At 40.8% G+C, this 144,179-nt stretch overlaps 1 protein-coding gene and 1 pseudogene across 4 annotated transcripts; both read right to left on the reverse strand.

Moving 5' to 3' along the window:
• Positions 1-2,563: 2,563 nt before the first annotated feature.
• Positions 2,564-113,317, reverse strand: LOC148032744 (ran-binding protein M homolog). Of its 4 annotated transcripts, none has more exons than XM_087683408.1 (11): positions 112,867-113,316; positions 70,272-70,418; positions 68,499-68,588; positions 66,687-66,732; positions 66,502-66,578; positions 64,680-64,842; positions 64,512-64,580; positions 36,236-36,295; positions 15,848-15,934; positions 3,078-3,393; positions 2,564-2,900 (listed from the first exon to the last, which is right to left on the reverse strand). In XM_087683408.1, exons 1-10 carry the CDS (start codon positions 113,202-113,204, stop codon positions 3,118-3,120), a joined length of 1,353 nt encoding a protein of 450 aa, XP_087539534.1. In that variant the 5' UTR covers positions 113,205-113,316; the 3' UTR covers positions 2,564-2,900; positions 3,078-3,117. The 4 variants fall into 4 exon arrangements, with proteins under 4 accessions (XP_087539534.1, XP_087539533.1, XP_087539536.1 ...); XM_087683407.1 differs by having other exon boundaries at positions 2,564-2,923; XM_087683410.1 differs by lacking the exon at positions 70,272-70,418 and having other exon boundaries at positions 2,564-2,923; positions 112,867-113,317.
• LOC148032745 (uncharacterized) lies at positions 78,300-79,992 on the reverse strand (annotated as a pseudogene).
• Positions 113,318-144,179: the final 30,862 nt, after the last annotated feature.

Raw genomic sequence — 144,179 nt, forward strand, 5'->3', positions numbered from 1 at the left:
CAAAAAAGACATCCTAAAGGCTACTATGTCACTTACTCAAGAAAATCTTCCCTCTTTCCCATACTTGGGAAGAAATTCATTATGTGAAATGATATTGAGGAATCTTGAAGGCTTAGGAAGGACTACTACAAGCATATTATTGCACAATCTTGTGAAAAGGACATTGTGGATTACTTGAAGAAAAATGTCTCCTTCCAAAGCATAATTTCTTAGATTTTCTAAATTCTTGTAAAATACTAGAATTTTTATTTGTCTAAGAGGTACTACTTTATAAGGATGATCATTTCCATAAGGGCTAAGATTGAGGTGGATTCTACAATTTTCCCATTCCTTATCAAGAATTCATCTAAATATTTTGAATGTTTATTATGCCAAGACTCAAGTGACATCACCTTGCCGTAATATGTGTGAAGAACTTTATCTTGATTATTAAGCTTTCCAAGTACCCTCAAATAGAGACAAGGTTATAGCTTTCAACACATATACTTCAATTAGGATTCTTTGCTATGGGATTTTCAAAAAAGGCAACTTATTCAAGGCCCTCCCCCCAAGGTAAGCTTTATTAACATCTTTTTTTCTTTTCAAATTTATAATTATTATTATTATTTATTTCTTAATTAAGTACTAACCTAGTTAGATATAAGCTAACTTAAATATATAAATTAATAAACTTACATGACTTACTCTTTTTTAGGAAGTTAATTATTATTAATTAGTACTAACTTATCTAGCCTATATTACCAACTAATTTAACTAAAATAATTACCTTAATTAGTTACTAACCAAACTTGATGAATCTACTTATTTCATTGAATTACTAATTCCATATGACATTTGTGTGACAATTGAGTAGAAATTGTGGTGTACATGAGCATATTGGGGATGTACGCAAAAGAGTCTTTTTATCAAGGACGAGTATGTTACTACACATCAATGGCATGTAATCTCTCCTTCCACTTCTATCAATTTTCAATCTACATCCTTTAATGTTTCAATAGGACTTTGGCTTGGATTATTCGTATTATTACCATTTTGGTGTGTATGATTATCAAGATTGGATGCTCACTTGTGTTGCAATACATGAAGTTTTTTCTTGCGTATGTGTAAAGTTCATGCTGAATGTTTTGTAAGATTACCTCTTGTGTGTATTGTTCTTGTGTGTAATAACAAGAAGTGATAAGTAAATATACTTAATGACCATCATATTACATTACTCACTCCAACAAGCCTTATTGGCTACAAATTACATTATTCTTATACAACTATAGCACTATCATGGTGTCCAAAGATACACAAGTACTTTTCTTGAAAGCAGTGGAATGTAATCTAGCAATGCATTTTTTATGTATGATGCAATAGTACTTGAATGAATTACAAAGATTTGCCATAGTAGGAAACGAGGATGTCTATGTTACTTGCAAGCCGAATAGGATATATATTAGTGAAAAGCAATATGATAATCTTGTGTTCTAGGTGTTGTATGCACTTCCTATTTGCTATCCACGACTCGTATTACTCGTTTGCATTATTGGATTCATGTGTATCAATAAACATGAAATTGGTTGTGCAAAATCCTTTGCTTATGAGCTTATTGGTGACATAAAGCTCAAAATACATGTTTATACATTATTGGATTCATGTGTATCAATAAACATAAAACTAGTCCTGCAAAATCCTTCGCTTATGAGCTTATTGGTGACATAAAGCTCAAAATACACGTTTATACATAACAAAAATGAGATTAAAGATTATGATTATTTCTACAAGCTTAACTACTAGGACAAAAACTTGAAGGTCAAATGCGGCTTAGGAATTAGCTTGTCCCACACGCTACTTGATGTAGGATGCATGACATGGCTGAATTGGCATGAGTTATGGTAGCCACTTTTATATATAGTGTACATGTACACACATACATTTGTGTAAATGACACCCCTCACTATCAAGTGGAAATGCCCTTTAGTTTACATTATTAGAGTTTGCTCATGAGGCCAACTATGTCATGAAGGTCGAGTTATATGACTTCCATTGGGCCAAATGTGAGATGTATTCTTATATCTATCAAGCTTATGGATTAAAGATGAACAAATGAAAATGTGCAACATGTGGTTACATGTGATATTTGCCTCTTTTAAACTAATGCATATCACCTACATTGTTTGGAACAAATGCACCCAAAAAAAAAAACCACGTGCAATATAAGGGCCATCAAGCTCAGCTCTTATTTAATATAGGTGTACTCCAAGCAAGATACCCAAAACAATGCGCCTGAAAAGCATACGAAAGAATGCTGACGTTCTGAACTCTGTTCCATACGAAAGGATGAATTGCAAGGAGCCATTAGCCTCCTGAGGATTAAGCAGAACCACGACATTATCTATAAGGTGGTCTTTTGGGATAATACAAGGCGTTTAGACAATGTCGATAATGCTGATGTCAAAATGACTCAACTGTCTGCCCAGTGCATGGTTAGCAATTTTAAGCGCTCAAAACAGTAGTCTTATACTGCAACAAACTTTATGATTCCAACCAACAATCAAACTTTTAGATTCCAGACAATAAATTTGAAGCTTCGACACTGCAACAAACTTTATGCTAGTAGCTTAATGCACCTTTACATGCATTTACATCCAGAAGGTCATGTCCAGCAAAGGGGAACTCCAGAAACTTCACATATAAAATACAACAAGATGAAGAAAGAGCTGAAAAATCCAGACTGCTTTTGTTCTTAAAGCCACACTATCCCTTTACTTGCGTTACCAGCTATTCAGCCCACACATCTGTGATATTCTAATCTGAAATGATCATCTCCATCAGTACATGATCAGATACTCAGCAGTTGTGTTGTCAGAAGGTTAGAAGCAGATACTGCTCCGAATAAAGTTTTATGGAGGCCCAACCTTCATGACCAGAAAACAATGGACTGCATTGAGAACAAATCCACATGTTGGACCTTCACGCTTATGTCCCTGAATATATATTTAGTGCCATCTCACCTAATCTATTTCATAAGGAACAGAAGATGATAGAGACCAATGTTTCAACTCCTAGCTATCCAAACAGAAGTAGAGACATACCTCAAGAAACTTGTGATGAGCTACAGAAGAACGTGTGCCTTCAGTAAGGACCGTCTTTTCCTCTCAAAGCACGCTGCAGGCTGAACACTTCGCCCTGCCCACTATTCAGAGTCCACTTTTCTGTTTGACAGGCAGTAAGCTGTCGAAGCAATTTTTCTAAAGTTGATTGAGAACTCCTTGGAGACACACATGATGGATCAGTCATCAAAACTGCTGCATTGACTGCATCAGCAACCGTTTCCCTTTGCCCTAGTTTCAGCAAATACCCTACTGGAGATTCAGCAGGATGCTCATAGGCCAATAAAGCAATACAGTCCTGCATCCATGAGAATATGTTAATTTATACACATTTCCTCAAAGAAGGATAAGCCCGCAAAGTTGATGAGTCTAGGGGACTGACATTATTCTAGCATCAACAAAGGCTAGGCAATTGAAACACACTTCAAATTTTGTGATATAACATGTAACATAACATAACATGATATGTTATGTTACTTCTTATGTTACAAAATATAACATGCTATGTTAGGTTGTTATACTTATCATAACATGTTCTTCACAACAGAGAGAAAACACTCACTTTTTCTTTTCAAAACCCCTGAAGTTTTGAAACAGTCTTGACGAAAAACTTGAGTCACTATTAAGGCAAATGGAATATATCTGGAGTCTCTATGAGCAACAACTACAACTCAGGAAGCCTGTGGCCTAGTCCATAATGACAAAGCAAGGGTCAGTCAACCAGGTTACCAAGAGACACATGCCTATACTCAGGCAGAAATCATTGACAGAACCATGTGCAGATTACTGGGCCAGACTCACGGCCGGAGTTAGACAAACATCCACCTAAAAACTGTCAAAGCCCCTTACAAACCTGGAGACATTTCTTCATTTGCAAGGGACAGAGATATGTTCACTCGTAATGGAACATTTACATCATGCCCATCTAGCTAGCCAAAACTCAATATTTAGTTAAAAAGAGTGGTGCTACATTTAATCTAGTTCCTTAGGCTAAAGAAATACTTATTGCCTGCAAATCGTATTAGAAACAATTAGTACCTGCACATGATGCAAACTTAGCACATCATGACTACATCACAAGAGCTAGGGTGCCATACCACCAGCTCAAACCATCCGAGTGTACAGACACGTCAGCTTATGTGTGAAGAGTCCAAGAGTGCTGATGACACAATGATGTGCACAATAGGGCTGAGTTCTATAAATCAGGCTTATCCCCTAACTCTAAAGTGTCCCTGTGTATTCACACTAGGTCACTTCAATGACAACTGCGACCAATGCTACCAGCACCCATCCAAATGTCCAAGGATGTAACAGATTGGCTGGTTGTTTTGACCACAGAGTGTTCATGCTTGCTAACTCATACATCTCTTGGCAAAGCAAGATGCAGTCTACAATGGCCACCTCCCAATGTGAGGCTGAATACAAGGCAGCATTTACAGCTCCATTGGAATGTGTATGGCTCAAATGCTTTTAGCGAATCTCAGTGTGGGACAGCGATCACCCACTCTGCTATACTAAAAATTAGATTCCCATGGCAATGCCAAAGAACTCTGTTTTCATACTCGCTCCTAAGCACAGCAAGGTGCATTACCATTATGTCAAAGACAAGCTCCATGCAAAGGAGATTGACTTGCTATGTCCCTTTGCAAGGCTTTAGGCTCCATGCAAGGGAAATCACCTAAAGCTCTCTCGAGAAAAATTTAAAGTGATTCATTTGCCATTTCCTATAAATGTTCACATCATTCACTCTAGGGGGTTTGTTCCACTTATCATGTTCCTCCGATCATTCTGGTATGAATGCCCCCTATGTAACGGCACTTTTTCCTTTCATAATGTAGAAGGGTTTTATTTCTATGTGAACACCCATTAGGGTGTGGTATCCATTCTTACATATTGGATGTACCTTAGGGCTGTACTTTTGTCCTATCATTCTCACATATTGGATGTGATATTCTTCCACCAATCTCTCTCTCTCTCTCTCTCTCTCTCTCTCTCTCTCTCTCTCTCTCTCTCTCTCAAAATGGGTAATTTATTTTGTATCAAATCACAGAAGGTGTACAAGAGTCAAATAACATTAAAGATACAAAGAGTCACAGCAAAGAAGTAGAAGATATTGTTGTATGCGAAGGAGCTAAATCCTCCCGAGGGTGAAGATCAGTATGTTACACAAGATCTTACTACCAATGTAGAAGACCCTTGCGTTTGGCTGTGTCCCTGGACGCCCACAGTAGAGTCAAAGACCAAAGCATTCCACGTAATCCAATTATGCCAACAGCTCCAAAATCTGAAAAAATGAAACGAGTCCTTCATATGTGGCTGTACTAGGGTAGAATATTTGGCCTTGGCAAAAACCCAATCAAAAGGGCGCAACCATAGACCAAGTACTGGCCAAATACCTACAAGAAGAGCCCAAATTTTCCTAGCCAAAGGGCAAGAAATAAATCTATAATGCAAATACTTCATGCTGGTTGTGCAAAAAAAGCAATTGCAATTTGAGATTTGGTGCTTAGAAAGGGCCGCGAACCAAGGGGAGTCCAATGATCACTCTCAAAAGAAAGGCCTTGCATTTGATCAAGGTCTTGTTCAACTATCCTTGCATTACTATCGTTTTCCACCAAACCTTGGATTTATGCATGCCCCCAATCGCATTCGCTTCACTAACCAGACAATACTTGTCCTTAATCAAGAGATGATACACCTGATTAGCTGAAGCCTTTGAAGACAGATGTCTAGCAAGATCCCAATCTTGCCAAGGACAATCCGAGTCAATTGCAAGAAAAGGCTACATACATAGGCTGTAATAACCTTTCAATCCAGCCCCATAGGTCATGGTATCCGAGAGGAATCCAGAAAAGCCTCCTGGCTGTACAGCAAGACATCAGTCGCCCCACAACTCATTAAAGTGGCATCCACAACAGAAAACAAACCCAAACGTACCGCATGATTGAACTTGGGCATGTCCTCTTGTTTCCTGTCCCAGGAGAGGAACTACGACACTACCAACAATTCCAACTAAAAGGAATCTACCTTCAGATGATCCTCTCCAACATGCCAATAGGCCTTCTAAAAAACGAGCCTCCAAGGAGAAACCAAATGATTCACCAAATGGAGGATCTAGAAAAATGAGCAATAGAATTAAGAACCTACCACCATGATGCTTGTATGTTGGCGCTACCATGTACAATACCTCGATCTTCCAAAAAAAGATGGACTATAAAGATCCAAAGATGACGATCAGTCTTAAGAGTGGCCAACAAAGGGCCACCATATGGTGCTATACATCCAAAATCACCCCACCACCCATGCTTTTTGGGGTGCAGACATGGCTCTAAGAAATCCTTGCAAGAAATACCTACATGCAAGGAGTCCTTTCTCCACAACATAAAACAAATATGTTTGGTAAAACCATTCAAAGAAGTAGTGTTCTAAGGTATTAGTATCAAATGGTAGATAATCCTAAGTAGGATGATGGGTTGGGCTATATTGGCGTGTGCATGAAAGGGCCACACCTACATTTTCCAATAGATAAATTTTGCCTTCATCTTTGGGGAGATCCATTTGATTAAGTATTTTGAGTGAACATCAAACACCCAAAGGATATCCCAAGTGTCTAACAACATTGCCATAACGCTCCACCACCCCTTGCCATCCCAAGGATTGGATGTTAGATTCAATGCAACTAATGACAGATTTTGCAGCATTAACATGGAGGCCAGAAGCATGCCCAAACAATGTCCAAACATCCAATGCTTTACAAAGATTGTCCTTCTCTACATGCAAGATCATGAAGGTGTTGTCTACTAGCAACTATACAACAAAATGCTGTCCAAAAGGAAGAGACAAACCTGCCAACTGCCCAATGCTCATCATATGGGATAACATAATAAGCATCGGATGTGTTGCCAAGGTCAAAAACAAAGGGGGGCTCAATGGACAATCCTATCGAATGAAGCATGTAAGGGGAAAGGGGTTAGTAACACCACCATTTAACATAATCCTCTAAGAAGTATCAGCACTGATGGTAAAGATCGATTGAAACATACGTGGCCCAAAACCCATGGTATGCATCACTTCTACAAGGAATGACCGGTCAAAATAATCAAAAGCTCTCTCCAAATCCAACCGCACTAATACCACGTCCTGGTTAGAGTGCTTGGTATAGTCCATTCCCATCTGCACATTCAGCATATTATGCAAAATGTTTCTACCTTTAATGAAGCCATACTGATTGGAGTGCACAATGACAGGGAGATGCCTACGGAAGCGGTTCGCCAGCACTTTAGAGACAATATTATACATCGAGCCCATTAAGGAGATGGGTCTTTCGAGATCAATTTAATAACTCCCTCCTTCCATGATGCTTGCATAGCTCCCATTTTCCAAACCTACTGATACATCGCAGACAAAGCTTTCGCTAGATGAGTGGCATAGGGCCCAAAAAATTTATTAGTGAGGCCATACCAGCCGGAGCTTTAATCCACGGGTAAGTGCAATAAGACATTCATGACACCATCCTCACGAATGTCACTTTCCAATGGAACCTGTATGTCAGATGAAAGGTGGTAGGAGCATAAAAAAGCCAAACGAGCCATAGAAATATGCTCAAAGGGGTGTTGGGTCGAGCCAAGAAGCTCCAGAAAATAGTCACGACACATGCCACAATGACTGTAGATCTATAACCATGTGCCCACCTGGATGCTATAGTCTAACCATATTCTCACGAGCATGGGAAGGATGCAGATCCCAAAGGAATTTATGACACTAGCAGGAGGCATCTTGCAAATTGTCAATCAAAGATTCAGTTTAGCATGCTGATAAGATCTCAATTGGAACTATTGGATAAGATTAACCAATCACATAGCCAATGAGGATAAGAATGTATCATCTAGGGACTCAAGAAGCAATGAACGCAGCAAGGCTAATAGTTCCTCTACCGCCTGTCTCAACATTGTCTACAAACGGATGCATGATGGATGCCACATTGTCGAGTGACCCGTTGTACATTACCAATCACTTGCTAAAAGAGTGAGCTCCTCTTGATAGGAAATCAGACACAAATCAGTCAAGCTATTGTCCCATATAACCATTGAAAATGAGGTGCTTCAAATAAGACAAATTGAAGCGCAACAAAAACTTTCCCAAAAACTATGCAAAAGGAAACAACTGTGCAAAAATGGTTTGATAAGGCGTAGCATTGCAAGACTAGCATGTCCAAGATCTCTTGCCTAAGGGCATCATCATACATGATGTAGATACGATCCAATCTAGACCATGTAGTGATATGCTGCGCCGAGTAAAAAGTGAATCCCGGATCCAATAGGCAAAGCCAAAACCAAAGATCTTGTGCCATCATCAAATGCTCAAAGGTGGACTATGATGCATCAGTACACATTGAAATCTCCCATCAACAAACATAGTCTATCAAGTATCAAACAAGCCACCAGTCTATCCCACAAACCACATCTAAACAACGGATCATTCGGAGCATATAGGCCCACCAACCATAGGATCTCCCCTTTGAACATGATTTCAACCACTAGAAAACGATCGTACATATCATTCTCGATCAGGACCAACTGAAATCTCTCATGAATGACCATCAGCACACCATAGTAATGTTGTGCAAAGCTCCCACCCAGGATTGTCTCTGTATGTAGTACAGACTGATCCGTATGGTATGGTACCATATGTATTCGTACCATTTAGTACAAAAAAATAGGCATTTTTAGCCACTCTCCTTCAAGCCTACAACTTTCTTTTTTTCTTTCTCCTTTCTTTTCATTTTTTTCTTTCTTTCTTATTTCTCTCTTCCCCAACTCTCTTTTTTTTCGTAAATCTTCCCCAACTCTCTCTCTCTCTCTCTCTCTCTCTCTCTCTCTCTCTCTCTCATTTGTATGATCATTCATATATGTATCCAATCCCATCCATGTAGCTGTAAGTTGTAGGTAGCAATAGCGCACGTTGCACATGCAACACCGAGTTTTGACATGTTACCCTCAAGTATTTATCTTATATACTCTAATAGCATTGCTATTTAGACTTGAAATATCTATTCTATTATCTTTAGTCCAAAGTAATCAAGTTATTCTTTTTTTCGTACTAGTACTGTACCGTACATTATAAAATCTTAAGGTACCATTTAGTATTGCATTTTATCGTACCATACCCTATCGTACCTGGCAACTATGCCCCTAGCATAAAACAAGTGAAGCCTATGGCAATCCTCAATCTTGCCTGCATCATCGCGACTCTTATACTGAAAAACACACAAAACATCCCACTAATTATCATGTAGAATGTGCCACATGTCATGCTGCTTACTGCAAGAGCAAATGCCACACACGTTCCAAGTGGCAACTTTCATATGTATTCAAAGAAAGAAGACGTGAGACTCGGTTTGCCTCGATTTAACTTTTGCAACTAATAATTCAAGAGCTCCCTCCACAAGAAAATCAGTCAGCACTACAAATGAGTTCATCCTCTGACTTGCCAATTTTAAGGTAGGGGGATCCTTTGCCTTTTCTGGGATGAACCTTCGATGATGGCGATTCCATAGCGTAATCACCTTACCCCATGTGCCAAAGGCAACTCTTCCCTTTGAATCTTTAAAATGGTCCCCGCAAAATTCCCTTCTACACAGTCGTCCAACAAAAGGAAATTCAATCAATGGTGAATCCAAGAAAGCACCAAGATTCATCCTCTAAAGGAAATAAAAACCCCTATTTTAAAAAATGTCCAAAAATGACCGCAACAATGTCTTTGTATCCACAGTAGCTTCCAAAACATCATCATGATCCTAGACATGGAAGGTCTCACAGTTGTGCTGGACATAATCTCCCAGTAACGTAATAGCAAACTCCAACAAGTGTTCCTAATCTAAATCTTGTGATTCCTCAGTAGTAGATGTAACCTATGCATAACAACGCTGCTAAAGATCATTTGGTGGAGGTGTAACCGGTCTATGACTCACATAAAGCGGTCGTTCCTTCAATTAACACCTGGTCTTTTCACACACACACACAAACAGAGACCTCACTCCCTCGCTCAACACCAGATTGGGCCCGAAGACCGGCGCCCCTCTCAGTGTTTCTTTATCAATAAAAACATGGAAAATTACACAAATGAAATATTCCAAAATACATAACCTATGAACAGTTGGTTTTCATCTTTTCTGAGTAAGTTCCAGCTGCATAAGAACAGTATAGCATGATCAAATCAACATCCCTTTTAGGAAAGCATTTTCTGTGACCAAAACTCAATGATTCATGTGCAAAATTGCAGTCTGCAGATCTCTAAATTCATTGTTCTTACTGTCCAGCTTATTTAGAACAACGTCCCTTGTAGGAAAGCATTTTCTGTTACCAAAACTCAATAATTCATGTGCAGAATTGCAGTCTGCAGATCTCTGAATTCAATATTCTTACTATCCAGCATGTTCAGAACAACATCCATTTTAGGAAAGCATTTTCTGTGACCAGAACAGCACTAAATCAGAGCTGGAAAAACCCTGTTCCTGTGTGGCATGGTCATTACTTCCTTTAGTTCCTGCATTGGAGAAGCCAACAGCTGCTCCTGAGCCTGGACAGTGATGCTCTTGCCTCAGCAGAAGTGCAAAGAAAACACAAGATTGTACCTTCGATGGAATCAGCCGATCATGCAAAGCATTTTCTCTAAGAGTAGAGACACAATTGACCAAAGGGAGCAACCTCTACCTCCGTGCATGAGTCAGAGATACAGAAGTACTCTCCATAGCTGATGAAACTGCAGCAATTTGCCCTCAGCTCCTCAAAACTTCATTCTCATATCTACCCCTCATACCTATTACGTTTTTTTTTTAATGCTCGCTCTCTCTCTCTCTCTCTCTCTCTCTCTCTCTCTCTCTCTTTTGGGAATTTGTGCCACATGGCATACATGTAACAATTTTCCCATTTAAACCTTCCGATCTAAAATTTTCCATGATTAGTGCAAAATTTCACCTCGGCATAGACTAGAGAATTAATCCTCATGCAAAAACGAACCTAATGACGTGAACAAATTCTCGGATCCAAAAATAGTAACTCCCTAAATCTTAGGGATAGTAATCCCTGCATTCCTCAAGTTGTTCTGAGCAACTTTTATCATTGCAACCACATCAAAAAGTGTAATGTGGCTCAGTTACAATGACTTTTATTCCATGAAAATTCTCACATATGCATCTTCTGTCTAGCCCAGGCTCATTGTCTTGCGCCATCTCTAGTGGCTAAGCACACAATACCAAACGACTAGCATTTTATTTTTCAATGTCCATTCAATATGAAACTGGTCGTCCTAAGACTCAAACAAACCATTTGTTGGGAATAAAGGCCTCGTGCCTTTAAATGTGCTCGGGTGAGAACACACCCTTAGCACTTGTACTTACACATATATATCTATCTAAAATCCTAAAGGTACACACGTCATTGTACCTACAAACGTGCTCACTCTCTCCTCTGCTCTCTCTCACACTCTCTGTCTCTCCGCACCTAAGTAATATCTACTGTCTCAATCTTCATGCCTAACCCATCTCTACACCATTAGTCCAATTTGTCCCAATGGTTGTCTCTTCCGGCCATGCAAAGATCCCGGCTTATTCCAAGAGAACTCTGGGGGTAAAAAGCAACAACAACTAAAGAAAAGAAAAATAAAATATTTATATAAGCAAATAAAAAAAGCAACTGCAAAAAAGTATCACCACCAGGTGACATACCCCTCCTCTTGAAAGAAGCAAGAGACCTCGATTGCATGCCACACATGCTAACGGATGACACAAGACGATAATAAGATTCTCCATGTTATTAGTGTCATCACATGTATTGCTTGCTAACAAATGACACGGGGCGATGATAGCAGTTTTCCCACTACAATTCGTGTTATTGCAAGTTTAAGTCTCACATAGGCAGAGGATCACATCTTGTATCCAACTATGATTACTGGGAGCCTTTCTAATATACATGTTTCCGGATGCAACACAAGGCAATAGCACGTATCCCCTAACTATTAGTGTCACAACATGTATTCAACCGAAGTGTAACAAATACAACTTCAAAACACTGAGATTTCATTCAATGATACACATGTTAATGCTAGGTTATACACTAAGCATTATTCAATGAGATGCAGTGTTCAACTATACAATAGAGGATGTACATTGCTTCAAAAAGCATTCTAAATCACTGTAGTTTCCAGCAAAAAAGTTTCTCGGTAAAGTTACAATAATTGAGGCGAATGTGCCAATTCAACCTCTTCCATCCATTTGGCATCCATTGATGAATAGTTCTTGAACTTCACCAAAAATCTTCTTATAACTCTACCTTTTTCCCTCCTAAAGAATCTTCCATCTTTCCCTAGCTAAGTGAGTAATCTTTGTCCAAATGGAGGAGAGGTGTGGCCCTATTCTATCATCTTCTTGCATCTTACCATTCAAATGTAACACAAAATGATGCTATCAATGACCTCCCATCTCTCACAATAGTATATTGTCCACTTTGTTCAAGAAAAAATTTGGAGTGGCACTAATGCTCTTTTGTCGTGCTAATATCTAAGAAGATATGCTCTTTTGAAATTGCCAAATATGAAGTTAAAATTGTCAAATCTGTCAAGAAATTGCCAAATAAGAAGTTAAATTTTTTTATTGGAGGGTGTGTTATACTACAATCCAAGTAAGAGGCTACGCGAATGAAGCAATCTTGTATAACACGTCAAAATTTCTTGAACACATGTTTCAGGACCATTGGACCTACTAAACAACTCTATTTCCCAAGGCCAATGGTAAGCTATGTATGGCACCTTCATCTATGCAATGCAAACATTGCACATCTTCATGTCACTACATCCATTGTGGCATACAAAAAAATTTAGACCTCAAATCTCAAGGAAATGAGCATGACATTGTAGCCAAGCACTGCCATCTAAAAGTAGTTTGAGATCATTCCCTACAGCGTTGTTGTTTGATAAGGGTCATGCGTAAGATTAATGGTTAGGGATAGCTCATCAACTGCTCCAACACAAAACCAATGATTGCACATATTAAGCAAACCTCAAATAATCCTTTACTCCATACTAATGCATATGAAAAAAAGGAGCTGAAACTTGGAAAGTGACTCTTGGGTATTTCACTCATGCCTCACTTATGCCTACGCTCACATAGGAGTGTCAATGATCAATAGGACACTGGGGTACTTTTTACTCTCGCTAGGAGAGGTTTTTTCCCCCATACTTATGGTATTATTTTGTATGTGCTTATGACACACACTTACGGACACTTACTGTGTTCGGGTGTGAACACCCCCTACAACCCTAAGGTTTAAGAATTGTACTTTGTACTTGCATTCTACACTCTTTCAACTATTGTATTGGGTGTCGTGTTTCACTCTCATACTGTCTATTGTTTTCTGTGCTTAGCTTCGATCCTGCCTTCCTCTCTCATAGTGACTATAGAAAGATGAGAAGAGGGCACAAAAAATGGCACTTAGGAGCAAGAAGAGTTTTAGAAGAGAGCAAGGAGACTTGCGAATGGGAAACATAACAGTAATAGACAACAGCCACACACGCCTAGTATAGAGAAATTTGTGGTGACGAGAGAGGAGGAAATGACACACAAAAAGAGGAGCAAGAGCAATAAAATAATACGATGAAGCTAAGCTTGGTAGAACTAGCACTGTATGGTGAATGTTATGAGAACATATATTTTTGAAACCTCACTTAACATATGGATTAATTTTTAATCACATAGTTAAGTAAATGTTACACATGTGAGGTGTAACTAGGGTTAGAGTAAATTTACGAGTCCACAACCCGAGGAAATCACACAATGTCAAAGGTAAAAGTTGCTATAAGTTATGTTGCACATGTACTTGGTAGTATCTAGTGTCAGTTGTTAGTCTAGGTCATTTATTTGGCCATAAGTATTAGTTGGTGACACTACGGAAGTGACGTTTAATGGTATCTAACACCAATCTAATAGTCAAACATAGCACACAGACACTTAAGAATGGAAGTTGCCTAGTCAATTTAATTATTGGTCAGTCAAATTATTTTTCTGGACATCGAAATAATTATTAGATTACTTTTTAGTATTAAAAAACGATAATTAATATTTAATTATGGATAATGTTGAGAAATGTAATTAACAGACTGCCACTTGGCAAAACTTGCCCATGTAAGTGGAAAAAACGTTTGTAGGGGCTGGTGGAGTTTACTCCAACCATTGTGAGAGAGAGGAGGTTGTTAGTGAGCAAGGAGAGGTTGCTAATGTGATTTGCAGTAAAAAGGGATAAGTCCTACACCATGTGACAACATTTTGAAGCAGTTCAAGAGTAAGTGATAGCAGCCCAAAGTCCTTTTGATGCAAATAACACCATATAGAAGGGGACAACAATCCATCTAGTGGTCCTAAGCCATAGGTGATAACTTCCATGGCTATTTGATAGGGCGACAATAGTAAATGACTGATTTCTTTAGTTTTTCACGAAACAAGTCTGAACTTTCTCTCTCCTCAGCATCCTCTCTCATCTCCTAGCCTTTCTATAGTCTTGCACCGAAGATTATAACATTGAAATCACCAAAGGCTAAGAAATTTTAGAATTCTCTACTATAAACCCTAATCTGTAGAGCAAAAATTAGGGTTAAGCAACCGCCTTGGAAAGCGTGCAAGAAATTGAAAGCTCCAATAACTTGGATTGAATAGGGCTCAAGCTGTTTTCAGTCAAATTCAGGTGGAGCGACTAGAAAATCAATGAATTTGGGGCATTTTTCATCTCCATCAAAGCAAGGGGAGTTGGAATACTGAAGACTTGCTGGTCATTTTGAACAGCAAGGGGAATTGGAATACCGAAAGAGATTGGAAATGTATATCAACTTTTTTTTAATTCTCTAGCTCCCTTATCTGTGAACCATGATGCTCTGTGCCTTCGGCTTGTCTTGTACATAGTCCCCCTCTATGAATATGAGCTTTGTCCTCAAGATGGGCCATTCTACAAACTTTGGTGCCATGTTGTACTAAGGTGTATGTGTTGAGTTGGGAAGCCGTGCTATGGCACAACGTATCATGCTCTCACGGGATGCCTCCAAGGAACCAAAGTCGTCGTACCCCGCGGGGGATTTGAAGAGCCGGACCGTCACACTTGATATCAAAGTTAAAGAGATACCAAAAGGGGACACCAGTTTTGGGGCCAACAAGGTGTTCATTGTCCAAGATTGTGAGTTAATTTGCATTTCTCAGATTTGTAATAAATGTTGCTGTTGTAACTAAATTGTAATCAAGGAATTACCACCCCTTTCCAAGAAGGAAGACTGGTTTTAGTGAATGGCAGCAGCAGCACGCACAGTAGGAAAATTTCATATTGCAAAATGTGAATGCACATAAATGTGATATATTTATGGCATTGTTACATTATAAGTGCATAAGCAATTGACCATAGAATGAGAAAGCGAGGTTCAATAGAAGCAAATCTGTGATTGATACTAATGGACAAACAACTATTAACCTCATTTTAAAAAAGCAGCTAATAATGCAGCAGTACACACTTATTATATGAAAGTATGCCTCATTGATGATGACTGTCAATTCAAGCTGACAAACAAGACCATCTATACCAAGCACCAATACTCATGCCATATAAATTTGTGCCTTATTGGTGATAACTGCCAATTGAAGCTGAGAACAAGAGCACCTATACAAAAGAACAACATGCATGCCATTGTACCACTGTATCTGTTAGTTTCGTGAAGGATACCTGGAGGAGGTTCTCATAAAGACCTGCTTCGTAAAACCGTGCAAGCTCTGTTTGAGCATAGGTAACTGCTGCTTCTATTGGTCCAGCCTGCAAGGTCGAAGTGTGATCATCACATGAAACTTGCATCATAGTCTGAATTTTCCTACTTCACGACATGCAATTTACTCCCTAGCCTGCAATTGAAGTACTCATGGGATACTAAAACAGCATTTAGCCCAACAAAGAAAAGACAAGAATGTATATGCAGCTTCTTTATCTGGAATGCAAAATACTAATTCATGATAGCCTTTGAACCATCTGAAAAGTAGTTGCCGTATTTGCCTGTTGAAATATGTCTTAAAAAACTGGTTTCAATATGTAATTCATTACTTATTTAGGGCAGTATGGTAGTTACTAGCTTATCAGTGTCCCACATAAGCTTTGTTTTCTAACTGGTATCATGTTATGACTGACTTGTCTCACTTGTTGCATGTGAGACACATGCCTATAGACCATACACAGCTAGCAATTCTTTCTGATAGCAAGATGCTATAATATTAACTCTGCTCAAACCTAGGGGGCAAAAGATAGGCATACCCCTCCAGGTCTTCTGGGATGCAAGAGAGCAAAGCAAGAGCACAAGTAATAATGGAGGAAAAAAATGGAGTAAGACAAATCTCACAGCTCTTCTATCGACGATAATGAAAACGAAGTGATAAGTACACAACCCTAAAAGGACAAGAGAAGAGTGTGTACAAGCCTAAGGAAAAAACCTTTTAAGGAGGGAAATGCCCTAGGCAATCCTAAGTCTGTTCGTGCATCACTACCCACGGTATGCACTGCATAGCAACGCACATTGATGAGACATAGTATCACTATACTTTGAGCATCCAGGGCAAACAGCATCTAAGAATAACTCTATGTTCCAATGGGAGTGGGTGTGTGCCCAGTTGTGACATGCCTACTTGGCAGAACCTGGCTCTAAAATCCTTGCATGGGATTAGGCCAAAGCTTTGTGAAACATCAGTGGTTCCAGCAAAGCTTGGATCTGATAAATGCTCCCAAATCTGAGGGAGTTGGCTAACATGAAAATCAGTTGTAACTCTAGTAGTAGCAAAATGGAACTTCCTACCTTCCATAACCTCACTTCTAAATATGAAAAATTTTCCATCTTCCAAAAGCATGTCTCTAAATACTAGTAGAGAAAACTGCCATTCTACCTGTCCTGGCTGCTCCAATCCAAAAATGTAGACAGCAAGGTTACAGTTCTTACAAAAGTAAAACAAATCCCAGGAATGTTGGGTTAATGCTCAGCATAAGACAGAGAAATTTCGGAAACAGCAAGGTAGGAAATGAGTTTCAAACAAATTTCCTACAGTATTAAATTTTAGGAGACTTCCAAAAAAGGTTTCTTACTTATATATTAAAAAGTATGGTTCATGGAGCTTGTATGCACGAAATATTCAGAGGAGTAAACATATTTATTCATTATGTACATGACCAATAATCAAGTTCTACACTATAATCCTCCAAACAGTGTCACTTCTCAAGAATAAAGGCATTGGTCGTCATTCTCACCCACGTTGTTATTTATAATATGGTTAAAAGGAAAGTAACCACATTATTATTTATAATGATCAAGGAAACTACATTTAAAAGGTAAGTCATGTGAGAGCAGAGGATCGAGGTACAGCCAGATTCAGTAGACAGTGTGAGAGTGAGAGAGACAGAGTTGAAGCACGACACCCAAGAGAATAGACTAAATGAGTGTAATCTGAAAGTACAAAGTACAACCCTTAAACCTTAGGGTTGTAGGGGGGTGTTCACACCCGACACACACTAAGTGCCCAAATGTGTGTAACATAAGCACATAAGTACATACGATAATAAGACCATAAGTCTGGGGGAAAAAACCTCTCCTACCGAGAGTAAAAAGTGCCCCAATGTCCTACTGATCACCGACACTCCCATATGAGCGTAGGCGTAAGTAAGGCGCGAGTAAAACACCCAACAATAGTGCACGATCGAATGTGGAATGAATTCCCTCTTGCACAATACTACAATCAATGCATGTGCTTGGGCATCTCCCTCATCCCATTTTGACATATCGGCTGCTGGAGGAGCAAGAAAATGACATGTTGATGATCCACTAGTCATTGAAGATGAGCTAGATGCACTTGCATCATTCTATCCATCAGGGCTTGCAAGCCTTCTCTCTATGTCAGATGCATATCCCCAAAGTTGTTTCACAACCAAAACGTGCCTCATCATATATGCCCACATGGGATATTTGGTCCCATCCAGTTTATCATCATTTTCAAACATATTAAGCAAGTTGTTCTCAGCAGTCATTGCTTGCTACAAATTGCTATTATTCTTGAGCAGCTGCTGTCCAAAATACAAATGCAGGTGCAACACAAAAGAAAGCAAGAGGAAACTCAAAAACTTACAATTTACGGCATGAATGTGAATGCAGGAACCTGAATATCAAAAAAGCAGAGCAAAATTTGTCTCAATGTCCCTGGATGTCATGCAAAAGGATGGATTAGGCTTCAATGTTCATGAATTGAGGTAAATTTCACAAAATCCCCAAATTTTTATGATGAAATTGGGTTGAATTGTGGCTCAAAAGTAAAAAGCCCCAAATTTCGATCAATAAATTTTGAGAAATTTTGCACAGAAATAACACGTCCCCAAAATTTTCAGTCAAATTTAGAGGTCCTGGTCAAAACCCCCAATATTGTAGAAGAAATTGAGTGAAAATTGATATCTGCCATGGAAATTCCCGAAATTTGTGCATGTGAAGAGGCTGCATGCGAACAGGATTTTATTTCGTGGGCATAACACTAATTAAGGTTGAGAAAATAATAATAATTTATTGTTGTAAACTGTCTGGGCTGAATTAACATGGCGCAGGGTGTCAGGTCTTCACATGCAGATCAGGAGCTATCGCAAGCACAGCGTTGGCTGTCATGAAAGACTGGCAGCAATCAAACAGGTCTGCACAATCAGTCAGATAGAGGCAGTAAATGCCCCGATCAGTCAAATGCAGGCAGTAAATGCCACGACCAGTCAGATGCAAATAATTTCAGCCATGCAAGCAGGGATGGCACGAGCAGGTGCACGTGACATGACTAATTCCACGCAGTCAAGCAGGACTGAAGGTGCCACACAATCTGAGGGACAGCAGAACTGAAGCAGACAAGCAGCCCAAGAAATCCAGAGCAGCAGTCAGTGAGGAAGAAAGTAGCCAAGCTTGAGGCTCAACAGCGGTTGTGGTGCCAGCGGCTCATGAGCTGAGTGACATCAAAGAAGGTATGGCTCTCATACCATTATTGTCACATCCACAAATCTAAAAATAGAATGAGAGTGCAATCACTAAGGTACTAAAGCACCACAACAGAAGTGGGTGTTCACACAGGTAAAAAGCCTTCTCCAGCTAGAAGGTAAAAAGTGCCCATGGATAAGGGAGCCTTCACACAAGAACGATGGAGGAACGCGATAAGTGTAACAAAATGCATAGTTGAGTTATCCTCTTTCAAAAGCATGTCTTTAAATACATTACAATTCTTACAAAGATAAAACAAACCCAACCAAATGCACAATTGAGTTATTAGATGGAGATACAAACAGAATTTTTACAAGATGGACAACCATACTAAGTCAAAATCATAGTTGCACTCGTACGTAGTACGAACTGGTTCGTACTATACGGTTTGTACCATACCGTACCGTACGAATTCGTACCAAAAAACAAGCACTTTTTTTTTCTTTTATTCTTTTTTCTTTTTGCGTGGTTGTTGTTGGTGGTGGTGGTTTGGGTTGTTGACTGTTGTTGTTGTTGTGGTGGTGGTGGTTTTGTAGCCTTGATCGATCAACCAAGAAAGGGGGTGGAAGCTTGATTAGACTCCTCATACATGTTTTGTTATGATTTATCCTAGAGCCAAAGGCCATACATAAGGTATTCAAGCAGTTCCAAACGTTTCTAATTGATGTCCCATCATTTTTCACAATATGTTAGTGTCATCAATAAATAAATTCAGCACCATTTGAGAATCATCAAGTAGCTTAATCCTATTGATTTTACCTTTGTTCACAGCTCATTTTGCACCACCCAACCCAAAGCATTAGTACACATTGCTAATAAAACTAGGCCAAAGGATAGCTTGGCCTAATGTACCTTCTGAGAGTACACAAATTAGTGAATGTACCATCGGTACCTACTTTAGCCTTAGCAATGCCAAACAAAACCATAACAAAATTCATAAATCTTTTACCAAAACCTTTGGTGGTTTGTTTGGTAACTATTGGTCTCACAGGTCATTTTGGCCTCTTATAGACATTAATAAAGCATCTCATGTCATTTCATCTCTCTCTCTCTCTCTCTCTCTCTCTCTCTCTCTCTCTCTCTCTCTCTCTGTGAAGCATACATGCCTCTTATTTGTATGATCATTCATGTATGATGTATCCACTCCTATGTATGTACTTGTAAGTTGTAGCGCATGTTACGCATGCGGCATATGCCATAGAGGTTTTGGTGTGTTACCCTCAAGTATTCATCTTATATACTCCAATAGCATTGCTATTTAGACTCTTTAACATCTATTCTATCATCTATGGTTCAAAATAATGAAGTTAATTTTTTTTTCGTGCTAATATCGTACCGTACCTTATAAAATCTTAAGATACCATTTAGTACCGTATTTTATCGTACCGTACCGTACTTTTCGTACTTGACAACTATGGCCAAAATTACCACCACATAAGCTTACAACCTAGCATACTGAACAGAAAGCTAGTAGGTGGAAGCTACAAATTCATGTTAACTCATTTTTCACCAATTCTCACTAGATAACACCTGATTCACATGGGCTGCCCTAGCAAGTGACTCATCAAACTGTATGGGCTTTTTGCAAACATCTCCAGTAAAGTGACTTGGCACTAGAAGCACTCAAGACATCTTTTTTGCTGATGAGCTCATATTCATGAAGTGTAATCACAATAAACAATACTGCCAAAGGTATGTTGCTGCATTCCTACTTCCATTTTCTTGTTGCCTCCAAAAACTCACCCAACATATTCCTATGATTAAAGCTCTTTTCTATATTAGCTTTCATACAATCCCAAAACACTTATTTAAATATGAAGCTCCAAGGTTTTTGGTAGAATGAATGGCTCAAAAAGTCTTATAAAAGGAATTCTATAAGAGGGATCCAATGTCTGACCACTCTTCTCATCCTAAATCATATCCTATACCCTTTGAGTTTGTCATCAGAATCCATTGCCCCTACCATTTTACAGCTAGAACTAATTTCATCCTTCAACAATGCCTTCCTGTCTCTCATCACCGACATCACTCAACTGGTGACCTGATTGCTGCTGCTGACATGACCTCCTGCTAGTGGCTATATCATATCAATTTGAAGAGGTCAACATCATTATCCACTGTGTTTCACTTGGCATTTTGCTTGGGACTTGCCCAAAGGTGAAACGTTTCACAGTGAAATGCAATGTTTCATGGTTAAAACGTTTTGGATGTGAAACGTTTTGCAGTCATCTTGTCCCAAAGAGGAGATTGAATGAACGCAAAAGAGAGGAAACAAACTAATTACAATGGCTAAAAGACATAAAGCAACAATATTCAACCCCACACAAAACAAAAAGTGTCAATGTGGGCGTCGGATGGTAGCCGTGCATATCCTTTTTTTTTAAAAGCTTGTGATGAACTAGAGATAGATGAAGGCTCCAATGTAGATCCACTCTTCAAAAATGAGGATACTTTTTTCAACACTTGTCCTCAAGGTGCACATGAGCATAGAGGGTACTTCATCCCATCCAACTTCTCAAATGTGGGTAGAAAAGGCAGAACAAGCACCTGCTCTAGGGGTGCCAAACTTGCCAATCAAGGACTTGTTGCCTCGGAAGAATATGAAGGGAGAGAATGATAGGATGGTGACCACTCTTCACAATCTTGATCCACACGATCCCCCCAAGTATACATGAGAGTCATAGATGTACTTCAAATATGCCTATAAGAAAACAAGAACAAAATGTTGCACTATGTATTCTCCACCTATCAGAGATTCCTCAATTTGCTCCACAATAAAAGGGATGATTTCAATAGGATAGACGAGTGAGAAGATGTTAGGCAAGGAGGGTAGATAGAAAACACAAGTGGACAAAATGCTGGAGACACGCACATAAAATGCCTAAAGCACATAAAATGACAAACAATGACAATGTTAGAGCTCCTAATGTCCTCCTCTGACTCAAACTCAAACTCACTACAAGACACATGTCTACTAATTTTCAAACCTCTAGCCAAACTCAAAAAAGGCATATCAACAACTGAATGGGCTGGATTTCTCAAAATGCATGAGCATTTTTGGTGTCAAAAGAAGTTATTGCCTGCAATTCCAAGGCATCAAGATATTGATGCTGCTAAGAAAGCAACTAAAACTTTGTTTGGTCAACTTTTAGACAAGAAATTGATGCTTTTGTAAGGAATTTGCATTGCTTAAAAGAAACTATTGGGCTGTTGCACCCTTTTGTCTACGTAGATAGTGAGCTTCGAGACTTCTATGATTATTGTGGTAGACATGAGTTTCTATAGCTTCGCTTGGTTTTTCACTACTACTGTGAGTACTACTTTGATAGCTATGGATATCTACAATTATGATTGGTTGTTTTATTAGTCAAGTGACTACTATCTTGTACAACTATACAATGGTAATACATGGAATATTAGCAAAGTATTTGGTTACTTGGAAAACATGTATATACATCTGTATATTTGTTAATACATGGAGTAATAGTAGCATGCTCAATTTGCTATCTCAATTTGCTACCGAAATTGCAATTGTGAGTCATGGAATATGAAAGTAAAGACAACAGCCAATCTTCTCCTCCGGGCAAGAGCAATCCATTGGACAACTCTCTAACTTCATTTACAACAAGATATGCTACTCTTTTTAATGAAATTTTCATGAAAAAAAGTTCTTACAGCACAAGGAGTGGAGATCCTCTCTTCTCTTTTTTGGCCAACTTTATTGCAAAGAAAGTTATTTTCTCACAATTGTATCACGAGAAATCCCTTCATTTGTGAAAGAAATAGTGTAAGATTGCATGGTGACCACGACAATTTTTCAAGTAAATGCTCTATGAAATTGGGCTCAAATGTTGCCTATCATGTTTAGGGTTTAGTAGCTTGAAGTGCTCTTTTACATTTTTGAGCACTCTAAATTGATTTGAGACCAACATCGAAGGTACCAAGGTCATTGAGCACCTATGGAACAATTGTGTTGAGTGAAATCAATGAAATACAACCGTACTAATCTAGAGAATGCAAAGTGAGATTGTAACTCTTCTATCATGGAAAATACATAGAAACTTAGCAAAATGCAAGGCATGACTCATAGAATGCATATAGCAAGGGTCAAAGCAATTGAATCAAATGGTGATTTATTGTGGCAGTGGATTAGTTTGAAACTAAGATTTGCATGTATCACACATTAATTGCAAGGTACAGCAATGCGGGATCAGGTTTGCACCTCCAATGTCACTTTTGCATGACAATTGGACTAAAGACAGCATGTGTTTATATGTCACTATGCTTATTAGATATTGAATGGACAAATTTGTAATGCATTTAGTCAAGGTTGGTGAGAGCAACTAAGGACACCTCGCTAGGAGACAAGCTTGGGGGATTAAAGAGCAAGGCACATAAAAACTACTAACATTAAGAGTGCCATTTTGTGACAATAGGTCACTTGTAATTTTTACAAGCTTCAAATAAATATAAACAAATATTGTAAGGGGCGCCAATCTTTGGGGCCCTATCATGTGGCATTCTAGCTCTCTTGCTCAATGAATCTTTCGGTTTATTTGTTGATTTATGTCATGTGTGCAAGTTACTTTATGTTCACTACCCTTTAGATCGTTTCCAAACACCAATTTCAAAACAAAAGAAAGTTTATTCTCTATTCAAAATGAGCATGATTTTGGTGTCTTTCTATTCTCAATTCCTGCCAGTCCCACACTTATCTAGTTTTTGCATTTAGGATTTATTTAATTTTCTCTTATATGCTTATGTTTTTCAACATAGTTTGTATACATCTCCTTCCATAGATTCTTTTTCTTTTCCTCAAGTTTAGCTTAGATTTTTTTCTAGGTTTTAGCTCAGCTTACACTTAGGTAAGTATGACTTTGCCTTAGGGCCTAGGAGCTCAACTACAAGGATTTCTATTACATCCATGGGCCTCATGGATTGGCATCCACAGCATTGGCCATTGACCACTAGCACGATGGTAAGTGAGGGTTTTATAGTATAAACATGCTCAAGGCACCTTACACTTAGGTAAAGGGTTCTATGGCATGAATGTGCTTGCGTCAAGTTAGGATTCAAACAGCCAAGTTCTATTTTATCCAAAAAGAAAAAAGAAGAAAAGGATTCCTTTGCACACATTATCATGTGATGCACTCTTGGACATGAGACCCTAGGTGGCTCTACATGCACATTTGTAATCATATGGCCTCGTTTTAGGTCCTGGCGTGCTGCTGTGAACCATCACTACCTGCTCCAGAAACTGCCACCAGTAAGTCTATGGCCCACCTCCGACTGATGTAAGCCCAATCATAGTTTCTATTGTGTGTTTTTGCTGCCAACGCTTCATCTACTACTACCCTTGCCTTTTTGTGGTGCATCCAGCCTTGATGTAGCTGCATGACATTATCTATAACTACATTTACACTCCAGATCAGCAAGCCATCTATTTGTTATCCAGCAAGGTGACAAGTTTTCTACCTGCATTAAGACTGGATCAGCTGCATTTTACATCATCTTCATCGACCTGATTTGACGTTTTGCTGCTACGCAAGGTCATGATCAGATACACCACTTTCTGCATCAGTTTTTCAAATCACCTAAATCTTTGACTAGCACTCACCTACTGCCTCACATTACCCTCAGCTACTGTATTTGCATGTTCCTCAGATTTGGTGATATTGCTGTAAACATGATCCGTACATAGAGGACAACACTCTCAAGCACTCTCCCTTAGTCCACTCCCAAGAGAGTCGGTGGTTGTCGGACCTCTCCGCTTCTTGAGCTTCACATATCTATCAGCTACTTCACTCATTTGCATTCAACATTCATTCATTCATCAAATTCTACTCCTCTCTCCTTTTTGCAATTTTCTTGGAGTTATTGTGCTTTAGTCATGTTCCTCCATTTTGTGTTCCCTCAATGCAAACCTAGCATATGTTCACATCATGCAAGGTCATTTACCTGAATTTTTCTCTCAATTACAGCATTTGCATTTGATTGTTGAACTCATCTCATCAACAACCTATGCAACTCAAGATCGCATTAGGCACATTAATCTTTGTCACAACACAACAAGAAAAAAACTTGTATCCTTCTGATTTTATTTGCATAGTTAATTAGTTATTGAATTTGTTTCCTTCACAATTCATAGATGTCTAGAAACACGCATTAGAGCTGGTCATTCATTAGTGGTCACAAGTCATGGTGACTCAAGCAATGGGTTAGAAGAAACACAATTCACACTTTTGTAACATTTCACTTTCAAAACATTGCATTTAGCTAGCCCGCAATGTTTAACCCTTGGGCACATCCTAAGTGAAACACCACATTGTAATGAAAGAAGCCGACAGGAGAGAAGAGAAGAGCTGAAGAGAGAGGGAGAGCAAGAAGAAAAAGGAAGAATACTAGAAGAGGAGAGAGAAAGAGAGAAAAGGGGAGAGAAGGAAGGAGGAAGCCATGGAAGCAGGAGATGAAGGTGAAGAGTATGATCTTGATAATAACCAGTTGCCCTAGTCTGAGGCTCTTACACCTTATATACCCGGTTAATGTGACTGGGTGTCTAAACCCTAGTCAGTGTATATCTCACTTGTTACAATCCATCCCCACTAAAGGTTTTTGTTCTCAAAACAAGGAGTAGAGGGGAGTGATGGGTGGGCTAAGGGAGGGTTGCAGAGTACTACTCTGAGCCCTTTGACAATGAAAATTGGGTGGGTAGAGTCTAGGGACAGCATGTTGTCCAGGACCGGCCTGCTGAAGTAAACAGGTCATAACTTTTGATAGAAGGCTGCTCCAAATAGGGCGTACCACATGTCGAAACGGAGCTTATGACGAGTACTTTCAGCCTATGTAGGATACACATGCCTGAGATTTGAATAAGTACAAAACTGTTCTAAAACAGTGTGCAGTCTGCAGGCAGAGGGTGGTCAATTGGGGCATGACCGGCTAGTCTTCCAGCCGTTGAGCCTCATGGAGGTAGGGGAATTCATTGACAATGGTTGTTGGGCACCAAGAGGCTTGTTCCAGGGGTAGGCCTTGCCATTTGGTGAGGTATTCTTTAATGGATCAGGACCCTAAGTCTTATCTTGCTACCCAATGATTGCTTCAAGGATATACTGAGTGATGCCTTCTTCATCTATGGGGGGGAAGTTCTTCCACCTAGTCCATTGAGGAGCCTACAAAGGGTTTCACCTGGTTGACATGAAACACATTATGGATTTTAGTGGTAGGGGGGAGTTCTAAGCGGTAGGCCAAGTCACCAACTCTCTTCAAGATCCGGTATGGGCCATAGAAGCAGTGGGCTAGCTTGTTACTATTGTCCTCTTTGAGAGTCAAACAGCGCAACTTAGGCACTTTCAAAAGGACCAATTTTCCTTCTTGAAATTCCAAATGCCTTCGTTTGGAACACATTTGGTCACAAAGTCCCTGGCATCCCTCCATAAGCCTTTCCAATGAAAGCTCTTAGCAATCCTGTCATATGCTTTGAAAACACCCAAGTGACCAGCAATGGGGCAAGAATGCATCTCTTCCATGATCTTCAGCGTGAAGGGCGAAGCATGGGGGATGACAATCTTGCCATGGGACCAAATAAGGCCATGTTTGAGCTGATATTGGGAGTTTTCAGCCATGACCCCATGCTGTAATTCTTGAAATATGTGGCTGAAGTGATCATCTAACAAGTAAACCTCTTGAAGCTCTTCAACCCAATCACTATGTAATTCAGAGATAGAGGATACTTTGCATACCCACATTCGAGAAAGTGAATCAACCACAATATTATCCTTGCTCCGAGTGTGCGAAATGTCAAAGTCATAGTTTTGTAATATTACCACCCATCGCCTTTGCTTAGGAGTCAAAGTGGACTAAGTCAAGAAGTATTGGAGAACTCGGTGGTTTCACCTAGAAGCGGCTGCCATACAAATAGTGGTGCCATTTCTTAATGGTATGGAGAATGGCCAACATCTCCTGGTCATATACATTCATTTGCATCTCCTTCTCATTAAGTTTGCGGCTCTCAAATGCAATCACACCATGCTCTTGCAATAATACTACACCAATACCCCGGCCACTGGCATCACAATGAATGGTAAACAGCTTAGAGAAGTCAAGGCAAACAAGGATGGGGGACTGAAGTGAGTGCGTCCTTTAACTGTTTGAAGCTATGATCCATAGTGGCATCCCAAAAGAATGACTCCTTTTTTAAGCAATCAATCAAAGGTGCTGCAATGGTGGCATAGTGCTTAATGAAGCGTCTGTAGAATGAAGAGAGAGCAAGGAAGCCACGCAAGGAAGTGGTGGTGGAAGGAGTGGGCCAGTCTCTAACACATTGCACCTTCTTCGAGTCAACCTATATGCCATTTTTTCTCACAATGTGTCCCAAGTACTCCACAGATGTCTACATGAAGGTGCATTTGCTTTCCTTAACAAATAGTCAATGCTCTCTCAATATGTCAAACACCCTTCTAACATGTATCAAGTGCTCCTTGGATGACTTGCTGTAAATGAGGATGTCATCAAAGAAAGCAAGTACAAACTTGAACAGAAAGGGTTGTAGGACTTTATTCATGAGGCTTTGAAATGTGACAGAGGCATTAGTCAACCCAAAAGGCATCACTAGAAAATGATAAAATCCACGATCAGTCCTGAAGGCCATTTTGATCTCATCTCCCTCCCTCGTACGAATCTGATGGTAGCCAGAGCGCAAGTCAATCTTAGTGAAAAAGCATGCCCCTTTCAACTCATCCAGCAAGTCGTCAATCCGTGGGATGGGGTAGCGGTTCTTCACCGTGATTTTGTTCAAGTCTCTGTAGTCAATGCACATGAGAAAGGAGTCATCTTTCTTCTTGACTAACAGAACAAGGGATGCATAGGGGGGAAAACTCGATCCAATGAAACCCATCTCTAACAACTCCTTGACTTGCTTTGCAACCTCTTCACGCTCACACTTGGAGAGTCTGTAAGAAGGCTTGTTTATTGGCTTGGAATGGGGCTCTAAGTCAAGTGGGTGGTCCACTTGTATCTTAGGAGGGAGGGCTGTAGGCATCTGAAATAGATCATCGTATTCCTCAAGTAAGGCCTGCAAGGCTAAATCATTAGATACTGAAGAGGGCTGATCGGAGTTGTCCTTATTCAATTGCAAGACAAAGATTTGTGAGCATTTCTTAAACTCCCTTTTGAGTTGCTTTGCTGTAATGAGCTGAAAATCAACATAATCTTGAACTCCCTCTAGGTGGATAGGTTGTCCATGCATCATAAACTCCCTGTAGAGCTGAGAGAAGTCCATAGCAATTTTCCCCAATTGTTTCAATCAATCACAGCCCAAGACAACATCAATGGGGCCCTTATCTAGGGTAATCAGATCAACCAGTGCCACATAATTTTCAGCCAAGCATAAGGGAACTGCAAGACATACATGTGTGCTGATTTCTTCTTCTCCATTTGCTACTTGGACCTTCAAGGGGTGGTGTAGTGCTATAGGGGCGCATTTCAACCGAAAAATGGCTGATTTATTGACAAAACTGTAAGTGCTACCACTATCCACAAGGATGAAGATATGGTTTCCATTTATACTGCCTTGAATGCGAAGGGTGCTGGAGCTTCGGAAACCCTTCCAAGCATCCAAAGAGATCGAGCAAAGAAAAATCGTAGGTGGGTGGGATGTCAAATCAACTATCCGTGATGGATCACCGCTTGGGTCGAACGGAAACCCATCCTCTAGGTCATAGAACTGCTCGTGATCAACATCCTTCGTAGGCTCAGCCTGGTCAATAGGCAAGTCATCCTCCTCATTGTGCCAATCTTCCATGACATATATGCTATGAACTTTGACATTAGTTGTCTTGTACGAGCATTTGGAGGCATGATCAACAATGTACTTATCTCCACATTTAAAGCACGGGCCCGTTTCCTTCCGTTCCTTCACAACATCCAAGGAAATGAAACGTTGGCTACTGGATCCATGGAAAGGTGAAGCAGTGGATTGTTTATTTTCAGCATACTTATTCTCAGCATTAGAGCCAAATGTTGTTCCAAAAGTGCCCATTTTTCATTAAGCATGGAAGGCGGAGTAAGTGGATACTTTGGGATTGTGATTGGGCATAGAAGTGCCTCGAAACCCACCTCCGTATGGGACAGATTGTGAAGGAATGTGGGGATGTCCAACACCTTGCTGAAAATTTTCATTCTTACAATACTTTATGGTATATCTCTCGGCTAATTCAATTGCATCAAACAGTGTGGTAGATTTTTGAGCCATGACATCTGCCCATAGGCTCGGTTCCAATCCATAGATATACTTGTGCAATTCAGCATCATCGCTAATGCTCTCCACATACATGGTCAAGTTCATGAGCTGGTTTGTGTATTCACATACAATGAGGTTACGTTGGTCAAGGGTATACCACCATCTTGCCAACCGCTCTTTTTCCACAAGAGACACAAAAACTTAGACCATATGCATTTTAAAATCTTCCCAGTCAGTGAACTACTGATTCTCTCAATTAATATAGCACCACACCAAGTGGAGAGAAGCAAAAAGGAGTTTCTGATCATTGGTGCGAGGAAAGATATTGAAGTAGGACTCCAACTTGGACATCCATTCCTCTAAGTTAGATGGTGAGGGAGATTGCCCATTGTACTTTGTGAGGATGATCTTGTCACGTAATTCATTAGGACCATACTGCCCATGCAACCCTTGCTGTCCATACTTCACGTGGTGGCCATACATGCCTTGTTGTCCAGACATCCCATGTGGTGCATTAATTCCATGTCCATTAAAGTATCAGGCTTCGGATCACCGGAAGGTGGGCAAAGTTTCCCCCTGAGCCGGGTTGTGCACCCCTTCAAGGTCTTAAGTGGTAAGGGAGGGTCACCTCTCTTTTATCTTACCACCTCGCCTGACATCGGCCTTTTTCCTTAGCCGAAGTATACATGGCAGATATTTTTATTAAGCAATCAACATGAGATGCATTGGAAAGAAGACATTGGGCATTTTCATGAGATGAAAGGAATAACAAAGGTTGAGGTAGGGGTTACCTTGGAAGTCCAGTGACCTTACTGGCTACTACTTGCCCAATTTACAATGGCTATTATTCATTTTGGGACTTATCCAATATCACAAGACAAAATGGGAGTTAATGTCAGCCAATACAATGAATTTTCGGGAGAGATATGATACATGCACACGAAGAGAAATGAACTATTAAGCCTATACGATCTTGAATCTCTCCAACAAGGAATTAAGCTCAGCAAGTGGCTAAATTGAGAGATTAAGATCAGATTGGTATACCTCTTTAGTGCTTGGGGAGACCATTGAAGCATAGCTCATCATGATGCCCAATTGCTCCATCAATCAAGTCCGGTTGGTTGGGGCATCCGTAGAAGAGACTTCAGCATTCGAATGCTCCTACTGATGAGGATGGCTCTCGTGTTTATCCCCAAGCTTGAGCTTCAAAGAGAGAAAGCTTCAAATAAAGCTTTAATGGCTGCCCACAAAGCTCCATGCATGTTGAACCCCATGTCTTCTTCCGGATAAGAGAATTCATTCATGGGCTGAAGGGCTTGTGATTGTTGAGCTCTCAAGGTCAAGATATGGCTTCAGCTTGAAGAATCCATGGCTGCCACAAACTATTCCAAACTGTCCAACTGTTGTCCACCTTAGGGGTTGAATCTCGAGAGCAAAGAGTGCCAAGGGGGTGAGGAAAATATGCTGAATCAATGCCTTGGAGTGGCAAGGAGGAGCATGGCAGCAAGAGGAGAAGGGTACCTTGTAGACCTTCTCGGCAGCAACTCCCCCAACCCACTACTTGATCAGTAGCTTGAGGGGTCAAGGATGGTGTTCTGGGGCTGGTTGATGTTGGGGAGTAACCTCACGCCAGATCTTAGGGTTTTTTTGGGCTGACAGCCATGGCAGCTTGCAGGAGAAGAGAGAGAGAGAGAGGGCTGGAGCAAAAAGTAACTGAGGTTTTGCCCTCTTCCAACTCCCGGGACTCTAAACTTGGTCTGAAATCCCTAAAATCTGCATGAAAAGAAGTAACAACTTGCTATTTTAACCATTTTACCTCCAGATATGTCTAAGTCTCCAGCCATAGCTCCTGCTTGCTCCAAAAAGCTAAAGTTAACTTCAGTCCTTCTTGCTTATACTTGTACCTCTAAGCTGAGTAACTAGGGTTTTTGGGATTTCAAAATGAAGAAAGGGGAAAGAAAAAAAGAACCAAAGCTTGAAGCTTTGATACCACTTGTAATGAAAGACGCTGAGAGGAGAGAGGAGAAGAGCTGAAGAGAGAGAAAGAGTAAGAAGAAGAAAGGAAGAAGACTAGAAGAGGAGAGAGAAAGAGAGAAAAGGGGAGAGAAGGAAGGAGGAAGCAATGGAAGCAAAAGAAAAATGTGAAGAGTATGATCTTGATAATCACCGATTGCCCTAATCTGGGGCTCTTACACCTTACATACCGCGGTCAGTGTGACTAGGTATCTAAACACTAGTCGATGTGTATCCCGCTTGTTACACGCATGAAACGAAGAAACACCACATTTAAAATATATATGTTTAACAGATTTTTAATAGGAATTGCCCTTTCCTCTTGGGAGTAAAACGATAGGTGAACCACTGCACATTGAAACATTTTAGTAGTGAAACATATTTCGTGTTTCAACCCTAGAGAAATGCATTTCATGGTTACCATGAGACAATTACAATCATTGACATGGCATGATCATGAAAATTTTGTGCAATATGCATATGTAGGCTGAGATTTCTGAAAACGTATGCATTTGCATAGAGAGCTCATATAAGGATTCTACGACTATTTAAGTAATGTAGTCGGACTTTTTAGATTAATATTTTAAGGCTCCTAAACCTGCAAACCTGCATTTACCCTGCTGTCCCAGAGTGGACAGCTGCCCTGCCATGTGGTCCATCTACCTTCTCTGTCTATTATCTGTCATGTAGTAATTACGTCAATGCTGACTCCTGACCTGCATTTTGACTGTCTGATGTGACATTCTAAGTGCCTGCTTTGCCCTTGGACAGTTCTACCTCTTTCTAGCTGATTGTGCAGTAATCTGATCTGTCTCTCACTGTTTTGTCAATCTATCTCTGCAATTTTCCTCCCAGATACTTGTATTTTGGCTGTTGACTGTGTGAATAAACTAGTCCGACTCTGTTTGGCTGTTGTTTATGTGTTTGATAACTGTTTGAATCGTTTTGAGCTCATTCCCATGGCTCAAGCTGTTGAGCTAAAAATGCAAAAATGCATTAGCTTGACTTGAACAGCCCCAAACACGCTTAATTAATAAAGAAACCTTATTACTTTAAAAGAAACACGATCCCAAAGAGTAACTGTGTCCCACGTGCCAAACCCTAATTCGGGTGCCTCCAAACTCTCTATCAATAGGCATGCTACCCACCAGTCTCCCTCAATCTTGTTATTGCACCTTTCAAGAGCTGTAGCTTTGCTGCCCACACCCCCTTTGCAGAGAACATCTCAACCAATCTTTCCCCTTACAGTTTGCATCCATCTGGCATCTAATTCTAGCCTCTTCCACCCTCTTCTCACTATTGCCTAGCTCCTTGAGCTGTCGCCATCACCAGAGTGCTTGTGTTTGCTAGTGTCAAAGCATCCACACAATTGCCATCCTCTACATCTTGTCGCCATCAATAAGATTTGTCGCCATCATCTACAGCATCATCTGAAGTCTGCATCCAATCGCAATCATCCTTTTGCCTATGTTTGGTGTTTACACCTTGTGTTTGCAATGATTCTCTCTCCTCCAGCTATCATCCTCATCATCTGCACTGTCGCCATTAGCCTGCACCTATTGCGCAACATCAATCAACTTGTGTTTGCTTGTTATTTCCCTTTGCACAATCGCTAGGCACTTTTCTATTTATTCTTACATCTGCTTCATCACTGCACATTGTCGTCTACATCAAATCCAGCTGCAGCAGCTACATTTGCTGGTGTTTGACACACGGAGGTTGCCTTGCTACATTTTGCGAGAGTATGAGGTTCAGTATTCATTCATTACAAGAAGATAATTCATTCATTCAAGATTCGAGGTTCACTATTCATTCATTCACTGTCCAACAGGCTTGTGTTTCTCTTCCCAAGGCCTAACATTGTTTTCATGAGGCTTACTCTTTGAGCTGAGAGTACATCTAGGGTATGGTCCTCAATGGTAGGTTCTTTGCCTTATGGTTGGTCCACATTCCTAGGTTCACAAACTAATCCATGTCTCTAGTGCTTCTAGAGGCTATTGGGAGCATGGTGCTATCCAGCATTTTTGGTCATCAAGGTTCCTTGGTGCTTGCTCTACAGAGGCATTAGTGGCAACATCCCTATGCTTCACACATGAGCTCGTGTCATGTTTTCCAAGTGGTGGTGACGCACACATCATGATCAATTCACAAAAGATCACTACTCACCAGGTTCTTTACTTTCATAGCCAGGTTTGCTTCACCAACAAATAAAGGGTTGCTACATCAACCCTCGACTCCTTGGGTGGTCATGATGGCTCTTGTAGAAGAGAAGGATGACCACATCTCCTATAGCATGTCTAGAAAGCTCTAGCTCCTTGCCTTCTTAGTGCTGCTATGAGTGGTGGACATCCCTATAAAAGGACAGAAACCTCCCCAATGGTCAAGATGTCTATGAAAGGAGAACAAGTGTCATTGTAGAGGAGGCCAATCAACCTCGTGTTCCCAAGCCCAAACATGGGCAGTGAGAGAATGATAGTGGAACATGCAGTCCTCACTCACATGATCCAGCGGATCATTCAATGTGATCATCTACATACATCACTCTACCTGGTAGGCTGGTAGCTAGCAGCTAACAAATCTTGAAGCTACTATGCCTTCAACTGCACAATGGGATGGTTCAATAGAGAGCAATTGGTCCTCCTTCGTCTAGACATGGCGGACCCCTTTGGCAGGATGGTCGAAGGCATGGAATTCAAGGATTTATGTTGTACTTCTACAAGTCCATGCATGAAGGGACAAGAGATTCCACTCTGCTATGTTGAGGATGGTGTATGATAATCATGGACTTACCTGCTCAGTCTAAGGCATCTCTAGCACAATCAATGGTGGAGTATCCATGGTGTATCTAAAGTCATTGTAATATGTTAAGGTATTGTTTGGTGGAGACCCAAGGGGAGTGTTGGAAGCACTGCTCGCGCTATGACACTATTGTATTGTTATTTGCCTCAGTATGGGATTCTATGGCTTGTTCATCAGTTTTCATTGTTATCTTATGTTTATATTTTCTAGCAATGATGGCAGTAGAAGAGTTCAAACACAGTAGTCCAGGCTGAGTAGATGTCATCAAGGTTAAGGGGAGCAACAGGAGCATCAAAAAGCACTATTCGTCTGAACCAGCAATACAGCACCCGAATCATGACATTCAGCAGGTGCAGCAATGGTAACCTGCAAAACACAGCAGCTAGGTGTCTCTTTTGAACATGAGTTTCAAAGGCAATACGCCTCTGAAACTGTTGTGAGGATACACTACGGTTTGTAGAAAACAAAGTGTATGAACACATCTCACAACTGAACTCAGAAAATTCAAATGAAAGAATAAAAGAATAAATACTAGAATGAAACTCGATGAACAAGCCGAGTATGCAGTTATGTGATACAAGGAATGTCAAGGCCCGAAGGAGTGGAAGGCAGTCCAGCAGCTACTGTCTCTCGTAGGAACAGGCTGTGGGAAGCTGGAGGAGTGTATTTTACTCTGACAGATTCCAAACACAGCAAACCACCAAAACTTGATGTCAGCTCTGATATAGACTGAAGTTTTGGCTCGAAAACGCAGTAGATCTTCATGATGCACAGGAGTAAGGGTGTGGCCAGCTGTAGGATTCAGGAGAAGGCCCCAGCAGTAGCAATCAGGTCACAATTAGCTGAAATGGGGTGACAGATGTTGATGGCAAACACAAAAGGTAGAGGTTATGATTCATGATGAGAAGAGTGGTAAACCATTGGCACTTTTGCAAAACTATTTGAGCCATTTGTCCACAAAAAGTACCGAGATTCATATTTGATTTAGCTAAAAGCCGAAAATGTTTTAGGGATGTACGAGAGCTGAAAGAAGTTGCAGATAAATTGTAGGCCAAATCTGAGGTAGCTTTCACGTGGACCACCTTTTTTCACCTAGCCCCTCATCTGGTCTGCCCTGTAGCTTCTAACCAGACTCATTCTTCACGCAACCATTGTATTCTAATGTACTCAGTTGCTTGTAGAGCCTTCTTTATACTTTGTATTTTTACCATGGGCAAATTTTTGTCCAAGGGGTCATTAATGGAATTTAGTTTCTTTGAAATTTTTCAGAAATAAATGCGCATGAGTGAGAACAAGAAAACTACCAGGAGATGGTCACAAAGACCAATCCCCACACCCCTTCCAAGACCAATACAAGTCCACTTAATTATTTGAAAGAATGTATGCACACAAAGCACAGCCTGCAATGTGTATGGAAAGGGGACTCCATCGAAGCCACTCAAGCACCTACAGATCCCACTTCATAAGCTGGAGTTAACTTAAAGAGGCAACCCACACAGTGAGAGCCTACACGAATTATCAAGAGAAAGTACATAGTACTATGGTGGCCTACCCTCACAAGCATTCAGTTACCAACCATGAGTGTGCATTATACAGATCACATTCTCCACTAGAGTTTTACAACCATGCCATCTGAAATCGGCATCTTTCCCCCCTGCTTCAAATACCTTCCACCTGATACTTTTCATAACTAAAATTTGCAGGCTTAAACCCCCATTGCTACTGTTGGATAAATTATAAGAACAGCATTTTCACATGCAAGAAATTTGCTCCAATTTTGAAAATCAATCAGCATGCACACAACATAAACATTACTAGTAGAGCTGTTTTGGGTGTGTGGGGTGGGTATGTGTGTGGTTGGTGGTGGGGGTGGGGGTGATGGGGGTGGGGGTGGGTCTCACATGTGTGTGAGTAGCTTTTGTTTTTGTTTGTGTGCACACGAGCATGTTTGTGCGCGCGCGCGCGCGTGTGTGTGTGTGTGTGTGTGTGTGTGTGTGTAAACTTGATCCAGGGTGTACGGGCAATACATCACCTTCACTAGCTCAATGAACTTTTGACAGCGGAGTAAAAACTTTATATTGCAAGCCCGGCTCTGTAAAATTTGAACAAAGATTAAACCTTCGCTGCCTCCTTACCTCCCTCACAGTCTCCCTCCTTTCCTCTCCCGTCCCCGGCCCCACCCCCCGTCCCCCTAGGGCCCTCCCTCCACCTCTCCCACTCTAGAAAATTTTACAAAAGATAAGTTCCTCCCTCTCTCATGTGTGTAATTTCTGTTATAAGAATCAAATTCAATGAGTCCCCTCCCTCCATTCCTCCCTCCCTCTCTCATGACGTTAGAGAGAAGAACGTATTCATCATGCTTGAACAACCAATGTGATCCTTAATTAAGCCAGTTTCTCCCCACAAGTTTAATTTCTCCTGGCACCATCCTACTCTGCAATTATATGTACCCTATTAGTGGCAATCATGACTGTGGATCCAGAGCACTCTAGCTCTTATTAGTTTCAGCATTTTAGATTTTAGTGTGGGTAACTTTTCCTTTCTTTTGTCCAGGTTATGTATGCAGTGGAATCATGCCATGTATTTGTTGGGTCTCATGGGCCACTTGCGCCTCTCTAGCTGTCTATGCTGGATTGAGCCATGCGTGACATCATGGAATGAGGCCTAGATGCATCCTACTGCAACTTCCCACTTCCACATGTACACAAGGTTTATTTTCTTTGGCAATTATATTTGGCGGCAATGATCACATTTTGACCACATGATGTAGTTTGTCATTTATGCCTTTTCAATTCATGCTTTTTTATGTACTCAAGGCATTCAGCTTATCCCTAAGTTATTTGGATGTATCAATATTGTTTTCTCATAGGCCATTTTGACATCTAGTGATTTTTATGCAAAGGCTTTGGAGCCTCCCAAGGCAGTAATACTCTAGACTTGCTCTAGAGTCATCTAGACAGCTAGCACTTCAAGGTGACACAAGTGCTGGTATGCTCAGATACATACATGGTTGGAGCTACATGGGCTATATATGGATCACCTTCCACCTCTACAATAGAGCTTGGATTCCCCTTTCTTAGTACTCATCCAAGAGTGAGTCACCTTACTCAATCACCGCAATGAGTCACCTTAGACAAAGCCGCTAGGAGATGCAAAAGCAGGGCACCGATAGTCAGCTAATCCACGTCCCTACTCAAGGCACCACCAGAGGATACAAATGACACTAGCACCTCATCAAGAAACTCTACCTTGGCACTTCAACCTATCAATGTTGGATAGACCCCCAAAATATATCTTGAAATGATACTAATCCCGAGATCAATTCCACATTATATCAAATCGCCAGTGTATTCTTAATATTTCCAGTTATTTGCTGTTTCCTAGCTACATGTTTCTCTTTCAATTACAATTTCTTTGTTCTACTCAGAAATATAACAATTCCTTGAACTTCAGATGTATCTTTTTTTGTCTTGGACCAACTTGACCTTTTTGTAAACATTAACATGTGCTCATAGGTACAAATCTAGAAACCCCACACCAAGTTGTGGCTCTCACATATGCTAGTCACATCTACATTACTCTATAGTGCACGGAATATGGGGACCCAACCTTGATCACCACAACTAATCAAGCCGCACCTATGATGCATGGAGATTGACATAGAGACCCCTTCTATCCATGTGCTCCAAGATGATTAGATGTAAGATCTCAGTTCCACATGAGATCATTGGAGCTGAGTTAGTAGCCACACCGATTGTAGTAGAGGCCTTCACTCAATAAATCTCATACATGTACAGCCTATGGGATCTTCCTAGACATAGATATGCATGAATGGCTCTTGAGTCCTCTGAGTAGCTTGCCAAAGAGAGAGATACCTCATGTTGCTATGCATACATGTCAACTTGGATTGAGCCATGTGCCTTTAGCATGGATAGACTTAACCCCTTTTAGGACTCTATGCACCATTCCTTACTTTGACCTACTTACAAATTGACAAGATCATCAAGGTGGACCTCACTTAGCTCGACACCAACAGAACATGGTTGGCACTATTGCCGATGTTGGGAACGAAGATGGCTTCCTATAGAGAGCATGCAACCAGCCTTCCTCGACGGATAGGGAGATAGATAATCTGATTTAACACTACTTACAGCAAGCATAACATTTACGTAAACTAAAGATGTACACTTTACCACTTAAATCTTGGACATTGGACACACTGTTGGCCCTAAAACCGGCACCCCTTGCAGCATTTCTTTATCTTATATTGCAAATAGAAGGAGTACAACTGAGATCCTCTGATCTCCTCCACTAATCCAAGAGCCTCTTGCTGTCAAAACTAACCAACATGCCTCCAATCCAATTTGCCCCTTGGTTTACTTGGGGATTGGCCTTTAACCTGCTCCTTGAAAGACAAAGTCAATGCAAAATCTTATATTGGCTGGCTCCCCTCTTAAATCCTCCTAAAATTCCTCCATTTCAGCTACTCAAATTCAAGTCCAAGGACCTCCATTCTAAGCACGCATCCCGAGGTGGCTGTAGAAACCCTGATTTTTTGTATAAATCACGGTTTACAACAGAGATTGACTAGAATCTCTTACTTTAATGGCTTAAACTGCTGGAAAATGCTGAGATAACTTGAGAGATGGCTAGGGGATGATAAAGAATGTTGTATAGAGAGAAATTTCAGAGTTTCATTACAAGAAACGTTGAAAAACTACTACTGCCTTGCTCAAACAACCATGAAAGCTGTCACCTACAGCTTAGGACCACCAGAAAAACTGTTATCCCTGCTTGTATGCTCTCATTTGCACCAATAGGAACTTGGACTGCTGTCACCTACTCTTGAGAACTCCAAACTGCTATTACATGCTATAGGACTGATCTCTGGTGGCTGCAAATCACATCAGCAACCCCTCCTTGCTCTCTAACAGTCTTCTTCCATCTCACAATGGCTGGAATAGACTTCCACCAGCCTCTAAAAACGTTTTTCTAACTTGCATGGGCAAAATTTGCCAAGTGGCAACCTTCCAATCCCCTTTTTTAGCATTACCTAGATTATTAAATTAATTTAATAATTACTCTAACGCTCAGAAAATTAATTCTACCGACCAATAATTAAATTGACTGAACCAATTTGTCTTCCAAGTATCCTTGAGTAGTTGTTGACCCTTAGACTAGCATTAATTCATTAGCTAATTAATTAATGTCTCGTCTCTAATGTCACCACTGACATTAGTGGCCAATAAATTGGTCTAGGCCAAAATCTGACATCAGGTACCACCTAGTACCTATCAGGCATAACTTATAACAACTTTTGCCTTTGAGACCCAATGCATCCTCGAGGTCCTTGGCCTACTACCATGAAATAATTGCCATATAAATCACATGTATCAAACAACCTTGCACATTCTTAATCAGATATTAAAGTGGAGTTAGCTGAAGCATTTGAAGAAGGTTGTAGAAGTGAATAGCCAAGTGTATAAAGCTAACCCTGTTTGGGGCAGGTGAGTTCCAGAGAAGGTGAGAGTAGCTCTAAGATGTAGTGGTCTTTAGAGAAGTGAGCAGTGAGAGAGGATTGAGAAGTGAGCTCATCGATACTTAACATATTTTTCTTAAGGTTGGGAACATAATAGACTTTATGTACCTTGATTGTGTGATTGGAGGGAAGATCCACTTGAATGGTGCCATAGCCCTAAGCTTGTTGAATGCTATTGTCCCCCATGGCAGCATTGAGTGGAGTGGACATCTCTTTGAAGTTGACTAACCATTTCTTATGAAAAGTCATATGATGAGTAGCTCCAGAGTCTAGAAACCATGTATATTCTTCTTTGGAGTTTGAAGAAGGTGCCCAAACACTTGTGTTATCGGCAAGATTAAAGCATCTCAAAATTTCACAATACCATGACAAAGCATCTTCTCAATACTACAAATAATGGTTTTATTGTCCACCTAAGATGTCTGCCTAAGATGCATGGACACCCACCTTTCACATGGGATTAGATGTGTTATCGCCCAACTATACAACTTCTCACATCAATTATTAGAAATTGAGACTGACAGATATAGATTCATACCACTAGAGGAGTGCATATGCCAAATATGTCCGTTAGAGCCAAAGACGGAGGAGCATTACATTTGCCGCAACCCAACATACTATGAGATTTCAAGCCACTTTAATTGTTTGTTCAAAGACAGGTTTGAGTCATTATCAGCATTCATGGATTACACTTATCAACAATGTCTTCCCCTCTTCCTCCTTAAGGTACGACAATATAGAGAGACCCTCCTACACGGTACAACCTCAAGACACAAAAGGCATCCTCAATCCCAATCTCAATCCACACATGAGAGAATCATCGAGGAGACTTCCACACTCTGCATCCATACAAGGCACATTGATTAATTGAGTTGTCCAGCTTAGCAGATCCAGACGTCCTAAGACCCCAACATAGACATCAATAGCACATGCATATATAGATTCAAGAGATCATTGCTTGTGCTAGAACTAAGGTGCAGGATACTCCTAGCTTGGGCTTTTCTACATCCGATTTTATCCCTCTAGATTGTATCAATTAGGGTCTCTCCTTTATCATAGCTTTTAGCTTCCTTCAACTTTTCATTTACATTTAAAGTTCTTTTTTAGACTATTGTATCAACACACAAATGGTTGTAACTCATGGTCACATAGGTCATTTTGGCCTTCTGCTCTTGTTAATATATCGTTTCCTTTCCTTTGCTTGCTCTCTCTCTCTCTCTCTCTCTCTCTCTCTCTCTCTCTCTCTCTCTCTCTCTCTCTCTCTCTCTCTCTCTCTCTCTCTCTCTCTCTCTCTCTCTCTCTCTCTCTCTCTCTCTCTCTCTCTCTCTCTATATATATATATATATATATATATATATATATATATATATATATATATATATATGAAGAATATATTACCTATGCCACACGAGATGGATCTCCCTTTGATGTACTCTACGAGGATATCATGAGATATGCTAGCATTGGGGACGTATTATTAGTAGGAGATTTCAATGCACGCACTAGAGATAGATAGAGTGGCTTTTATATGCATGACAGTGCCATGTTCAAAGAGATCGACATAGATGAAATAGGCCTATGCAGGAGAGCCCAAGATAAAGAAGTGAGTACCTATGGGACACACCTAATGACTTTGGAAAGTGCACATGGACTAGCCATCTTTAATGGTCTGCCACAATGGCCACGATCTAATTTGACATGTTGGAATCACAAAGAAGAGGCAAGTACTGTGGACTACCTGATGGGCTCACCAGCATTGATACCAGATATCCAAAATTTCAAGATATCTAAGAGGCCAATTGGCATAGCAACAGATCATGCTATTCTAACACTCATGCTCTGTTGTGTACATATGAAACATGGAACACCATGCCTCACACATCTATAGTGGTTCTCTGCAGACCAGTTTACATACATTGGACTTGAGTAGATCGTTGGAAGAATGTACAAGGGATTTAGCAAAGGCCATACATGGATCAGCCATGTATGCATTCCCACACACCTTGCCCGGATATAGACCCACACGATCTACTGCTTCCCAAAATAGCTGGTATGATGATGAGTGTAGAGTCACCCGAGCTTGCTTACAAAGAAGTGGAGCTAGGTACTCAAACACATCACCAAGCAAAGGCGTTCTTCAAGCGCCTTGTGCGGAAGAAGAAACAAGACTACCTAACGAAAGCGAAAGCAGAGATATATCAGCTATTTTTGGGGCAGGACAGCAAGAGCGCATGGAAGACGTTTCATGAAAGATAGCCCCCCATACAGATCACATCACCAGATGCTCGGCTTGACTATGGGAGACAGTTATATGACTTGCCAGGACAGCCACCTATGCAGAGCCCCCACAAGCTTGTAGGCCAACACAATGGTCTTTCTTCACATGGAAAATGGTTAAGGATGCAATCTATAGATTAAAAAATGGGAGGGCACAGGATGAGGATGGACTAGTAGTAGAACATTTCTCACATGCTGGTGACATATTAGCACCCATATTAGCACATATGTTCAATAGAGCAGTATATGAAGGTTTTCCTATGAGTTGGTCAAACAATACTATAATTCAGCTATTTAAAAGTGTCGATCCCCTGATTCCTAGCAACTATAGGACTATCATGATCGGTCATTCTTTGGCCAAGATATATGGATCTATATTGGAGCATGAACTCAGTGAGTGGGCTGAAATGCAAGACAAGAGAGCATAAGGACAGGCAGGTTTCAAACGAGGATATACCACGCTGGACCATATTCTCACACTTAGAGCCATTATTCAGGAGGGTTGAGCCCGAGACAAGAGGATCTATTGTTGCTTTTTAGACTTTCGCAAAGCTTTTGATACACTGCCTCGTACACGCATCATGCAGAGATTGCAGGACATTGGAGTACCAGAGGGTATACGATGGGGTGTCTATGCATTATATGAGGCTGTGACAAGTCATGTACGAGCACCTTGGGGGCTATCAGAGAGGATTGACAGTACTATAGGAGTGAAACAAGGATGTCCACTTTCACCCACATTGTTTGGTCTATACATAGATGAAGTGTCTGATTACATAGACCGAGGAGGAGGAGCTAGAGCCAACCTAGCAAGGGTGTTGATACCAGTATTACTGTATGCAAATGATATTGTTCTCATTTCAAATTCAACGGAGGGTTTGCAGTGCCATCTAGATGCTTTGCACATCTTTTGTAGAGATAAAGACCTCACAGTGAACCTTGGGAAGACCAAAACCATGGTTTTCAATACTTCAACAGCATGGGTGACTAGATCTATGTAACAATTCACATTTGGGGGAGACATACTGGAGCATGTGAGGGAATATGTCTATTTGGGAGTCACTTTCTCTGGCCCACGTTTTTCGTTGAGAGGGACGCTAGAGGCACGTCTGGCACGTGGATACACAGCACTAGGGGCACTTGAGAGTCAATGTGCTCACATACAATCTCAGGAGCCCCGCACCAAACTTTGGTTGTTTGACACCCTAGTCACACCTACATTACTATATGGAGCAAAGGTATGGGGTTGCAGCTTGTACCATAGGCGCCTTGGCCCACTCACTGATCAGATTGGAGTGGAGAGGGATTATTATGATGGTTGGGATAGCATGGAAAGACCATTGATCATGATGATAGCACGCATGATTAGGAGTAAGCCCTCCACCCCACACTCGATTGTCAGAGCAGAGCTAGGGGCAACACCCATAGTCATGGAGGCACTCTTCAGGGCAGTGACCTTTTGGCACAGACTATGGGAACTTCAACGCCATAGATACTCTAGATTGGCACTAACCTCATCTAGACAACTAGCAACAGGAGGTGAGAAGAACTGTATGTTTTCACAGATGGCTATTTGGATGAGCCTACATGGTTTGGATATTGACCGTCTTTCACCTTTGGATTATAGCCTTGACTGCCCTACACTTTCTCTTAGCCAATCAGAGTTGAACCAAGTGATCAAAGCTGATATCTTAAGGATTGAGATGGCAAGGACATGGATCCACCCACCACTCCCTCTAGGATCGAGGATGGAGTTCTACAGGAGTCATTTCTTGTGCCTCTCTGATGATGGTTTCACTATTCGGCCAGCATATATAGACACCCATCTCTCCCATAGCGTACGGGTTGCTATCGGACAGATTCACACCTCCTCACATAGGCTCCAGATGGAGATAGGCAGATGGACAAATACCCTAGCATAGGATAGGACTTGCCAGCTTTGTGGTCGAGAGCCTGAGTCGGAGGAGCACTACATATGCACATACACAGTATACTATGACATACGAGGACGGCACCCACTGCCTCTTCCGGGACGGATTTGGACCCCTTCGTCGCATCATGGAGTGCGAGGACCAAAGATACCTAGGTCTCTTCCTCCTCGAGCTCGAGAGGCACCGAATTGCACTACTGTGAAACAGGAGGCCAGCTCACCCAGAGGGATACACACAGAGAGCAGTGACAAACTTCTTCTACAGAGCCGACCCTACTGACACTACCAGCCTTGCAGAGACAACGCCACCCCGCCAGACACCTTACATGCCACACCGTGGAGTCACATTGGATAGAGCCATTTCCCTTCGTCGAGCACAACCACCCCGTCTACCAAGACCACGTCCGAGGAGGCTACACCACAGTCAGATTAGAGCCATCATCACGAGACACCGCAGACTCACCACCAAGCATATTAATGAAGCAGCTAGGGACCGCATCATAGCTGAGATCATGTGCAGATCTTGAGACCAACTACAGCCCATAGTCTCCACCACACTTTTGTACATGGCTAAATCAGATCTGGTTCTCCTTTCCTTTCCTTTTCTTTTCTATCGATGGAACAACACTACACATGGTTCAAACCTAGTATAGCCCCATCGTATAGTTATTTTCAGTATTGTTTCATAGGCCACCCACTTACTTGTAATGTTATCTTTACCTTACTGATGAGATGACATTAGACATGGATGTAATCTGGATTTTGTCTCATAGGCCACATTGGCCTTATGTAGACGTTAATATATCTTTCTTTCTTTCTTTCTTTCTCTCTCTCTCTCACACACACACATTGAGAGACCTAGACACCTAGACATATGCCAGCCACACAAGATGCAGGTAGCCATAGCTAGCTCAAGGTCTCCTCTCATCAGCTCGAGATGGAGACTGGTGGAGCAACCTACATTCATAGAGCCAAGCTGATTTGCAGTCTATGCCACATGGAGGTGGAGAGCAAGAAAAACTATATCTGCTAATACAAGGCCTATAGTATAGCCTAAGCTAAATACGCTCCACTATTTATAGTGGAGAAACCTTCCTCACACTAGTCGTGGAGTCCCTAGACCAATGCTGCTTGGACCAAACCATAGTCATGAGTTGAGCCTTTGCACGTCATTACTACAAGTAGGGACTCTGCAACGAGGGGAAGACAATCACAATTCAAAGATTTCTTTTAGAAAATGACCATACACACAATGTCTACGCACACAGGAGTGATAGTCCAAAGAGCCAAGAAGATTGGAGTAACATGTCGACCACCAATGTGCAAGTGTACCATACACAAAGGCTACACCAGATATAGATGAGGAAGATCCACTGGCAACATGAACAGTATCTAATAAAATGCAATCCATCAAGATCCTACCCCATACTATCTCATCAAGGATGTATGAAATACTCTATCTGCCAATATTGACCGAGTGGAGCTTGTTATTAGTGTGTTAAATTCAGCCAGGTCATCTAGTTTTGACAGTGGCATAAGACATACCTAGCCCACTAAGGGTCGTAGATGTTAATGTATTTTCTTTCATCATCATCTTCATCTTTGACTTCTTCTTCCTCTTCCTCTTCTTCATCTTCATCCTCTCTCTCTCTCTCTCTCTCTCTCTCTCTCTCTCTCTCTCTCTCTCTCTCTCTCTCTCTATCTATCTATCTATCTATCTATCTATCTATCTATCTATCTATCTATCTATCTATCTATCTATCTATCTATATATATATATATATATATATATATATATATATATATATATATATATATATATATATATATATAAGGATGTACATCACTACAACATAGGAATGCTTTATTAGCTTCACATCTTAATGCACACACATCACAGAGAAAAGCATCGCTCTTCAAGAGCGAGAATCCTATGTATACAAAGCTAGCATTGGAGAAGATGGGACTTAGTAGGACATCACAAGACACCCTAGAGTGCACAAAGTATTGAGACTCTCTCTTCGCTCTAGTAGGTGCACATGGACTAGCCGTTCTTAATGGCCTCCTAGATGGCCAAGGTTGGATACTCTCACATGCTCTTCATCTTAGCATGCACCTAGACGGCTAAGAGGAGGTCCTTCTACAAGACTTACAGAAAGGCTACGAGTGAGCATAGTACATTACCTACTAGCATCCTTCCCTCTCATCCAAGATATATAGTCTTTTACCATCTCCCCATGTCCCATTTCAATAGTTGAAGATCATGGCTACCTCTATTTTAGCATTACCTGTCAATATGATTCAGCCCTAACATGGAGATGTGCTCAGTTCATTTGGCTCTATAACAAGGAGGTGAGTCTGATGTCTAGTCCCTATATGTTCATGGATATAGATTCTGTCCTATCTCGTGTGCAAACTGGATCTTAGATGAACATTTCAATACCCCTAACAAACTCATGGTTTCACCACAAGGAGTCATGTCACAACTCTAGAGAAACAGAATTTGTATCCTTTTTCATTAATTTGACTATATAATGATTTATTAAATTTGTTTCCTTTGCACTAATTAGATATAAAGAAAAGTGCATTGGAGCTGGCCACTGATGAGTGGTCACAAATTATGGTGGACCCACGCGGTGGGTTAGAGAAAAGATAGTTCACACTTTCACCTATATGGCCGATTGGGCGCTTGTGACCAGAACTCACGCATATCAAGGTTAGACTCGCACACAGAAAAGATTGATGCCTTGAAGTGTGGGCTAGATCCACCAGAACAGACAGTTACAATCAAGAAGATGGCATGATCATGAAATGCTTGTATAATGTGCATGTGTGGGCTGAAAGCTTGAAATACACATTTCTTTGCATAGGAAAGTCACATGAAGATTCTGATACCGTTTTTGCGATGTACACGGAAAAAGCTTTCATATGATTGGGGGGGTCCCTAAATTTTAGGAGATCCCTAAATTTTAGAAGCCTCGAATTAGTCTAAAAATGCTAGTCCTAAAAAATAGGGATGTCATTCTAAAAATAGTAAGTTCTGTACTCTGACTGTACTTACTAAATTTGGTTGTTTCTATTCTTGACAGTATTCAGCCCAAAAAGGAAGGCCATAGAAAATAGACAAGTGTCAAGACACTTGTCACACAAGTTTTCAAGTGTCACACCACTTGTCACATCTCATGACATGTGGCTGGACACTTGTCTTGTGCTACTCCACTTTCCCTTTTTGTACTAGCTCTTCCCTCTCCTATAAATAAGAGCTCGTTTTTCTTCATTCAGCATCATTTTTCTTTGCTGTAAACTCATGTACAGCACCCACAGATAGCCAGAAACTGGCCCCATCCATCCCCATCATCATCCCCCACTTCTCTATTATCAAATTCCTCCATATTCCCTCTTCTATCACTGCTGTTTTACAGGACAGCTAGCCTGTAAATTCATTACAGCACCTCCTTCTCAAGCTCTTTCTTCCATTTTAGCAACAAGAAGCAAGCCCTATCCATGTACTACTATTCAACGATGGAGAAAGGCTGATTTCCCCTCTTTCTTCTCTCATACTGTAAAGAAATCAGTTCTTATCATTGCATAATAGATAATGCATGTGTTTGTACATCTTTGCATGATCTTGTGAGAGTGAGAATTACTTCTCCTCACTCTCAGGTTGATTGTAACTGAGCTCTTCCCTAAGGGACTTGGGTTGAGCAGAAATACATTCCTCGAGGGGGGTTGCCCATCCTCAACCCTCAATCTTGTCTCCATTACTTTTACATTTTCATGGCTGTAATTTTGTGAGTAATTTTCATTTTCAGCTTTAAGTGTTCATTCTCTTTTATATTAAATCTCGAAAACAAGCGAATATCATAATTGTTAAGCATACTACGTTGTTCGGGGCGTTTACAAGTTACCTTAGACAACACCATCAAAAGATACAAAACACATTGCCCATAGCGTGCTAGTCCACATCCCCCATTGAGCCACCATCAAAAGATATAGATGATAATAGCATGTCATCAAGTAGCCCTACCTCGATGCTTCAACCTATCCATGTTGGAGAGACCTGTCAGAGATATCTTGGGATGATACTAATCCCCATATCAATCCATATTTTGTTAGATCCCTAGTGCTTTTTTTGTACTTTTATTTTTTGTTTCCTACCTCAACATTTCCTTTTAGATTATGATTTTTTCATTCTAATTATATATATCCAATCACTTTTTTCCATAATGAAGTGGTTGTCCCAATGGTAAGCCACTTATTTTATCAACCCACTAACTCAAGTTCAAATCTCCCTTTATTGATTCCTATACTAAATGACCTTACCAATGTAGGATTTGAACTCAAGACCATCTAATCATTAGCATTAAATTTAATGTTAGCATAGTAATAAATGTAGCACTGTGATTGCATTTAATGTTATGGTTATATCGCATTAAATATTATTGATGTTACCTTTAAATTTTGTACCAATATTAACATTTATGTTAATGCTAATGTACTTTAACATTAATGTTCTATGGATTACTTTAATGGTGTTGGGAAGAGAGCGAAAGACAGTGATGAGAGGAGAGAGAAACGAAGGAATTCATGTGTCGGGAGACTACACATGGCTATGCCACAACTTATGTTTGATAAGACTACACATGGCTACGCCACCGCTTTTCAAGCTCAATTGCAAGACATCCTCTGAGAGTTAACCAACTTACACACTCCCCACTCTCCATTTGTGCCCGCGACCATGAGGGCGTTGCCTCTTCAATTCCAACCCAATCCCTTTAAGAGAGAGAAGAAGAAATGTGATGAAACCAACATTGACTTGTGGTTACCCAAATTGATGGCTTATTTTAATTTGTATTAATTCCACAACGCTCAACATATCTAACAAATACTGATTGTGTAATACAAAAAGGTGCATGCTTGGTAAGCCATGTTATGCCCCAAGCCAAAGATGTGGGTAGATTTTCACTTTGTTTTTCTAAAGCGATTTGTGATCAATAATCGGATTGAAAATTTTTGCAAGTTGTTTAAGCTAGATATGGAGAAGAAGACCCTGGATGTATATCCACAGGAATTTAAGGACCTTCCTCATTGAATGAAGGCCCTAGAGGACCTGCAAGTGTTACTCTATATATGCTATCTCTTTGAGTTGTTGCTCGACTACCAAAATGAGGTGCTCGGCAATCCTCTACATTCATTAGAAGACATCTACAAGCATGCCAAGAACTTTGACAACACTTTGGTTGCAAGTAAGGGCAACCAATCAACAGGTGGATTCCATCAAAATTATAAGGATCTCAATAAAGTGACCATCAAGAACAAATACCCATTACCTCAGATAGATGATCTTATAGACCGACTCTATAGTGTGTGGATATTTCAACAAGATTGATCTTAAGTCTGAATATATCAAATACAGATAGCTTTGAGAATGTTCCAAAGATTGCACTTTAAACGTCATATGAACAATGTGGACTTCTAGTCGTACCTTTTAGATTAATTGATGCTCCCACAACTTTCCAAGAGATTATGAATGATTTACTTTGTCCATATCTTAGAAAATGGATAGTTATTTTCTTCAACAACATACTTATTTATACTAATCATGGGAGGAGTATGCGAACTGCCTCTTGAGCTAAAGCACACTTTATAGCTTATTAGCATCTTTAAATAGCCTCAAAACATGCTTAATTAATGAAAAATGCAAACTTAGTGCATGGTTCGAAAGAGTTCCAATGGTTCCCCAAAACCCTAATTTTTTGGTGCACCCTTCAACGTCTATAAAAAGACAACCTATCCACCATTCAACCTCATTCTTTTGTGCAGTTTCACTCTACCATGCAGATTTCAGTCATTAGCCACCTACCATTTGCTGTCTAGCCATCACCGACTACAGCACATCACTATCCAATCCTAGCAGATCTGTTTTCAACCATTGCCCTATTGTCTAGAGGTCTCCATCTCTTGAGTCATCATAGCACCTGATCAACCTGCGTTTTCAGCATCTCGTGCCAAGCGACAAGCTGATGCCATCTCTCCCACTGGACAACTACTACAATACCTGCATTTTTTGTGTCTAGCAAGTCGCCTCCATCAGCACACATCTCTCCTGTTGTCGCCATAAGTTCTTTGCCTTGGGTGAGAAGCTTTCAGGCTTCTCTGGTGGTACACTACTGTGTTTATCAGATTTCTAATTCCAACTGCTAGTTTTGGTGACCAACCTACTACCCTACATTATTCAGCACTCTCACGCCTCCCACTAGTGGATACAGCACTCCGGATCTATCTCCGGCTGACGTCACTCTCCAACACTACATTGCTCTGCCCTTGGGCATTCTGTACACTCTAACATTTGTTCACAACATTCATTCACCTCAAAGTTTCTTCCCTCTCTGTTTGTCTCTACGTTTGAGTCTTGTGTTTTGCATTTAGGCTTTCAGTTATGCTTGTCATTGTCTGAGTCTTTGCGTTTTAGTCTTGGTTGTACATGCTATGTTTCATCAGTGCAAAACCTAGCATATCTTCACACCACCTATGTATTGTCTTATGTCTTTTAAGACAAGAGTGCTTGTTTACAAAGCTATCCAAGTGCGAATCTTTTTGGCATGGAGCTTTTGTTTCTCGAATATGTCATCCTAATTGATGGCATATACATTGATCTCGAAGAGATTCAAGTAGTGCTAGATTGGCCTACTATAAGAATCATAAGCTAAGTAAAACCTTTGTTTGGGTTTTATTAGCTTTTTTCAAAGGTTCATTAAGGACTATGCTCATATTATTGATCCCTTAATACATTTGCCTAAGGGTATTCAAAGCCAAAAAAAGTATGTTAGTCCACCAAATGTTTGGAAAAGTGAGCTCATATATCAATGCTGCAAGATTCATATGGATACGAGTGATCATGCTATGGGTATTGTTCTTTATCAAGATAGCCAACCTATTGCATTTAAGATCCTTAAGCTTGTGAATGCCTAAATACATTACACTACTCGAGAGAGGAAATTATTGGAACTCATCTATGCACTTAAAATGTGTTATCATTATATGTATGATGCTTAGTTTAGTATTCGAACTAACCACCATTCCTTAAAGTACCTCTACATCGCTATGATCAGCCCAATCTCGGTGACCGTAAAGTCAAAAAGGCAAAGCTATGCAAGAGTTTGACTTTCAGTTCCATTACCGAGAGGGTGTTGCTAATATTGTTATTAATGCCCTTTGTCAGATTCCTGAAGTTAATGCCTTTGTCATTCTCTAGATTCTATCTTTCAATCAAAGGGCATTGCCAAAAGGATCCTCACATTAGCAAGGCATGGATCTAGCAATTGGTCGAAGATAAACCTAGCAGGTCGACAAGCTTTGACCATCCAAAGGTGAAACTAGCCTTCCTTCTTGGATAAGGTGTTAATGACCTAATCAATGAACAATCATAACAAGCATAAAATTCACATATACTGAAAATGTAAATGTTATCACTTAATCTTGGCGAATGGAAAACCTACTGGCCCCAAAATTGACGCCCCTTGTGGTATTTCTTTATCTTGAATTGCAATCTAGATGGAATACAATAAGATTTTGCAAATATCCTTTGCTCTCCAATTACTTCTTGATCTCGAAAATGACCAATAAGCCTTCAAACCAATTTGCCCCTTGGTTTGCTCAAGGATTGACCTTCAAATATACTCCTTGGGTAACAAATTCAGCCCTAAATGTTATTGATTGAATAGCCACTTGAATCCCTTCAAATTGCCCCAATTTCTGTGTCTGAAATTAAAGTCTCTAGGCCTTCAATTTCTAAGCAAGCTTCCCAAGATGGCTATCAAACCCGGTTTACAATAGAGATTATACAAAATCTCCACCTCCAATGGTCATTTCTGCTGGAAATTACTGAGAAATAATCAGAATAGGCTAAAGAATGAGAAAGAATGCTAAGGGGAGCAAAAATTCAAACTTCCATCGCAAGAAAATGCAAAAAATGAACTATTGTTGTCACGAGGACAAGAAATTTCGAGATGCTTTAATCTTGTTGATAACATTTGATTAAGTTGTTAATCAAAAGTGCAAGGTTGTTTAAGAAAAAGTGATACACATGGCAAACATTCCATAGTAACAAGCTAAAGACCCCAAGGATAGAGCAGGTATCAAAGGAAAAAATTGTGATAAGTTATGTTGATAGGGTTCTGTTGGTCAAATGGTATCAAATTCGACCCTACGGCAGCAATTTGACCCATTAATGTTAGTCTAAGGGTCAACATAGGTTGGGGACCACTCTAGGTTGCAAATGGCCTGGCCAATTTAATTATGGATGGGCATATTTAATTTTGGGCAAGGTCAAAAGCACTGAAATTAATTTTTCAAGATTATCTAATTCTGAAAATTAATTGAATGGCTGGATAATGCTAAAAAATGGGTTTAAATTACTGCCACTTGACAAAAATGCCCATGCAAACTGAGAAAACGTTTTTGGGGGCTGGTTCTCAGCCATTCACAGCTTGGAGAGAAAGAGAGAGAGCTGTTAGTCCATTTTCCGATCAAAGAACAGCAACTTGCTACAAAAGGCAACCATCTAGGGGCCTCAACAAGGAGAGACTCACCTTCCAAGGGATAGCACAACATCATTGTTGATCAAGTTACAAAATTTTAGAGGTGTCTGGCAGTAGGTGACTGCATTAAACGTAGGCTGGACAAGGCAACAAGCAGCAAGCAGAATTTAGGGTTTTCTCACAAAGAAAATTAGATTTCTCTCTCATATTCGCCTTCTCTGACCTTCTCCAACCCATTCTCAAGGGATCTCAACATTTCTAAGCCATTTTGAGCAAATCTCAACCAAATTTGATGGACAACATAGAGATCTCTGCTATGAACCCTAAATTTCTGCAAAAATTAGGGTTTCACAACCACCTCGGGACCCATGCCAAATGGTGAAGGCATCGTACACTGAATTCAACATCTGAAATTTGTGTAATTGTCAAGGAATTTACATGCCAACCCATTCATTGTAATTCGAGGCAGCACTTGACCAGTTGTTGGTTCCATTTGTGTAAGTCTACGGTGAAAAATCAAGGGGCAATTGGCCCAAATTGATTACTGATTGCTGCTACAGCAAAGAGGCTTTTTGGAACAGCAAATGAGATTGTGAATCTCAGTTTATACTCATTCCACTAGCAATTAAGTTAAAGAAATACTAAAGCCTGTTTTGTGGCCAACAAGGTGTCCAATATCCAAGATTATTAAGGTAATTTCTACATTTCAAGTTATATGCATTTGTTGATTACTCTTATTTAGTGCTTAATCAAGGAATTACCACCCTTTCCAAGAAGGAAGGCTAGTTTCAACTACCCTGTCTAGACAATCATGAAAGCTATCTTCATTGATGGACACCCCGAATATCATGTTCCTTGGCTGAAATAGCCCTCAAACTACTATGTAGTCTCTTTTGGGCATATCATCAGCTCCTACAAGGTATCCTTCTGGCAAAAAATGACATGTTAAATATTGCAACAGCAATGGCAGCCCTCTTCTCTCTCTCAACTTGCACAAGGTTAAAATGACCCTACTCTCTCTCTCTCCCAACCTCAAAAATATTTTTCCCACTTGCATGGGCAAGTTTGACCAAGTGGCAGCCTTCCAAAACAATTTCCAGCATTCTCTAGCTTTATTAAATTCATTGTGAGAATATTAATTCTGAAAATTAATTGAATAATATTGTATGGCCCAAAAAAATAATCTAGCTGGCTAACAATTAAATTGATTGGGCCAATTTACTACCCAAGAGATCCTAAACACTTATTAGCCTAGAACTAGCATTAATTAATTAACTAACTAATGTCAAATCCTCAAGGTTACCGTTGGCACTAATGGCTAATTAAATGCTCTAGGCCAAGTTTTGACACCACGTATCACATAGTATCTGTCAAACATAACTTATAATAACTTTTGTCAATGCCACCCACTAATCACCGGGATTACTAAGGTCTCATTGTCACTTAACTAACTTGCGTTTCACATGTATACCTCACATATGCGCAACTTAATAATGCCAAAGCTAAGCACTAAAAATATACCTTCTCACGATATACCTCCCCCTTCAAATCTTTGCAATCATCCTCCATTCCAACCCTGGGTGACAAAAGCAAACTAATACTAAACTAGAACAAGCATTGGCATCATAGTTAAAGAACATCGGCCTATTCTACTATGCCAGTACCCAACTCATGCCGAAATTTCTAGCTCTCATAACTAAGTCATAACTAACCAAAAACAAACTCGAACTAATGTCAAAACCATTGTGTATCCACTAACTTTATCTCAAAAGTGGTCTAATGAAACAACCCTAGTAAAGCATAAACCATGGCTATACTATCAATGACATTACTTGAACCACGCAATCAACCTTCCTTCTCAGATAGGGAGGTAATGATCTAATTAATCAACAATGCAACAAGCATAAAATTCAAATAGACTAAAATGCAAATGTAACCACTTGATGTTCAACAATGGACACCTTATTGGCCCCAATATTAGCACCTTTGTGGTATTTCTTTATTTTGACTTGCAATCTGGATGGAATATGATAAGATTCCTAAATCTCCTTCTCTCTCCAAATACCCCTTGCAATCATCAATGACCAACAAGTCTTCAAACCTATTTCCCTCTTCATTTACTTGGGGATTGGCCTTCAATTGTGCTCCTTGGTTGACAAATTCAGCCCTAAATATTTGCTAGCTGAATGGCCACTCGAATCTCCTAAAATTGCCCCAACTAGCTGAAATTCAAGTCTCTAGGCCTTCAATTAATGAGCATGCTTCCCAAGGTGGCTGTCAAACCCTAATTTTTGCTGTAAATTAGGTTTTACAGCAGAGATTAATCGAAATCTCCACCTCCAATGGTTATTTCTGCTAGAAATTACCGAGAAAGGATGAGAGTATGTTGGAGGATGACAAAGAATACCGAGGAGAGAAACAATTCAAACTTCCATCACGAGAAAACGGAAGAAATCAATTGATGCTTGTCTAGATAGTCATGAAAGTTATCTCCACTAATGGAACACCCCAAACATGATGTTGCTTGGTTGAAATAGCTCTCAAACTACTATCACCTGCTGTTGTAGTTTCTTCTTGGCATGTCACAAGCTCTTGGAGGATCTCTTGCTGCAATAGCAATGGCAGCCTTCTGTCTCTCTCTCTCTCTCTCTCTCTTTGGCAGACTCTGCTGATCCTAATCAATAATGTCCTGTTTCAAGCTCAACAATTCAGATAGTAGAACTGGGAGGAGTATGTTTGTTTATACAATAAGTGAGAGTCTCTTAGAGAGGCAAACAGAAGATGTCACCTCTATAAAGGGTATATAGCTGAGAATGGGTATAAAGCTTAGAGAGCTGATCACTACAGCTTGGCAGCTCACAGGTCTTCTCTAGAAAGCAAAACCTAGACATATATCAAAGCTTTAATCTTCATCATCTATTTAGCTGCAATCATCCATCACATCCAAGATGGCCTCCTGTCTCAGAAAACTCAATAGGATTAACACTGTTTACAAAGAACCAGGTACTACCTCTAGTACCCACATCTTATACATACAAGAGTGATAGATGCACTAATCGGCAACTTGTAATCTACCTTCATGATCATTCTCATCTTCTTTCAAAAGTGGATGACTATCAAGAGGAACAGCTTGAAAATGTGTCATTAGGGATAGTTCTACCCTCACCCAAGGAGGATTCCAGCTTGCATCAATCCATAGATTCTCTTTAGTGATCCGATGCTTCAAATCAGCATGTTCTGAGCTATTATATTTTACAGTATACAACTCCTAGATGGTGATCACCTTCCTGAATCGGTTGTCCTCCCACAAGTCAGGGTTTGTAAAGAAATCACGCCATAGGTTTTCTCTATACTGTTCCACGACTGCAGCAGCTGTGACGGCCCTGGGGCAGTAAGTCTCAGGAGGCATTCAGGGTCGGGTGTTGTCAAGCGGCTGCCGAAACTGCATCTCTTCTTGTTTTTGCACACCTACTACACTAGAGGCACAGCGGCTGGGGCGGTATTGTATCCTCTCTCTCTCTCTCTCTCTCTCTCTCTCTCTCTCTCTCTCTTTGTGTTGTGCTGACGAATTGGATGTGACAATCAGTGTCTCTCTCATGCTGAAGAACTGGATGTGACCAACTTCAGCTCTCTCTCTTGCAGACAAACTGGATGTGACGACTGATTGACAGATCAATCTTTCGTCTTTTCAGTTATGTCTTAGCCCTTTCCAAGCAGCCCACATGGCTTTCCTACTGCATGTGCCATTTTTCCTCCATTGCATGTAGGCTGTGCAGACAGTTTCAGACCTCGATGGGCAAGTATTTCATGGGCAGGTATGCAGACTGTAGCATGACTAGTCAGAAGGTCACACAGGTTGGCACAGTTGACGGCTTTAGTCTGTAGCTGTGCAGCTCTGAAAGCCCCACAACTCACAAAGTGTAGTGACTGACAAAAATGTCTGCAATGTGAAAGGCAAGAAACTGCCATGATACTTTGAATCCTGCAGTGATTGCGTATGTCAAAGTGACAGTTTATGCCATAGCTACATTTAATGTTGCAGACACATTGGCATTTTATGTTATACTGACAGTTTAGGTGAGATTGACAGTTTTACGCTACAATCACATTTTATGGCACAGTCACATTGACAGTTTATGCTATACTAACGGTTTATGTTACCGGTTTACTGCTCTAGTCAGACTGTAAACAGTTTATGCCACAGTATATGCAATAATCATGACGGAAGAAACTGACAATGAAGGAATCACAAAACCAACCATGGAAACAATGTTTCATACACTGCCAAAGAACCTGAGATACAAAATATATGGGCATAAAAACCAAGATTGGAATGTCTCTCCAAAGTCAAGTAGATATGGGAAGATATCCCACAAAATCAATGAAACACTATATGAGGAGCTGTTGACCATGCTCCATGCTGAAATGCATATCATGAGGAAAGAAATGGAAAGTGATATACACGAGTGGGTTTGAGCTGAAATGATGGAGAAACTAAAAAAAGAGATGCAACAAACACTAGATGCAAACATGGTAGAGAAAGACTCGATGATCTCTAACCTAAATGAAGAACTAGAGGAACGCAAAAAGAAATTGGACGCACAAGAGGCATCGCAAATCAGAACGGAGCTGCAAAAAGAAATGATGTTTTAAAAAAGGATATGCACACGTGTAAGCGTGGTGGAAGGAACCCAAAAGAAAATGGAGAATATTGTCAAAGAAAGTGCAAAATGGATAGATGCGGCAAAAAAGAACAAAGGAATGCATGGCAACAAAGTGGAAGTTATGAATGCTACCTTGGAAGAAAAGGCAGAAAGACAGGCACGTGCACTCCACGTAAGAGTGGTTGGACTAGGTGAGAAAAGCTCCCCAATTGAAGATGCTACAGCTCTTGTTACCAAAATTGGGCTACAGAGGTACCCATCATTGGGCCCTGGCGAATCAGGAAAGACGACACAGAAACAGAAGTCCTCATCCTGAAATTTCGGGACTTGAAAAAGAAAAGATCCTTCCTCTCCAAGAGGATCCCTCTCAAAGGAGAAAAGATCTACCTAGATGAAGACCTTACCCTTGCCCACATAACCCATAGAAGGAAAACATGCCACGTATTCAAGAGGAATAAAAAGCACGTAAATGGGCTGCTTACACAGATTGAAGAGTCATTATCACAAACAAAAGGACAGCATGACGGTGCGCAACCTATGAGACCTTGAAGTTTACATTATGGAACTGCAATGGCTCCCCTTAGACAAATGCAAGTTACTTTGAGGATACTTTCAAAGTGATAGACATCCCTATGTATATTGAGACACACTAGTGTAAAGACAACCGTCTACCTGATGTATATGAATATAGATGGGAAATTATATATCGCCCTCAGCCTAGGAGGCTTGGAGGGATGAGGGGATCAAGAGGTGTGGCAATTCTATTTATATAAGAGCTCCGAGATACAGTCTAAGTGGTACATAGAGATGCAGAGGCAAGATACATGCAAATCAAGTTACGTACAAATAGAACTCGAGAAATATACAATGCCATATGCTACTTTTCCCTTGCATACTGTAAGTTTGCCCCTAAAGAGGCATCCCCGTATACACCACTATATTGCATTAGATGAAGTGGGATTAGACAAATCAGCCCAAGATAGGGAGATAACAGAATATGGAACACACCTACTGACATTGGGAAGTACACATGGTTTGGCCATCCTTAATAGGCTGCCACAATGGCCACAATCTAATGGTTTCACATGCTTGAATAACAAGAAAGGGTCAAGCACAGTGGACTACTTGATTGGATCACCCCACTAGCTACCTAACATAAAAAGCTTTGAAATCTTAGAGAGACTAATTGGATTAGTAGCAGACCATGCTATTCTAGCTTTCACGATGCAATGTGGGCATATACATGAGGTACAATCACACATACCAAAATTACCACACTATGATTTTGTGGAAGCGACCTCACACATATACAACACCGTTGTGCGAGATGCATTGAGGGAGCTAGACACACAAGCCTCTTTCAATGAGTTTATAGGACAGGTGGCCAAGATAATTACTGATACATACTTCGACAACCCATGCTTTCCCACACAGTACACCATTGCACAAGCCTCCAGGAGGTAATGCCCCATAGAATGGCCAATATGATGATGAGTGCAGAGAGACTCGAGCACATTTTCAATGAGAGAGAGCATTGGCATATGTACACACAAGTATACTCGAACACTCTTCAAACAATTGTTACGCAAAAAGATGTGGGAATACCTGAGTAGAATAGAAACAAAAATGCATTCCATGTTCTTGGAACAAGATAGCAAGAGAGCATGGAAAAGGATGCATGAGAGCCAGCCACCTATACAAATTATTAAACCGGATGATTGGCTTGAATATGCTAGCACACTTTATGATGTTCATGGCCAAGAGCCTATGCCACTCCCCTCAATCCCAAGACCAGCAAATTGCAAATTTTTCACAGAAAAAAAAGTGAGGAATGCCATATGGAAACCCAAATATGGGAAAGCCCGACATCATGATGGTTTAGTAGCAGAACAGTTCACACATGCCTGTGATATCTTGGCACCAGCACTAGCTCTCATCTTTAATAGGGTAGTCTGTTAGGGATTTTCAACTAGTTGGAGAGACCATACTATTATGCCGCTCTTTAAGAGTGGGGATCTCGCGCTACTTAGTAACTATCGAACCATCATGATTCAACACATCTTGGCCAAAATATATTACTCTATTGTGGAACAAGCATTGAGTGAATGAGCCGAGATGCATAATGCCTTATATGAGACAGTGTCATGCAGAGTATGAAGACCTAAGGGCATCTCAGATATAGTCAATAGCGCCATTGGGGTGAAACAAGGCTGCCCAATGTCACTGACACTATTTGGGTTGTATATATCACGAGTGGGACCATATGGAAAGACCACTGGTCACGATGATCTCACGTATGATATGAGCGAAGAATTGGACCCACATGAGATTATCAGAGCTGAAGTGGGAGCATCACCCATGATGATTGAGGCGTTGGTCCAACCAGTGAGATACCCACGGCTAGCCATAGCCTCTTCTAGACATCTTGCAACAAATGGTGACAAACATTGTTGGTATGATTAGATGAGTACATAGATGAGTTTACATGGGCTACAGGTTCATAGACTACCGCCCTTTGACTATAGCATGGATTGCCCTACACTTGACCTAAGCCAATCTGAGCTGAACCATGTGATGGACTAATCAAATACTCAGTGATGGACTAGCCTTTTCCGACAAATGATTTTCCAGAAATGAAAACCCAATTATACATATCATCCTTGAACATCCTCAAAATAACGGACAAACTGAGAGGATAAATCAAGCTATGGAGGATAAGTTCCGTGCATATCTTCCATAGGTAATCTAATGACAAGCATTATCTTCCTCAAATTTCATTTATGAAAATCCTAAGCATTCAACTACTCGGTATAGCCCATTTATGCTTATGTATGGTTATAAGCTGAAACAACTAATTAGTGATGGGCTCCAAGGGATGAAAGTGCAATCCGTACTCAACTTTCTACATAATATGAAGGAGACGTTACTAATTGTGAGGGAAAGCATTAAAACAACCCAAGAGAGTGCCATGTTTTTTGTGAACCATCGTCATACTCCAAGAGCACTCCAGGAGGGCATGTGGTGAAACCAACCTTCCGTGGATGAGTGGTAAATCCCTGATTACAACTTAATTACGGCAGCAAACAATAAATGCAAATCTGAAAATACAAATTTACCTCCTGATCTTGGACAATACACACCCTATTGGCCCCAAAATTGGTGCCCCTTTCAAAATTTCTTTAGCTTTATTGAAGAAGAAGTTGATTTACAATGGGATTCTCCCGATACCCTTCACAATCCAAACTCCCCTTGCTCTCCAGAGTGACCAGCAAGTCTTCAATCTGATTTGCCTCTTCTTTCGGGCACTTACTTGGCCTTCACCCACTTCATAGACAATGGAAATACCCCAAATTCAATGGTTGGTTAGTCTTGCACCTAAGTTTAGATGAAATTCACCTTCAGCCCTAAAAAATCCAAGTCTTGGAGCTTCCAAATTCTGGCACACTTCCTGAGGCTGCTGCTAAACCCTAATTTCTGCTATACATTAGGGTTCACATGAGAGAAAATTACAATTTCTTAGCCTCCAAGGGCCAAATGTTGAGATCTTACAACAAGAATGATCTCGTTTTTCCTCTTCTTCAGCCTTTAACCAACCTGTATAGGCAAGTTTGCCAAGAGGCAGCCTTCCCAAATGGTTTTTTCAACATTATCCATCATTAAATATTGATTTTCACCCTTTAATTACTGAAAATTAATCTAATAATTATTTCAGTGGCCAAAAAAATAATCTTGACTGGCCAATAAATAAATTGGCTAGGCATATTCCACTCCCAAGTCTCTCTGTGCCATCTTTGACCATTAGATCGGCGTTAAGTACCATTAAACGCTACAGGACATTAAACGCTACATCCTAGTGTCACCAACTAACACTTATGGCCAAATGAATGACCTAGGCCATTAATTGACACCAAATACCTCCAAGAACCTGTGCAACATAGCTTATACCAACTTTGCCTTTGACATCCCATGATTTTCTCGAGTTCCGGCTCGTAAAATTTACTCTAATCCCAGTTGCACCTCACATATGCAATATTTACTTAATCATGTGATTAAAAATTAATCCACATGTTAAGTGAGATTTCAAAAATACATGTCCTCATGACATGTGGATTTACCATAAATAATCCAAAGGACTTTGATTAAATAACTACCGACAAGTGCTTTAAGTACTCTTCATGGTATTATGGTCTTTCCCGAATTACCAAGATGATAAGTAGCATATTCTACAAGCTTGACTCACCTTTGCAGATCCAAGTTCACCCAATGTTTCACATGAGTCATTTAAGTAAACGATTGAGGCAAGGCGGACACAAAGTCTCGATCGAAAAAGTCCCAAGGCACAAGGATGTCACTTGTTATATTCCACTTCGATCCAAACTAGTTCTTGACTATAGGACTAAACAATTACGTCAAAATGTTTATTCCAAGTATTTGGTCAAGTGGAAAAACCACCTTGAGATAGAGGTTACTTAGGAGTCAATATGTTCATTGAAGATAGATTTTCCTATCTCATCCTTTAGAATATTGTTGAGGCGACAATCATTCATAAAGGGAAAAGTGTTACATCCTTGGACATCCAAACATGCACTAGTAGCATTAGTCATAGTGGTCATACATGTGCAACCTGGATCCTATATGGATGTTTCAAAACTCTAACTTACGAGTCCTATACAAGACTCAAGAATCAAATTTCATCGATATTCAAAACCTCATCTGCATCCGTCTTTTCGTCTACAAACTCAATCTCATCTTTGTTGGTAGTGCCACTCCTACAAAGCTTACCTTTTTTTAAAAAACTAAATATGCTTTTTTAACAAACCTAATCACAAATTTTCAATTAAGGTGTCTCGTACCATAATGAAATGTGTACACATTGCAAGTGTCTTCTACAAGTTAAGAACACATTTCTTGGCAACTATGGTCTAACTATCATGCACCCTTAGCCTCAACCACTAACAAGCACTACATATGCAATGAAGGGTCATAAGAGGATCTAACCACAAAAGCATAATATACTAGCCTATCTACACCTTTCAAGATACTAGAGTCAAAAGACGTGGCTGCCTTGTCTTTACGCTTTTGCCCTCGCTTCTGCCATGACTTTCCTTACCTCTACAAGAGGTTGCAAATGCCTGGTCTCCCTAAAATAATACATTATTAATTAACTCCTCCTATAGCAATACTTTCCTTACCTCTACAAGAGGCTGCAAATGCTTGCCCCCCCTAAAATAATACTTTATTAATTAACTCCTCCTATAGCAATAAAGATACCAATGTAAACAAAGGGTATACATTGGCATTGCCTTCTTCTCTCCTGCTTCCGTGAGCACTCCTTTACTCCAAGCAAGAGTTGCTCTGATACCAAGTGTGATACAGCTACACTCATTCACTCACTCAACACGGCACAAAAAGGTAACACGATACATGAGAGCAAGGTGTACTCTTGTATTATTCAATGAAAGAAATGGTACAGCACAGGCACATCCTAGGACTACACCCTCGTGACGTCGATAGTTGCACATATGAGGGTTCACCACTGGGTATAGGGAATCACACGTAAAGTGGAAACCAAGCAAGCCTCAGAGTCACTACTACTCCCTATATAGATGTTTCTAGTAGCAACACCATGGTATAGCTACAAAGCCCTTAGGGGGGAATGGGTTTAAAAAAATGAAAGGGGATTTTTTGTGGTGTGCGCAAATTAACATTTGCTAAGACCAAAAACTCCGTGTGCGACAAAACCGTGTATAATGATAATAGTCATTGGATATCACAATGTGATGTGTTAAATGGTAATCAGTGATATATAGCACAAATCAAAGTGTAAAGTGATGTACAATACAATGCCCATACAAGAATACACCAAAGACAAAAGAGTAAGTGGGTGGGTGGATGGGCTGGTTGAGCTCTACATGACTAGTTGTGCGACTAAGCAATAGCACAATGCCACCGTGCAGCACCATCCTGGCCAGGATTAGTGGGTTTAATATGTCATACATCCCTGATGAGAGAATGAACACATAGCATCTAGACCCTAGACCTCTAATCTAACTCTATCAAGCGTTGCTCACGTCATGGGGGGATCTCCATCATCTCTCTCTAGTGTAGTCTCTATGTCTCATACCTTTGCACCCTCAATCAGCGAGCAACTCTAATTTCGGCTCTCTCCAGTGTCACCCCTCTCCGTGTACGTGTGGTTTGTGTAGTCACTGTCCTGAAATAATCAATGAGTTGTGAGTCGTCAACCCCCAATGGAGCTAGAGACTGCATCTGAAAGTCCTCAGGGGTAAGGCATCTCAGTCAGCCTCCCACCCTCTCATACAGCGCATAGATGCCCCGAATCATGTCTGATGTGATCCCTAGTGTCTGCAACCTCTGTAGCAGCAGTAGTCTATCTGATGGAATAGTGTCAAACGATTTACGTAAGTCCATAAAGCAGCAGTAGAGTATCTTCTTCCTAGCTTTCACCTACTTGATCATACCTCTCAAGTTCCAGATTAGGAGGAGTCCAGTTGCCTATGATGGGCACCTGGATAAGGCCGTGTTTAAAAGCAACTGGTTCTTTGCCAGTGAAAGCCTGAGTCACAGCAGTCTGAGCGTCAAGAGCTGACTAAATTAGTTTGGTTAGTCACGGAAACAGCTGTTGCCCCTCAAGGGCACTGCCCTTTTTAAGCCTCAGTTGATGTTGGCAAGGAGTTGCAGGCTTGGCGGAGCTGGAATGCTTCGATGCACATCAAATAAATTAAATAATTCAAGGGTCAAAACTACTCACAGGACCAGATTGCTAATCAGCCTGTTTGTAAGTTAACATATAAGGAGACTGCCTTCAGTTAAGGCAGATCCTTACTGTTGTGCATCTCCACATTCTATGTTTAGCTCTGCTCCGCTAATGAAAGGTTCTGGCTTGGACTTCAAGATCTCTCCTCTACTGTGTTTGTTCAGAACTCCCCCTCCACAAAGTTTTGAGAAAGACAGTTGTTCTGGGAGCACATCACTACTATCAGCACAGCAAATCAGAAATTCATCCTATATGCACTTCTCAATGACTCCACTCCAAGTAGAGATGCTCACTCTCCAGATGCATTAGCCTTAGCCACCTTTCCTATACTTTCATTACCAGGCCTATTTACTATTGCTAGAGCAAACAAATTAATACTGATGTACACATTAGGTTCCAGATTAGTGTAATGCATGCACCTGTTTCATTTTAAGGATCAAGCAGCCATAAAGGAACATTCGGCTTTTTATCCTCTCTCATACACCAGACAACTTGAAATTCAAAACAGCACACACTTAATTCTTGCCCTCTAAACCTTCCCCAGATGAAAACAAGACCAAAAGAAGTCATGGATAAAGACCTGTAATAGTTGGGGGTACCAATCTTGTAGTTTCAAAAATACTCCATCAATATCACCGATCCTAATAAGCTTTAAGTTGACAACACCAACACATATGTTAGTAAGGACACAGTGCACTTGATTTACTTAACCAACAAACATTTAATTAAAACAGATTTATTCATGTACCTGCCTCAGTGCTCTCCGTCTATCCAATGCATAGCACTCTTCATCCACCATTTTATCACCATTTTCTTGTGCCAGGACTGGAGGAATGATACTCCCACTTGCCACATCAAATGCTAAGAGGGTATCTTGATATGCATAATGCAGCAAGTATGCCCGCACAACACTAAATCATAAAAAGAAGACCAAAGAAACAGTTAGCAAGAACCTGCAACAGCAATGTACACTGCTCATAAGAACTACTTTCTGCAATCCAAATTACAAGAAGATTGTCAAACATGCCTTTCAAGATGATCTACTTGCTCTATTGATTAAAATTTGCACTTACCCTTAGTTGACTAACTAATTATGAAAGGAAAAACAAGACAAACATAGAATAATGATCAGTTCGGGAATATATGGTCAGCCCCTTTCTCCAGAATTAGCAAGTTGCATTAATGTGGGAAACCACCAAGGGTACACAAATCATCAGAGACAGACAATTACATAGCATCACAGACTATACCCAGCATCCCCCCAAAGTGTCCTCAGGAAGACCCTCCAAGGAGACCTGTGTAGCATACAGGACCAGAGGAATGGAAGGCAATGAGCACGTACATGCACTAGGCATCCTCTAATGTGAAAGCATAAGCTTCTCTAAAGCTATCTTCATGAACTATTAGCCTCTGAGTTCCACCATATCTTCCCAAATTAGGAGCATTACTGGCCATAGCCATTGACCTTTCCCAAGGCCAGAATGAAAGGACAGTGTTGATTTGCTGGTTTCCATTGTTCTAACACCTGTCACTCTTTTTGCTCCATACGTCAGTTCACACTTATCATTGTATAGTAAGGTGTTTGAAACATATCTCATCTAGCTCCCTCTGAGAATATGCAACCATTGAATGGATATAACATTGTACATGACTCCAAGCCACTGTACCTTGTATTCTTTAAATGTTCATGAGCAGGATAAACAGAGTAGATTGGCAAATCTGGTACCTAACCATTGCTATAATTTGATAGAAATTGGGATGGTATCCTATGCAAGACAATCGGCCTCTCCTATACACATCGATTATTTTCCCATTAGAGTTAGATTCAAACGCCAAGGCAGTAAGAAATGAGCTCTGTGCAATTTTATTAGGCGAGGGAACCTCAGTGGTTCACTTTTGTTCAATGGAATCCCCAATGGTAATCATGGGGATTCGACAGTTTCATCAGCTGGAGTAACCCTCTTTAAGACATTCACTGAGCTGTCCAATGGGGCTAATTGTTTGCATACACTTGTGGATATCTATGATAGGTTGCCATCATATGTAAGGCCTTGAAAATCTATCTCATCCACCTTGCTCTAAGAATTCATGTCATTAAACAGAGTATAGCATGGTTCAGAGACACAGTACCTCCGTCTTCTTGTCAGTATTAGTGAATCCACAGCACTACATAGCACAGCAGGTCTATTTGTTGCAGACATACAGACCCACACGCACATTCCATTTCAATGATATAAGAATATAGGAGAAATGCGCCATAGAATAACATGTCCTTTATTGTAACTTGAGTACAAATAGAGACCCACCAACACAAGTGGCATTTCCCTTCTTGAAGAATGTAATGACAGCTCTAAATTGATGCAACAATCAAGAAATGTAGAGCTAAAAATCAAGCCAACACTACATCACATACCTGTGACTAAGATGTGCTTTATTGTAACTGGAGTACAAATAGAGACCCACCAACACAAGTGGCATTTCCCTTCTTGAAGGATGTAATAACAGATCTAAATTGATGCAACAATCAGCAAATGTGGAGCTAAAAATCAAGCCAAAACTACATCACGTACCTGTGACTAAGACTAAGTGGAAGGTGAACACTATCAACAGCCCTTTGCTGCTTTGCACGTTCTTCTTGTATCATAGCCTATCATTTGCATAATTTATGGAGAATGTAATGTGACAATAGCAGAAAAATTCTCTTTCTGAAATAATATACTTGCAGGATATCTTCTATTCCAGTCATGGCCCATACCTCAAGATTGAACACAAAAGGACGTTGTCCAAAGTTAACTTCCACTCTGCCAATCAAGCACTTCTTTTGTTAGCAAGCAGAGTAATGTCAAATTCAAGCCATGATTTGAATCAACTCAGTGAACATATTCATAGAAGTACAGAAAGTTAGGCCGCCTACATATGAGAACTTGAACATTGAACGAAAGCTATACCTTGATAATTGTTCAAACTTGAACACTTTCATACCAATAATGTTTTACTTAATCACTGAAACTAAGCTGCAGTTTTTTACTTTACCAGTAAACAATGACTATCAAGAATAAAACCATTTAATAACAGTTAGAGACTTCCAAAAAAATGTATGACCATGCAAGTCATGCATGTTAGTATTGCCCTCCATCTGTGATCATTCTTTCATGGGAATTAGAAACAAAGCCTTGTGTGGTGGCATGATTGTACCTTGCATATCGCAAGATACAAACACAAACATTTGTGACCTAGGTAACAGTAAAATGGAATGTGGAAAAATAAATAAACCTACAGGTGATATCATCTATGAACCAACCCTAGTTGCCAGGAGTTTCAAAAATTGGGAGAAAGAAACGGATTTCAGAGTTGGCAGACAGAGTTTCAGCATTGGTCTGAAACAACGAACAAATGAAATCGTGTTAGATTTAGGTATATGTATATGCATTCGTAGTATAAGCTGCTACTTTAGCCTTTGCATAATTAGACACTTAAATTCACAAACATACTCATTACACTCCCTATTTAGTAGCTATTGGTAGTTGTCAGCAAGAGTCAACAGCGATTGCCATCTCCATGAGGCATTTGCAACAAAACATAGGCATACCAGAAATGGTGTTGAGCACTTTCTAGACAAAAGGAAGGTGCCTACAGAGAAAATCATTAGCTGATAGCAATCCAACTGGCCACAGAGCCCAAAACTGAACCCAAACCAACCCAAGAACAAGAAAAAACACAAAAATCTAGCATCATATCTACAAAGGAATAAACAATATAGCAAAAGGATCTTGCATCATTAGTCAACTTCTTGAATAGAATCTCTTGTGGAGAAAGAAACCAAGGCAAGTGTGGAATGTCTTCCTAATAAGGCTATACGTGAGAATATCCCTAAAGTAACAAAACCTTAGGAGCCCAAAGACTACCATAACTTATCTACAAAGAAACACTCTATTAAGTAGCAGCCAAACCTGACTGGCATGCAACATGAAAAGGGTGAGTCAAGAATTCGCATAATGTTATGCCAAGATATACCCTACCAAACTATTTTTGAGATAGACAGAGAGAAAGCGAGAGAGACACTGGACAGATTCCATGAACATCTTGATGCAACACCACCATATCTTTCAATCTTTATGATTGGCACACCCACTAGTGTATTTGCAGAATAATATCTTTGCAAAAGAAGTTTATAGTGCATCCCTATTTTTATCTGCTTTGTGGTTCCACTACTGTCAGCCATCTCCTCATATAGCAACATCATGACAATCTTTTCCTATTCTTCCGAGAAGCAGCCAAAGCAAGATTCCATTAGAGAGAAAAAGAAATCCTCTTATGCAAATGAGTACGAACAAATCCCCATACATGAATGCTTAAGATATCGAACTTGTCCCAAATCACGTAAACTAATCATGTTCAAAAAGCCAGGCAATGTAAGAAATAACCGCGACTAGAAACATCCAAACCTACAACACTCCCAGATCCATATTAAACTCCCAAATTCATAGTAAGACCTTGGACAAATTATCACAAAGAATAATGTTTCTGGAAACAAAGATTAATATCGACTCCAAAATGTATGCGGTACCTTTCATTGAGGCTATGCAGCCCAACGGTAGGATACAATGCATATTTCACATCTTTGGCTACAGGCGTTCCAACGAGTTTTCCATTTTTCCTACATGAAAATAGCAATAAAGCACTTGAGGTATAAAAGTATGACAGAATCTTGTTTCATACATCTATTGGCCTACCAAATCAAAAGATTCAACAAGCATAACACACCCTCCCCAAACAAAACAAAGAGAAGACCCTAGATAATATTTGAAGATGTCAACTAAAGTGTTCCAGACACCTTCAGTGAAAATCCTTAACCTCATTCAACCTTTGACAATCCCTAAAATGAAGTGATCATATTTTAAGGAAGGTCCCAGGTAAGTGTGCAGTTTTGTAGCTTCACCTTTTTAAGGTGGTTTTGAAGTTTAGGTGGTATTTCAGGTCATGGACAGTGGAGCACATAATGCAAGGCTTCTAGGTGACCTTTTCAAGCAAGAGCACAGAGGCCTAAACCAACACAACTTCACAGCAGGCCCTTAGAACAAGACTTTATTTGAAGGGCCTTGCTTAGTTTGAAGTAGCATTTGGCAATCATGCTTCACGGTCAGAGCTATTTTCTTAGGATATGGCAATTGCTCCAAGCTCTTTGTTCCCAGTTACCAGAGGCTATGAGATAAGATTATAAACATGCTTTCTTTTATGCATACAATGGGCAGGACCAAGCCTTGGAGGTACGGTCTTTATTTTACATCAGTATTGGAAATATGCATGATTTTAAACTTTGATTCTCAGACATGTGAACCTAGTCACAGACCTATGAACCAATTACCCGCATGTGTGAGATTCAGCACTCTTTCCAATGGAGGACTGAAGCTCATCTAATCTGTGGGCATAGAATGCAAAAGGCCCAGAAAGAACTCCCTGTATCCCTCCTAAGAATCCAAATATCAAAAAGAATACAAACTCTTGACCTACAAGAGAATGCAACTAAATGCTGGAAAGATGCCACAAGTTTCAACAAAACAGTATTTGGAAAGAATGCTGATTAAAGGGCAACTAGAACATGTCCTAGGGGCTTTTGCGATAGGTCCGACAATTTCTATCAACTTGAGAAGTGTTTAAGAAGGCATTATAGCAAATTGCCTCTCCAAGATCAGAATAAGGCTCTGAATAGGTTGCTTGTGTCGATAAAATTAGTGTTTCAATGACAATATATCCCCAACTAAGAGTATAAAGTATAATTCTTAGACTGTAAGAAGGAAATTATATTCTCTTAAACATTGCACAAGCATTTGGTAACTCAGCAAGATGTAAACAAAGTAACAAGGTGTAAACAAACAAACAATGTTTAGGGCTTGTCATGGCTATTAAGAGTATTCCATCTTGCCATCTACAATGAAACCTATACATTCTTTGGATGACAAAGATCATTGCCCATTTGGATTCCCTTGGTAATGTACAGTACATTTGAAAAAATCACCAGCCATCTCCACTTTAAGTGACATGGTAGGATTGCAAGCATTATGTATCAGTTTGAAAGGTGTGGCATTGCTTATTCATTCCAAACCATGAAAGGGTATCTTCCGAGCAAAAACTACAGAGATCATCTAAAAAAGAAAGAAGCGACAGCAATGATTGCTGAAATAGCAAGCAGTAAGACTGCATACTAAAAAACAAATGTATGATGAAGAGCAGTTCACATCCTTTTTAAAATACTTAACATCTAGCCAGCCAACCAGGCCCCTGGCTTTCTCACTTGATAAGCACTTCTGAATTTCCTAGAGAAAAAGAAAATGGATCATACGTAAAGAAAATTTCTTGTGAGGCATAATTGATTCCAGCACCCACAGTATCCCCTGTGGTAAATGTTGGCCCAAAAGTTTCACCCCTTCCACATCCATGGTATAGATGGCCATCATCCCCATGATAGCCATATGTATTTGCATCCCAGCTGCATTGAAATCAAAAGCATTCTATCAAATGTCAACAAACACTGATATATCATACTTTCAACTTTTCAATAATACAAGATAACCAAAAAAAAAGGCACAAGATATAACCAGTAGTAGTAATGCTAAACATGTCAGCTGATACTTTAGCCTAACCATGATCCAAACCACATACTATACAATCACAATTAGAAGTTTAAACACGTGAGGCTGATAAAAAGTGTTGATATTCAACCTACTTGCAATCCAGACAGAATAGAACATAGAGCCATGCTCCATGTGAATACAGATTTACAAGCCCAGATTTAGACAGAAAATAAGCCTGCAGCTTTATACTATACTCAAACCCACAGTAATTGTAGAAAGGTACTCCCTATGCTTTAAAGACCAATATTAATGTACAGTCAGTAGTATATTCACCTAACTTGACTACAAATCATGGGGAAAGTCTGAGCATCATGCAACACAACAATCGGAAAAGCTTAGTTGCATTATGTCTCAATGCGTCTAACAGAACTCACAGTTGCATTATGTATACTCACTATATGAACATGGGATAATAGAAAAAGTTAAAACAACAAACAGATATGTAATCCATGAAGGAAACATAAAAAGATGTACGGGTGCACAACATATAGAAAAAAATGTTATATGAGTACATATGAGCTAATATCTCTAAGTTCATGCATCATCGATAACTAGAACTTTTGTTTGTTCATCATTAGAAACCTTAATGTGCACTAGAAAGAGAAGTTCAAGTATTTTTTCACATTTATGCATATGAATACATGCACAAATCTCATATATATACATATGAATATAGGCACATGGACACTTAAGCATTTGTATTGTTTCAAGATCATCTCAGCCCATGGTTCAGGCCCAATCAGTATACTTCATATGCTCACATCCACTCAGTACTTTCTAGGCACTTCAAAGATCAAATCTGAAACGCTATAAATGAGAGTATGGTCTTGCTTCAAGCAGTGGCATACTTCACATCAAGTCCAATCATTGATATGACCTTCCCTTAATAGCTTCTCATGTTTCGTGCATTCACCACAGCCTCTCTGAATTCTATTTATCAAATCCAATTACTGACATTCTTCATATTAGGTTTAATCTTAGATACTAGATCTTAAAAATGAGAGGACAAAGTAGCTCGGCTATGCTGGATGGAACTCTGTGAAGAAACACAGAGAAAACAGAAAGAAAGAGAAAGATCTATCATCTTTAAAAAGCCAGAATGGACTAGGAGTCAAAGTGATGAGTGCATTTGAATATCTTGTCTCAACTTGAGAACAACAATGAAAATGAAAACAATTAATATGTGTATGCTTACGATAGTAAGGACTGCAAGCATAGATTACCATCGTGTACAAAATGTTCTCGCAATGATCTAGTAGCTCACCCCTAGGATCATAATCTGATAAATTGAAATCAATATAAATGTTGTATTCTAATCAAGGCAAGATATCTCTCATGGGGTGGTCCAAGTCAACGAGTCCACCGAAAGGAGGTACTCATCTCCAGTGGCAACCAGTGATGCCTTGAATCTACCAAAGCTAAAGAGGTCACAGTGGTGCGGTGTGCCCAAGTTACGCATGTCTAGGAGTGCACAATAGAAGAGGAAACACAAACATGAAGAGAGAAGGGAAGAGAAAGACTTCAAAGAAAGAACAGAATAGAAGGAAACAATAAACACAGATGGAAGCTGAATATAGAGCTGGACTGATCAGTCCTGCACACAGCCCAAGACATAAATGACAGCACCAGATCAAGCAGATGATGGAAGGTAGCACCAAAGATGGAGGAGAATCCCAAATGTTGGAGTGAGCTGAAGATATGCAAAAGAATGATGACCAGACAACTAGGGCCCTACTATAAACAGTAGAAATGTGCCAAAACTAGCGGACTACTGCCTGTTGGGGCCAAAAATGTTGGCTGACTGATCGTTGATCAACAGTAAATAAAATAAGAAAATAATGATGTCACATTCCTTGTCTTTAATTGCTCTATCAGCCAAGAGAGAAATATTACCTCATATTCAGTCTTTTAAGTTGTAAGACCTCAAAGGCAGCATGGGATATCCTTGAGTAGATTTTTGTAGCTAGAAATGACGCCAAAATCTCTTACTTGAGAAGAGAATTGGCAAATGCACACATGGATGGTGGTGGCATGACAGATCACCTTACATACATTTAGGATTTGAGAAAGGAGCTGCTGAATATTGATGAGGAGATACCCAATGAAGAGATCGTTAACATCACACATTTTCAAAGGCTTATATTGGTTTCCATACTTCACTGAATTTGTCCTTGAGGGGGGCACAACAACTTCTCACATTCCTGGAGTTAACCGGCCTTTTGTTGCAAGAGGAATAAAGTCGAAAGAACATGGCTATGAGATCAGGTGATGTGGTTATCCTTTCTAGGTATAAAAGCAAACACAAAGGTAAGGAACAAGTGAAAAATTAGTCCAAGACTGATGTGGAACAGCCATTTGGCAAGGCTGCCAAAGACTCGAACAAAGGGTAAACGAAGGGTAAATGCCACTACTACAAGAGCCCAACAACCATTACATAGACAAATGTGAAAAAGGTTAGCAAAGGAGAAAAATAACTCTTGCTTGGCTGTCAGTGAAACATCAGCCACTTGATCTTCAAATAGTGATGCTAAAATCAACTTGGTTGAGGAGGATTATGCATTTCTCACTTGCTTATGACACATCTATGGCTGATTCAACACTTAATGCTGCTGAAACATAGCATACATGACATATTTTATAGTGGGGCATCCAAGCACATCACTTCTAAGAAGTGTTTGTAACTTTCTTCACATCAATGCAATCAGCCCTTGTGGGGAAGAGAACTTGTTGTGTGAACAGCTCTAGCTATGATGTTTGTAGCATTGGTACAATTGTGATCACTACTTTAAATGTGTCAAATTTTCAACTTATGGATGTTTTATTTGTGCATGGGATTACTAAAAATCCTCTTTTAGTTTCAATTTTTAATGAGGCTTTTCGTCATCATTGAAGATACCACATGCATTATCAAAGATGGAGAGCTTGATTATGCTCTTCGGTTAGGTACTTTATATAAAGGTCTCTTTTTGTTGGATACTTACAATAAAGGGCCCAATAAATTGATGCCCCCCAAAAGCAAAACACAGCCCACCCCAATTGAGTGACAATTTTGCAAAAAAGATGCAACTTTTTTAGCCACTCAACATTATAATACAATCTTTTTCATATTACATATAAGCTAAATGTGAGTTAAACAACCATGTAAAAATTTTTATATTTTGAATTTTGTAAAACCTTAAAACAATGCATTCTCGAGTGTCACTCTATTGGCCTCCCATTGTCACTCCTTTGTGAACCCTTCATTTATAGCTTGAGCTATTTGATAAAAACATCAAAATGTCCCAAAGTCTTTTTTGTGAGCTCCATATGATATATATAGTTGGACTATTCAAGAACATTTGTGTAACTCATTCGGAGAAAAAGTTATAATGGAGGATTTTTGAATGATACTCTATTGGCCCCTTCACCCTATTAAAAGAGATCTCATTATCCTCTGATAGTCAATACACCTATTCCTACTATGCAAAATCTGAAGTTGTGGCATGCTCAATGTGGGCACATCAGTTTTGGCAACCTCATGACTCTTAAGAGGTATTGGATGGCTGACGCTTTGCCTACTTTAGATACTCCGCCTCCCCATGCTTGTGAGAGTTTCATTATTGGCGAAATGCATAGGTTTGCCTTTAAGAAGGATGGTGCAATGCATGCTCTTCAAAAATTACAACTTATACGTAGTAGTGATATATGTGGTCCCATGAGGAATCATGCTCTTGGGGGTCATCTTTATTTCGCCACATTTATTGATGACTACTCTAGATACACTTCGATCTATGGTTTGAAGGCCAAATCCGATGTATTTATGTACTTCAAACATTTGGTTGCCAAATTGGAAATTGAAACTAGTTTGAAAGTCCAGACTCTTCATGCAAATAGAGGGAGAGAGTACCTATGCAAAGCTTTTGAGGCTTATTTGCCAGAGCATGGTATTGCACATCAATCTATAGTGAGGATAACTCCTAAACAAAATGGAGTGGCGGCGCTCAAAAATCGTACTCTTATGAAAATAACTAGATGCATGTTCAAGAGCAAAGAGCTACCTAACAAATTTTGGCTTGAAAGCCTTATGTTTACAAATCATGTTTTGAATCATGCTCCTACAAAAACATTGAAGATCATTACACCATATGAAGCACGGTATGGCAAGAAGCCTAGTGTGGATTACTTTTGTATTATTGGTTGTGTTGCATATGCACATGTATCCAAAGAAAAAGCTTGATGACAAGGCAATAAAATACATTTTTGTTTGGATATAGCATGGGAAGCAAAGGATATAGGGTTTATAACGTGAGTAGAGATGTCATATTCTCCGAAAATTCAGCACATATGCATGCTAAATTTGAAATTCCAGCCACATCAAACTCTTTGGATGTATTTGAGGGTCTCCTTCCATATGCTATTGGTTCAAGGGCTGATTTTGATGCAGAAAAACAACCATTACAGCATGCTGAACCTATCCCACTTTGCCCTACTAGGACAGTGGATGACGCAGTTGTGCAAGAAAGAGATGCTATCCATACAGCCAAAACAGTCCCTAGATGGCTGTTACAGACTCTTAAAGAGAGTCGTATGGATGCTCCTTTGCCTCAATGTACACATTCCAATGCTAGAAATGCAAGGGGGGCACATTTTGCTAATAGAGGCCATCTTATTGACAATGAGGAAGCATATAATTTAGCTAGTACCATTTTGGATGAAGATGAGCCCACCTATTTTGAGGATGCACGCCAAGATGTGCATTGGGTGCAAACCATGTGGAATCAAATGCACCCTATTGAGCAAAATAACACTCGGAATCTTACAAACTTGCCTTCTAGTAAAAAGGCCATTGTCACACATTGGTTTTACAAGTTGAAAAGAAAATAGGATGCATCTATGGACAAATACAAGGCAAGGCTGGTTACAAAGGGATATACTCAGAGAAAAGGCATTGACTATGAGGAAACATTTGCTCCTACATGCAATGTGATTTGATATGGCTGCACATTTCAGTTCGGATGTACATCAATTGGATATAAAGACAGCATTTCTCAATGGAAAAGCATTTTCCAAAAGGCATCATAGTAAAAACCACATTGGCCAACGTACATAAAATATAAGACTCTTAAAGAATCCAATATTGCTGCAAGAAACCCATAGAATGCATTTCCCATTACCATATCTTAACTGTAGTAGCCAAACAGCCATACCAAAGCATAAATTGAGCACAACCCATGCTTGAACTGTCAATGACATTCATAAAACATGCTGTAGTCCACAAAACCAGCTGAATGCCATTGAAAACTTATGATAATCACTAAAAACCAGCAAGCGATAAACAATCTTTGATGATCATAGAATGAGCTTCTCTTATCCTCCGCAGCTTAAGCTTTGTATGCATACTAATGCATAGTGATGCAAATGTATAGTTTCAAAGCTACAGTGAAAACCATACCTATTTGAATACCAACTGCAGTGACTAGTACACTGAATACTGACCTCATGGCAAACATACTATCAACACAATACCCTGGATGCACACTGAATACATCTAAGACCCACTATACATGAGAGCTATCCATCATTGGAGGAGTGGAAGTGCTACCTCCCCCTTGAGCATCAAGTAATGCTCTGGACCCCAAAACATCAATGATCCTCTCCAATACTTGAAAAGGCCCATGGTATGTCATACTTAGCTTTGGACACAATCTCTCTCTACCTTTTATCTTTTGAAGCCTTGCCTTTTCAATACGTAGCAACACATAATCGCCCTTTGCAAACTGCAAAGCGCATCTATGATGATACAACTCCCTTCTTCTGCTTCTCTTGAGACCTCTAAGAAAAGTTAAAATTGTAAAGAATTTTGAGCTCATCACCAATCCAAACGATGCTAAGCCACGAGGTACATGTATGGTGTCATTATAATTGTGTATGCATGGAATTCAATTGAGTAGACTCGAGTTTGAACTAATGAGAAATGTCCTATCCCGCAAACAAATCTCACCATCATCCAATTGATGGGGCAAAGGAGACATGCTAAAGCTCGTTGCCCCAAATACAGCACGAGCCCCCTCCAGCCATTAAGCTCTCGATGCAGCCCCCTGCAGTGCTCAAACTCAATTCTCGCTGCTTTGCAACCAGTTTACCTCTTTGCCTATTGCCATGAGGACTCCATCAAGGAAGGGGGCTCTCAAATCCACCCAAGTGCAACCTCCAATGCCGAAGGATAAGAAGGGGATGAAATCCTCTCATAGCATCAACAAGACACCACAATCCATGCCAAAGGAGACGTGGACCCCAAACACTACTTTTCATAACCTTTGAATACGTTGCATCCATGTTTTCTACATACCCATCAAGCTCAAAGATCTTATTCTTTGTATGTAAAATAGGGGGCACTTTCTTTCTACCTTCCACAACCTCAAATGGAGTTTTGTCAGTTGAAATATACACTATAACACCACGCAACAATGCATCAACTGTAGCAGCACTCTCTATGTGCTAAGACATGCTAATCATGGTGGATTTGATGCAAAAATCCCTCATTTCCTAAGGCAGCCCACATACATACTTTTCCACTTATTCATTAAGAGAAACTGGACAATAAGAAGTTACCGGAAACAAGGCATCCCAATCTCATTATATTATTCCAAGTTCTTGCATTGTGTTGCATCAAGTTTGTTCCAAGCTGTCATGATTTCCACCTCACATGTACTAGTCAACCAATCTGATGCAAACATCTGCTTCAAATGTACCCATGTTGACAGGGCTCTACCTTACATTAAGGACGTGGACCACCACTACAATGCATTCCCCTTCCACAAAGTGGCTGCCTTCCAAAACTTAAGAGGATTCGGTGAAGTCTCCTCTCGAATATACTGCATCAAACTGCTGAATTAAACTCATGGCTTTCAACCTCTCTTGCACACCATTAAGGGACAAAAACTTCACCCCCTTTTCATCCTCATCATACTCTTTTGTTGGCCATTTGGGAGTCCAAGATTTCACACACAAGCGGTTGCAAAAAGGGTGCATTTGTTGTATTTGCATCATGACCAACACCAAAAGAACCATTTATATAACTAGCACTCATTCCTTGAGCCCCATAACCATTTGGGGGTGTAGATGCATTACCAAACATGCTATCTTGCACCCAAGGCTTCATACCAACGCTGCCATGCAGAGGGTTATGCATATTACCAACCATACCTGCATATATTGGGCCTTATGTGCATTTTCAACATGAGATGCATCATCACTACTTGATCCCATCTCACTACACGATGGCATGCTTGCTGTGAATGCTTAGTGAAACACAATTTCAGCACTTGAGCAAAAATTTTGGCCTTCAATCAAGTGCCTTTGGCCCACCAAGTCAAGGGATTTGATGGTATCCCTGCAATAGAACCATGAAACCAGTCTTCCTCCTCAGATAGGGTGGTATTAACCTGATTGAACATTAATTACAGCAATTAATTAATTCATATAAATTGAAATGCACTGATTAATCTTGGACAATTGACAACTCGTTGGTCCCAAAACTTACACCCCTCGCGGTATTTCTTTAGCTTTTATTACAAATGGATGCAATACAACCAAGATTCCCTAACCCTCTCCACTAATCCAAGTGCCTCTTGGACCAGAACTACAATCCTCTGAGAGAACCCTAGTAGCAATATTATCAGTGCAAGCATTATAATAGTATAAATTCGGTCTTCAGTGCAAAAGTAAGTATATTATGCATCTCAAATTCATGATAACTAAAATATCAAGTTAGGAGCTGAAGTCTCATACTTTTTCCACCACGATACAAGCTACAATTGTGTCTCCCTAAGTAATGTAGTTCGCCATCCAAATGACTGACTACCATTGCGGAAAAGAAGCAACTCATCTTCAAACTTTGCCATGAGCTGTAAGTCACCACCTGCAAACCTTTTAATGTACTCTGTCCATCCTGTTTCCAGCTCTTGATTCACATATCGTTCTTACCTTCTCCACAATGGATGCAATATGTGGGCAACTTTACGAATGGGCCTATGGAACCAATCCCAACAATTTTTCCATATCTTCCTTATTGCTTCAACTCTACAAAAAACCCAATAGCATTCCAAGTAACACATGTAATATATATATATACTTCAAATTATTAAATTGAATTAACAAGTACCTATCAGCAAACAAACACGTGAAATATTAAGGGATTCACCAATCTTGTCCATAAACTGATACAGAAGTCCAAGTGTACCGCCCTCAGTTATAATACAAACACAGTACACTATAGGTAGGTTGCAAAGCCTTCACAAGTGCTTCTGCAGTCCATCGATCATTCCCTAATACCATGCGTGCAAATGCAAGAGACTTCGGTTTTTCCCTATCTTTCCATTCAGCCCATTCACAACTAATCACAATACATAGGAGTCCTTGGTGTACTTTGATCCGCCTCTCCACAACAATGAGCATTCAGGCAAATTGAGTTTGGGATGGCTTTACAACTCCAAGTCACTGTTTGCCTTGTATATGCTTAGGATCTTTGACCTTTTCATGACAAAATTGACCATGCTTTTTGCAATTCAAAAAATCCTAGATACCCAAGGTAAGTTTCCAATATCCTCAGTCATTAAATCCAAGCAATGTGCTGCACAAGGAGTCCAAACAATCTTGAAAAACTTATCTTCTAGCATCCTACCCATTAAGACACAATTTGAGCCGTTGCCGCTCACCACCTGCACATTTTGTGGACTTATCTCGTGGATAGCCTCACAAATGTGATGCATAATGAATTCTCTTGGGACCACTGTCCTTGCCATTGATGCATCAATGGCCCGAATTGACATGGTTCCTTTGCAAGAGGAGACGAGAATATTGTAGACGTTCTGTCTATGTATATCAGACCATCCATCACATAATACAATCCAACCATATTATACCCATGTGCCCTTAAGAGGCTCCAACTCTATAGTCACAGCCGCCTTTTCCTTTCGAAGCTCAATAGTGAGAAGAGCTTCATAGGAAGGCCCATCCCATTCCATCCTATACGAGAGACTGCTCTTATAACTCTCTTCCAACAAGTTGTGCATACAATGTTCAAAGATACAACACATTGAATGAATGACTTGGTCAATTCCCTTGTGGCCACCTTCATTGCTTGCTTTTGAAACCCAGCTTTTACACTTGGCCTCCTCAACAAAAGAAGGGCTATTCTTTTCTCTGGTGGTGTATTACCCGAACTCTTACTACAACATTACTGTGACTACCTTCACCTACTCCAAAGCTAGAACCTTGACGTTGCATTTCAGTCGGCTCCACACCAATGTCAAGGGAAGGCTCCTTGAGATGTTCAAGGTCTTCCACTACATCCAAATCAAGGCCTAGCTGCTCATCCTTCGAAGTCTTGAGCGGCTCATAGACATTTTCAGGAATTACTGAGCATTTGTCTATTCCAACGCCTTTCATGTGGGTGAGATGTGCCTTCAATCTAGTGAAAGGCCCAACGGCTTTTGTGTGGGTGAGATGTGCCTTCAATCTATCAAAGGCCCACCATACTCATTGGCACAATACTTGCATGGCCACTTTGATGTGCCGACACCTGCAAACTTTCCCAACACGGTCACATGGCTCCAAAGATTATCCGACTTTCAGGGCATGGTGATTCCTGAACTTGTCAGCTGGCAAGTTGCTGCTGTAATCTGCAGCAAGCTGCAAAACACAACATATTATCAGAGAGAGAGACAACACCTTGCTATCTACAGCAGTATTTACTGCAGAGTTCAGCATGCAGACATCTGACTGCAGACTGTGGTCGATATCAGACTGCATTATTTACTACAGAAGTCAGACAAGTTGATTCAAACCACAGACAGAGAGAGAGAGAGAGAGAGAGGCTGTTTATAGCAAACTGTAGTATTTACTACAGATTTCAGAATTCAGACCAGTGAATTAGTCACGGGGGGGGAGGGGGGGCAAGAGAGAGAGAGAGAGAGAGAGAGACACAGAGATCTGCTCTCTACAGCAGTGCATAATCCAGACTGCAGTCAATTACTGTGTCTGAGAGAGAGAGAGAGAGAGAGAGAGCGAGTGAGCTGAGATCTTCTGTATAACAGCAGTCATAGTGCAGATGCAAGAGTAAAGTCTGTGCTTGATTAGAGAGAGAGAGAGAGAGAGAGAGAGAGAGAGAGAGTGTGTGTGTGTGTGTGTGTGTGAGAGAGAGAGAGAGAGCTGTATGAAAACAAAAGAGAGAGATCTGACTGGTTACTGCAATATACTACTGTCTGTGTGTGTGTGTGTGTGTGTGTGTGTGTGCACACACACAACCCCCCCCCCCCCCCCGGATGGTCTGCTATCACAGTTGTGTTCAGGCCAGAGGTCACAGCTCAAGACTGTCACGGACAGATTGGTATGGCTGTAACAGTGATTCAGAAATCCCAAGGCTGAAGGCACGCTTGCAGAAGAGAAAGCATCAGTTTCAGCCCCTCTCCCAAGAAACAAAGGCGTTTCATGATAGGGCACACTTTTTGGGGTCAAAATGTAACTTTCCAAGGCTAGTTTCACCCACAAGGGTGTAGTCACATGTACAAACAGCTTCTTTCGAAGTTTCAATGGCTGAAATATATTCAGCCTCAATAGTAGAAAGTGCTATAATCTTTCGCAATCTAGAGCATCAAGAAACTACCCCACCAGTCAAGGTAAATATATACTCGCTAGTAGACTTGCGAGTATCCAAGTCACCTGCCATATCTGCATCACACGATCCTTGCAAATCTAACATACCCTTTCCATAGCAAATACATTTTCTCTATGTGCCCCTAAGATACTGGAAGATGCATTTCACTGCCTCCCAATGTGCTTTGCCAGGATTTGGCATAAACCTACTCACAACTTCCACTACATGAGCAATGTCAGGTCTAGTGGCAACCATAGCATACACGAGTGAACCACAAGCTGAAGCATAAGGAACACCCTTCATAGAATTGGTTGCCTTATCATCTTTTGGACAATCTGCTTTGCTAAGCTTAAGGTATGGTGGCAATGGAACACCACGTGGCTTAGCATCTACCATAGAAAAGCGATCAGGTACTTTGCTGATGTACTTTTCTTGTGAGAGAAATAAGAGCTACTACTCTATATCTCTCGTCACACACATGTCCAAAATGTGTTCAGCTGCACCCAAATCCTTCATGGAAAAGGCTGAATTCAGCTGTCTTTTGAGTGCATTAACCTGGCTCTTGTGCTTACCAACAAATAAGCATATCGTCCACATAAAGAACAAGGATAATAATGCTTCCATCGTCACCCTTCTTTGTATGTAACTAGTGATGTGCATTGCTTCTTTTAAACCCATGTGAGAGTATGAAGGCATTAAAATTCTCATACCATTGTCTAGGAGCCTGTTTTAAACCATACAAGCTTCTCTTAAGCCTGCACACCAAATGCTCCTTTCCTAGCATAACAAAGGCCTCTGGCTGTTTCATGTACAGTTCTTCTTGTAAATCACCATGCAAGAATGTAGTTCTAACATCCATCTAATCAAGCTCAAGATCCATAGATGCTACAATAGCAAACAATACCCGAAGAGTGGTTATTCTCACAACAGGTAAAAAGACTTCCTGAAAGTCAATCCCCTCTTTATGTGTATAACCCTTAGCCACAAGCCTGGCTTTATATTTGGGTTTACCATCCAACCACTTGATTTTATAGACTAATTTGTTAGAAATAGCTTTCCTATCTTTGGGCAATGGAACCAAATCCCAAGTATCATTCTGATACAATGACTTCATTTCTTCTTGTATAGCTAGCTCCCACTTTTTCTTTAATTCACATGATAATGCCTCTTCATACGTAAGAGGCTCACCCTCATCTATGAGTAAAATGTAGTCCAAAGAGGGATCAAACCTCTGTGTATGTCTCCTCACACCTGTAGACCTCACCCAATAATCTGTGTTATCAAGCAATGGATCTACATCCAAAGGAAAATCAATGATGTCATTATTTGGCTGCTAAACTACATTTTCAAGTTGTTGTAATACATTTTCAGATTGTTGTTATTTGCTTTCAACATGCTGATTTTGTTGCCCAAGCTGATTTTCAGCATCCCTTTGCTGCCCATTTTCATTTGACTTGATAATGACATACCGATTATCAAAACCAGCATCAAATTGAGTTGAATTTTCAGTGACGGGTCATGATGAAATTTCACTTTCTCTTTGTCTAAATCACTAGATGTGGTATTTTTCAGCAGCTTTGATTCATTAAATACCACATCTAGGCTATGTAGTATCTTTTCATGCTTGGAACCCAAATCGATAAACCATTTCACCTTCATCTCCATAACCCATGAAAATGCCTCTGAAGGATTTCATGTTAAGTTTGGTTTTGCTATCAACAGATACATGTACGTAGCATTCGTAGCCAAAGACCCTTAAGTAGTCATATGAAGCAAGTTTGCCACACCAAACCTCTTCAAGGTTATCACTTTCAAGTACACGATGTGGAGATCGGTTGCAAATATGCACCGTGGTTTTAAGTGCCCCTCCCCAAAATGATAACGGGAGATTAGTTGTGGACAGCATGCACAAAATCTTCTCACATAAAGTGCGATTCATTCGCTCAGTCACACCATTAGATGACGAATTACAAGGGGCTGTAAGCTCTTGTTTAATCCCGTTTACATCACAAAACTTACTGAATTCTTTAGATACATGCTCTCCCCCATTGTATGTTCTTATGCATTTTAGTTTTAGACCCTTTTGAGTACTAACAAATGCATAAAAGTTTTTAAAGGCATCCAATGCCTCAATTTTTTGCTTAAGCAAGTAGACCCATAGCTTTCTAGAATGGTCATCATGAAAAGACAAAATAACAGAAACCACTATGAGTTTTTATTGGCATGGTACATGCATCAAAATGGACTAAATCCAAAATACATGCCTTCCTAGAGGCCCCATGAGAGTAGGAACTCTTTACATGTTTTCCCAAAACACAATCATCACAAAAGTCAAGCTTTGAGTTTTTCACATCAACTCGTCCAAGTAAAGAAAGTGCCTGTAAACCCTTTTGGCTCGTGTCCAAGATACTTGTGCCACAGCTCCATGTGTGATTGTTCTTCTACAACTGCAACAACCTTTCCAGGAAGTGCCTTGCAATGAAGATAATATAGATTCCCCTTTTTACGGCCCCTAGTGACAAGCATGGATCCTTTTTATATCTTCCACATTCCACCACCAAAGGTAGTGAAGTAATCCCTACAATCTAACTGCCCAACAAAAAGCAAGCTCTTCTTTATACCAGATACATACCTAACATCATGAACAATCAATTCCTGGCCATTTTCAAGAGCCACATATATGGTGCCCAGTCCTTTAATATCACAAGCATGGTTATTCCCTAGGTAAACTTCCCAAAGATTACCTACTGCATAAGAAGAAAAACACTCCAAAGATAAGAGTTACATGAAATGAAGCACCACTGTCAACAATCCACGATTGTGACAAACCATCATGAGCAAACAACAAGGCATCTATCACATCTCCTTTAGTGATATACATGTCTTCCAATGTCATAGCATGTAGATCTGAAGATACAACCAACAAATCGATATATTTATTTTCTTGTATCTCCTCAATGACAATGTTAGACACTACATTTGACTTCTCTGTCTCTTTAGGGGTAGAGCTGCCATCCTTCTCATTCATTTCGCCTTTCGCATTAGCCTGTTTCTTGCATTCCTGCTCCCTTTCATAGTATCTGCAATCAGGCTTTTTATGCCCTTTGCATCTACACTTGGTAAGTCCCTTGATATCAACCAAAATATCATCTATTGACATAAGTAATCTAACAAAGCAACAGGCTTATGTTTTGCCAAAGCATCATCAAAACCCTTCAGAAAAAGTATACCCTACATACAATCTCTCCAAAGATCAAAGCCATTGACAACAAGTACGCAAACTTGCAATTCCAAAAGTGCCCAAGAAGCAGATATTTTGCTGCAATTTCAGTCCCAAGGGCTGGTTACAGCATATACATGAACCAAATCTGATACATATGCATAAAAGACAGCTCTCACTTCAATAATACATCACCATAACACCCAAATGCAATAACCCAAGTGCTGTATGTACCACTGTTTGACTGCACAATGAGCATTCAGCGATACATGAACCAAGAGAACCTGCCTTTTTACAACATTTGATACATCCCAAATCCACATTTCTCCCACTCAACAGTGAATCTGCTGTAATTTCAATGTCAAAGCACAAATCGGCTCAAAATGCATCACCGATGCGAAAAGCCCCATAAATTTATGCAATAAATCTGCCCCAATTGCATTAATACACCATCCCGAGTCTCAAATACAGGCAAATGTTGCAGAAATTTCACAAATTTTGCAACAAATTTAGGAGTTCAAATGTGCACAAATTTCAGTCAAATTGGTTCAGCTGAGCAAAATTTCACTTGTACATGAAAAACCCCAAAATTTCCGGAGCAAATGCATACAATGTATGCAATTTTTGGGTCAGATGTCACTGAATTTCAAGCTCGAATCTGCACAAATCTGAAAACTATGCTTATACATGAGAACTCCCTTCAATGAGCAAGGGGCTTGCTTGTGCCAAAAAAAAAAATTTTTGACAAATCCTGCAAAGAAAGGTGGCAAAACAGCCAGTCACCTGCCGTTGATTGTCGCGTGACCTACACCTAATATCGCCTACTCAAAAACGTGTCAAAAATTGTTGCATTGATCTGATGTGATGCCGCTGCCTGCTCATGACCTACGCCTGCTGCCACTTGGCTGTCGTCTGCTGCAAACTATGAACGTAGACCAAAAAACTGACGACTTGACCTATTTTCTTCACGCGCACGAGCTGAAACTAACTCGCCTTGACTTCGGGAAGCCTGCACACCTTCGTTGAAGCTCTGATACCAGTTTGAAGGGGAGCAAGAGTGCCCAAGTGGTGTGCACCACGACAATGGAGTGTCCTCAGCAATAGAGAGTGCAGAGAGAGTGGAAACTTGAGTTGGGTGTGTACCAGTGTGATACACACAAAGAATAAAAGAATGTATTTATACTCAGGGTAACGTACACTCACACCCGCAAGGGTGTAGTCACATGTACAAGTAAATATATACATGCAAAGTGTAGCGAAAGGCCTTTACACCCAACATATCTATGCTCCATTCCCCTTTCTTTGTGTAAGGCCCTCCACGGCAACTTTCTATTGCTACACCTATTCCAGCTTGTGCACCATTTATACCACACATTCCATCCATCCTTCGTCACCAGCCAACCCTCCTCTTCTCTCGTCCCCCTTGCTACCGTTTGGTGCCCACACTGACGCATACAATTGCCTGTTTGTACTATTGCAACCTTGTACATTTAGCCATTGCAGTCACATTGTTCCTTCTTTCTCTTGTGTTCTCTCTTTGTCTCCTCTCCACGTTTACTTTGCTCTTTCTGCTGCCCACTCTCACATGGTATCAAAGCCAAACGTGGGAACTCAAGATCTCAAAGAGAAGCATGTTGTCCATGACAAAACTTGCCAAGCATCATCCCATGTGGCAGATTGCATCTTGCTCTTGGGCGGCCTCTACCAAGCTGAACTGCACCATTACTGCACCCGGGCAGCATCAAATAGGTTGGGGGGCCATTCTATTGGCTAGGCAAAACCAAAACAGACCTGCATTTTCTGCAGGAAGCCCTCAACACACATGGTGTAGAACCAGGCCCTGCATTACCTACGTTTTTGTGCATGCAGCCCTTGTATCTCGGCATTTTGTGTAGGCAGGTCATCGGTTCTTCAGGGTGGCACACTTGTTCGATGCTGAGCTTCCTGTTTACAAGCCACAGATTTCTTTCTTTGCTGCATTTTCATGCTGGCTAGTCTTTACTAACCAGGTTGACTTCTTTTTGGTGTTGGGTGGCCTCCATTGCAGGCCCACAAGATTTGTGTTTATTGTAGGTACACCATTTCCAAGTACTAGTACTAACATTCGTAGCCCTTGGATTGGTTGCAATTACAAGTTGAAGACTTGTTTTAATCTGCATTTGCCGGCATTGTGTGTTCCCTTTGGCATCGGATACTCCCCGTCTACCTTGCCTCAATTAGTCTTCTTTTGTACCGTGGCCCGACGGACCCTAATTATCCCGAGGCCACCTCTTATTGGTCACCTTTATTCCAATGGCAACATCTTCTTTATTTTCTTGCAAGTATTTCCTTGAAGGACATCTATGGCCGACATGTATGCTAAGGAATATTGTGTGGTTCGGGATCATTCAAAACGACCACCATCTTATTACTCTTTCCCATGATATTCTTCCAAGGCTTCTAGTTCCCAATTGGCATTAATGGCATCTCCTGAGCAGATGTCAGTCCTACCCTCTCTCTCCGCATCCAACAAGCTAGATGGGATGAACTACCCTCTATGGTCATGCCGCATCATGGAGTGTCTCCTCAACGACTGTGACCTTTGTGATTTTGTTTTAGTCCCTATACCTCAACCTACCGTGGATCCTCATGATGGTGTGACCATGGATTCGCAACTTTATGGGATCGATTGAATGCCAGTGCCCGCTCTTCTTTTCTTTTGAGTTGTACAAATTCTATGCTCATGCATGTTCGAAATCCCCGCACCACTGAAATGATTTGGAGGAGATTAGCATTTCTCTTTTGGATCCAAACATTTGGGCATCACTTATCTCTTGAGTTGAAGCTACAACAGCTTTCTACGCAGATCCCTCTACATGAGGGATCACATCCACAAGATGGAGAGTCAGGATGAGCTTTCATTCCTTAATAAAGACATTTCTTCAAAGGACCCAGCACTTCTCTCACGTCTTGCATCACCGACATGCAATATGTTCTACACCAATTGAAACCAGTCTTTCTCCTCCCATAGGATGGTAAATGACTTGACCAAGCACTAATTACAACAAGCATAAAATTCACGTAAACTAAAAATGCACACTATACCACTTTTGGACATTGGACACCTTGTTGGCCCCAAAATTGGCGCTCTTTGTCATATTTATTTATCTTATACTACAAATGAAATGAGTACAACTGAGATCCTCTAATCTCCTTCGCTAATCCAAGTGTCTCCTACTATCAAAACTAACCAACAAGCCTCCAAACCAAGTTGCCCCTTGGTTTGCTTGGGGATTGCCCTTTACCCTGCTCCTTGAAAGACAAAAGATTGCTACCCTCTCCTGTATGCTATTACCTACACCAAAAGGACATTGGGCTGCTGTCACCTGCTCCTGGCGGGCTCCAAACTGTTATCACTTATTATAGGACTAGTCCATGGTGGCTGCAAATCACATCATCAACAAATTCTTGCTCTCTAACAACCTCCTCTCTCACAATGGCTGGAATTAGACTTCCACCAACCCCTAAAAATGTTTTCCGTACTTGCATGGGCAAGCTTTGCTAAGTGGCAACTTCTAATCCCATTTTTCAGCATTATCCAGCTTATTAAATTAATTTTTAAAATATTAATTCTTAAAATTAATTTAATAATTATTCTAGTGCTTAAAAATTTCATTTCCCCAACCAATAATTTAATTGGCTGGGGCAATTTGTCTTCCAAGTATCCCTTAGCAGTTATTGATCCTTAGACTAGTATTAATTAATTAATTAATGCCTAGTCTCTAGTCTCACTACTGACATTAGTAGCTAATAAATTTGTCGAGGTCCAAATCTAACACCAAGTCCCACCTAGTACATGTCAAACATAACTTATTACAGCTTCTGCCTTTGACACCCACTATATCCTCGAGGTCCTTGGCCTATTACCATGAAATTACTACCATGTACATCCCATGTGCTAAACAACCTTGCACATTTGAGTAATATCTTAATCAAATGCTGTTAGCAAGATAAGAGCATCTTAAAATTTCACATCTCTATGACACCAATCTTCTCACTTCTTGTAGCCAAGAGACTCGCTTGGGAGAACGTAGCTCCATTGGTACTTGAGCAAGATGCACGTCAAAGTGAGCTAGATTCTTGCGGAGCCATGCACCTATCTGCGCTTATGTAGTTTTATCTACACGTACAAGACAAGCCAAGGAGAAGAAAGGGAACAGAAAGAAGTTGAAGTCATCTTTCGACGTTGATGTAACTTTTGTGGAGAAGCACAAGGGATGTCCCATATGTCCTCATTGTGGAAAGACCTCATGTTATATTTATAAGGTAAATTAAGGGAAACATGCACGAGGCATCACCGTCCGGGGTCTTGGGCACCCGAACGGGGTTTAGGGGAGCCTAGCATTTAAGAGAGTCCAAGAATAGTAGGACTCACCAAGGTTTGACGGCTGGCAATCGGATCACGATGAGGGGGGCCAGCAATGATCTAGGCAAGGCTGAGAGGTGAAACCAAGCTCGTGCTCATTTTGTATCGGACTGCTTTCCTCTGGTCTTCAGAGCCGCCTGACATATGTTCGTCATATGTTCGTCTTCTTCTGAGCTGCCTGACGAGAGTCGCCTAACATTGGTATCAGAGCCGATGGGTCTCGTTTCGTTGACCCGTGAAGCTGTTCGTCGAGAAGACAGAGCCGACGGGTCCCGTTCCGTTGACCCGTGAAGCTGTTCATTTACGGCGCCCTGGTGACACGTCATATAAAATTTGACGTGACGTTTAATTTCACCACGTCACTTATCATTTGGCGGAAAAAAAAAGCTATCTTTTATGTCTAACGTCATATCCTAGATCGTGAATTCCGTGAGACTGACGCTATTCTCTGGTCCCTCTGTGACCAGCCGACTGCACGTTATCTTTATTTGTCTGGTATTTCTCTCACCAGCCCCGACTGCACTTGTATAACAAGTACAGGCTGAGCAGAGAACAAGTTCAAGAAAGGTGCATTGATAGTCTGCGTGATCATTAAGAAGAGGACTAAATACTAGTCGTTTCTGCAAAGAAGCTCCATTTCCTGCGTGACAGGCTTAGTTCGGAAGATAAGGATTGTTCCTCACTCTTCGGGCTTACTAATAAATCTAGCAACAGCTGCCCTGTCATTAAAACCAGGGAAGTACTTTACTTTGTATGCAAATTTCTTATCTTTGCTTTCCAATTCCAGTGTATTAATGGCAGAAAAAGGGAAAGAGGGAGTAATGGAAGGTTCTAGTTCTGGGGACCGCCCTATGGTAGATCCCCATGAATCAGAAATGCAAGAGAAACAGTGGGAAGAATTCTTTGCTACACGAGAACAATTTGATGATCTTACTGCTCGTGTGCAAGCTCAGGGGGTTCAAATGGAATTTTTAACTTAAACACTCACTGAAATAAAATCTTAATTAACTTTATTGTTAGAAAGAGATAAAAATAAGGTAGAAATCTCGGATGTCCCATCTTCATCGAAAGATTTAGATGTGACTATGCGAGATCCTAAGGAACCCCACCACAAGTTGAGGAATAATCCAGTTCTTAAAGATATGAAACCCCCTCAGTTTCACGCGGAGGAAAAAGATAGAAATAAAGATACAATCTTTAATTTCCTCCAAAAATGGGAAGATTTACATAAACTTAAAAATACTCCATCACATCTCCAAGCACTGGAGGCTAGTTTAACTTTGGGGCCCGAAGCATATAAATGGTGGTGAACTTTAAAGGAGGCAAATAAAATACCTGAAACTTGGGCTCAATTTGAATCCGTCTTTTTGAAAGAATTCCTTCCTCAAAATGAAATGGAAAGAAATTGGGAAGATTGGGATTATGTCAGACAAAAGGGAAGACCCCTGCTGACATATCTGGAGGAATATCGTGAGATAATCCTCAAATTGGAAGGAATAGATGAATTTCAAAAGACAAGAGGATTCATTAGGGGACTAGATAAAGCCTGTAAAAAGGAAGTAAAAAGGAGTTCACCTAAGACGCTAGAAGAGGCAATTAAATTTGCATTAATTAATGAAGATAATATGCGTCCAAGTACACTCACTAGTCTCACTGATACGGAGCCCAAGTCTAAGGAATTGGAAACCTCAAAATTTGTGGGCAAATTTAAAAGGAAAATGCCATTTTTTAAGGGTAAAAAACAACCTTTTGAAAAGAAACAATATGTGAGGCCAAAGTTAAGTCCTGATGACTTTGATAAGGCCAAAAAAGAAAAGTTATGTTTCAATTGCCTATCCCCTAACCATGCTACTTGGAATTGCCCTCAAAAGAAAAAGGGGGAAGATAAAGGAAAGGATAAGGACAAGGGCAAGGGAAAAGAAAAACAAATCCATGTAGTGCAGACCTTAGAATTAAAGGGGCATGAAAGGTATAAATCTTTAGAGGTCTTGCATATGGATGTACAACACAAGTGTTGTGTGTCAACCTCTATGTGGCAACCTACCTTTGGGCCACATGATTTAGTTAGAGTGCATGGATTGATAGCTAGAAAGAAAGTTAGAGTCATGATTGATGAGTCTGCGATACATAATTTTATAAATTATGCACTTGTCAAAAAATTAAAACTTCCCCAACAAAAGAGTGGGCATCAATATGTTGTTCGTATGATGCAAGGTCAAGATAATAAAATATGGGATACAATGGTATCCAATTTGGAAATTGAGATTCAAGGATATAAAGATAAACTTGATTTCCAAATTATGAACATGGAAAGAGCTGATATTGCTCTAGGGAGGGAGTGGCTATGGGGATTGGAACCATCCTTAAAACGTAGTTACCATCATAATACACTGGAATTTGAAAGGGATGGTAAGACTTTTGTCATTCAAGGTGAACATGAAGTATCTGATAATCCTTTGTTGTGTTCCACTGAGGTTTAGAAGCTGATAAAGAAGGAAGTTTATGAGGTATATATGTTATGGTCTCTTCCTGTACAAAACACTTTTACTTTCTGTAATATAAAGCAACAATTTTCTTATGTTTGTGAGTTGAATGTAAATAATGAATTAAGTAGTTTGTTGGATGAATTTAAAGATGTGTTTCCTTCTGATTTACCTAGTGGCCTTCCACCAGATCAGGGTGATATAAATCACCCAATTGACACAAATAAGGATACACACCCTATTTCTAAACCACCATATAAGTTAAGTGAAACACAGCATCAAGAAGTTGAAAGACAAATTGAGGATTACCTTAATAAAGGGTTTATACAACCCAGTAATTCACCTTGGGCTTCACCAATTTTATTAGTAAAGAAAAAAGATGGTTCTATGCGACTTTGTGTTGACTATAGAGCACTTAATAAAATAAGGGTGAAGAATAAATTTCCTATGCCCAGAATGGAAGATCTTTTTGATCAATTACAAGGGGCAAATTTCTTCACAAAGATAGATTTAAGATCAGGCTATCACCAAGTAAGAATTAAGGCACAAGATGTTCCCAAGACAGCATTTCGTACTAGATACGGGCATTATGATTTTTTGGTAATGCCTTTTGGCCTCACTAATGCACCAGCTACCTTTATGAAGCTGATGAATAGTGTTTTACGGCCCTATCTAGGACATTTTGTAGTAGTCTTCTTGGACGATATCTTGATCTTTAGTAAATCAAGAGAAGAACATTTGGAGCACTTACAATTAGTATTCCAACTGTTAAGAACACATTCCCTTTATGCGAAGAAAACTAAATGTGAATTCTTTGCACAAGAGGTCAAATATTTGGGGCATATTATCTCGAAAGAGGGAATTAACATGGATCTAGAAAAAGTAAGGGCAATTATTGAATGGCCATCTCCAAAGAACCTGGAAGAGCTGCAGATCTTCCTGTCAGAGTGCAGCGGTGCGGAAGCGTAGGACTGAGAGTGAGAGAACGCAGAGAGAGAAGGGAGAGAAAGAGACAGTGTACACTGAAGATCTGCTGTATAAAGAATGCTGAATACAAAGATATACACGGGCGCAGTGCGCTGGACTGCGTGTCTCCACCTCGACGATGCGACCTGCTGTCCACCTCGAAGTCTGCTGCAGTCTGCACTGTCTGCTGTCAGAAATCTGCGAACAGAGACAGAAATCTGCACGGCACCGGTCTGTAATCTGCGACAGAGAATGAATGGGAAGACTGCTGGAGACCTCAGGTATAAATAGCCGAAATCTGCCCAAAGAATAGGACAGGTCGGCTGTTTAATGCAGCCGACTGGGCTGCAGGCAGTCGGACTGCCACGTGGCAGTCCGACTGCACAGTCCGACTGTGCAGCCCTGGTGCAGCCCTGGCTATGATCTCTCTAACACCCCCTCTCAGAGCCTGGGCAGGGCAGAAGCCTGAGGGATCTAGAATGTTGCCGAAGTAGAGCCTGAGGAAGAGCCTTCGTAAACAAATCCGCAAGATTATCCTCCGTCTTGCAATACTCCACAGTGATTGTCTCATCCAGAAGCTTTTCTCGGATGAAGTGGTACTGGATCTCAATGTGCTTCGTCCGGGCATGAAAAACAGGGTTCCTTGCCAAGGCAATGCAACTCTCATTGTCACATCGCAGCAATGTAGGACGAGTCTGGGGGCACCCAAGCTCCTCCAACAATCTCCGAAGCCACACAACCTCGCATGTGGTGGAAGATGCGGCCCGATATTCCGCCTCAGTAGACGAAAGGGCTACCGTGGGCTGCTTCTTGCTACTCCATGAAATAACTCCTGCACCCAAAGTAAAGCAGTAACCTGTTGTAGACCGCATGTGGTCCACGTCACCGGCCCAATCCAAGTCGCTCCAACCTGCAAGTACAAGATCTGACCCATCTGTCCCTGCGGGGTAATGAATCCCCAAATCAGACGTCTCCCTGAGATACCGAAGTATCCTCTGAGCAGCCTGCCAATGCACCGTCTTAGGTTCACTCATGAACCCTGCCAAGAGCCCAACAGCAAAACATAGATCAACCCTGGTGTTGAGAAGCCAAATCAAAGACCCTATCAACTGTCGATAGCGGGAAGCATCCGCCAAAGGAGAAGCTGAGTGGGAAGTGGCCTTCCAGTTCGGATCCATAGGAGTAGAGAGGGCCCGACAATCTTCCATCTCAAAAGACACCAAGAGCTCCTGTACATATCTCTGTTGGGAGAGAAAGATCCCCCTCTGAGACTGAAAAATCTCATGTCCTAAAAAGAAATGGAGTAGCCCCAAATCCGTCATCTCGAACGTCCGATGTAAAGCTGACTTTGTCTCCTGGACCTGCTGTGCATCATCACCTGTGACAATCAAATCATCAACATATAATACAAACAGCACACAACCATCCTCGGAAGTGTGAACATACAGCTGCGGATCGGCCTTGGACCACCGATATCCCAACTGAGTCTGGAGGAACGAATCAATCTTCTCGTTCCAAGCTCGCGGGGCCTGCTTGAGACCATACAGGGCCTTCTTCAACCTGTAGACTTTCCCATCTGAAGAACCAAAGCCAGGAGGCTGCTCAACATAGATCTCCTCCTTCAAATCACCATTCAGGAAGGCCGACTTCACATCCAGCTGAAAAACAGGCCATCTCCTATGGCCAGCCAAAGCAAGAACAGTTCTAATGGTTGCCATACGAGCTGTAGGGGCAAAGGTGTCGTGACAGTCAATCCCTGGGCGCTGGGCAAAACCCTTAGCAACAAGGCGAGCCTTGTGCTTATCCAAAGTACCATCACTGAGATATTTGGTCCTAAAGACCCACTTGACTCCAATCACCTTCTTCTTCGGGGGGCGTGGCACAAGTGACCAAGTGCCATTCCTCTCAATAGCCTCCAACTCAGCTTCCATAGCTTTCTTCCATGGGGCGGACTGTAAAGCCTCCTTCACGGAGGTGGGCTCTCGATCCTGCATAACTCGGGACATCAAACAATAATTGGAGCACACAAGCTCCGAAGAATGCGCCTGGTGCCTCCGTGACCGCTGCGGACCATCCTGCGGTCCCCACTCCTCAGGAACCCCCTCGATCCCTGAATCACGGAGTGTGTCACGGGCCCAGCGAGGAGGAGGCCGAACCTCCCCTCGTCGTTCTCCATCAGTAGAAGACTCTGGAATGTCCACCGGTGGTAACTCCTCAGAAGGATCCGGTGGAACTGTAGACTCTGTGTCAGAACCAGAATCATAATCAAACGGCACAAGCTCCAGTGGAACTGTAGAAGGAGCCAAACTCTCCCCTGGATCTCCAAGAACGGGATGCTCCTCACCCGTTGAAGAAGCCGGAACCTCCACAAACCGCACATCACGGCTAGTATATACATCCCGTTTGACGGGATCATACAGTCGGTAGCCTTGGGACTGGGAGCTGTAGCCAACAAATACCTGTTTGCGGGAAGCCGCTTCGAATTTGTCACGGTGAGCTTTGGGAATGTGAACATAGGCATCACACCCAAAGACCCGAAAGTAAGAAACATCTGGCTTCGACCCAAAATACGCCTCAAATGGAGTCATCCCTTCCACGGCCGAAGTAGGAGATCGGTTAAGAATGTGGACTGCAGTAGCCACAGCCTCGGCCCACAGAACCTGGGGGGTCTGTCGGTGCTCCATCATGGTGCGCGCCATCTCGATCACACTACGGTTCTTCCGTTCGAGAATATCATTTTCTTGTGGAGTATTCGTATTGGCAAACTCCTGGTGAATTCCTCTATCTGCACAAAACCGAGCAAATCCATTAGAGACAAATTCACCTCCCTTGTCGGATCGCAAGGTCTTCAACTTCCAGCCTGATCGGTTCTCCTCAAAGAGAAGCCAATCCTTGAAGTGCGAGAAAGCTTCTGATTTTAGTGCCAAAAAGTAGGCCCATGTCATCCTGCTATAGTCATCCACGATCAGCATGAAGTACGAGCTCCCACGCAGGGACTCATTCCTCATAGGGCCACATAGATCCGTAGATACTAACTCCATCGGTGAAGTAGACCGCCGCGAAGCGGTGTGGGGAATGGCATCCCTATGCTGCTTCCCCCTTATGCAGGAGACACATGGCTGCTGGCTCACCACTATATCCGGCAACCCTCGAACAAGTTGTCCCCGTGACGCCTTCCGAAGATAGTCATAGTTCAGGTGACCAAACCTAGCATGCCATAATTCAGACTGTGACCGTGAGGTAAGAAGAATAGTAGAGAGGGCAGTGGAAGACTTCAGTTTGTAAATGCCGTTCTCCTCATATCCACATGATAGAACCTTCCTCGATTCACGATCAAGGACTCGCACTGTAGAACTATCAAACTCCACTAGAAGACCAAGGGAACAAATCTTATGGACTGAAAGGAGATGGTACCCCAATCCGGGTACATGCAAAACCTCTGAAGTATGGGTGCCACCTCGTCCATCCGGAATAAGCTGCATCTTACCCCGACCTGCAATAGAAACTGAAGAGCTGTCTCCAATGAGAACCTGCCCACGCGAAGGTCGCAGCTGGGCAACACCATCCGATGAAGGAGTCATGTGCCGTGAGGCACCACTATCAATAATCCACTCTCGAGATTGGGAAGCCGCCATCGCAGCATCAGAAGCATTCGGTGAAGTGTCCTCAATGACAACTAAATGTAGAAATGCAGCTGATGAGGGTGCAGCCACCGCTCCAGAATCCTTGGTGTCCTTCTTCTTGGTGTCCTTCGAGTCTTTATCAGGGCAATCCTTCTTCCAATGGCCAGTCTTTCCACAAATATGGCATGTGGAGTCTTTGTCCTTGTCCTTCTCCTTGTCCTTCTTGGACTTGTTATCCCCCTTCTTCTTCTTTTGGTCCTTCCCCTTCTTCTGAGAGGCTTGACCTGTCAACGCCTCCGTCTTGGAAGCATTCTGTCCCTTTAACTGTTCCTCTTGGTCCAAGACCATAGGAACCAACTCCTCCCACCGAAGAGTAGACTCTCGCCCTGAAGCAATAAGGGCAGAGTAAAATGTACCGAATCGTGGCGGCAACTGGGACAAGAGTGTAATCGCCATGTCTTCGGAGGAGATCGGCTTCCCCGCATTCTGAACCTGCATCTGTAGCTGCCTTAGCTTATTAATGTGTTCCCTTAGCGAAGAAGACTTATTGACGGACAAGGTCCGCATCTGTACCTCCAAAGAAACCCTCTTCATTAGGGTCATCCGATTGTACATTTGATCAAGCTCCAGCCATATCTCACGAGCCACCGTCAAGTGCTCGATGTGAGCGATCACGACTGTAGTGCATGATAGAAAGAGAAAGGATCGAATCCGGGCATTCAGTTTGTCCCAATGAGACTGGGCCCTGGCCAACTCCGCACGAGCATCGGAAGAGAGTTTGGACTCATCTCTTACCGAGGGCCGGTCAATATCTTCCTGTACCAACTCCGCCAAATCATAGGACTCCAGAATGGCCAACATCATAACGCGCCAAATGCGGTAGTTGTCGCCGTCGAGCTTCTGATCTGTAGGAAGAGCCGGTAGGACAGGCACCTTCCGGTCCATAATCGCCTGGAACTCCAGGTCCATCTCTGTAGACATCTTCACCTGCAATGCCTTCTCAAACGCAAAAGCAGCCCCCTCTGACTGAGTAGACTCAGCCTGCTAAGGCTCTTCAGCGTCCCGAAGCTCCTTCACCCGCCGGAGGCGATGAAAAAGCAAAACCTGCACTTTTAGGTTGAAAACTCAAACTTTCTCCGCGACAAACAGCAGTAAACAGCAGCAAATCCACCACCTGTACTCCTTTCCTGTGCGCCCACACTCGTTTCAGCCTTGTTCCAAGGCGCAGCCCTCCTGTCTGCCCTTAAACGCAAAAAACGCAAATTTGTGTCGCAATGGAAACTCCACTTCAGGTTGATTCTGCGCTCAGTCAGCCCTCATACACTGCTCTGATACCATGTCAGAGTGCAGCGGTGCGGAAGCGTAGGACTGAGAGTGAGAGAACGCAGAGAGAGAAGGGAGAGAAAGAGACAGTGTACACTGAAGATCTGCTGTATAAAGAATGCTGAATACAAAGATATACACGGGCGCAGTGCGCTGGACTGCGTGTCTCCACCTCGACGATGCGAACTGCTGTCCACCTCGAAGTCTGCTGCAGTCTGCACTGTCTGCTGTCAGAAATCTGCGAACAGAGACAGAAATCTGCACGGCACCGGTCTGTAATCTGCGACAGAGAATGAATGGGAAGACTGCTGGAGACCTCAGGCATAAATAGCCGAAATCTGCCCAAAGAATAGGACAGGTCGGCTGCATTAAATGCAGCCGACTGGGCTGCAGGCAGTCGGACTGCCACGTGGCAGTCCGACTGTGCAGCCCTGGTGCAGCCCTGGCTATGATCTCTCTAACACTTCCTAGGTTTATCTGGATTTTATCGTAGATTCATTCGAGATTATGCCAAAATAGCTGTTCCAATGACAGACCAACTTAAAGGGAAAGGAAAGAGTTTTAATTGGGGAACAGACCAAAATGAAAGTTTTCAAAAACTTAAGGTAGCTATTGCTACAGCTCCAGTACTATTAATTGTGGATCCCAATAAACCATTTGTGGTTGAAGCTGATGCCAGTGATAAGGCGATAGGCGCGGTCTTATTACAAGAAGGTCAACCAGTTGCTTTTGAAAGCAAGAAATTAGACAGTGCAAAACAGAATTATTCTGTTTATGAGAGGGAGCTATATGCAATAGTATATGCAATAAAGAAATGGAGGCACTATCTGTACAGTGCCAAACTTTTAATTTTATCGGATCATGAAAGCATTAAGTGGCTTAATGATCAACCGGATTTACACGGGCGTAAAGCCAAATGGGCAGAACTCCTCCAAGAGTTCGATTATGAGATAAGATATAGAAAAGGAAAGTATAATATAGTAGTTGATGCACTCAGCAGAATGCCCATCATTAATTAATTGAGTTTTACTCAGTTCACTTCTGACTTGCTTGAATCTTTAAAAGGGAAATGCTAGGTTGATCCGGCATATTCCAACATATGGGAAGCAATAAAAAATGGGGATCCAAATGAAAGTGCTTCTACTGAGGAAGGAATATCTGAGGATGTTCAACAAGGAAATGGAGCATTAGGGGTTGCTCAAACCGGATTCAAGTGGAAGAATTTTACCATTAATAATGGTTATTTACTCTACAAGGGTAGGGTATATGTCCCGAAAGATACAAAAATAAGGTGTCAGTACTCTTTGAGTGTCATGATACCCCTAGCACGGAACATCCAGGAGTTAATAAGACTTATAGTCTTATTAAAAGGCAGTTCTATTGGCCTGGAATGAATAAGGACGTCCTTGACTATGTGGTCAAATGTAATAAATGCCAGGTTAATAAAGCTGAAAGATTGAAAATGGGAGGACTTCTCCATCCACTAGAGATTGCTTCGGGAAAATGGGAGAGTATCTCCATGGATTTTTTGTTGCTTTTCCCAGAACACAGAGGGGACACGACTCTGTGTGGGTGATTGTAGATAGGTTAACCAAAATGGCTAGGTTCATTCCAACTTCAACTGATGTTAAAACACCAGAATTGGCTAGATTGTTCGTAGAGAACATATACCGACTGTATGGCCTTCCGGCAAATATAGTTTCTGATCGGGATAGAAAATTTGATAGTCAATTTTGGCGTGCGGTATTTAGGAAGTTGGATATTAAACTTAGCATGAGTACGGCGGATCACCCGCAAACTGATGGGCAAACTGAAAGGGTTAACCAAATCCTTGAAGATATGCTTAGGGCATATGTAAGTAAAAGGCAAACTAATTGGGAAGAGTATCTACCGATAGCAAAGTTTGCATATAATAGTGCCAAGCACTCTTCCACTGGATATAGTCCATTTATGTTAATGTATGGGTTTCAGCCCAAAGCTCCTTTTGCAGTAGGACTGCATAAGGAAAAGGTTCAGGCAGCTAAAGATTTTTTGGAGGATATGAATAGTATGTTAAAATTTGCTCAAGAAAATATTAAAAAAGCTCAAAATCGAGCTAGAGCATATGCAGATCCTCACTGAAGAGACATCTCCTTTGAAGAAGGAGAATTGGTCTATCTTAAGGTGCCTGAACAAACTAAAACTATGAAAAAGGGACAATGTCCAAAGCTTTCACCAAGGTATTATAGTCCTTTCATAATACTTAAAAAGGTGGGAGAACTGGCTTACAAGCTCCAACTACCTGCTCGTAGTAAAATACATCCAGTTTTTCATGTAAGTAAGTTAAGGAAGAAGCTGGGTGACTTGGATAATCTAATCTTAAATGATAACATTGAGGAGCTATTAAATGACCAATCTAATCCACATGAACCAGAAAGAATATTAAATGTTCGTAATAGACGAACAAGGAATACTATTTATCAAGAATGTTTGGTTAAGTGGAAAGATTGTTCAGAAGAAAGCTCAACATGGGAGCGAGTAAGTACTTTAAAAAAAAGGTTTCCCAATTTACAATTAGACCTTCGAAGTATCGTTTTCGAGGACGAAACCGATTCTTAAGGGGAAGGAAATGTTATATTTATAAGGTAAATTAAGGGAAACATACACGAGGCATGACCGTCCGGGGTCTTGGGCGCCCGAACGGGGTTCAGGGGAGCCTAGCATTTAAGAGAGTCCAAGAATAGTAGGACTCACCAAGGTTTGACGGCTGGCAATCAGATCACGATGAGGGGGGGCAGCAATGATCTAGGCAAGGCTGGGAGGTGAAACCAAGCTCGTGCTCATTTTGTATCAGACTGCTTTCCTCTGGTCTTCATCGTCTTCTTCAGAGCCGCCTGACATATGTTCGTCGTCTTCTTCTGAGCTGCCTGACGAGAGTCGCCTGACACCTCACACCTCGAGAAGTGATGGAGGATATACCCTCACCTTTGTTCGAAAGCAAAGGGTGGATCTACATCGAAACCTTTATCTACCTCTACTTCATCACCCGCTATTTCCACTGAGTCAATGTTTCTATACATTTATCAAGTGGAGAGCCTTCTTCAATTGTCTCGCCTTCTAAGCAGTCTTGGCTCTTTAATAGTGATGCATGGAGTCCAGAGGTGATTTGTTACAAGTTCTCCATCCGTCAGAGGGTATTGTCACTACTGGTGACATTTCTTGAGTGCCTATTAGTGACGCTAGCACCTTGCATCTATTGTCTAACCATCCACCGAGCTCCATTTTTTAGGCCCTACATATTCGTAACTTAGACTTCTCTCTCCTCTTAATTTATGGTCTTCCTAATCTTGGACCCATGTTGTCTACACCAAGCCGACCGTTTTTGTTGAGGATTCTTTTACAGGAGCCACTTTTGTGACAAGTTGACTGGAAAGGGGACTATCTATGCTCCATTCCCCTTCCATTGTGCAAGGCCCTCCAAGGCAACTTTCTATTGCCGCACCTATTCTCGCTTGTGCACCATCTATTCCCCACCTTTCATCCCATCCCCAATAATCTCCTCTGGTAGTTCCCTTGTGCCTCCCATCCCTTTTAAAGAGGGATGATATTGGTGACACGGCTATGGATTTCCTAGCCCCTTGTGTTTCAAAGAGGGCGTTCCAAGATCCTGAGGAGTTGCTTTAGGGTTTCCAATCTACTTTAGGCCTTACTTTTATACGGCTACCCCTTTTCTTCGTCATCAAGCCACCATTCCATGCCCCTTCACGCTTGGTCTCTGGTGTTTCTATACAACCATTTCCATTGCCCTTTGGTGGCTTTCCGTTTGCTTGGATTTTTATATGCAAAGGGAGTCTTGCTCATTGGCTGCCTTTCTTTATCGACAGACTACATCAGCATTGGCACTCTTCCTACAACCCTCAAATCTACATCTTCTTTGGCCTTCCGCCACATCCAAGATCTAAGAGGGGATCTTAGCAGTCATGTATGTCTTGTGTGGTCATCTCCTACCTCTAAGCCTCTATTTAAGTCGGATGAGTACATTAGGAGCTCTGACATTGTATTTGTTTATCACTTTATGTGTTTTGGAAACTTTAGATGGAGGGCACATTAGTGCATTTCTTTTGGTGCAATTTGGGCTCGTTTGACCATATTTAGGGTTTTACCTCTTTTTTGCCTATATGCATGCAACATGCCCTCCCACTTTCATTATCCATCTTTGATCCTTCGTCATCAACCAGCCCTTCTCATTCTCTCATTCCCCTGCTACCATCTGGCACCCACACTAATGTGTAGAGTTGCATGTTGGGACGGACTGTTGCAACTGTCAGCCATTGCAATCATATTGTTCCTTCTCTCTCCTATGTTCTCTCTTTCTCTCCTCTCTGTCTTCACTTTCCTCTTTCTGTTGCGTACTCTCACACATTCTTCATCTCCCAGGCCCCCTCTCCAAGACCCGTTACCTCGTTGGTACCAACAAACCATGTGGGATTCAAGAATCCTTCCATGGGACTCCACTTTGGAGGATCCTAGAAGATCTATCCGGCTTGCACCTCATGCTTCATTTGCATCGTTGTTTACAGTTGATTACATAGCGTATTCTAAGCCGAATAGTTGGTAGGAGACTCTTCACCACCCCCAATGGCGAGAGGCCAAGGACAAGGAGCTAGAAAGTATTGACCGAAATGAGACTTGGACCTTGGCCACAAGAAAGTCATTAGAAGGAAGTGGATTTTTAGGACTAGGTCAAAAGCTAATGGGACTTTAGACAAGTACAAGGCTCGCCTTATGGTGAAAGGCTTTCGACAAAAGTAAGACATTGACCATAAAGGAACCTTTGCTTCTACTACACGGTTGACATCAGTTCGTCTATTGGTTGCATTCACTGCTCAGTACAATTGGTCAGGGTCTTGTTGTTTAGCCCAAGTTTACATAAAAGAAGCTAGCACTACATAAGCCCTCCCACTGGATGGTGATTTTTGATCTACTTGATCTACAAAGTGTGTAGCTTTTAATTTCTCAAAAACTTACTTTTGTGTTTTCTACTTGAAAGAGGAACCCCAACTGCCACCTCCCAATTATTCATCCTCATTGATTTTTCTTTTTCATCAAAGGTGAAGCAAGAGTGAGAGCACAAGTGGAAGCAAGAGCTATGGAGGTTCGAGCAAGAGAGAGAGTAAGGTGGTATGTGGAAACTAAGAACTCCAAAAGTCACAATTTGTGACATGTCTATCCTTCTTCTATTGTGAGAGACTGAGGTATCCCCAACAATCAATTTGATCCAATTTCACTTGATCTATACCCAAAATGGCACATCTGTGACCTAGAATAAATTATGTTTTTTTTTAAATGACACAACTTTCAATTTTTTACCATAAATATTGCATCCTATTCCATGGAGACTTTTTATGTCCCAATATATTATTCAAAACGTTTCAAGCTTCGCTTGAAACACCATGTGGCACCATTTCGAGATTACGAAATGTTTTGATCCACAAAACACGTTTTAAGAAATCTTGACCCCGTTTCAATGTTTTGCCCTTTTCTAAGTGTTGTTTCAAGCCATTTAGCGTAACTATGGCGTACTTATTATTATGGACTAACTTGTGGGTCTAGATTATGTTTGCAAAGATACACCGACTCTGACCAGGCAAGAGATCCTAACAACCAGCATTCCCATGGTAGCTACCTCTTTACCTTGGGCACAGCACCCATCCCTTGGGCCACCTCTAAGTAGGAAACGATGGTGGCTTCCACGGCTGAGGGTGAGTAGCGAGCTCTTTTGTATGGTACCACGAAGGCTATCTACTTGAGAAGCTTACTCATAGCATTATACTTTCCATACAACTCTTCCGCCATTGTGTCCTATGACAACCAAAGTGCCATTGCCCTTACATACAATCCGATCATTACACCACAGACGAGACATGTGGATGTCCACTTCCAGTTTTCCAAAGAGCAAGTTGACGGAGGCACCATCCACCTTGAGTTTGTACCTTTCTCCAACAGCTTTGCAAACATATTGACCAAGGTAGTCAATCAGATTGCAACAATATTCTACCCAGGATCGGCTTAAGTACACCCTCCTCTACTTCTTCAAATTGAAGGGGAGGGTGATTCCCTCGAGCTTTCCCTCCCACCTCGAGAGAGGACAACTTTCTTCTCTTAGCAATGACAGGATATTGTTTGCATTTTCTTTTCAGACATATTTGTATATTGTACTTTGTATCTTCATCCGCATCATCAGGATGACATGATTGTAAAATGACACTTAGCCATGTGAAAAATTCCCCTGTGAGGGCATTGTTTAAGTGGCACCATTGCATAGCATTTTGCATAAGCATGATCACACTTGCATTGCTTCTTGCATAACTCCAATGCATTGGCATTCTATTCTTGTAAACATGCATCTGTGCACATTTATCGCTTTTCGATCTTTTTGTGTAGTCAACTCTGGATCCACTATATTCGCAACATTCCACATGGCACTCTCCAAGGCAATCTCCCTTGCTTCCTTACTTGCTAGCTTACTTTCAACACATTTTTTTTCTCTCTCCACATACCCTCCATATATTGGCTACACACTCCACTAGCCTATTCCTTCGTCATCGCATCCAGTAGAGGTAGGAATAGCCTATTTATTTTGTGAAAGCCTTTGGGTCTAGCTACTAGTCTCCCAACCTACTTAATCCACCGTCACCTTCCCTTTTTAAACTAATCATTATCAAATCAAACCGAAAAAAAAAAATCATTGTGGTTTCATCCATCTTTGCAAGACTTGGTAGGCCATTGGGCAACCAACGTGTACCATTTGTTCGATGCCCTACCCTCTCTAGGGTGACCCCTTGGACTCCCTTAGTAAGATAACTATCACCTCTATAGTCTTGGTAGGCCACTGGGCAGCCACCATGCACCCTTTGACTGATACCCTGGTTGCTTTGGACTAGGGCGCCTTGGGGTAAAAACACATAAACACAAAAACACTCAAAAATTCTAGGTTACCCTTTCCTTCTAGCTTAATTTTCGGGGTGAGACGGGATATTATGCTAACAAAAGCATTACATGATGAATTAGTCACTTAAACAACCCCAAAAATGCTTAATTAATGGAAACCCTAAATTGGTGCACAGTTCAAGAGAGTTTTAAAACGGTACGCAGTACTAGGTCCCAAAACTTTCTATACACAAGCATGCTACCCTCCATTCAGCCTCAATATCATTTTTGTAGGTTTCAAGTGTTAGTAGTCATGTTTGTCATGCCTTGTCATCTCCTACCTGTGAGCCTTAGTCTGAGTCAGACGAGGACTTTAGAAGCTTTAACCTATCTTTCACTTGTTTTGACGGAGGAGATAGCGCATTCATAGATCACTCAGTTTATTGCGTTTTGGTGCATTTTCTCCTCCAGTTGTATTTCTAGGACAATTTTTGCATTTGCCAATCCACTCACCTACCAGACATTTTCCACCCTTTGTGAGATTTTTCTAAGATTTTCTGGCATTTTACCAACATTAAATACCAATCGGCCATATTTTGACCCCAGATTATAGTCGGTTGGATTTGGAATTAGTTGGCTATATATAGCTTGACCCTCCAATATTCATTCATTCATCTTCTCCTTCCTTGGCAAGTGCACACTCTGACACCGTCATCTTTCTCCATCTCCAATGCTCCCATCATCATCCTCCTGATCTGGTGCCCTCATTGATGCTATGGGCTACATGCAAGGACTAATCAATCTCCTACTTTCCCGTTTGTATTAGCATTCTTTCTTATCTAGTGTAGTTTTCATTCTTCTTTTCTTGCAATCTCTCTATGTTCCTTTGTCTCTAAGTTTCTGTTCCTTTCTATTGCACGCTCGCATGATATCATCACCTAAGAGAGACACAAAGTTGATTTCTTGCGAAGAAGACCACCCTAGATTGCCAAGCGGTCTTGCCACATCAATGTTTTGCTGAAAACGCAGCTCTCTTCTTCAAGGCGACAGCTTCTTTGTGCAAGCAGCACTATTTCTTCCCACGGTAGACCCTCTATATCGACTTCCTTTTGATCCTATAGCCGTTTCCTCTTGTTTCAAAGCTGTCTACCCCTAAAATACAAATTTCTTGTGGGTGCCTTGGAGGATTTGGAAGATGCCTTACCACAATTTTGTAGCTTTGACGATATAGATGAGGAGCTTTCTCAACACTCCTCCGAACAGCGATGAGATTATCATGCGGTGAAGAACAGAGGTTGCGTAGCCTATTTGTTCCAAAAACCTCTCCTCCCCATTCTCTCCATGTCTCACAAAAGGCCCATTCTGCTAGCCTGTAGATACCATCCATGGCACCCTCTATTCAAGTGCCCATACTCTCTTCTTTACCCAAAGAGGACTGGCTTGAAGGTTCAAACTACTCGCTTTGGTGGTGTAAGGTGGAGTGTATCCCTGATCCCTTCGATCTTTGGGAGTTTGTTACCCACCCTATTCCCCGTCTCGTGGATCCCACCGTTGGATCATCGATGGATTGTGCGGCCTTATGGGATCAGCTCAATTCTAAAGCCCAATCTTTTCTCTATATGATCCTACAAGTTGTTCTACAAGTTGTTCAAAAAAACTTGATGTCCTTACCTCTTTGAAGAGGGTTGATGGAAAAGGCTCTAAACTTGACTTTTGTAATGAATGTCGATTTGGAAAGCAAATGAAAAATTCCTTTTACTCTAGTGTCTCTCTCGTAAGTCCAATGTCTTGGACTTGGTGCATTCTAATGTATGAAGTATGCCCGTGAAATCGTTGGGTGGTGCTGCATATTTTGTTTCTTTTATTGATGATTGTTCCAGGAAGATTTGGGTTTATCTGTTGAAAAAGAAAAGTGAAGTGTTTGTTGTTTTTAAAACTTTTCATGCATTTGTGACCACTCAAACAAGTAGAACGCTAAAATGTTTGAGAACTGATAATGGGGGTGAGTTCACATCTACTCAATTCAAGCCCTTTTGTGACTTGCATGGAATTAAGAGGCCGCTTACAGCTCCTTACAGCCCTTCTTCAAATGGGGTGGCTAAAAGATATAATAGGACTTTATGTGAAAGAGTGCAGTGCATGCTGTCCACTGCTAATCTCCCTCGTGAATTTTGGGGACAGGCACTTAAAACCGCGGTTCACATTTGCAACCGCTCTCCAAATAGGTTCTTAAATAATGGCATCTCTGAGGAGGTTTGGTCTGGTGAATCGGCCTCATATGACCATTTACGTATATTTGGCTATGATTCTTTTGTGCATGTCAGAGATGAGCTGAGAAACAAACTTGACCCAAAATCCACCAAAGGCATTTTCATAGGCTATGGTAATGAGGGTAAATTTGGTTACAGAGTGTGGTTACCTTGATCCAATAAAATTATTCACAGCTGTAATGTTGTGTTTAATGAGGCAAATTTGTTGAAAGGTATTTTAGCCTCTAATGAAGATATGAAAAAGGTCAAATTTCAAAATTTGCAGCCACCTATTATTCCAGATGATGAGCCTCATGATGCTGTACCACAGGCTGAAACTAATGATCAGCCGGTTATTTTTGAGCCACATGATGATAGACAGCAAATAGAAGCACAAGGAGGGCATGGACAGCAAGATAGACTTGCTGATTATGAAAATGCAGGTGCTGGTAATGAAATGAAGGTGTTGTACACCATGAACAACATGCTGAAAATGGCTTACAGCAGCCAATAAATGCTGAAAATGACATACCTCCAAATGTAGACCCAATTCTTGAAAAATGTAAATCGTTGGGTACGCAGGTCTACAAGTATGAGAAGGCAACCACATAGATATAAACCCCTCCTTGCATTATGTGATGGTTAGAGATGGGGGTGTGCCTCTTACATATAAAGAGACCAAGTCATGCAAATTCAGCAGTAAGTGGAAGCTAGCTATGCAAGAAGAGATTAAATCTCTGTATGCTAATGATACTTGGGATCTTGTGTCGTTGCCCAAAGGAAGAAAGCCGCTTCCAAACAAATGGGTTTACAAAGTAAAGACAGTTGATGGGAAGCCCACATACAAGGCAAAACTGGTTGCTGAATGGTATGCACAGAAGGAAGGATTGACTTCCAAGAGGTCTTCTCACCTGTTGTGAAGATGGCCACTCTACGTGTGATTCTTGCTCTCACTGCTGTCTTGGACTTAGAGTTGTACCAAATGGATGTCAAAACAACTTTTCTGCATCGTGACATTGATGAGGAAATCTACATGAAATAGCCCAAGGGCTTTGTAGTTCTTGGAAAAGAGCAATTGGTGTATAAACTAAAACGCAGCTTGTATGTGCTAAAGCAAGCACCACAACTGTGGTACAAAAAATTTGACACTTTTATGCTCTCTCATGGGTTTACATGCAGCCATGCAGATCATTGTTTGTACATGAAAAAGGATATAGATGGCAACCTTGTCATACTTGTTTTGTATGTGGATGATATGTTACTAGCTAGGAAGAGAAAGACTAGCTTGGATGCTCTCAAAGATCAGCTGAAATCAGCTTTCTCCATGAAAGATTGGGGAATGCAGAGTATATTTTGGGCATGAGGATTCACAAGGATAGAATGCAGAAATTGTTGTTTTTGTCTTAAGAAAAGTACATTGAAAAGGTACTAGACAGAGTTAACATGGCCGAAGCTAAGCCTTTTGGGGTGCCCTTACCTCCATACCTTAAACTTAGTAAAGCCAACAGCCCAAAAGATGACGTGGAAGTAAATGCTATGAAGGGAATCCCTTATGCATCTGCTTGTGCCTCTCTTATGTATGCTATGGTTGCTTCTCATTCAGACATTGCTTATGCAGTGGGAGTTGTTAGCAAGTTTATGTCAAATCTTGGCAAAACACATTGGGAGGCTGTCAAGTGTATTCTTCGATACCTAAAGGGTACACAAAGAAAGTGTACACTTAGTTTGCAGGGTTATTGTGATGCAAACGTGTCAAGTGATTTGGACACTCGTAGGTCCACTAGCGGGTATGTCTTTACAGTTGCTGACAGGGCCGTTTCTTGGTGTTCCAGGTTGCAAAACTTTGTAGCACTGAGTACTACTGAAGTTGAATACATATCAGCTATTGAAGCTTCCAAGGAAGCTATATGGTTGAGCAGACTTGCAAAGGATCTCGGGATGTCTATGGATACTGCAGTATTGGGATGTGATGGCCAAAGTGTTGTGTATCTAGATAAGAATGCCATGTATCATTCACACACAATTTCACACACAAAGTATATAGATGTGCGATATCACTTTATCTGTAACTAGCCTTCCTTCCGTGGATGGGTAGTAAATCCCTGATTACAACTTAATTACAGCACCAAACAATAAATACGAATCTGAAAATACAAATTTACCTACTGATCTTGGACAGTGCACATCCAATTGGCCCCAAAATTGACGCTCCTTTCAGAATTTCTTTAGCTTTATTGAAGAAAAAGTTTATTCATAATGGGATTCTCCCGATTCCCTTCGCAATCCAAACTCCCCTTGCTGTCCAAAGTGACCAGCAAGTCTTCAATCTGATTTGGCCCTTGATTCGGGCACTTAATTGGCCACTTCATAGACGATGGAAATGTCTCAAATTCAATGGTTGGCTAGTCCTCCACCTGAATTTAGTTGAAAATCACCTTCAACCTTGTTAAATCCAAGTCTTGGAGCTTCCAATTTCTGGCATGCTTCCCGAGGCTGCTGCTAAACCCTAATTTATGTTGTAAATTAGGGTTTACAGCAAAGAAATTTGCAATTTCTCAACCTCCAAGGGTCAAATGTTGAGATCTTCAAAGCAAGGTTGTGAAATGGCTAGGAGATGAGAGAGAAAGCTGTAGAGAGAAAATTCAAAGTTTTGTTGCAAAGAATAATCAGTCAAATGCAGCTGTTGCCCTGCCATACTAACTTATAGATGCAAAGAACTGAAGAAAATCAGTCATTTACTGCTGTTGCCCTGTCTCAACAGCCTGTAGATGCTATCACATGTTGTTGATTGGTCTTCTCCTGCCCCTTGATACTTCAGAAGGTCCTCCAATGGCTGCAAATCAGACCAGCAACATCTCCTCCCTCTCTCTTGCAGGCTGAATATACTAAAAATGCCTCTCTCCAACCTCTAAAGACGTTTTTTAGTCTTGCATGGGCATTTTTGACAAGTGGTAGCCTTCCCAAAAGGAGTGTCAATGATCCTCAATAGGACAATGATGCACTCACTTTTGGCTGCCCCTCACAAGTGGTGAAACCAACCTTCCTCCTCAAATAGGGTGGTAAATAACCAGATTAAGCACTATTTACACCAATTAACAAATTCACAAAACTAAAATGCGCACTTTACCATATACTCTTGGACATTGGACACCCTGTTGGCCCCAAAACTAGCGTCCCTTTCGGTTTTATTTAACTTAATTGAAAAAGAAGTTGATGTACAATGGGATTCTCACAATCCCTTTCGGTATTCCAACTCCCCTTGCTGTCAAAATGACCACCAAGTATTCAATCTGATTTTCCCCTTAATTCGAGCAATCAATTGGTCTTTATGCACTTTAATAGAGATGGAAAATGCCCCAAATTCAATGATTTGCTGGTCCCTCCACTTGAATTTGATTGAAAACAGCTTCAACCCTATTGAGTCCAAGTCTTGGGACTTCCAATTTCTGGCATACAATTTCTGGCATACTTCCAAGGCTGCTACTAAACCTTGATTTCTACAACAGATTAGGGTTTACAGCAGAAAAATCTGAAATTTCTCAACCTCTGGTAATCTCAATGATGTAATCTTCGAAGCAAGGCTGTAGAAAGGCTAGAAGATGAGAGAGAATGCTGAGAAAAGAGAAAATTCAAACCTTCTTCGCGAAGAACTAAAGAAAATCTGTCATTTATAGCTACTGTCCTATCTCAACAGCTTGTAGATACAAAGAACTGAAGAAAATCAATCATTTACTACTATTGTCTTGTCTCAACAACATGTAGATGTTATCACCTATTGTTGATTGGTCTTCTCCTGCCCCTAGCTACCTCAAAAAGTCCTCCAATGGCTACAAATCAGACCAGTAACATCTCCTCTCTCTCTTACAGGCTGAATACACTAAAAATGCCTCTCTCCAGTCTCTAAAGACGTTTTTCAGTCTTGCATGGACATTTTTGACAAGTAGCAACCTTTCCAAATGGTTTTTCCAACATTATCCATAATTAAATATTAATTTTCAATCTTTAAATACTGAAAATTAATCTAATAATTATTTTGGTATCCTAAAAAATAATGACTGGCCAATAATTAAATTGGCTAGGCAACTTTCATTCCCGAGTGTCTCTATGCTTCTTTAGAGTAAAACCCTAAAACGGGAAGCGGTTCGAGAGACATCAATGGAAACCCTAAAACGGGGAGCGGTTCGAGAGAGTTCAATCGCCCTAATTTTTGGGGCGCCCTTCCACAACTATAAATAGACAAGTTGCTCCCACTCAACCTTCATTCCGTCTATGCAGGTTTCTCACTCCACATGTAGATTTCAACCATTAGCCTCCTCCCACGTGGCTATCCAACCCTCAAGACTGCTACCACTCCATCCATGTTTGCTCCTGCTGTTGGCGCCTTCATCCATGCTGACATCAGCTGCAGGCGACATCATCATCTGCTGCGATCTAATCATCCAGTCATCACCAGCCACATCAGACACTGTTTCAGCCTGCTATTTACAGCAGACTGTGCGCAGTTTTCAGCCTCCGATTGGCGGTACACTGCTACATTTACTAGTTCCCCGTCTCCAAACTGCTTTGTTTTGGTGACCAGCCTGCTGCCATTCACTATTCAGCACTCCTATACTCCGACTGGTGGTCACAGACTTGGGATCCGTCTTTGGTGGACATCACACTTCAACATTGCTTTGCCCTTGAGCACACTATACACTCTTACATTCATTTATAGCTTTCATTCACTTCAGAGTTGTGTTCTCTCTCTCCCTTCTTTTGTTTGTGTTTGAGTTTCTGTGTTTGAGTTTTGAGTTTTGCATTTAGGGTTTGAGTTTTGCCCTCTGTGTCTATGGCTCTCTTTGTGTTTCAGTCGTGGTTGTACACTCTCTATGTCCTCAGTGCAAACCCTAGCAGTTTTCTTCAGAGGATGTGAAGTCAACCTCCTAAATATTCTTTATAAAAAGACCTATATGGAGAAGCCACTAGGATTCAATATACCAAGTTCAAAGCACCATGTCTATAACTTTCCAGAAGGCCCTCTATGACTTGAGTAAGCACCCCAGCATGGAACCGACACATTGACTCCTACTTTTTAACTATGGTTTTAGAGGTAAAACTACAACCCAACCTCTACTACAAACAAGCAAATGGTTTGGTCACCTTTAACCATTACTATTAGTCACAATGAGCACATTGCTCATGTAATGGAGACTATGCTAGGAGTTTTGAGATGACATTAGTTAGCCTCCATCTCTTCCTTGGGTTAGAGATTTTCCAACTACCAAAGGGAATATTCATTTTGCAATGGAGATATGAAGCTGAGTTCTTATTGATTTTCGACATGACCATATGTGGGGCTATTTCTTGCCCTATGGACGCAAGGTCCAAATCCAAACATGCACAAAGTCCAATGGTTTAAAGGAGACTAGCTGAGTTCCTGATTTGGTTCATTCATACTAGAAGAGCTATTTCCATTTCAATCACCATCTTGAGTTATTTCATTCAAAGGTCTCCCCCAAATCCTCATGGCAAACCACATTGCAAGAATTATCACAAAGCACCCCGACGAAAGGAACCTTACTCATATGCTGGACAGATTCAAATTGAGCAGGTGGCATATAGACACAAGTGTCCACTACAGGTTTCTGTTTTACCTCCCAAAGAAGTGCTATACCTTGGAGTAGCAAGTGATGACCTACTGTTTCTCTGTCTTCTAGAGAGCCAAGGTACAGAGCTGCTTTTTCCATAGCTCAGGATGTCATTTGGTTGAGACAGATGTAGCTGAGATCACTTGCTGTACTGTACTAGCAGAATTCTGGAATACTTCAACTCGATGATTGAATTTTCCCGCTGCAATATTATAAACTCTGAAAGCAGTGCTATTCTACATCCTCGAAAGTTTTGCCACACAAACCACCACCTAGCCTTTCCATGCTAGGGTAGGGACATGTTTGATATGAAGTTAGCAGATGTTAAGAAGAACTGTACAAAAAGTAGACCAATACAGGACTGTAGAGCTGCTTATGTTACGAGTGCTAATGCAAGACCCCAGCCTTAAAATTAATTTGGCAAGCTTGAAGACGCATTTTCTCAATCAGAATAGCTGTTCTAGGCCTGGTGGTCAGCCTATTATGAACATGTAAGGCCTATGTAGCACCACAAAATTTCAAACCTCTCTTTGGAACCATTTTCCCCTCTGGGTCCCTCTAGCCTTCCGTTTACCCTGAAGCTTTTAGCCTTTTGGATTGAAAACCTTGATATAACAGGGCTGTTACTTGCACTTAACAAGATGGACACATGAGGAACATTGGAAGGCAAAGTCAGCTTCACTAGGTTGCACCACAATCAACATCTTTTCAAACAATCTTTGAGCAGTTCAGTGGAATAATCATCCTGTTAGCATCATGAAACTGCTATTGACATACCCTGGCAAACAAACTTTTGTGCGGTTCAATGGGACTATCTTTTGAAGTATCCCTAATTAGCATCATAAAGCTGCGAGTGACATACCCGGGCTGCCTACTAGTCTTGGAGTCTTCAACGGTAAAGCCAATGGAGATGGTCCCTCTGACGCCTCGGTCTTTAACAGAGATCTCAAAGTAATACAGAATCCTTTTAACTGGCGCTGGCCGATTCGCCTGGACCGCTCCGACGTCGTGGCCATGTTGGCCTGGACCGGTGTATGTGGCAGAGAGCTTGTCGGTTGTGATGACAAGAAACTGCGACGATTTCTTCGTGTTGATGTAAGAGGGAGCTTCCTCTTCGTCTTCCATTTCCTCATCCTCCGGCCTGTGCCTCCATCCGCTGCTGTCATAGAAGCTCACTCCATCTTCTGCAAGTGAAGGCATGGCATTCGCAGATGCCAGTTTCGCAAACTAGGCTTCTACCATTACGAATTGCAAACGTAGCGTGCGCCTTTCAGTGTTCTTTTTGGCCTTGCCCACCTGCACACTCAAGAATGATCATTTCGCCTTATTTTAGATCCAACATCCAACTCTTTCCAATTGTTAGGCCGGGTTCACACGTAGGCCCTGGAAATTTAAGCAATCTATAACAGGTCTACCATGGATGTTCACACTAATGGCAGACGTGTATGGAAATATTGTTTTTAATATTTAAAAGCAACCAAGGTTGCTACTTTGAATGTAAAGGTGAGGAGTCTTCAAGAAAGTGTTTCTGAAGCCGTGGTACGAGGAGATGTAAGGAAATTTTTCACTGATATTGTGAATGCACATAAGCATGGATTATTTGAGGGGAAGAAAGCTTTGTGAGACTTTTTCATCGATATCTCTCAAAACATAGGAAGATTGGGTCAAGGAAAGCGATATTCTGATAAAACAAAAAATCTATTTGAAGCCGTCAAGATTTGGGGAGGTACAAGATTGCATAACTTTCTCTCCATGAATCTTCAATGTCCACATCTTTCAACTATATCTAGGGCTATGAGAAAAGCTCTTTATTATAGGACCGGATTGAGAGAGGATGTATTCAAGCATGTGGCAGAAACATATAAGCATCACATGAAAAATGGGCTTTGCATGGGAAGTGTACCTGTCATTATTGCTGAAGATGAGACTATGATCAAGAGGATGGTGAGGTGGATAGCAAGAGATGACCAACTTTTTGGGTTTTGTGGAAAGAAGATGGATCACATATGCATTTCAAATTTTGTAGTACTTGTTGGAGATGGTGAAAATGGTTATCATAGAATTGTATCACAAAGTTTAGGCACACTTTTGTTCCATCAAATTTTTCCTCTCGTAAAGTAAAACATCTTCCATCATCCAATTTTTTCTTCAAGAGGCGTGAAGTCGATAGAAGTTGTGGTGGGTCCAACCTTTTGTTTTCAAATGAAAAGGACACACATTGGATGATGTCCTTCCCCTTTTTACTTATGTTGCCTCATGTGAGCCCAACCTTAGTTTCTATGGATTTTTGCTAATGACCTAAAGGGCCAGCTTGTTTACACCAACAATGTGTGTGTTGATTCCCAAAGATGGCTCAATCATAATTTGCCTCACCCATATTCTGGTACGGGGGTCTGAGGAGGGGGGTTTGTGGTTGTGTTAGTACCCTAATAAACTAATCGCATTATACAAAAAAAATTAGTTTCTACACATATTAACTATGTTTTTATTTTCATTATGGCACGTGAGGGGTGTGTGTGCACGCATGCATGAATAGTTTAAAGCAAAAGAGATACATGATGCATTATCTCCCAATATTTTATAGATCTATAACAAGGGCATTTGAGTTTTTTCAATTTTTAAAAGATATATACTATTTTCATTATGGCAAGGGAAGTCCCAAACCTCCCTAGCATGTCCTAAACAACCCAACAAGCTAAGCCTTTTGGAAATAAAATTTTGAATTTGAAGTCTAATGTTTGAGTATTGATTAAGATAAATTAATCATTATTTAATCATTAATGAGAAAACTCTTGTGAAAAAAATGATAGGGGCTCCCACGCCCCTCCCATGATGCAATCACATGCTCCCACTCATATTCCCGTGCATGTTTGCCTACTCCAAGTCTTGCTCCATCTACTACTCTAGGTATTGCTCACATGCTTCATCTCTACTGACTCTAGCTATTGCTCTTTGTATTAAGATCAACTCTCTCTCTCTCTCTCTCTCTCTCTCTCTCTCTCTCTCTCTCTCTCTCTCTCTCTCTCTCTCTCTCTCTCTCTCTCTCTCTCTCTCTCTCTCTCTCTCTCTCTCTCTCTCTCCACCATACATGTGTGTGTACAAATGCATGTATGCAACACCTATATAGACTTCTAGCCACTCACTTATGATTGATGATGCTTTGAGAGACCTAAAATCCTAATGATCTCTATGAGGACTCATAGTAAACCCTCAATGCCACATGCAAGTTGATCATAGTTGAGCTTAAAGCACCCCTTGGTAGTGGACACTCACTTTAAGACCATTAGTTACATCAAACATATCAAATCCATGATCCTAGAGAAGTTACCACACTAAGTCATAGAGCCATCATAGATTTTCCACACATGGTCACTACTTGTCATGGTGCACTATAATGCTCCATTTGTTTTTGAAGCATGGATTGGACATGGATAGAGATGTCCCCATATGCTCAACTCTCCTACAAGGAGAGAAACAAAGTTTTGAGACAAGATTTGATGTAGTTGCATCCTCCAGATGTTTAGTTAGGCTATGTATCCTCCAAGATACAACATGTAACGTGTCCCCCTGTCCACTTGCAGGACACGTCTTAGCAGCCCATCGGGAAGAGAGTCCAAAAAGCGCCGCCCGGCACTCCCATGGAATGTGACGGGGTTTGCGATCTAGGTCTTCCCAAGTCTGCCACGAAGCGAAAGCATTCCGGCCGTTCCCACTTAGGACCACCTGAATCAGGGTTTTCCTAATGGTCAAGTTCTCAGAAGGTAGTTAGCGTCCGAACTACTTTACATAGAAACATCAAGGTCGAAGCGGATTTATACTGCACTTGGTTCAAGGAGAATGCGAAACGAGAGGGATGCAAAGCTCGACCTCTCTACCCGTAAGGCATAGTCCCATTCCATTCCCCTAAAACAGTATAAATCAGGACTCTAGCTTTCTAGATTCTAGGTCATCGTTACCTTGCTGTCAAATCCTTTGAGAAAAGTTCCCGGCCACCCGGGACCACCCTTCCGTAGGACGGACCCAGGGTCACATCCACCGCACTTTCCTCAGGTTGCTTTAGTTATCTAATTACCTATCACATTTAGTTTGACAAGCAAAAACAGCTTCCTTAATTAACCAATTAATCACCGGTTCCTTCATGTAACTTAGGCACTAACATAGAAAAACAATGTCAAAAACAAGTTCCTTTTCAACATTTGATCTTTATTATCAGTCTTTGGAATACATCATATAATCCAGCCCCAAGGCTAATCCATAATCCGCCCGAAGGCAATTCCATAATCTGCCCAAAGGCTATTCCATCAATCCTCAAGGATCGCTATTCCAAGTTTTCGCCTGTTAACTAGTATGCGGGCCTCGAGATCCAATCTTGAGTCACGTCGGCCTCTTGTGCAAGGTCCGGAGGCAAGGGATTTACGGCCAAAGCCCCCCCTGGCACCCAAGCATCCTCCTACTCCAAGTAGCACCCACGGAGAGACCTCTCGCAGTGGGTTCGGTCCACGTACCCGGCGCGGCTAACAACCTCCTTGGATAGGGTCAGGCAGACAGTCGGGGGTAACTAATGCTGCCTCTCCCTCCAGGCTTTTAACTTGAAGCATTAGTTATTTTCCAGCATTAGTTCCTTGATCAAAGAAGTACAAACAGTGCTCCTAGTGTACAAACACAAGCACTCCAGTGGTCGTTTATACAGCCAACTACTAAGGTGTGAATCCTTCTCTTCGAATACATCCAGCATTCGATCCGGGATCAATTTCGACTTGGCAAGATCCCAAGGGTCTCGTAAGCTAAGTTGCTTGTTTATCCTTTACCCTTGGGTTAGGGTTTATACCCTGTTAACCCAAATTATCAATACTTTAGGATTCCGTATATTATAGTCAATAAATCTTGGACAATCCCGTTGTCCTCACTTGATTGGTCAATTGCTTGCCAGGCAATCCAAAAATTACCCTAACTTGGCAAATTTAGCCCTAAGGAAGGGTGATGTAGCAGGATGACTGTTCATCCTCTAGAAAATTGTACTTAGAACTCGCCAACCCTATTCTAAGGAGTGGCAATACAATTTTGTGATTTAGGCACATTACCATGCGATGTTGCAACTTGTTCCATGAGATAGGTGTCGCATCTAACTTGTGGAATTAATTCTCCCATCATTCGGTATTCCGTGGTCAAGAATACTTTTGGTCAAGATGTAGGGTTTGGGAACCTTCTTGATCTAACCCAACCCTAACCCTACTAGGCCGATAACGCTTTGGCCATAGGGTTCCTAATTTCCTTGCGGAAGTTTAGCATTTGGCCATCCGATCACTAGGGTGAGAACCCTTGATCATTCTTGCACGGCGTTTAGCTAACCCTAACATTCCGTGAATGTGGGTAGGATCTTTGGGATTGGAAATATTAGGTTGGCAACCCAAGTGCAATACTAGGCAGAATTTTATCATAACTTAACCCTACCTAACACTTTGAGGTGGTCATTATTTGCAATCTAATCGTACCTTTGTGATTTTCATGCGGATTACTTAGCTGATCCAACCAACCCATGATTAGAGTCGATCATCCTTTTTGAAGATGCAATTACTTTCTTCTAAATTAGCAAGTACTTTTCCCTAAAAGATGCAAGGAACTGCAAGATGTATGTGATGTATCATTTCATGCAAATTTGCGAGGTACATAAATCCTTTCCATGCATTGCAACTATTCGGACATCATTTAATGTCCATCTATGATTATCTCATATACGAGTCACAACTAGGAAATTATTACCTAAGTGCAATTATGTGTTATATGTGCTGTTCTTTTCGCGAGGCAACAAGGATGCCTTTAGACAAATCCAACATTTAACTTATGCAAAATGTGTTCAGGAATACAACTTGACCATGGACGTGCAAACAAATACGGGTGCTCGACATGCCACTAAGCTTTGTAAATAGAACGAGGAATTGTATTTAAATTTCCCTAAGAACTAACAAGCTTAATGCATCCCTTTACGTGAAATTAATTTTTAAGAACCTGGGCATTAAGGATCTGAGCGTTGTCCACACGTGTACTCGGGGTGGAAGCTCCTGCGTGTGTGCCTCGTGACTTTTGCTTGGGAGCCATCGAGGATGTGGATTTCGACTCAGCAAACACTCCTTGCCCTTTATCCGAATTTCAAAACTCCCTTCTGCCCGCAATTTTACTCCTCTTCGCAGGAATCGGCCTTACAACTCGGTTTTTTTTTTAAAAAAACCGAGGGGTGTGGGTGAATAAGGCTTATGGAAGCCTTTAATGGAAGCTTCCAAAAAGAAGCTTCTAAGCTTCTGTGACAAAGAAGTGACATGGAGAGAGTGTGTTGATGAGGGAGATCATGAGGATGACGACGAAGGAGATGAAGAGGATGATGATTATGATGATGATGGAGATGAGGATGGAGGCGATAGCAGCATGGCAGCAGGCTCCCAGGCGGCGTGGCAGCGTGTTGATGATGGCGGGCAACACGGCATCCTTCTCCTCTCTCTCCCCCCTCCAATCATGGGGAGGGGGCGGTCTTATAGCGTGGAACAGGGGGGGGGGGGGGGGGGGTGGATAGCCACACACGTGGCTAGTAGCATGTTTCCCCTCCCCATGCTCCTCCTCCACTTGACTCAAGCTCCTCTCACACTCCCTCTCCCCCGCCATGCAACGACTCAAGGGGAGGGGATTATTATAAAAAAATTTGCCAAAAATTTAACCATTATCCATTTTCTTTTCCCGTGAAGGGTGTTCCCGCATGGAACTACGGCTTTTGAGCCTTGACCTCTTATGCACAATGCGGGCTGGAGTTTGCTAGTGTACACTGAGGGAGCACTTGGCCATCAATTTTTATCATTGTGGGATATCAATTTTAGTTGCTCTTACACGTGATTTTTGGGCCTTCAATATTTTGTAGTGGAAATATTACACAACATGACAAATATCACTTCCTTAGACTCACATATTATGGGTTTATTGGATGACTAGGCTATATGGATGTTATATTCCATTCTATGTGGATTACTATTGGCTAGATTAGATTAACATCACAAGCCTCAAGTTTGAGGTAGTTAGAGCAACATGGGTGGGCAAAAAAAGGATAGATGTGCATGTTGTGCCATGGGGATGTAGAGTCAAAATATCAGTACATCTATGGATGCCTAGCTTGCTATAATATTAGGCAAAAACTATTACTTATTTAGAGAGGATTTTCACCCACTTAATGAGCACTCAATCAAGTCATAGACTACACTTACTAAAGATGCCTTGCTCTTTTTCTTCTAAAGATACAAATATATCAATAGGGGGTTCTTAGATGTGTACAAGTTGAGATCCCATCCACAAATTATTAGCTTCTTCTAGCCCACTAGTATACCACACCCCTCTCCCTCCCATATCATTCATTTCATAGTAGGGGCTCGTAGTTTAGAGAGCATCATACATCAAGATAGCCAAAACCCAAAATTGTTTGGACTTTAACCATCACGGCCCTATCAAACAAAAATAGGGAGAAACTATAATAAGATGGACTACATATGAGAGCCCTCCATGCTCCCTACCCATCATAGAATAATTTATGTCCCATGCATACTAGATGGAATTTAGTGAAAATTTTATTAAGCATAATGATTGTATGCTTATAGCATGCTAAATGGAGTAAACATGGAAGTATTGAAGTAGATTTAGTTTCTTTTAAGCTATTATGTGGAACTTGAGATGTGGATTGTTGTAAATTGATTTGTCTCATAGGAAAATTTGGTCTCTAGTGGATGGACATTAGCACATGTGTGTGTGCACAGGCACACACACACACACACACACACACACACACACACACACACACACACACACACACACACACACACAATATGGTGGTTGTTAGTTGTGAGTGCAAGAATGCAACTACCTAAGTTATTTGAGTACCAAGGCAAAAGTGCATGGTTTATTTTATCCATACGATGGTGACTTTATATTTCCACAATTACATGTTTTTTGTGATTTTATGACACTAGAGTGTCTAATAGTAGGTTTTGTTTCTGTCTTAATACTTCATGCATATCATGGCAGAAAAAGTGATCAATAGTTGCCACTTATACATGCAAAAGTTAAGGATAGTGAAGCCTTCACAACTATGTTTGTGTGTATGTAGCTTATATGATTTGATATAAACTTGGGTATTTTTTAGTCATCTCTGACAACTAACTATATTGATAGTCAAAGTGCTTTGGCAGTTGCTACTATGAATCTAGTCTTCCATCCTTGCACAAAGCACATTAATATGCATTTTCATTGTGTAGGGGAGTGACTTTGAGTAGGAATAGCTTGGTTTATTTATTTGCATAGGATGACTTTGCAAATGTATTCAAAGTTTGAAGCTTTTCACAAGACTTTAAAAATATATTATACTTCCTCGCATGATCTATGTAGTTATTGTAAATTTTCACATCATCACTTCTAGAGGGGATTTGGAGCATATATTGTGATATCAATGTCTAAACAAAATTGGGACCACCCAAGTTTTTCCCCTTCTCCCTAAAAGGTTATTTTCTTCAAGCTTGTGCACACATCATCTTAGTCTAATTCAAGGTTATCTACTTATATTTGCATCTTTTCTTTTTCAATATTTTGAATAGTAGAGCTTTGTGATCTATTTTGCTCCTCCATCACTACTTGCATTCCTTCTTTGTCTTCTTGTTATTTTTTTCAACGACCTATTCTTCTTTACTCCTATTGTCACTCACAAATTGGTTAGTTAAAGTATTAGTAGCAAAGAAGCATCAAACTAAAGCAACAATTGAATAGTACCATGGAAAGACCTAGATCTAAAACGAATTGAGTGAACTTGTGTAACATACCTACCTATATTACGTAACGAGTAACATTTTAGTAGTTGCCCAAAGTTTAACTTCTAGACGTTGCCATCTGTACTCTAACCAAAATGATCAGATTTTGTTTGGCTTTATAACACTAGGTCTACCCCGCAGGGGAAGCATCTTGTCATTTCCCACGGAGGACCGACCTAAAGGTTCCTAATTGACCTTACAATCACCTATCAACAACTAGCTTACATCCGGAGGTGTCCTTCGACGAGAGGCTTCTTGTCCGGAAGAAGCGACTGCCATTACCCTTGGTTCATGGAGTACAATGCTTTTTCCAGTAGCAGACTAAGGATTTATGAAATCCCTTGCGGTGCTCTGACATAGTCGTCGTACCTTTTCCCTAAGATAATTTACAGTTTGGGTTCTAAGACCAAACCCTAGGTAAGTCAGCGAATTGGCCCTTCCTAGAGTTTCTTCCTAGCGTTTGTTTTTGGGGAAACCTCTCAGCTAACCGAGACCACCCTGCCATAGGACTGGATTCGCGTTGGGAATCCATCCACCCACTTCCCTCTATGGAAGTTTATAGTTATCTAATTACCTACCACATTACGTGAAACATATAATAACAGCTTCGTTAATTAAAAATAATCCTTTTATGAATAGTTATTCATTTGTGTAATTTACTCACGAACATATAATCAGAATAAAATAAATTCATTGATTATGTTCCATGATGTGTGTTCTCCCGCCCATATAGGAGAAAATTTACAATTTCACGTGTTGCCTCATCCGGTGCATTTGCGCGTCACCAAGATCAAATCCACCTATAGCTAGTGTTTTTAGGTGTCCCAAGTAGAACTTGGGCCATACAGGGAACCAAGTAATTCCTAGGTGCGTAAAGGATTTACTAGCCAGAGTCCCCTCTGGCACCTTAACCACCTCCTACTTAATACGATCCCTATTAGGAGACCTCTCGCCATCGAAGTCGATCCATGCTTTCACGATGATAAAAACATCCCCTCTTGGTATGGGGATTCAGCACCTATTCTTGGGGGAGGTAAAGGGCTCCTCAATTTATATCTATTCCGATATTTAATTCAATCAGGATCTAATCTAGAAAATCACAAACAAGATTGATGTCTTCAAGCAATTATGACTTCAATCAATCATGCAACCTTCAAGTGATGATTAATCTAGTAGCAATCAATACTTGAATTTCACATAATGAACTCTTCTCCTTGGAATTTAACTAAGGGTATCTAGATTTTGGGGTCTCTAACTTCCTAGCTTAAGGTTTATTCTTGTATCCAAGTTTCTTGGCCTTAAGTTCGTTTCTTCAACTTAAAGTTATTTCCAGTCTTAAAATCTTCTATCAAAGCTTCTAGATTAGACTGTATCGTTAACTAATTTCTTTGGGGTTCGTTCTTAATAAATCCGTCTTGAAAAATTCCTCATGATTTTTCTTGAGTTCTAGAATTTTGTAGTTTCCCTAACAGTTTCTAGCCTATAAGATGTTCTAATAATGCACCAAGTGAATGCTCTAAGATCATAGTATTTCTTAAAAGACTTACCTTATTTCTATTGAATTCGAATAGAAATTTTTGGGAAAAAAAACGTGTGGTATCAAAATTGGTAAAGGGTTGTTATCCTCACATGTGACTCCGTTAGTGACTCTCGTGCTCGCAACTCCTGAAAGGGGGCGATGGATTGAAGGTTGGACTCGAGAGCTATGGTGGGAGAGCAAGAGCAAGAAAGTGAGAGACTAGAAATGGGAACTCCAACAGTCACAATGTGTGATCGGGCCTTCCTTTATTCAAATTGCCACTAAAAGAATAAAGAATAAAGTGACGGTGACGGGTGCTCGCCACCTACAGTATCCAGTGGCGGTGACTGTCAGTGTAGTAATACACGGGCGGCTAGGCAGAGGCGCCTTTACCCCCAACAACCTCCCACTTAAAGGCGAATCTACCCTAGTGAGGAGGGAAAAGAAAAAGAAAAAAAGACGGTACAACATGTACACATGTACAACAGGATGAGAAAAGACGTCATCTCATCCCACGCCCATCAACCTCCTGAGGAAGTCAAAGCGCTCTGTAGAGAGGCTTTTCATTCTGGTCAATCAAGATCTTGAAAAGATCAACAAACTTGTCCTCAACGACCCCACGTATGAAGTGATACCTCACCTCAATGTGTTTCGTCTTCGCATGGAAGACTGGGATTCTTGGCTAACTGAATAGCACTCATAGAATCCGAATGCAGTGTAGGGATAGCATCAATACCAAGGTCAGTAACTAAACAACCCAACCAAATGGCCTCCTTGCAAGCCTTAGTGGCTGCAACATACTCGGCCTCTATAGTAGAAAGGGCCGTGCATTTCTGCACCCTGGACATCCAAGAAACAGCACCTCCAGCATAGGTGAATACATAGCCGGAAGTGGACTTCCTACTATCTGCATGTCCTGCATAATCAGAGTCAGTGTACCCCACAACTCCTGTATCCTGGCTGCCATAGCATATGCACATATCTGCAGTGCCCTTCGAGTACCTCATGATACCCTTCACGGCATCCCAATGCTTCTTGCCAGGTGTAGCCATATAGCGTGCCACAACACCAACTGCAAAGGCAATATCTGGACGAGTGGCTATCATGGCATACATAAGGCTGCCCACTACGGATGCATAGGGAATCTTGGCCATCTCGGCCTTCTACTCTTCTATCTGCGGACAATCAGCCTATGATACCTTCACGTAAGAAGGCAATGGACAGCTAATAGGCTTTATGTCTTGCATGCGGAAGCGCTCAAGGACTTTATGAATGTACTCCCTCTGTGACAAGTAGAGGAGTCCCTGATGTCTGTTGCGTGTAACACGCATACCAAGTATGTGAGCGGCCTGTCCCAGATCTTTCATTTCAAAGCTCTTCTTGAGCTGAGCCTTAAGGGCATCTAGCTCGTCATGAGCTTTCCCTGCTATATCAGCATATCATCCACATAGAGTACCAAAATCAATAAAGAACCATCACGGGATTTCTTCTGTAAAGACACAGATCCATAACACTCCGGCTGTAGCCCTGTGACTGCATAAAGGCATCAAACTTATGATACCACTCCCTAGGTGCTTGTTTCAAGCCATAAAGACTTTTTCTCAATTTGCACACTAGGTGCTCCCTGCCAGGTTCTGCAAAGCCCTTGGACTGCTCCATATAAATCTCATCATGCAAGTCCCCATGTAAGAAAGCCGTCTTGACATGCATCTGGTATAAATCCAAGTCAAGATGAGCAACAAAGCCAAGACTAAGCGCACGGTGATCATCTTAACCACAGGAGAAAAGACCTCATCAAAGTCCACACCATGCTCATGCTTAAAACCCTTTGCTACCAATTTAGCCTTGTATGCCGGCTTAGGATGTCTAGGGATACTTTTTAGCGTATATACCCACTTGCATGGCAAAGCCTTCTTGCTCGTAGGCAAGGAAACCAAATCCCAAGTGTCATTCTTATGCAGGGAGTCTATCTCAGATTGCATAGCCCTCTCCCAGGAGTGACTGTCACCCCTACACATAGCCTCATCATAGGTAAAAGGCTCTCCTACATCTGTAACCAAGACATAATGCATCGAGGGCTGAAATCTATCAGGTGGACGTCTGTCTCTATAGTAGATCGTCTCACGGCAGGCTCTACTGCCTGCCTAGTTGCCTGTCTAACACCTTGACCATGAGCATCTGTTGCAGCTGTAGGTTGTCCAACTGGCTGTGCGGGAGCTCTCGGCTCCTCTTGAAATATGACCCTGTGGATCTCAACAACTCTCTCATGCTGCCTATGCATCTTGTCTTCATGGAAGACTACATCATGACTGTGGATGACTTTCCACGCCTGCGGATCCCAGAGACGGTAACCCATCTTGCATGCATCCCCATAACCAAGGAAAATGCATTTGACACTCTTGGGATCTAGCTTACTTCTCTTGTCCTTGGGCACAAAGACATGGAGATGCGCATAAGAGGGGGGTTTTCCAGTCCATACCTCCTCTGCAACCTGGAAATCCAAACCACTAGAAGGTGATCTTTTTATGACATGCACAGCTGTACTAACTGCCTCAGCCCAAAAGCTCTCTGGTAGGCCTGCATGGCTAAGCATACTGCGTACACGCTCCTGGATGGTTCTATTCATCCGCTCAGCCAAACCATTCTGGGGGAGGGGGGGTGTAGGGGGCGGTCAACTGACACTTAATACCCCTCTCATCACATAAATGCTCAAAAGCACGTGAGACATACTCACCCCCATTATCTGTCCTTAGGCATTTTAGCCTATACCTAGACTGGTTCTCAACCAATGCAAGCCATCTTTGAAACACAACCAAGACATCGGATTTCAGCTTAATGGGATAAGCCCAAACTTTCCGTGAAAAATCATCTATGAACGTAACAAAATACTTTGCGCCACCCATAGACTGACAAGGCATGGGCCCACAGATATCTGAATGTACCAATGCCAAGGGCTCACTCATGCGTGGCCTACCAGTCTTCTTATGCATAGACCTAGTCCGTTTGCCATAAAGACAATGCTCACATGAATCAAAATATGCATAATCAAGGGGCGGTAAGTACTGCAAACCAGAAAGCATTTTCATTCCCTTCAAAGACATATGGCCCGAACGGGCATGCCAAAGAGATACATGTGGGATAGAACCCACAGACAAAACATGATCAAGGGAAGAAGCTGATACAATCAAGGAGTAGAGACTGCTAGCCTTGGCACCTCTCGGAATCACAAGTCTGCCACGAGTGATCTTCCATGCCAAGGGCTTACTCATGCATGGCCTACCAGACTTCTTATGCGTAGACCTAGTCTGCCTACCATAAAGACAATGCTCACATGAATCAAAACATGCATAATCAAGGGGCGGTGAGTATTGCAAACCAGAAAGCATTTTCATTCCCTTCAAAGACATATAGCCCAAACGGGCATGCCAAAGAGATACATGTGGGATAGAACCCACATACAAAACATGATCAAGGGAAGAAGCTGATACAATCAAGGAGTAGAGACTGCTAGCCTTGGCACCTCTCGGAATCACAAGTCTGCCACGAGTGATCTTCCATTCTTATGCGTAGACCTAGTCTGCCTACCATAAAGACAATGCTCACATGAATCAAAACATGCATAATCAAGGGGCGGTGAGTACTGCAAACCAGAAAGCATTTTCATTCCCTTCAAAGACATATAGCCCAAACGGGCATGCCAAAGAGATACATGTGGGATAGAACCCACATACAAAACATGATCAAGGGAAGAAGCTGATACAGTCAAGGGGTGGAGACTACCAGCCTTGGCACCTCTCGCAATCACAAGTCTGCCACGAGTGATCTTCCATGCAGAGTCTTCAAAACATACATGATATCCTGCATCATCAAGCTGTCCAACTGACATGAGACTGCATGTCAAAGCAGGTACATGACGTACATCCTACATAACAAAACTGATGCCAGAAGGAAACTGCAGCCTAACATCACCAATGCCCACAATATCAAGAGAGCTGTCATCACCCAAGCACACCGAACCCGAAACAGTACGGTATGAATGAAACCAGTCTCGGCAAGGTGTCACATGAAAGGACGCACCTGAGTCCAAGAGCCAACACTGTGTATACATAGAGTATATCTCTGTCATCTGCGAAGCACTAGAAGAAGCTACAAGGATATAATCATCATCATCAACATCCTCAGGCTGCATAACATTGATCTCTTCAATTTTAACACTGGACTTTGCAAGCACTATGCTGCGATCAGAAGACTTATCCTGCACTTTGTCTTTCCCCTTATCTTTGCTCCTTTCATTTCGTAATTCATGGCATTGTGGCCTAATATGGCCCTTTTCCCCACAATGGTGACAAGTAACATCTGCATTCCTGCCATGGGATTTGCTACGTGACTTCCCACGAGACTTGAACCGAGATTTCTGAGAATCCTGTCCACGGCCACTACCACTGCCATGCTTTCCATATCCATCATTCCTGCCTCTAACTGTCATAGCATGAGACACACAAGAGGCATCCAAATTCTTATGGTTAATCTCTTCCTGCAGAAGAGCACTCTCAACATCAGATAATTTCAAGGTAGCAGTAGAGGCACATAATGCAGTGTGAAATACATTCCATGACTCATTAAGAGTACCAAGCAAGAAAAGAGGAGTGACATCCTCTACAAAAGTGATGTCATGCGAAGTCAAGTTCTTGAGTATAGCATGGAACTAGCTCAAATGAGCAGACATAGTCACATTCTCCTTCATGCGCAGATCCATAAGCTGCTTCAGCCAATACATCTAACTCGCTGGACTTTTCTTGTCATAGAGATTTTTAATCTTATTCCACAACTGCCATGCACTTTGTTCTTCCTCAAAGATATTATAGTGAACTTGTTTTGTGAGAGACAATACAATAGTGGACTTGCATAACTCATCAAGCTCAAGCCATTCCTCATCTGGCATAGTTGCAAGCGGATGCCCGCTTAACCTCAAAGGTTTGATCTGCGATTTTTGCACCAACACCTACCAAATCTGGCTCTTCCAATAAGAGTAATTCGTACCATCAAGCTTAGTGATGTTGAAAATAGCATGATCAGTGGACGAACTCGCCATAATGCAGCTTGGAAGATGGTAGACAATTCAAAACTGCTTGTTGTTTACTACAAAAAATGACAAAAAAATCACCAAATTTGAGAAAAAATGACGAGGAAAGTGGAACCAAAGCTGCTGCCCACACCAAGTACTAGTGAAAGTACATCATTTCAGAGTATCTTAGCATGAAAAATCCATGTCAGTCCATACATATATGCTTGCTCTAATAAATTTTAGATTTTAGTAAAAGAGAGCTAACAGTGCCAAAATCGGATCCCAAGGCAATCAAATGTTGCCAAGACCAAAGCCGGCATCATGCGGGCATAGCATAAGCATATGACGGTCGATAATCATGAATCCAACACCCAAGTATGTCATACAAACATCTGCCAATGAGTAGGCACACCCCCCAGTCAACGAGGCAAAGTGTTCCTACCACTACCAAAACTTGACACAAGTAGGTGTCAGTTCACATAGATACAGATCCAAAATTGAGACTTAGCTCATAAGCATAGAGTGAACCAAGACATATGATGTATCATCCCAAAAGGTAAGAAGTCCCAAAGTCTCAAGTGTCTGTAACTGCTCAATGGCATGTAACGGCTCAATGCATAAAAGTACTGCTTGCTCAATGTCTGATAAGCATTCAAGAATGCTCCCACTGGCACAAAATTTGTATGTACGAGCTCAAGAGCTCAAGCCAAGGTAAGACACAATGCCAATGATATAAGTCCATGACAATACATCAATAGTGCATCCTGAACATGTAGGCGGTAGAGCATCCGTATGTAGCATCCGTAAGCATGTAAGACATCAAATACATCCCAATCCAAACTCTGACAAGCCAAGTAACATCCAATACTACTCCAGATAATCCAAAATTCATCCAAGGTGGAGCTTCAATGAGCACTCAAGCTCAACATATGCATAGGGTAATCAACCGTGACATGAGCATCAAGTTGTAAGCAATGGGTATGCATAAACCCAAGAAGCATCACTGTCAAAGCATATACCAATGTCAATAAGTGTGGGCTGAAATAAGCTCAAGCTTCCAAAAGTATCCGGATTCAATGACAAGCTCAAAGTCATCCCTCGATGATCGATACATCATAGCATAACCCAAGACATTCATCCGGAACCAATAGGCATATGTCAAAGCATTAAAGATAGCTTCAACCCAAGAGTATTCAGTATGCATTTACTGTTATAAACTATGTATTTCCAGCCCCAAAATCAGGCCAAAATCATAGCATTACATGTAGCTTCAATCCCCCAATCAATCGGGATGCAATAGGCATCAAACGGGTTATGTAGTCATGCCCAAACAAGCATAGGCATACAAATACATGCTGTCTCAGACCTAAAATCTCTTGCACAAGATTTTTTCATTAGAATTTGGAAAATCTGACATCAAGATCGCGTCCGGAGTGTGCCAAAACCCCAACTTAGACTCTTACCTTACCTGAATCAGGTTCCGAATGCCCGAGATATGACAAAAAGAGTGATTTTTGGACCAGATTTTGAAACAGGCGCAAAAAAACCATGAGTTGGCTAGGAGGGTCTGCTATCCCACGTGTCAACAATGGGGCCCAAAGGGGGCACAAATGAGGGCCAAAGAAGGCCTACACCAAGCCTTAGCAAACCTTGATAGGCTAGAAGCAAGATCCAGGTGAACCAAGAGGTGTGAGCTATGGCTGCCCACAACTTGTTTACAGCCTGTGAGACCTGAGAACTGAAGTAAACCCTAAAGAAAATGATCAAATACCTCTGATGTAATGCCCTGAAGGTGCCCAAGAATGCCAGGAAGATACTCGGGAAGCCGGGAAATGACGGGAGCTCGAAGGAGTCGGATATGGTTGGCAGAAAGGAGACCCAATGCAAGTAGGGAGTCGATGGGATGCTGAGAATGCCACAAACCAAGCTCAAGAGTCTGAAAGCAAAGCTTTGATACCAGTTAAAAGGGAGCAACGGATTGAAGGTTGGATTCGAGACCTATGGTGGGAAAGCAAGAGCAAGAAAGGAGAGACTAGAAATGGGAACTCCAATAGTCACAATGTGTGATCGGGCCTTCCTTTATTCAAACTGTCACTAAAAGAATAAAGAATAAAGTGACGGTGACGGGCGCTCGCCACCTGCAGTGTGCAGTGGCAGTGACTATTAGTGTAGTAATACACGAGCGGCTAGGCAGAGGCACCTTTACCCCCAACAACTCCAACTATTGCTTCCACGTTAGTAGGGTCATTCACGATTTTCGCTTTTGAATTCTATTTCTTCGGGGCCATGACGGAAATATGATTCGTAGAAGAAGAAGAACACGAGAGTAATACCAATTAGCAAGGGTGTAAGACTCTCAATGATGATAATGGTTATTGCAGGATTCAATGATATAGGCCTCACGGATGGTTCTTCTTGCCTCGTGGAGAGCAATACTTCTCTCTCTCTAGTAGATGAAATAGGGACGAGAGTAGAGGTATGCCTTCTAACCGGATTGATAGAATAGGATAGAGTTCTTCAGTGTCTTCTCTTCTCGGATTAGAGTAGAAGAGGATGAGAGATCTTCATCGTATCCCCTTCCTTGGGTTGAATGGAATGATGTCTCTTTGTCCCGCGGAATAGAGTCTTCTCCTTCTCGATCAGTGTCTCGACCTCGTCAAGATTGCTCTTGTCCCCCTTCCTGGTCATCTCCAAGCTCTCAATTTATAGTTTTGCAGAAGGAGGGGGGGATAAAAGAGAGGATGCTTGCTTTTTAGCATTTTTCAATGACATCATCGTGATGTCAAAGAGAGAACGCTTTCTTTTAACACTTCTAATGGCATCATTGATAATGTCAGAGAGGGAGCTCCATTTTTATAGTGCAATGATAAAAATCTACGAATGTATGGGTGAGTACCACGTGGTGCGTCATCAGGCGGCCGTTTCTCCAAGCCTTACGACTAAGGCATAAACCTTGGCACCTTGGCCTTGGCATACTTGGCAATGGGCTATGAAGGCTTCATTGGCACCATTGGCTATGCACGAGAAGCTCCCACTAGTTTGTATAGGCTTTCTGTCGATCCTTGACAACTTGTATATCTTGCTTGATGGTTTTGACTTGTTCGTCCATCTCTTCAAGCATCTTCTTAGAAGCTTCAACCTTCAAGGTAGGGTCAGAGAAGTTTAGTGGAGTTAGGCATTCTTGCCCATATAGAGCTTGAAATGGGGTCATTTGAATGCTTTGATGATAGGATGCATTGTAAGCAATTTCCACCAAAGGTAGATATTGTATCCACCGTCTGGGTTCTTTGCAACAATATGCCCTAAGTATGTCTTCAATGACCTGATTTACATGCTCTGTCTACCTATCAATTTGAGGGTGATAAGCTGTACTAAAACAAAGTTGTGTATCAAGAGCTTCAAATAATCGCTTCCAAAAATGCAAAGTGAATAGAGAATCATGATCATCGCTGATCATTCTCTTTGGTAGTCCATGAAGTCTAAAGATTTATTTGACAAATAACATGGCAATGCCTAAGGCCTTGTAGCTAGTTTTGATCGGAATAAGGTGGGTAACCTTGGTCAACATGTCCACAATTACCATGATCGAGTTGTATCCTTCTTGAATTGAGGGTCATCCAACTACAAAATCCATACTAATGAATTCCCATTTCATTTGAGAAATATCAAGTGGTTGTAGCTTTCCTAGCAGCTTAACTTATTTGGCATTTATTCATTGGCAACTCAAGCATTCGATTATGTATTTAAGTACGTCACTTTTAAGCTTCTCCCAATGATAGATTTTCCTAACTGCATTGAGAGTTTTGGCATAGTCAGGATTTCTTGAAAATGGGGAATCATGAGCTTCCCATAGTATCTTCTTCTTAAGTTATTGACTTGAAGGAATACATAATCTTGTCGTGAAGTAGACAAGTCCTTCGTCAACAGAGAAGTTAAGATACTTTGTATTAAGCTTAGAATTTTGTTCTTTATTCAGAATTTCCTTCAGTATTTGTTGATATTTTGGATTATTCGCCTTCTCCTTGGTTAGCTCGATGATGGGATTGCTAGACATTGATATCATTCTAGTTAGTGTTTGAAATCTAGGAGGTTCTTCTAAGATAAGTGTATTGAGAAATGATTTGTGGCTTAAAGCATCTACAACTACATTCTCTTTGCCTGGTCTATATTTGATCTCAATATCGTATCCTTGCAAGACTTTGATCCACCGACTTTGCCTCATATTTAGGTTTGGTTGAGTGAAGATCCATTTAAGACTTTTATGGTCTGTTACCATTGACAATTTCTTCCCAAGTAGATAATGTCTCCATAACTTAAGAGTGTGGATAATTGTAAGTAATTCCAGGTCATGAGTAGGATAATTTCTCTTGTGAGTCTTCAATTTGCTGGAGGAATATGCTAATAGATGTCCTTCCTGCATGAGTATGCATTCAAAAGCAAGAGAGCTCGCATTAGTCACCACTTCGAATTCTTTGCTAAGATTGGGTAGTTTGAGGATCGGGGTTGTGACTAAACTTAGCTTGAGCCTGTCAAAGCTAGACTGTTCAACTTGGGTCCATTTAATGGCAACTTGCTTCTTGAGTAGGTCGGTGAAGGGTGCAACAATCAAGGCATAATTCTTGATAAAGACCTGATACCATCTTGTTAAACCCAAAAAGCTACAAACTTCACTTACGGTGGTTGGAGATGGCCAGTCTTGTACATCCTTGACCTTGGCCAGATCTACTGAAATTTCCTCTGTTGAAACTATAAACCCTAAATACTCGATTTGTTTCTTGAAGAACACACACTTCTTCTTCTTAGCATACAGCTTGTGAGTCCGCATTGTCTCAAGAACTGTTCGCAATTATGACTCGTGACTTCCCTCATCCTTGGAATATGTTAAGATGTCATCAAAGAATACAAGGACGAAATCATCAAGATAAGGTATGAGTATATCTTGCATTGATCTATTGAAGGTAGTAGGGATGTTTGTTAATCCAAATGACATTACAATAAACTTGTAATGACCATACCTTGTGCTAAAAGCGGTTTTTGGGATACATTCTTGCTTGATTTTGATCTGGTAATACCCTGATTTGAGATCAATCTTGGAGAAAATCTTCACTCCTTGTAGTCGATCAAGTAGTTCATCGATCCTTGGAATCAGATACTTATTCTTGATCGTTACCTTGTAGCCCCATCCTTCTTTTTCTGAAATAACATCGGAGCTCCCCAGGGTGAGTTACTAGGTCTAATGTACCCCCAATCTAAGAGCTGCTTGAGTTGCTCCTTTAGTTCTATGGCTTTTGGAATGGACATTTGATATGGTCGCTTTGCAACTAGTGCAGCTCCTGGTACTAGCTTGATTTCATGGTCAACTTCTCTCTGTGGTGGAAGTTTAGTTAATTCTTCAGAAAATATGTCAGCATATTCCCTAAGCCACGATGGTCATCTTCAGCTTCTTTATCTTGCTCAGTCTTATTTAATTTGATTAGGTATACAAGTGAGCCTTTTCTTAAACTTTTAACGATTCAAGAAGGTTTCGCTAATTGAATCTTTGGTTTCCTTGCTTCTCCTTGTGTGGTCACTTGTTGTCCTACAAGATTCAAGAATGTGACTTGGCCGTTTTCATAATGAATATGAGTGTCATTGGGAATCAACCAGTCCATTCCTAACATGCACTCATAGGTTTTTGGGTTCATCACTCTGAATTGCATGTTTGTCTGATTATCACCCAGATTAAACTCCACCTTACTTGTTTGTTGTGCTGAGGAAACTTCTTTTCCATTAACTAACTCAACCATCAGTCCAGGTGTATGCATTGTGTCTATGCCTAGTTTTCTAGCACAACTTGGTGATATGAATGAATGTGTGCTTCCACAATCAATCAAAATTTTAAAGGGTTTACTATTGTAGGTTGATGGTGTTGAAATCACTGAGAACTGTCAATTTGGTCCCTTCTTATTGAGAGAGGTGTGAATTCTTGCTCTCTCCATGTCGGTTTCCAAGGTGGGGCTTTCATCATCTTCTACTTCCTTGAGGGTTATGCCGGAAAATCTTCCTCTAGATGTGGCTATCCGACTCTAGTCATTACGAAACTTGCTTTGGCATTCATTCTGTTCGAGTTTTGGGCATCGCCTTTGGATGTGGCCAAGTTTGTTACAATAATAGCACCTGATAGTATCCTTATTACCACCAGTAAAGTTCTCCACCACCGACGTCTTAGCCTTCTTTCTATTAGCAGATTGGAATTGACCTTGGGCTCCTTTTGCATAGCCCCTAGTTATATTTCTTTTTTGGAACTTATTATTCCAAGGCTTATGGTTTCTTGGTTTGGACTAGAGTTCCTATACAATTGGTCTTTGCCCTTATCAATGCGCCTTGGAGGTCAGATGGACACATTGCTTCAAGCTATGTGTTCAGGGGATCATGCAATTCGTGGCAAAACTTGGATACTTGTTGCGCAATATCCATTGACTGTGCATACTTGAGAAGTGTTACAAACTTTGAGTAATAGGCTTTCGATGTCATTCCAAGTTGCTTTAGACCAAATAATTCATTTATCTTTTGTGTGAGATATGCTAGTGGGAGATATTAGCCTCGCATTGCATCCTTTAATGCATCCTAACTAACAGACGCTTTGGACATTCCTTGGTCTTTACACCATTGTTTCCACCAAAATCGGGCTTCTCCTGTTAGCTTTAATTAGCTGGGGTAATTCAAACAACAACAAAATAATCTTCCATGGACTCTACCCATATTTCTGCTTCAACCTCGATGTTTTTGCCTTGGCCATCAAACTCAGGTGGTTTGATTTACTTAAGCAAGAACTTCTTTTCCTTGGATCTCAGCAGCATTAAGGGTAGGAACAACTTCATGTGGTATCGTAAGATTTTCTCTAGTCTGCTCTATGAATGTTATAATACAATTTGCTCGTATCTTTTCAAAAAAAGAAATCATTTCAAAAGGATAGAAATACTTTATATTAAATCTTCAAAGAAGGTTACATCATGATAGAGTTTTTCGAATTAACTTAAGGAATCTAACCATGGATTTCAGATATATCTACTAAATCGTAATTCTTAATTACTAGAATGGTAACCAATTTCATAATCAAAGGATAGACAAAATAATTTCTTTTGTTGTAGGGAAAAAATATATGGTTTATTTTGGGATATCTGATTATTTGGGAGAGAAAATTTCCTTAATACAATCTAAGCATGGCATTTGGATACATCCATTGGGTAATAATGGGGCTTTGAAGAATGGATATCTAAAAATCAGTACTTTAAAGGAAGATCACGAAGTCCATCTTTGATGTAGTTGCAGTGTTTAGAGCGACCAACAACTATAATTCGGTCCACTGGGATGACCTTTGTCGCTTCCTCATAAATATATTGATTTAGTTTAATCTCCCGACCTCTCATGAATACAGTTGAATTCACTCAGGCTTCATGGAATAAATAAACCTTCACGACTGTAAGGTTTTTCATCCATCTTATCCTCTTCAAATTGGTTTGAAGGAAGGCAAGATGGTTTGCAATTTATATAACAATATCCACCGCTTATCATCCAACGTCTTTCCCGGTATAGTGGAGAAGGATCATAGATGCGATCCAAAATCCGCATTACTTGCATTCTCCATCCATAATCCATAGAATGCATTGCCGATGTAAACATTGCTCTGAAGACTAGGAACCACTCCCAATCTTCGTCTCTCTGGGTAGGATAAAAACATATATTACCAAGGAAAGGGAAAAACAACTCATATCTCATGCTACAATTACCAAGTTTCTTTATTTATTTTGGCTCTGATACCATTTTTAACGTACCAATCTTTATTACGCGACGAGTAGCGTTTTAGTAGTCGCCCAGAGTTTACCTTCTAGCCGTCTCGCTATTCATACTCTAACTAGAATGATTGGATTTTGTCCAGCTCTATAACCCTAGGTCTACATCGCAAGGGAAGTATCGTGTCATTTCCCACAGAGGACCGACTTGAAGGTTCCTAATTGACCTAATAGTCACCTATCAACAACTAGCTCACATCCGAAGGTGTCCTTTGAGAGGCTTCTTGTTCGGAAGGAGCAGCTACCATTACTCTTGGTTCATGGAGTACAATGCTTTTTTCTAGTAGGCAGACTAAAGATTTATGGAATCCCTCGCGGTGCTTTGGCACAGCCGCCGTACCTTTCCCCTAAGATAATTTACAGTTCAAGTTTTGAGACCAAACCCTAGGTAAATTAGTGAATTGGCCCTTCCGAGAGTTTATTTTTGGAAAAACCTCTCGGCTAATTGAGACCACCCTGCCATAGGACTGGATTCGTCCACTCGCTTCCCTCTATGGAACTTCATAAATATCTAATTACCTACCACATTACATGAAACATATAAAAATAGCTTCGTTAATTTAAAAAAATCCTTTTATGCACAGTTGTTCATTTGCATAATTTACTTATAGACATACAACCAGAATAAAACAAATTCATTGATTATGTTTTATAATGTGTGTTCTCCTGCCCATACAGGAGAAAAATTATAATTTCACGTGTTGCCTCATCCAGCGCATCTGCACGTCACCAAGATCAAATCCACCTATAGCTAGCATTTTTAGGTATCCCATGTAGAACGTGGACCATATAGGGGACCAAGTAGTTCTTAGGTGCATAAAGGATTTACTAGCTAGAGCCCCCCTAGCACCTTAATCACCTCCTACTTAATACGATCCCTACTAGGAGACCTCTCGCCATCGGAAGTCGGTCTATGCTTCCACAACAGTAAAAACATCCCCTCTTGGTATGAGGATTTAGCACCTATTCTTGGGGGAGGTATAGGGCTCCTCAATTTGTATCTATTCCAATACCTAATTCAATCATGATCTAATCTAGAAAATCGCAATACCTAATTCAATCAAGATCTAATCTAGAAAATCGCAAACAAAATTGATGTCTTCAAGTAGTTATGACTTCAATCAATCATGCAACTTTCAAGTGATGATTAATCTAGTAGCAATTAATACTTGAATTTCACATAATGAACTCTTCCCCTTGGAATTTAACTAAGGCTATCTAGATTTTGGGGTCTCTAACTTTCCAGTTTAAGGTTTATTCTTGTAACCAAGTTTCTTGGCCTTAAATCCATTTTTTCAACTTAAAGATATTTCCAGTCTTAAAATCTTCTATCAAAGCTTCTAGCTTAAACTATATCCTTGACTAATTTCTTCGGGGTTCGTTCTTAATAAATCCATCTTGAAAAAATCCTCATGATTTCTCTTAAGTTCTAGAATTTCGTAGTTTCCCTAATAGTTGCTAGCCTATAAGATGTTCTAATAATGTACAAGTGAATACTCTAAGATTGTAGTATTTTGTAAGAGACTTATCTTATTTCTATTAAATTTGAATAGAAAATTTTAGAAAAAAAACATGTGGTATCAAAATTGGTAAAGGGTTGTTATCTGTGCTCGTTACTCCATTAGTGACTCCTGTGCTCACAACTCCAACTGTTGCTTCCATGTTAGTAGGGTTATTCGTGATTTCTGCTTTTGAATTCTATTTCTTCATGGACATGATGGAAATAGGATTCGTAGAAAAAGAAGAACACAGTAGTAATACCGATTAGCAAGGGTGTAAGACTCTCGATGATGATGATGGTTATTGCAGGATTCAATGATGTAGGCCTCGCGGATGGTTCTTCTTGCCTTGTGGAGAGCAATACTTCTCTCTCTCTAGTAGACGGAATAGGGACGAGAGTAGAGGTATGACTTCTAATTGGATTGATAGAATAGGATAGAGTTCTTTAGTGTCCTCTCTTCTCAGATTAGAGTAGAAAAGGATGAGAGACCATCGTATCCCCTTCCTTGGGTTGATGGAATGATGTCTCTTTCTCTCACGAAATAGAATCTTCTCCTTCTCGATTAGTGTCTCATCCTCATCAAGATTACTCTTGTCCCCCTTCCTGGTCATCCCCAAGCTCTCAATTTATAGTTTTGCAGAACAGGGGAGGGGGGTAAAAGAGAGGACGCTTGCTTTTTAGTGTTTTTCGATAACATCATCGCGATGACAAATAGAAAACGCTTTCTTTTAGCGGTTTTGATGACATCATTGATGACGTCAAAGAGGGAGCTCCATTTTTGTAGTGCGAATATAAAAATTTATGAACGTATGGGCAAGCACCATATGGTGTGTCGTCGGGCGGTTGTCACTCCAAGGCTTATGACCAAGGCAATGACCAAAGCATATACCTTGGCATACTTGGCAACGGGCTACGAAGGCTTCGTTGGTGCTGTTGGTTGCATGCATGAAGCTCCCACTAGCTTGTAGGAAAATCTTCTGAGGAGGTCACCCATCTCAGCAATGTCGCCACCCAAGTGCACTTAATTGCCAAGTGACTATCCACTAGGCTAGTTCTTTTTGTTGTTCTATACTACAAACATAGGTTTAATAAGCTAGTCTTGGGAGGGTCTCCCAAGTCTTTATTCCATGAACTGGCATATAGTACCTCATTGATAATAATAACTATCTTCATAATGAGAGTCAGTTTAATAATTAGAGCTATTTTTAAAAATAAGCATGCAACATCAATCAATTTTCTTTGGAATGTATATGCACACTAAGTAATGGGGACATTACAACTTGAATGGAAAATGCTAACTTGAATTACTTAGTTATGTAAAGTATTATGTGTGGATAAACATAGGTTTCTATAGTTTAGAGTAATGCACATTTCCTTTTTTAAGTTCAAATTCAATATTTTATGCATAATTTTGTTGCTTTAAAAATTTCTTTTTTTAGTACAACATTACACACACACACACACACACACACACACACACACACACACACACACAAAAGCATAATTTTAGTCAAGAATAGCATCAATTTTGGTATATTGAGGCTTCATATGGAACATTGGCTATGTTTCATCAATATGCTCATGCTCACTTGGTATCCTTATAATGCCATCTTTTCTTGCATTTTTGAAACCTCAATCTATGATTTTGGTTGGTTTAGAGCTCCAATACCAATTAAAATTTTTTAGCACAATTTGTAGATTCTCAATCCATGATTTTGGTTAGACTAGCATCTAATCAGCACAGATAGAGTCAAATTAAGGCTCTCATCAAAGCTTTACTCAATATTTTTTTTAGTAAACTAATCTTTCTTCGTTTGCTTTCCTACAATTACTTATGTATTATTTTTGTTCAAGTGCACAACTTATCGCTACATATCTCTACAAAGGAAAACATTTCTTTGAAGTTGTATGTATGATGTTCTCACATTTCTTAATTAGTTGAGATACCACACACTAAATTTAGATACAAATTGGAATTTAGGGCTCATATGTCAGTGGAATTCATATTGTGCAAATGTACCAAAGAGTGAACCAAATGATAGGTATAATGTTAACAACTCAACTATAAATTTGCTTTTATTGCAACTAGATTTTATCCGTTTGATAATTTGCATACACAAATGTTCATAACTAGAATGTAGAATTGTGCTTGATTCATTTTAAAAATTCATTTGATAAATCACACACACAAAGATTTTGTGAATGAATAATTTAGCAACTTGAGGTGTGGATAGTGTCTCTTACAAGGTATAAAATGGACTTGTCTGCTAAATGTATCAACAAGGGTCCAAATCATATCATTATGTGTAGATTAGTAGGTAAACTACTTATGAAATCCATGGAAATTTGCTCCCATTATCCATTAGGTACAAGCAAAGTCATAAACAAACCATGGGATTTTCCATGATGATGTTGAATGCATTGCTAAACAATGCCTCTAGATACATACTTAGCAATATCATGCTTTAAATCAAGCCAATAAAAATATAATTTACGTGCTACTAATGTGGACTAAATCCCTCAATGTCCCTTGTATCAGGGTGCATGCATTTCTTCCATAGCTAAAATCCACTTATGTAAGTGTTATATAAGTAGTGGTATTTGCATTTCGAAATTGTTGCCATACATTACTAAAATCATTGTAAGATACATATATAAAAGACATGTGATTTAAGTATACAGTCTAACTCTTGCCAAAGTTGAGTGTATGACATGGTAAAACACTCTCATGAGATCTACAATCAAGTGCATCGGCAATAATATTAATATGCCTAGGCTAGTACTGGATCATAGAATGAAATTTTTGTATAAAGAGATCCCATTTAATATGTCTATTGGAAATCAGTGACTAAGAAAGCAAACATTTAATGGCTTGTTGGATCAGTTTTAATAAGAATTTTGGATCCTGCAAGATAATGCTTCCATATGTCTAAAGTATGCATGGACACATCAAGTATAAAGGTTGATCCAAAGAAAGTACATACCATTAATGAGTGGCCTACACCCAAAAACATCTGTGAAGTTTATTTTTTGGGTTTAGCAAGTTTCAATCGAAAAATTGTGCACAATTGTTTCATTTATAGCTCTTCCATTAACACTTTTGTTGCATAAAAATATGTCTATCGTTGAGGAGCTAGCAAGAAAAAATCATGTTGATACATTGAAGTACTTCTTGACCCATGCTCCTATACTCCAATTATCTAATGCCAAATCAACCATTCCTTTTACTAGTGATTTGATTCTAATGAATCTAGCATAAGCACAATCCTTATGCAAAATGACCACCCTACCACCTATGAAATGTGAAATTTGAAAGCTTTCAAACAAAATTACAAATTCTCTAGTGGATGTTGAAAGAAAGCACTCTTAACAGTATTAGCATAAAGATGCTTATGATGCAATCAATAAAAGAAAGTTGCTAGATGCTCTTTATGTTTCCTTTCTCATCTACTAAATGCCAGTGTGTCATCAAATAATACAATTGAAAAATGCTAACGATTTAAAAAAAATTGTTCATAAGCCTAGCAAAAGTTGTAAGTGCATTTGTTAAATCAAAAGACATCACAATGAGCTCATAGTTATCGAATTGTTTACACAAAGCTGTCTCAATTATGTTAGTTGAATCCGTTCTAATTTGATGATATATAAACTTTAAATAAATTTTATTGAAAAACTTGGCTCCTTTTAAATTTTCTGATAGATCATGAACATGTGGAATAGCATATCTATTTTTGACTATGACTTTATTGAGAATTCTCTCTAGTTAATAAACATCTAATATGTCTTGTTTTTCTTCTTGAGCAAGAATATAAGTGATCCAAAGGGTGAAGAGCTAGTTCTAATAAGGCCTTTGTTCAGGAGTTCAATCACTTTGTCTTTAGAATTCTTTTTGGTGTGGTGAGCTATGCCTATAAGGTGCCTTGCGTGATGATAAAGCTCTAAGAAATAATTTTAGCTTATGATATAAGTCTCCCTTAGAGAGTGGAAATTGTGGCATATAAGCTTCTACAAAACACTGTTTGCATGCATCTAAAAAACATTATTGTGTGGGTTCAAGAGTAGAGGATTCAGATCCCTCAACTTCAGTCACATAAATCATACAAGTCTTACTTTGTTTTTTGAGCACATGTTTAGCCAGTGTATGTCTTATCAAATAAAATAATTTAAGATTTGAATCAATTTGTAGAATTATAGATTGACCTTGAACTTTAAAAATGGCTACATGGGTACAATAATCAATATTAGGATTGTATTGATGCAGAAAGGCATGCCCAAGTCAATATGAGAAGATTGAAAAGGAGCTACAAAGAAATCATGATTTTCTTTATATAAATCCATGGTTATTTCCTATCCTTTTATTTTCCATATACCAATATATCAGTTTTCTTGAAAAGCATGTTTAACCTTATACAAAGATGGCGTGGTTTCTAAGCGTAGTCTTTTAACCAACTTTTTAGGAATAAAATCATGTGAGCTACCATAATCATGTAGAATGCTAAGATTAAAATCATTCGTAAAAGCTTCTGTGTGAAGCAATGTGTGTACAGACATGGAATTACATAGTGATGGTTTTTCTTTATTGGCTACATATTGGTGGTGAAGGCGATCCATTAGCCGACTAGATGCGTAATTGGAACCTATTTCATGTTGTGAAGCTTTGTTGTAGTAGTCTTTTTGGAAGGCATATTTGTATGACAAGTAACACGCACGTGGCTAGACTTTGTACATGAAAAGCAAACAATATAAGGTTGCTTGTGCTAGCATTAATATTGGTACTTTGGGGCTTATGTTTGGCTTTAGAATGTTTAGTTTCAACTCTATTTTAAAGTGATACATTAGGCATACGTGGAACTATGCTTGTGCTATTACAAAAAGAATTGAAAGACCTTTTTAAGTTTCAATACTACAAGTTGATGATTCTTTCCCTTCTTGTTAAAGACAATATGAACTATGGCTTGAAATTCTTTCTTTGTGTCATGAGCATAAGAGATAGCCTCATTGATCAAAGAAGGTTGAAGGATATTTAAATTTTCTTGATTTCTCAATTGCAAACCATCTTCATAGTTTCATTGTAGTGTATCCTTAGTGATGTCTTCCGACATGCACCAAAAAAGAAGGTGTTACCAAAATTGTTTAGTGTATGTGGGTACATTATCTCCATCTTGCCATGAGAGGTATAAGTTGCATCTAGCTTGTAGATGGAATTGGGCAAGTGGGAATGATCAATTTACCTTTAGTTGGAAAATGTCCTATGTAGTGAGCTTGTATGCACTATGATGGAGAATGTTCCACCATAGAGAAGCTTTATCAAAGAGGTAGTCAATAGCACATTTAATTTGTCATTTTCAATAAGGGATTCTCTAATGAAATAATCATCAAGTCAATTGAACCATGGCAAAATAATTTTCCCATCTTTGTGCCCATCATACTTTATACATTGAAAAGACAAGCCAATTCTTTTCTCCTTTTGTGCTTGTTGTACATAAAAAACACTACAACGGATACATGCAATGTGATCATCTTTATCTTGTGATGCTTGGGCCCATTTTTGTTCACATTCTTGTAGAATGCGGGTAACCTTGCTAAATTATGTGGAAGAAATTCCATTTGCTGCTATTGAAGAGTTATTTTGGGCAAAGGAGAATAGTCTTCATTGGCATTGGGATCCATAACTTTGAATTTTGGATGTGTACACTTGTGAGAAGACCTTTCATAGATTATTGAAATTGGTGCAAAAGCCATGAAGTATTAAAGGTTGAAATGCAAACACATGATCATTGAAGAAGAATGTCTCTTTTTAGATGCTTGGGTGTTCTTGGGTGGAATTATATTAATTACTAAGTAGAGTGATTGGTATGATAGATACACTAGACTACAAATAAGGAAAATAGTAGCATGTAAAAGGCTTAGTGGTTAAGAGGCTTTCTAGTTAAGCCTTAGTAATTTCGGATGAAAATAATAACCTTAGTGGCTTAATTGAAATAGGCTTGATCGATTCCCCCTCCCTTTTACCCTAGATTTGGCAATGGGAAGGGGGTAAAACCCCTCCCCCTTCTTTTGAAGTTGAAAGTGCATTGATCTAGGGGGGCTAAAATTTACCTTTCCCCACCTATTTTAGTTGAGATAGTGCTTTGTCAAATTGCCCTAGATAGAGGCCAGGGATGGAAGTAATTGGCATAAGTTCTCCCTGATTGGTGGTAGTCTTGAAATGTGGGATAGTAGGTTGAGGTACAACTATGTTCGATAATATTAGAGGAAAGTAAAGCATAATTAATTAAGCTTGTTAAAAGATTATGGATTCATCCTGTTGGACTTAATGTTGGGACCAATATAGTCACAACATAAGACTTTGGGAATAGCTAGTGTTGGATCATAAATACTAAACAACTACAAGATACTAGACCAAGGTAGTACTACTGCTGAATGTAATGACCATGGATGATACAATATAGGCTCCACTAATAGAGAGTACTTAGGATGCTAGTCAAGAGAGATTGGTGGAAGGGACTTGGGAGGGATATGGAACAGAAGCAAGATAACTATTTGATACTTGACCTCTAATGCTATGTGTATGCGTTTGAACAATAATAATAGTGATTTGCTCCCTTCCTTTATATAGGCCATTGCCTGTAGTGGGACCTTCTCTCCGGCCTTGTGCCGTGCCACATAGTCTTTACTGCTTCTATATCTGTCATCTTCTTAATGCACCATTGGTGGCTCTTGGCTCTAAAGGCCACTAATTGCCGCTGCCTTTAACACTGGCATCCATGGTGGAATCATACCCATGATGGTAGTCACTAATGTTGCCATCATCCTTTGTCTCTGGTGCATCATCACCCTGGAACTAGTCTAGTGTGGTGGAGGTGCAACGAGAAGAGGTAGAGGTAGAAGGGTAGGTAGTAGAGGGTGAGGTGTGTTGTGATTGGGTGGGGGTCAAAGTCGACCAAGAGGTGGGTGGCAGAGTGGTGGGAGGGGGTAGTACTAGAGGTGGTGCTACTACAACTATAGTTCCATTCAAGTCTAGAGGAGGGACTATGGAATATTGTGGTAGATGAGCTCTATTGCTAGCTTCTCTAGGTAGATGGCACTGAGCTAGATTTGCTACTACAATTGATCCTACTTGAAGGTGATTCGGATGAGGCAGGCCTAGACTCCTTTCAATTCAAGTTTATGCTAGGACTCAACATTCGGATGAGGCAAGCCTAGTCTCCTTTCAATTCAAGTTTACACTAGGACTCGACATTTAGGAGGGTATGGATCCAGTGCCAACACTTGAGGGAGAGGGCCTCAAACTAAGTTAGACATGCCCGAAGTTGGGTGATACTAGCCATCTTCATGATGTTAGGGGTGGGGGTGGATGTGTTTTTAGAAAGTGGATCATCAAGATTGGGATCCTTGCCTCCTTGATCCAGGCTTGGGTCATCCAA

This window comes from Lygodium microphyllum, chromosome 8 (assembly GCF_053477565.2).
Source record: "Lygodium microphyllum isolate KBCC chromosome 8, Lygodium_microphyllum_v1.1.10, whole genome shotgun sequence".
Taxonomy (NCBI): domain Eukaryota; kingdom Viridiplantae; phylum Streptophyta; class Polypodiopsida; order Schizaeales; family Lygodiaceae; genus Lygodium; species Lygodium microphyllum.

Coding starts and splice junctions, on each gene's coding strand:
- LOC148032744 (XM_087683408.1), bottom strand. CDS start 113,204: ATGCCTTCACTTGCAGAAGATGGAGTGAGCTTCTATGACAGCAGCGGA. Junction 66,579..66,686: donor CTTTTGTGTTCAATCTTGAG/GTATGGGCCATG, acceptor TGCAAATGATAG/GCTATGATACAAGAAGAACG. Junction 36,296..64,511: donor GGTACCCCCAACTATTACAG/GTCTTTATCCAT, acceptor CAAATTTTACAG/AGCCGGGCTTGCAATATAAA.